The following is a 121,896-nucleotide window of genomic DNA, read 5'->3' on the forward strand; positions in this document are numbered from 1 at the left end:
TTCTTAGTAATTTTCTGTCCTCTGTCTCCAACCCTGACCATTGGTTACAAATCTCCACTTGCCCTTGTTGGAGTCGAAACTGAGCCTGAGCTCTCTCCCCCACCGCAAGACACCTCTGCAGTGGTCCCTACACGACTGCCGTGGCCCCCCCTTGAATAAAGTCTGCCTTGCCATCTTTAACACGTGTTTGGATAATTTTTTCTTTCACAGGGGTGGTCACTCAGTTTGCGGAGCTTGGAGAAAGGCTTCTGCTCATTGTTTGAACCTATAAGGTCCCTTCAAGGAGGTCAGGGCTATTTACAGTCTATCACCTCCATGCTAACGTGGCCATCATCCCCCAGAACCCAGAGAAGGTTCTGTTGTGCCCTGGGTGGCTGCAGGGGCATGGAGTGCAGGTGTTCACCCCCACACAGCCCGCCTCTTCACTCACTCCCCCACATTCTGCCCCAGGATTCAACCCACTCCCCAGTTCCAGTCAAGCAGCAGCCTCCCTCCCCTCTCCTGTGGAGCTGGCTTCTCCTCAGCATGGCAAGGTGGGCTTTGTTTTGTTTCGTCTTTTTAAATTACTGTGGAAGCCCAGAGAAGCTGTTAACTCCACCCACGTGAGAAGAGCCTAAATCCAGTATGCAGCTAGGATGGTCTTCCCTGAATGGAGCTGGAGTGAAGTTGGAAGCAGCTCTCATTCTTTTGTGACAAGCCTATCCTCAGGAAAATGGACACAGTTACTATCCCAGTCTCATATTCTACTGCACTGCCATTGACAGGCAGTTCAGAATTTGCAGTCCTCACTATTACTGTCACAAGATAGTTATCTGCCACACTTTACATGTGAAGACTCTTGGAGAAATTAATAACAAAACAAAACAACTTGCCTAAGGGCACAGGATTATGAGTGACAGAGTGGAGAGGGGTTCAAATCCAGGCCTGACTAAAGGCTGTGGCCACTATTCCAGCCACCACTGGTGGACTTAATGAGCAATCTCTGCCAAAGGGATTTGCATTGATAGTCAAAGCCTTGGAAAGGCTATAAGGCAAGAAATAGCCAGATAAAATCTTTAGGGTTCGGTGGAGTAGGCAGGGAGCTGTGTTCTAGAGGCAGCCTCTAGAGTCTTTCAAATGTCCACCAGGCCAAAAATAAATAAGAAGAAGCATAAACAAATATTGAACTCTGATTAATAACATGATTCTGAAGTATTTAGAGGTTAAAGTGTAACGATGCCTGCAACTTTGAAATGTGTCAACAACATAAGAAAAGACTGGTGGATGGAGAGAGGAACAGATTTGGGGTAAAGTAAATATAGCAAAATGTTAGTTATAGAGTCTAGATTGTGGGCATATGGGTGTTCACTGTGCAATTCTTTAAATTCTTCTGAATTTTTACACTTTTCGTAATAACCTATTGAAGGGAAATAAATCACACAGGTGGGTCACACCCACCTCTTGTACAATGCCAGGCTGGAGGGAAGCTTAATCATTAGTCATTAAGTTCTTTCCCAAGTGCCCTTCAGGGAGAGTGCTGGACTAGACATCTAAAGGCACAGAATAACAAACAGGCAGTCCCTGTTTGGTGGAAATTTAGGATACCTGAGAGAAAATGGAACAGAATCATAAAATCAACAGTTGTAAAGACTGAACTCTTCAGTCTCTGCTTTAATGGAGGGGGAGCAAATTGCCTGACTATACATGTTCAAACGCCTTTTCTTTTTCACTTTGATGCATGGGAAGGCTCACCACAGTTAAAACAGACAGAAATGGGCAGTAAGAGAAAATGACCCAAAAGCGCTTGGCAGGTTACAGAAGGTCCCCAGTGGAGAATCCATCTACAGGTCCCAGAAGGTGATTAAGGAGCAGGAGGGGCACCTCTGTGGCAGGTGGTTTTAGTGGAAAGTTTAGGGGACTGGGCACCACACAGGACCAACTCTGCTAATCTAGATAATCTAAGCAAGTCATTGTTTTCTTTGAAGCTTAATTTCCTCTTTTGTTGCCTGTAAGCCAAATTCTGCCTAGGGGTTGTTTTTCGTTTTGTTTTTTCACTGTCTGAGGCAAGAAAGCAAGGTAGTCCTGATGACAGTCCTCAAGGGCTGACCTTGGCCTCCAGCCTTAGCTGAGAACAACAGGGACCCCTTACAGCTCATGGGAGAAAAATACCTAGGGCTTGTTTTTATATGGCCTTGAGTTAATGGGTTTTTAAAAATATTTTTAAATAACTGGAAAAACATAAAAAGAATAACATTTTGTGAGTTATGAAAATTATATATAATTCAAATTTCAGAGTCCATAAATAAATTTTACTGGAAAATGGCAAAACTCATTTGTTTGCGTATTGTCTGTGGCAGCTGTCAATCAATAACAGCCAGGAACTTGCCACAGAGACTTTATGGGCTGCAAAGCCTAAAATGTTTAATCTGTACCCATTTATTTGTTTGTTTATTTATTTTAACTTTTTTTGAGACAAGGTCTCACTCTGCTGGAGTGCAGTGATGTAATCTTGGCTCACTGCAGCCTCGATCAGCTGGGCTCCAGCCATCCTCCCACCTCAGCCTCCCAAGAAGCTAGGACTACAGGAGTGCACCACCGTGCCTGGCTAATTTTTGTATTTTCTTGTAGAGTTGGGGTTTTGCCACATTGCCCAGGCTGGTCTCGAACTCTCATGCTCAAGCGATCCTTCTGCTTAAGCCTCCCAAAGTGCTGAGATTACAGGCGTGAGCTACTGCATCCAGCCTCTACCTCCTAACAGAAACAGTTTGCCAACCTGGTGTGAAATAGTTCATCTGAAACTTCACTGCTCTGCATACCTCACTTCACAGAATTGCTGTGAGAAGTAATGAGATTTGGGTTTAGTAAACTGGAAGATTCCATAAGATGTAAGGTGTTACTACTGCCCTGATCTCATTTCTCTTAATACCATCCTTACAAAAGCAGAAGAACCTAGAAGGAAGGTCTTATATAACAGAAAGAGAAACAAAAGTTAACAAAGGGAGACAAACGGCATGCAGAAGTAAATGCCTTACTTTCCCTGAGAGGTTTCCCACAGTAAGGGCCTCAGCCATGTACTCCTGCAAATTTGGGGAGGTACAGTCTCATCTGGAAAGATCCAAAAGGGAGGACCAGGCATTTGTCAGGAATTTAATGATCCAGTTCTTAAACACAGCATTTTCCTAATTTTTTGACTGTATTTTATTATCTGTGTTCTTGAGGTCATTTACGCCTGTTCTGTGTGTATGGTGAAAACACTATACACTGGGGAGCTACTGTGACTCTTCTCCTGGCCCTGCTTTCAATGATGTCATATTTGGTTTCTTGAAATTAGTCATGGCAGGTGTATTTACAATTGGCAGTTGGTAAGCCCTACAAATCAGGCATTCCCCCTAATCTCAAAGCTGTTTGTCAAACATTTACCACCACGCTGCTGGGACCAGGACTTCCATTTACAAGAGATTCACAAGGGAGACAGAAGGCAAGTAGAGCAGAGAGTGAAGAATGACAGAGGGCAGGAGGTGGACATCATGGGATGCAGAAGAAGAGGAGGGTCAGCTCTGCTTGTGTTCCAAGAAGGTTTTGAATTGGAAGAGATGTGTTTGGGGACTAAGGCTTTGATGTAGCCATGTCTATGGTCTGCATTTGTTGGTTTCACCTCCAGATTAATGAGGTCTCAAAAAAACCTAGTTGCATAAAGATGGGAAGACCAAGGTTTGGGAGGTGGTGGGGGTGAACGACTCGCCTGGAGTCATCCAGTGCCTCACAGCAGGCCTAGCATCATGACTCCTTCTCCCAGACTAGCTCCTTCCAGAACCGTGACACTCTCTTACCAAGCACCTGCTGATGACAGGTAATGGATGCATGAGTCGGACCTGCGTTGCTGCTGTCTTCGTATCAGTGAGAACCTGTCTCCCTTCCTTCCGTCAACAGGCATCTGGAGGCTTTGTTAATCCAGGAGAGTCCACCACGTCCTCAGCTCATCCTGTCCCTCCACAGCCCTCTTCTCAGAGCCCTTCAATCATCTCCCTGGACCAGGCTTTACTCCTAACACAAGCTTATTAAGAGCACGGGAGTGTTCAGCACATGAAGTATTTGGCACGGGCGTGCAGTGACTGACTATAGCTCTGGGAAGCTCTGCAGAACCAACGCCAGAACAGAGTGTGTCTTCATCTTCCAGAGAGGACCTTGCATCCTGATTTTGTGTACTCTCTCAGGAGCAGACCACCAGTGACAGTGCACGCAAGGGAGCAGAAGGCATTGTGGACGTGGTCTACTCTGTGAGCACATGGAATGATTCTAGATCTCCACTTCCATTTGGGAGCGTGGAAAACAGCAGACTCTTGGAAAGCCATGTTTGGAAGAAACCCAAGAGGTCATCATATCCAGAACTTCATTTTACAAATGTGTAAACTGAGGCCAGAAAGAGAAAATTTACGTTGCTAATAGGTGATGGTGTTGGATACAAATCCTGGTGTTTTATCCTGTTGTGATAAGAAATATCTATTTGGTCTCTGTCCCTGATTCCTGGCATACAGCTCCTAAAACTCTTGTAATCTCTGACTAAAGAGTTTCTTTTGGATGCTAAAAAGGAAACTGGTGGCTGAGTCCTAGATGGTTTCAGAATGGAGTGGGGCTGGTCACCAGAAAGACTATGGTATGATTAGAACCTCTGGAGAGCAGAGAGGGGCTGAAGGTTGAGTTGATCCCTTATGGGCGATGATGTAATCAAACATGCCTATATCATAAAACTTCCGTAAAAAACAAAGAAAAGTTGGTTCAGGAGCCTCCAGACAGCTGAATCTGTGGAGGTGCTTGGAGGGTGGCTCTTCCGGAGAGCACATGGCAGCTGCGCCCCTTCCCACATGCCTTGCCCTGTGCGTCTCTTCCATCTGGCTGCTCATCTGTACCCTTTATCATACCCTTTACAAGAGACTGGTACATGTAAAGGAAGTGTTATCTCTGAGTTCTGTGAGCTGCTCTAGCAAATTCATTGAACCCAGGGAGGGGGTCATGGGAACCCTGGTTTATAGTTGGTTGGTCAAAAGCGCAGGTCACAGCCTTGGTCTTGCAATTGGCACCTGAACTGGGAACGGTCTTCTGGGACTGAGCCCTCAGCTGTGGGATCTGCCTCTCACTGCAGGTACATGGTGTCAGAATGGAACCGAATTATAGAACACCCAGTGGGTTTCTGCTGGATAATTTCTTGGTGTGTAGGGGAAAACCCCCATGCGTCTGGTCACAGAAGTATACTATAGTGAAAAGCAGTTTATTTTTCCTTCAGAACGCGTCTCTTTGCAGTTTGTTCTTTTCAAGAAAAAAGCTAGAACTTAGTCTCTTAGCTTCCGACACAAAGTGAAATTCATGGAGCCATTACTTTTTCTTTTTTAAAGTAAACTATATAGGGTGTGGCCGGGGACGACTGGGTGGACGCAGGCGAGCATGTCGGCTCTAACTCGGCTGGCGTCTTTCGCTGCCATTAGTGGCCGCCTTTTCAGAAGTGGCCGTGCACGGACTGCTGGAGACGGTGGTGTCCGTCATGCTGGTGGTGATGTGCACATGGAGCCCCGATACAGAGAGTTCCCCCAGCTGACCAGAACCCAGGTGATCTGGGGCGAGACCTTAAGTGCAACCATATGGTTCTGGATTCTGTGGCATTTCTGGCATGACTCAGAAGCCGTGCTGGGTCACTTTCCGTATCCTGATCCTTCCCAGTGGACAGATGAAGAATAGGGTATCCCTCCTGATGACGAAGACTCAGACTCACTCTTTACAAGATCCAGGTGAAGATTTCAAGGATTATTGACTTCATATTGTACATTAAAGTTACAAATTAAAGTGGCTTGGTCAAGAATGAAAAAAAAATAAAAAATAAAGTAAACTATACATATATATATATATATATATATATATATATACACATATACATATATTCCTGTATTCCTGAAAGTATGCTGAACACTATGAAATGACTTCAATAAACATAGTTCCTGCTATTTATAGTCTGGTTTACAGTTTAAAATTGAGATGGACATAGAAAAGGGGGTTTAAGCTTAAACAATAGATATAGAGATAGAATTTACATTCTATAGCTGGAGATGATAAAAGTAAGCTTGATGGAATGAGGATGACTTGGGTTTGAGAACCAAAGACCTGAGTTCAAATCTTCTCTCTGCTGTCTATTAGCTGTGTGGTTTTGGTGCTCAGCCCCTCAAAACCTCAAATTCCCAGACTGTAAAATACAGACAGTCATATTTACTTAACAAGGATGTTGTGAGGATAGAATGAGGTATTTGTAAAGTGCTTAGTATAGTACCTGGAGCAGAACAGGTACTCAATAATGGTAATTAGTAATGGTAACTAGCATCATTACTTCAGTGACAGCTAGTTCAAAGTGCTGGGAGCAGGGAGGGACAGAAAGGTGGGAAGTAGGGAAGAAAATGATTTACCTACCTGGTGTCGATCACAATAACAACAAAAATTCCTCATCTGGTTTTTGCATTTCTCCTTATGATTTATAGATAGCCTTGAGAGACAAAGCAGGGCTAGTCCTATTTCACAGGCTGACATGCACTTGCATTTATTGGGTTAAGGTGTATTGTTCTAGACTTATTCTAGATATGAGGCTACAGTAATGCACAAGCAAAGACTAACAGAAGATTCAATGATCCAGACTCTAACGGTGGATTTTCTAAGCTAGTATCTCTTTCAAGTCTTACTCATTCTGTTTGGCAAAGGCCATGAACACCCAAATGACCAGAATTTTGAGAAGAAAGGCAGGAATGAAAAGAGGTTGCCATGTGCTGACTCATCCCACGGCCCTCCAGAGCACTGATGAGGAGTGAGGGTCACTACAGAGGAGGCCTCTTTCCTTGATGGTGCTTCCAGAGTTGGCATGCACCCATTCAGGGCTCTTGGAGGCTCATGCCCACAGGACAATTGCTTCTGGGCTGCTACACTGGGCTCTGTGCCAGGCAGACTGGCGTTCAATCCAGTCGAAGCCAGAGTGCAAAAAACTAAAGACAGGACAGGTGTTGCATGTCAATGACAGGAAGAAGGTGGAAAGCACTCTCTGCTCTGCTAGTCTGTGCAGACACGGGCTCGGCCTATTGCAAGTGTATGCCGGAGACAGAACGGACAGGCATGCGAATGGTTACAACTGGTCAAGAGCTTTCACACATGGTGAAAATAGAAGAGGCATGGTTTTTTGGGCAAATGTGACCTCAGAGTGTGCCTATGTGAATATGTTTGTAGCTTGGGTGTTTTGAGTACGTGCTGTGTGCTGTGAGAATGGTGGGTGGGTGTGAATGTGTCTGAGAGTGGTGTACATCCAAGATGTAAATAGAAAGCAAAGGGGGTGATGTCATAAGCCACAGACAAAAACTCTGTAGCCAAATTCCTTCAGCATGGACCTGTGTGTGTTGCCTGTATGTGTAACTGGCACAAGTCTGGTCTTTTGTTCTGTGTGTTTGAAATGATCTCTGAGGACCAGGCTCAGTGGCTCATGCCTGTAATCCCAGCACTTTGGGAGGCCAAGGTGGGAGGATTACTTGAGGTCAAGAGTTTGGGTCCACCCTGGGCAACATAGCAAGACCCTGTCTCTAAATAAATTTTAAAAATTAGCTGTGTGGTGGCATATGCCTATAGTCCCAGCTACTTGGGAGGCTGATGTAGGAGTAAGGGAATATGCTCTTTTTCCGGGTCCACAAGGGGATGTAGTTTCAACGGCAAGAACCTCCCAGCACCATGCCCCACTCCCATCTCTCTCCATCCGGGAGATTTAACAGCTTATGTTTGAATTTTGCGGTCGCGCGAAGAAACCAAGAGTCAATCACTCCAGCGGAAGTTCTAAGGAACTCCTTTCATTGGCCTTGGGTCTTAGAGAAGGTGGGGCTTCCTCCCAGGTTAAGTCCCCTTCTTTCACACCCGTTTGGACTCCACGTTTGGGTCCCCTTCCGTGAACGCCCTCGTGGAAGCTGTTTTTCTCTATCCTGATTTCCCTCTGGAGTCCCCTTCCACACTCTCTCATGGAAGTCTGTCTTCCCCTCCTAAACTCATCTCTCTCTATTCCCTTCCACTCAGTGTGGAAGCTGCTTTCCTCTCCTGGAGTCCACCTTTCTGGACTCTCTCACTCAGTGTGAGAGGAGCTTTCCTTCTCTGGTTTTGCCCCTCTGGGAACCCTGCTCACTCAGCGTGAGAGCGGCTCTTCTTTCTCACTCAGTGAGAGAGTTAGCTGTTTCTCCCTCCTTCTCCTTTTTCTCTCTTTAAATAAATCACTTTCTACAAACACTCTTGAGTCTGGCATTTACTGCACACTGCGCTGTGGTCACCTCTCTCATTCTCGAGAGGGCAGGAGACCAAGAACCTGGAGAAACGTTCTCTCAGGGGAGCTGAGGGTACCCTGAACCCCAATATTACAGGAAGATTGCTTGAGCCCAAGGTTCAAACTGGAGTGAGCCATAATCATGCCACTGCACTCCAGCCTGAGTTGAAAGAGTGATACCTTGTCTCAAAAAAATAAATAATAAAAATAGGATGAATAGATGCCTTACTGCTGTGTCTGTTTGTACCTGAGTTTGTATACCTAAGTGTTGGGTTTTGCTATGGTCTGAATGTTGTGTCCCCTCAAAATTCATGTTGGAACATACTACCCAATGTCCTGTATTAAGGGGTGGGGACTTTGGGGAAGTAATTAAGTCATGAGGGCTGTGCTCTCCTGGATGAGATTGACACCCTTATAAAAAGGATTGAGAGGAGCTACCTTGCCCCTTACAACACATGAGCAAGAAGCTACCGTCTTGGAAGCCACGTCCTCACCTGACATCAAACCTGCCTGTGCCAGGGCAGGGCGCGGTGGCTCACGCCTGTAATCCCAGCACTTTGGGAGGCTGAGGCAGGTGGATCACGAGGTCAGGAGATCGAGACCATCCTGGTCAACATGGTGAAACCCCATCTCTACTAAAAAAATACAAAAAATTGGCTGGGCTTGGTGGCGCCTGCCTGTAATCCCAGCTACTCAGGAGGCTGAGGCAGGAGAATTGCCTGAACCTAGGAGGCGGAGGTTGTGGTGAGCCAAGATCGTGCCATTGCACTCCAGCCTGGGTAACAAGAGTGAAACTCCGTCTCAAAAAAACAAACAAACAAACAAACAAACAAAAACCTGCCTGTGCCTTGGTCTTGGCTTTCCCAACCTCTGGAACGATGAGAGAGACATTTCTGTTGTTTATAAGTTACCCAGTCTAAGGTATTTTTGCTATAGCAGCCTGAACACACTAAGGTAAGTATGTTATGTGTTTATCTATGTTAATCTATGTGTGCTTCTGACCAAGGCTGGGGACAGGATGTAGTGTGCGACAATGATGGATTCTGGCTTTCCTACGAGCCTAGGATTCTCTGTCCCTATAAATTGGATACAACTCATCCATCCTGAGTGAAATCCTAAAGGTCTAGATCAATCAAATACGGCTTTGACCCCGACACCATCCACTTGCCACTCAAACCCAAGCCACCCAGAAACACCTCCCCTACTAGGCCCCACCACCAGGACACACCTGTAACGCAAAGGCTGACAACACAAAAGATTTCTGTCTTAGCCCCGCCTCATTCAGTCCCTCAAGGAAAAGGGACTGCAGTTGAAACTGAACCGTTCATGCTGGCTGTGCTCTGCAGCGCTGTGACACAGACATCCCAGTTTCCCACCCAGAGCCTAGAGGGGCCGGTTGGAGAGCCCAGATAATTTCCTCATTACCTTGTCATCTCCTGAAAGCTGCTTACTCCAGCAGGCCCCCTCTGTTCTGAGGCTGACATTCCTTCTTTGCTCATTTCTCTCTGCTTTTGTCTAATGAGGTGCAGGACTCTGCTGAAACTGACAATAGCATTACCCGGGACTCTAGATTCTGTCAATCTCCATTAGGAGCCCAGGGAGAGAACAGTCAAAGCACTGGGACACCTCGGTGCTGTTATTGTAATGGGGTTCATTGTGAGAGCAAACAAAACAACATTCGCCCCAGATGCTCACCCTGGGCAGATGAGTCACTCTGGCTTCCAGCCCACGCTGCAGCATCCACTTCACCCCACCACCCCAAGGAGCCAGAGCCTGGGGAAGTCATGTACCTCGCTGCTGCCGGTACGGGGACATCAGGAAGGCTCACTCTTCCCCTGAAGATCTGCCTAAGGTTGTCTCAACATCCTCTCTTCATTTCATGACTTGTGGACCACCCAAAGCCTCCACTCGATTTCTGTAATGTCCTAGGCGACGTAGGCCCTCTTGACCACTTCTCATTTCAAGCAGCATGTGAATTATTTGGTATATGGACCATCTCTCTGATCCTCCCACCTTCCATATGCTTTTTTTTTTTAGGTTTCTACCATTTCAACTTCTTATGGAAAACAGTCTGTTTTCTTAATTGATGGGAGAAGACCACTTAAAGGTAAGTCTTTTCAACAATGGTGCTGGAAAAAAAAAAAAAGACTATCAACCTAAACCTCTCAAAGTTATTATAAAATTAACCCATAATTAATTTTAAATGCCTAGGCTCACACCTGTAATCCCAGCACTTTGAGGGGCTGAGGCGGGCAGATCATTTGAGCCCAGGAGTTTGAGACCAGCCTGGCCAACATGGTGAAACCCCATCTCTACTAAAAATACAAAAAAACTAACCAGGAGTGATGGTGTGCACCTGTAATCCCAGCTACTTGGGAGGTTGAGGCAGGAGAATCATTTGAACCCAGGAGGCAGAGGTTGCAGTGAGCCGAGGTCATACTACTGCACTCCAGCCTAGGCAACAGAGAGAAACTAAATAAATAAATAAATGTATCCATTTATATATGTACCATATGTAAAATGTAAGACTAAAAAACTTTTAGAAGAAAGCATAAAAGAAAATCTGTGAGAACTTGGTTAGTCAGAGTTTTTAAATAAAATACCCAAGGCATGATTCGCAAAAGAAAAAAGATAAATTAGGTATTATCAAAATTTAAAATGTGTTCTGCAAATAACACTGTTAATAGAATAAAAACATATGCCACAGATGGGGAGAAAATATTTACAAATCACATCTTTTATGCAGAATATCTGAAGAAATTTTGGCCAGGTGTGGTGGCTCACACCTGTAATCCCAGTATTTTGGGAGGCTAAGGGAGGAGAATCCCTTGACTCCAGGAGTTTGAGACCAGCCTGGGTAACATAATGAAACCCACTCTCCCATCTCTACAAAAAATAAAAATAAAAATTAGCCAGGCATAGTGGCATGCACATGTAGCTTCAGCTACTTGGGAGGCTAAGGCAGAAGGATCCCTTGAGCCCAGGAAGTCAAGGCTGCAGTAAGACATAATCACCACTGTACTACAGCCTGGACAACAGAGTGAGACTCTTTCTGAAGAAAAGAAAAGAAAGAAGGAAGGGAGAAAGAGAGAGAAAGAAAGAAAGAGAGGGAGGGAGAAAGAAACAGAAGGAGGGAGGAAGAAGAAGGGAGGGAGGGAGGAAGGGAATGAAAGAAAGTGAGAGAGAGGAAGGAAGGAAAAGGGGGAGGGAGGGAGGAAGGAAAGGAGGGCAGGCAGGCAGGCAGGCAGGCAGGCAGGCAGGCAGGCAGGCTCAAAACTCAACAATAAGAAAACAAACACCACTAGAAAAAAAATAGGCAAGAGATTAGAATAAGGACTTCTCCAAAGATATATAGGAATGAAAAAGAAGCATATGAAAATGTGTGTGACATCATAGTCATTAGAGAAATGTTAAATTAAATCTACATTGACGTACCACCACAAACCTATTAGAATAGCAAATAAATAAATACAGCTGACAACAGCATGTGCTGGTGAGGTTGTGGAGCGACTGAAGCTCTCATTCATTACCGGTGGGAATGAAATGGCACAGCCCCTTTGGAAACCAAGTTGGCAATGTCTTATAAATACCTACCATGTGACTACAATCCCACCTGCTCACAGAAAGGGAAGCTCATGTTCACATAAAAACTACTACATAAATGTTAACAGCAGCGTTATTCATAATTTCCGAAAGCTGGTATAATCCAAATGTTCTTTAATTGGCAGATAGATAAACTGTGGTACCTCCAACAGTGCTGGAGTGGAATACTACTCAGCCATAACAACGAGCAACCACTTGTTACAACAACGTGGAGGAATCTTAAGTGTATTTTGCTAAGTAACAGAAGTCAGACCCAAAAGGTTGAATATTACATGATTTTTTCTGTATGACATTCTGGAAAAGGCATAGGGACCCAAAATAGATCAGTGGTTGCCAGGGGTTAGTGGTGGGGAAAGGGGTTGACTCTAAAGAAGCAGGACAAGGGAATTTTTGGGGTAATTGAATTGTTCTCTATCGCGATTGTGGTAGTATATTCATAACTCTATGCTTGTCAAAACCTATTGTACCATGTGCCATAAAAAGTGAATCTTAGCCTCCAATGAGGTTTGTGTGACGCTTCCTATTATGGCTTCCAGCGGGGTCCCGGTGAGCACTGCAAGCTTGGCTAATGAAACCCCCAAAATACCGGACAATGTGGGAAATTGTCTTTGGGCGTCTACTGCTTTGCCACTGATAGGAATGACTTCCGGAGGAACTTGATCCTCAGTTTGGGACTCTTCTCTGAGGGAGCTTGGTTGGCCAGGAACTTGAGTGACATTGACCTCATGGCACCTCAGCCAGGGGTGTAGCCAAGTAGACAAAAGTAATCCTGGGCTGAACCCGAACCTTCCAAAAAAGAGCCTACAATCTGTGACCATCACAAGATGTGCCCTGATGGCAGCTGAAGTGTGATTCAGATGGGCACTTTCCTTTTCCTCATCCCTGCCTCGTTTCCTGTTGTTCCTTGAGTCCACACAGAATTCCATTCTCTGGTCAGCAGACAGGTTTAAGCTAAAGTATTGCCTCTGTTCTGTAAAGTTCTGTACAGAGTTCCTAAGCTTCTCCAGGGGGTGATCTTTGCTCTTGTCCTGAGAAATAACAATGCTGTTTTAACAAACATTTGAAATAAATACTGCACACAAAGAAAAAAAAGTGAATTTTACTGTCCGCAAACTTTTAAAAATTGACCAGAATATTGCTGGGAACCCAAAATGGAATACAAACTAAGAAATCAAACTGTGACGCAAATAAATCCCATTATTACATTGAAAGAGATGGAAAAGAAAATAACTAACAGAAGTAACCATGGAAAACAGTTTTGAATGGATGCTGTAAGACTAAAAAGACCAGAACTGTATTGAATGTGGCTTTTGTTAGGCAGCAGCGGAAAGAACTATATACAAGTGCTGTACTATTGTAAGTAAATTTGCTCTTCACAGAGGTATGGGTTAGCAATGATGAAACTACTTTATGTGTGTGCATACTGGGGTTGAAAAAACAAGTTAATACAGTCAATTCTCATAGATGGCAGTAGCTACATTCTATAGATCACTGTAAATACTGAATTAGCAAATACTGAAGCACGGTTCCCGGGGGAAATAGAGAGTTAGGGTCCTGTGAGCCTCTGGTCATAACATTTTCATCAACCAATCAATACATCGCCTTGTTTTGTGTGTTTCTGTTTAAAGACACTTTATTTACTATATAGTGTTCGTTCACTGTCATGGAACTCTTGGCCAGCCAACTGTACTGTAGCTCGTGCCTGGATGAAGCTCATCTAACACTGTCAGGTATTTTCTTTGTAAGGCTCATAACAGCCTTTTTGTGCTCAGGAACATTAGACAGCATGTCAGCACTGCATTTGGGGGGCATTTTGAACAGCAAAATCACCAATGAAAAGCATAACAATGGGAAAAACGTGACACTAGACCGTGAAAAAGACCCTTATTTACCACGTGACAGCCAGAGCAAGAAGTCAGAACAGAGCCTTGTTTTCACCTCAGCTAAGAAAAAGCACACCGGGCAAAAGTTTTTGAAGCTCTGGGCATGTCAACGAGTGACTGGCCAAGGGCCCCAAGAGCTGGTTTTGGAGTTATAAATTATAGGTAGCAGGAGAATTTGCAAATACAGAATCCATGAATAGCGAGGATCCACTTTATATGGTAGATACTGAGAGCCAGATGAGGGGAATGGGGCGTCAACCCAACCGTCTCTCGAGGCCAGTCACAATTGCCAAGTGCACCAGACTTCTTGGAGTTAAAACTCATTGCACGCAAGCAAGCTGGAAGGGCTCTTAGACACCAAATGTTCAGCACTCCTTTTACAAAGACCACTGAGGCCTAGGAAGGGATACGTGGCTTGTCCAGGTCACGTATGGAATAGTCCTCTGTGCTTCTTTCCCATCATGGCCCGGGGCTGCCTCGGTTCACCTCTCAAGGATCTCAAGTCCTGGGGGCTGGGAATTTTGTAAGGAGGAGTTAGCATGTTTAAAACCCAGGTCTCAGTTTAACCAGAAGAATCTCTCTCCTACCACAGGTCTGCCGGAAAGAACTTGGAAATAGCAAGCGGAGAGCCAGGGCTCAGACTCAGACCACCTCTGTTTCTACCAGGGCTCACATCTCAGGTGATCTCATCCATTCTCATTACTTTAAGCACCATCTTTATGCAATTTTACATCTCCAGCCCAGACCTCTTCTCCTGGACCCCATACTCCGATTTCCAACTGCCTTCTTGGCGATGCCATGTGGATATCTAACAGGCATCTGAAACCTAACATCTCTCAAGCAGAACTTTGATGCCCTCCCCCAACCTGCTGCTCCTGTCCCCATTCTTTCCTACCTTAGTAAATGGCCGCTGGAATTGCGAAGGCTAAACCTGGAGCATCATACTTGAGTGCTTTCTTTCTCTCAAATCATATGTACAATTCAGCAGCCAATCCTGTTGGCTTGGGGGACTTCTTGCCACCTCCATTGCTACCACCTAGGCCCTCTTGACTACTGTGTTTATAAATCTCCTGAACTTTGTTCCCTGTTTCCAGCCTTGCCCCACACGGTCTGCCAAATCCCCGTTAGAATTGTCCTTATAAAATGTCAGGTCACGTCACTCCTCTGTTCAAAACCCTCCAATGGCCTCAAAGCAAAATCCAAGGCCCACAGACGACTCCTAAAACCTACGTGAGCTCTGATCTCTCCTCCCACCCTACCCTGCTTCACCCCGTTCCAGCCATGAGACTCCTGGCTGTTCCTGAACACCTGGGCAGTTTCAGCTGGGCCTGTGTTCTTGGGGTCCCTCTGTCTGGGAAGCTCTTTTTCTCAGAGAGCAGGTTTGTGGCTCTTCAACACTTTCCCCCTGGTGTCAGACAAGCAGGAGGACATCTGGTTGGAAACCTTAGCTTGCCAGGTGGAGTCAGGCCTGGACCTCATGTTTTACTGAGCTCTGTTCCAGTGTCCCTTTATCAGAGAGCTTTGCCAAACTGCACCATCCCCGTCACTTGGTATCCCCTTCATCCTGGTTTGTCTTTTTTTTTTTTTTTTTTTTTTTTTACAGAGTCTTGCTCTATTGCCCAGGCTGGAGTGCAGAGGTGTGATCTTGGCTCACTGCAACCTCCCTCCGCCTCCCGGCTCTCGGGTTCAAGCGATTCTCACACCTCAGCCTCCCTAATAGTTGGGACTACAGGCATGCACAATCATGCTGGGATAATTTTTGTATTTTTAGTAGAGAAAGGGTTTTACCATGTTGGCCATGCTGGTCTTGAACTTCTGACCTCAGGTGATCCCCGGCCTCGACCTCCCAAAGTGCTGGGATTACAGGTGTGAGCCACCGCACCTGGCCCTGGTTTGTCTTCTGAACACTCTTTGCCACCTGCTCCGCTATATCTATTTATTTGTGAATTGTCTGTCTTCCTCCACTAGATCAGAAACTCAGGTCTAATTCCCTGTACCTAGAATATTGCGTGTACTATGGTAGGTACACAAGGTTTTGTTGAGTGAGAGAATGAATGATCTCCTGATCCTTAGAGACCCTGCTCGAAGGATCAGGAGGAGACAGCAGCTAAGGAAGCCAGTCCTGAATTTTCCCTAGGGATAGGGAGTAAGTGGGGGGCTCTCTGAGGAGCCCTGGAAGTGCCCACTCCGCCGCCAAGGCTTCGAGGAAAACAGGCCAGGGTGTCCTAACAGCCTCCACTCAGAAAGGACCTGGAAACTTCTAATGAGACAAAATAGCAAATGTCATGATTTGGGGCTTGGTGTGGCCTCCCGCTCCTCCCGCCCCTGTCCCACACACCTGGGCCCACACTGAATGCCCTCAGCCCCTCCAGCTGCACAGGGGCCCGTGTCCCTGCCCTCTGCTCCTGTTCACAGAGCCAACTTTCTCCCACCCCACACAGACGTTCCCAGAGCTCATCAGGAAACTTCTGATTTGCATCCCCAAAGAAATAAAATTCCACTAAATGCTGTTTGTTTTTCCTTCTGTTTGCCCTGAGGCGGGCCTGTTGTGGCTCCTGGGATCCAAAGTGGGTAATCCAGCCGATGTGTGGTTCAGGGAGCCGGGACCTTAGAGAGCTTTACAATGAAAAGGGGAGACTGCAGTTCCCGTTTGAAAGGAGATGGCAGGAGAGGCGGGAGGAGGAAAGAGAAATCGACACCAAAACCTGCCTGACACAATTATAGCCACATTTGCATAACAGAGACCGAGAACTCGCTTAGGAGTGGTAATTAGATTCTCTGGTGATTAGGGACACTTTCCAAACGTGGCGAGAGGAGAGGGAAATCCAACCCTGAAGTGGAAAAAGAATGTACAGAATTGAGGCTCACTGTCGGGAGGCGGGAAAGAGGACTCACAGACTGCGAGCTAATTGGCTCTAGGCCGACACCTCCTGGCAAGCCAACATTTCCAGCCCAGATCTGCGTGTCTGGACTCGTGGGGGAAAGCACTGAAGACCCACAGACCTATGTTGGGGGCATCCAAGCTCCTCCCCAGACCAGCTGTATGACCTTGTGCACCTGTAACCTCCCTGAGGCCAGGTCACTCACATGCCAAATAGAGTTTAGAGGGCTGCCGGATGCTTAAATGAGATACTGTTGGCAGAGGGTGTGGAGGGTAGCACACAGCCAGTGGGCTCATTTGAAAGACACCTTCCCCAACTCTCTTCCCGAGGGGCGTCTCACAACAACTGCGTTGCTTCTGGTAGTGCTTCATGGTGCGAGGTTGACGCCCTTCACAAGGAGGTAGCCTGTGAGTTAGGAAGGCAGTGACTCCAGGGTGGGAAAGAAGCGGGCAGCCTTGTGGCTGGGGCGTGTGTGAATATGGAGGCCTAGGCGTGTTAGGAAAAGTGGTCTCAGATCAGCTCTTTCTCTCTTGAGCCTCAATTCTCACTTTTCTCCGCTCTAGAAAGCATGACATCATAGGGGTCACCTTGAATGCAATATTCATGCATGTATAAAAACCATTTGCAAATGTGGATTCCTTATTATTAGTAACAGATAATTTGCATCATACCTCCTATTGCCTGGGGTATGAGCTTCTGGATGACAGGGACAAAATCTTTTACTTTTATTATCATTTTAAATTTCTGGCACTTGGCACATAGTGGGTGATCAGGAAATGTTTAATGAATGTCCAACCATTTTTGACACTTCCTTTTTCCTCCAGTGTAGTGGGATTGGTCAATGGCAGGGGATTCTTTCAAACCAGACACCTTAACTTAGGTCTATATGGCCTTCATGACAGCAAAGAATTACGGGGCTTGGGGGGACTTGTAATCCTCCCTACATGACTTCTGTGCAAGGTCAGGATGTTGGAACCAATGCCCTGGGTTTCCAAGAAAAGACTGAACTGCAAGGAGCTTCTCTGAAACAGATCAGATTCACGTCATCCTCACCTCTCATCTGGACTCCAACGTTGGAACATAATTGTTGTGATTAGAGACAAATGAGTCAAGATTTATCCTTCTTTTAAAGGTGTGTGTACGTGTGTGTTTCATTTAAGTTGTGGTTATGGACGTATTCTTGCAAGTCAAGTATTAGCTGAAGCTGAGGGTTTGTGTTCAGCTGGTTTCCATGGTAACCTGTTAGCTTCCATTGCCCTCCTCTCTCACCTCCTCTGTTTTGAGGATACTCCTTTCCTAAGGGCCAAGAGTAGTAAAAGAGAGAAACGCACATCGTTCACACCCAGCTCAACTGCTCCCAGACAGCACAGCTGAGGTATGGCTGCAAACCCAGTATGTCTGTCAGTGTGGCAGGGCTCAGAGCTGGTGGATGACATGTTCCCTGCTTCAAGGTCGCTCCCACCCAAATTCCTGTTCAGCCCCCACGCCACCCTGATGGCCAGGCTGGTGCTGTAGGCACAGCTGTGCCCAGGGACTTAATAACATGCTTGGGATTCTGTTCTCTCCAAGGCCAGGTATTAGTTTTTAAAATAGAAGGACAGCAAAGGGTTAGCAAGAAGACAGGAGAGGCAGAGAGAGAACAACAGAGACAGACAGAGTCAGAAAAAGAGAACAACCACCTTTTGACCTTTTGCTGTTTTGACCAAACAACAGTCCCCAGAGATTACGGGTAGAAGCAGAAGTCAGAAGACCAGGACTCAGGTTCAGAATAAATGTAGGCATAGCGTAAACATTTCCCAATTTGCAGCTCACCCGCCTCCACCTTTCCGTGGCAATATCCACATAACGGTCTCCACCCTTCACTTTTAATATTTCTGATACAGTCAGTTACCTTCTTAGAGCAAGAGGACATGTGCAAAGAATCAAAGGCTTAGGCTCTGTTTAACCTAGGCAACGACATGCCAGACACTGCTTGAAGTGTATTCATTCACCGATTCCATCCCTACACAATTCACCGATTCCATCCCCACAAAACCTTTCGATTTGGGTGCTATGAAGAACCACCATTGTACAGAGATGGAAATGGAAGCACAGAGAATTTAAGTGAGTTGTCCAAAGTCACACAGCAAGCTAGTGGCAGAGCCAAGATTCAGAGACTCCCGGGTTTGTGTTTGTAAACTTTACATCAACGTGGCTGAAATAGAACTCAGCAAGCATCTCATCCAACCATCTAGCTTTCCTCAGAGGAACCCAAATCCCAGAGTTTGTGACTTACCCAAGGTTATACAGCTTGTGAGCTGCAGATGCCCTGGGCAAGTGCCCAGATAATTAAGCCACAGCTGCTTCCACCCCTTCCGGAAAAAGTCAACCGGGCAAAGTCCTTGCCTCTAACCCCAGCTGCCTCCCCATCCCCGGGGTTCAGAGCCCTGGCTCCCTGCCCTTTGAGGTGCCTCTTCCCAGATGGCCCCCATCAGCCTGTCTAAGTCTCACCTCCCTGGGTGACGGGGAGGGGGCTCTGCCCAGCAGTCCTGCTAAGAGTGACAGCACCGCCCACAACCCTGTCATCTCTGCCTCGCTCGTCCCTGTCAGCCGCCTCCCAGCTCCCAGCTGTCTGTCAGCAGCTGCTCAGGGATATAAATAACCAGCCGTTGGCAGAGGCGCCCTGGCAGAGAGGGGCGGGGGCAGGGAGGAGGCAGAGGGGCTGCTGACAGGCAGTGAAGAAACTTGAGGGTCCTCCTTCCGGTGCAGACGTTCCCAGCTGATCCTCAGAGGACCAGGTTGAGGCCTAGAAGGGGAGAGGAGTGAGATGTAGCAGGAAGCAGCTGAGTAGAGGGATGGAGGCTGGTGAGCCAACCCAACACCGTGTCCGAGGCCTTCCACCTATCGGGTGCCAAAGACTTAGACTTAGGCGCTGTTTAACCTAGACAATTCCATGCCAGGCACTGCTCGAATCTCACCACATGTATTGATTAACTCATTTCATCCCCACAAAAACTCTGATGTGGGTGCCATGAAGAGCCATCGTTTTACAGAGATGGAAATGGAAGCACAGAGAGGTTAAGCAGATTGTCCAAGGTCGCACAGCAAGCTAGTGGCATAGCCAGGACCCCAGTCCTCCCCTCCATCCCCAGATTCTTTAGGAAGTATATGGGGGACTATTCTCCTCATAATATTTGTTGGGTATAAGGATGCTAATTCTACAAGGAGCAGATGATCCTGGAGAGGAGAGGGTTCCCGAGGCCTGCTGTAAACGCAGAGTGGGGGTGGATAGAAGGAAAAGTCGAGTTTGGGTAGAACTGGAAGGACAAGAGAATAATTTAAAATTCAGCTAACATTTATCAAGCCTGTAGCAGATGTTGAGTGCTTCCGCATACATCACCTCATTTCATCGTCTCTATAATCCCAGGGTGGGCAGTGTCGCTGTCTTACAGATAAGGACGTTCAGGAGTGATAAGGAGAATCGAGAAACAGCAACGCTGGAAGAAACTTTGGAGATGGTTAGACTCTGTCCCCACATTCTGCTGAGAAGATACAAAGAAGTTAGCGACATGCCCAAAGGCACACAGCCCGCAGTGCAGGGCTGGACATGGTGACCGTACTCTGCGGCCACTTCCGCCTGCCCCGCCTCTTGGTGTGTGGCTGGCAGCTGCTGGATTGATCCAGCCAGTCACCTTAGGAAAGTCACCGAGCACCCCTGGAGCTTAGGTAAAGTTAGGAGAGGGGCTTATAGGACCTAAGTACTCAGCAAAGGCCACCCTTCTGGTGGCTCTTCAGTAGAGCGACACGCTGTGGTTTGCATCAGTAACACCTGGAAGGCTGTGAAAACAGAGTGCTGAGTTACACCCCAGAGTTTCCGAAGCAGTGAGTGTAACTTTCTATATGTATTATGATGTTTTGACGTTTAAACATCTTTCTGGTGGGAGAGAGACTGCTCCTCCCTGGGCTAGCCAGGTTCTTAGAGAACACTGGGCTCAGAGGAAGCAGGCCTTTGATGTGCAAACTAACCCCCCCCCCCCGCCCCGCCGCCTCCCCTGGAGCCAGACCTCTATCTGCCCTTCTACCCTGGGAAGCAATCTTCTGCCCTAAACATCCCAGGGCCAGGTCCCAGGCAATGGAGACCACCCCTGAAGTTTAAAGGCTGTTGACATTACCCAAACTCGCCAACCCTAAAATGTTCACCCGCCCTGCTTTGCCTTTCTAGTGGAAAACCCAGTGAAGAGGAGCTCTCTCCTCACTCCTGCCCACAGGAGGTCTGTGCTGAAGCCTGAGAATTGGGAATTCCATTAAATTACAAGTTCTCGGGTGATGCTGTTGCTGCTGGTCTGCGGACCCCACTGTGAGAACTATTGGAATAGAGGAGTCGAAGGTAGTTGGGAAGCTGTAGACACATTTGCATATCGTGCCCAGGGAGCCCCTTGAAAGGAAAAGGATGAGGACGCTGATGTCTTATTTACTGTAATTCAGTAGGTCCTGATGGACTGAGATGGTAATGACCTTACACATTACCGGTGAGAATAGACAGCAGGGGCCCCACGGGAGAATTCATCCTGAGGGCAATTGCAGACAGGGCTAAGCAAAGGGTGGCCCGTGGACCACCAGCAGCAGCATCTTGTGGGAGTTATTAGAAATGCAGATTGTTAGGCCCCATCCAAGACCTACTGAATCAGAGTTTCTGAGTGTGTGGCCCCCAGACTGTGTTTGAAGAAGCTCTCCGGGTGATTCTAACACACAGTGAAATTTGGGAAGCACTGGGATAGGCCGATCGTCTGCCTTCATACTGGACCCTGCCTTACCTTGATGGCAAGGTGGCCGGTTCTGGCACAGAGTGTGGCTAGTGTGGCAGTGGCTAGAAACTCTTCCAGGCCCAGCTACTTAGTTGGTGACCTGTGGGGACAGTAGCAAAGCAGGTGAGTAAAAGCTCATTTGCACTGTATCAGAAACCCAGAAGTGGCACAGCCCTGAGCGGGTCAGTGCAGGCGTCTGATCAGCAAAGGCATAAAGGCTGCCATGGGAAAACCCCACTGGACTTTGTGAGACCAATGCAGAGCCATCATTCAGGAGGCAGTGATAGAAGCAGGGACTGGGCAGGCTCTCTAGTCATCTATTTACTGACCCATCACACTACACAAGCCCTAGGGCTTTTCCATCCATTGCCAGGGGCAAGCACTGGGGAGGAAGAGAGGGTACTAAGAGAGGCTGCCTGCTCACTGGGGAAGGTGGCTGCTTAAAGGATTGATTTAGGTATTCAAAGATCTGTGACCTTCCTTTTTTTGAGACAGAGTTTTCGCTCTTGTTGCCCAAGCTGGAGTGCAACGGCATGATCTTGGCTCACTGCAACCTCTGCCTCCCGGGTTCAAGTGATTCTCCTGTCTCAGTCTCCTGAGTATCTGAGACTACAGGCACCCACCACTACGCCTGGCTAATTTTTGATATTTTTGGTAGAGATGGGGTTTCGCCATGTTGGCCACACTGGTCTCAAACTCCTGACCTCAGGTGATCTGCCTGCCTCGGCTTCCCAAAGTGCTGGAATTATAGGCGTGAGCTGCCACGCCCAGCTGACCTTTGTACCCTAAGCTGATGAAATACATCACTCCATTTATATGTCTGTAAATTCCATATTTTATTTGTGCTTCTAACAGAGAGAGTTGGTTAGTGGGACTTGCAGCGGAGAATTCTGACTCATGGTAGCCTGAAGATGAAGACTAAGGAAGGAGGTCATTTCAAGGATATTGCATGGCCCAGGATCTTCAGTCTGCCCTGAAGGACCATAAATTCCAAACAGCAGAAGATGGTTCCACTGAAGACTGCGGCAGGGAAGGATCTGGGAGAGGAGTGTATGGGAAGATGCCCTTGAACACCTGGGGGTGATTCAGCTTCATCGTTCCCCAACATCTGGCAGCCACCTCCCCTTCTCAAGCACCTCACACCTTTGCTGAGGCTGTTCCCTCCGTCTGGAGTGCCTTCTCCACTTTGCCCAGATGACAGACACCTGTGCCTCTTTCAGGACTTGGCTTGGGATCTTTTCTCTGAAGATTTTCCAGACCCGTTCTGAGGCAGTGTTTCCATTTCTCCCCATGCTCCCCACCGGACCCTCTATGTATTTCCATCACAGCATATACACCTTCTGCTCCGGAACTGTACATTCCCCAAGGCAAAGATTACCTTGTCTTTCTTTCAGACTCAGTACCTCGAATGGCAAATGAGATGGATACTACCTAGGTAGAGCTTACCATCAGGTGGAATTTTTATAAAGATATCTGAATAGGGGATTAAGCCTCAGTGAGGAGCTTTAAATGCATATTTTACCAGTGATACTACCGGGACTTTAGTACCTAATCTGCTTTAGAGTCACTCCTGCCTAGGGGAGATCCCAATTTAGTGGGGAAAACCCGTTTGTGCCCGTAGGGAGTTCCAGTCTGATAAGGGTGACACAGCCCTTGCCCTCAACAAATTCCCAGAATGATGGATAAACATAACATATTAGCCGTGACACGGTTTCCTGCCATTTGCTGGTTTCTTTTCATGCAATAAAAAATGTGGCCCCTGACAGCCCAAGCCTAAATTGTCCTGCAGTTCACAGTCTAGAGACAGAGCTCATCGCGTAACATCAAATCTCGGAGAAGGTGCTGTTTGGCCTTGCATGGCCCCGGTGCCCGTCCCTGTGGGCAGGTGGGGCTGCGTGGAAGAAGCGAAGGCAGGCTGGTCCTGCCAGTCTACACAGAATGGGTTTGCCACGGGACAGAGGTCTGGTATTGGGGATTTGGAGGCGGGCACTGCAAGTTGTCATCGACTGACAAAACTATTCCCCGGGGCTGCAGAGGGGTCTGGACACATAAATCCAGCACGGAATGCGGACGGGGGCACATACCACAGAAGCAAGCTCAGATCAATACTCCAGAGTAGACTTAAAAGTGGAGAGGAGTCCTGGTGTTTGAGGTCAGGTGGAGTTAAATGGGCAAAGTTCACAGGGGAAGACGAATCTTGACCGGGAATTGGAAGAAAGAGTGCAACAAGTTTTAAGAGGCTTGTCCTTGCAGATGCCTGGGGACCAGGACCGGGTGTGCTGAAGGAATACCTGAGGAAGAAGAGGACAATTCCTCGGAGGATGCTGGAAACCCCAGGTCCCACCAGTCTCACACACCTAGCCCAAGGCCCTTCACTCCTCTGCCCCCCATTACAGCATAGGACGCTCTCCCACCCACAACGGTGGGGACCAGCTCTTGGGAGCCTGCAGTCTTAGAAGATAAACATGCATAGCTTTACTCCTTCCAGAGTGAGAAACAGGGATGGGGGTGGGGGGTTGGGGGGTGGGGGGGTGGAGGTTAAGTCCTATGGAAATAAGGAATAGTGCTGGGTAGGGGGACAGGGAGGAATTGAGAATTGAGGAGGGAGAGGGAGAGAGAGAGAGACGCTACAGCCATACCACCCTGTACACACCTGACCTCCTCTGATCTGGGAAGCTAAGCAGGCCTGGGCCTGGTTAATGCTTGGATGGGGGAGAGAGACAGAGGTTTTAGCCTATGAAAGGAGCAGAGTTTGGGGTAGAGGAGAAAACAGGGGCAGCCCTCACTGTGATCATGACAACACAGATACATCCAACTGTGCCCATAAACTCCACTGTGTGCGAGTCTGTTCCTAAGCCAAAGCCCCAGGACAGAAAGGAACAAACAGATCTCCAGGTGTGGGAATCACCTCCAGAGAGCCTACACCTCTCCTGGCTGGGCACTGCCGGGGGCAGAAGTGGGGGATTCCTTTCAGAGGTCACCTCTCTCTTGGGGCAAACAGAGGGATGCTTTCCATGCTGAGTACCTTCTTCTACAGAAAGGAATATAATGGTAGGTGCATGGTTTGTGCTTGAAGCATGGTCCGAGGCTCTGGGGTCGGGGGAGAGGTCTCTCATTGAGAGGTGGGCACAGAGGGTGGCACAGCCCTACTCACACATCCCCATGAAGCCCAGGAGCTTACCACCAGGACCATGCCACCAGGCAAGGCACATCCCTGCTTCCCTTTCCCCAGGTTGGGGAGCGCTGGGCTCCAGATGGATTTTAGGAAGGCAGATTCCTCAGTTCGCTGGAGGAGGAGTCTCTGCCAAGCGCCCGCCCGCAAAGCTGAGCTCCCCCCACCCTCCTGTTCTTATCTCTCTCCCTTTTCCTTTTCTTGCCCCCACTTCCTCTGCTGATCGTCTTTCAGCTCCTGTCTTCTTTTCTGCTCGCCTGGCCTCTCTCCCCGCCCACCAAGTCCCTCCTTCCTCTTCCTCTTCCCCTCTCCACTGTCATCTGTCTCCAGTTCCTTTGGTCTCTCTCCTGTCTCCCCACCTGCCTTCTCTCTATTTAAATCGATACTGAAGCCAGAGGAGTAGGTGGAAAAATACCGCACTGGGGACAGCAGAGGGGAACGTTTGGCGTTAGACCTTTTTCTTCCTGCCACCGTAGAACCAGAGCAGAGATCCCGAGAGCCATTACCACTCACCCACGCATCCCCCACACTCACAGCCCACACCCCCAGCCAGCACCGCTACTGTCTGGCAGCCGGAGGCAAGAAGTCAGGGGAAGAGACAGCGGTCACACCCCAGCCCCTTCTTGCGTACCCTGCAGCCAATCGTGATTTTCAACCCATGAGGAAAGTGGAACTTTCCTAAGTTTGGTCCATCTTGGGGTCAAGCCTCACGGAAACCCTAGGTATTCTGCCATTTGTAATTTGTCCAAAGCCAAAGTTAAGTCATCACCCCTCACCCACTTCACATTGGATTGTGTACTGATCACCATGGTGGGAGGAGGGCTGGGTCCCTGGCCCTGAGGAGTACCAGAACGGCTGGAACACCTGCCCCAGGGCTGTGTGCTTGATGGTCCCAGAGCTGGAGCTGGGAGGACAGAGGTGGGCCTGAATATCTGGAGGGAGCTGGACAGGTTGGTTTAGAAGACTTTTCAGAACTGAAACCAAAGTTCAGAGATGAGGACAGTCTTTTAACTCCCATTTGACTAACATGGAACTCCTGGATATGTTGTAAGCCCACCCAGTGAGATGGAGGCTTTTCCTAACGGTCCATAAACACATTTCCTGAAGCTCAGGGCCCTCCCTTGGGGGAGAAGTTACCCACCAAGGAGCCCCTCTACTGTGGACAGCTATACTAGGAATAAGCTAGCCACAGGTTGCCCCAGGATGTCCGCCTGGTGCCCCAAAGGGAACTCTTGACCCAGGAAACTCCTTCAAATGCATGCAGATTGACATTCAGTCACCTGAAAGGCTCCTGGGTCTGGGTACAGGCTGAGGGTGGTAATGAATGGGGCTGTCAGCCCAAGAGCCTTCATTCATGCTCTGGGAGTCCACACTGTAGAAAAACATGGGTCCCTGGGTGCCACAGGCAGCAGGGGGTGGGGAAGCGGTCAGCCATCAATCATCCACTACTGGGGCTGCATGTGTGTACTTCACATACATCCTTGCCCTCACTGGCTTGCAAGCGATTGGGGGATTCTTTGTTTACCTGTGTGTGCATGTTCGTGAGTGTTTTTATCAGTGTAGAAAGGGGTAGCTATGCATATATCTTACATATCTGTGTTTCGGGAATCTATGTGGGTACACAGGGATCTGGACAACTGTGTGTGTGTGTGTGTGTGTGTGTGTGTGTGTGTGCATGTGTGTGTATGTGTGTGTAAAATGAAACACACACACACTACACAGAGAAAGAGCACTAGAGAAGAATGAGTGGGCCAGCACAAGTGGGGAAAGAAAGCACAGCCTGTGTGAGGCCTGACGGAGTTCTTAGCTTCCTGCTAGTGTTCACCACGATCCAGCTCTGCGAGTCTTAATGGTTGTTATAGACTCTTAATCATTCTAGGGCACATTGACTTTTCAGAGCTGTTTCTTACCTATTACCTCATTCGATCCTCATAACAATTTCACAGGGATCTCTTTCTTAACTTCCAAGATAAAAGCTCTGAACTCAGAGAGGTTAAGCAACTTGCCTAAAGTCACACAGCTCCTTAGATTTGACAAAGTACTTCCTAGATAGTTCCAGTAGATGAGAAATTGTCATCTATATCAAAGAGAAATGGTACATTGCCTTGCAGCTCATTCATCTAATATACAGCAGTTCTAACAATGGTCTAATAAAGCGTGGAACTTCCCTTCTAAGACCTCCTAAGTCTGGACTAGGGTCAGATGCGAGTGCAGCTGCCCTGCAGGATAAGGAAATAAGTAAAAACTAAAATGCCTGGATAAAACCAGCCCCCACTAGACTCGCGTCCTATCCCTCAATGTCAATTTATTTGCATGCATGCACACACACACACACGGCCTGAGTACCATTTCCCTGTGCACCCGGGTTTCCTCTCCCTGCCTGTTGGCACCCTTGTGACCAGGCCTGCTCCCAGAGCAGAATCCCAGATCTAGAAGAGGGAGCAGTTCCACTTCCTGCTCTCCAAGCTGTCCTCATGTGGGCAGGACACACATGCAAAATGACTTCACACCGTCAAAGAAAACACACAAACAAATGCGGAGTAATAGCCCAGCTGCAGGAGCTTTATACAGCCGTGCCAGGGGGTGGATGGATGAGCGGAGGCACAGAATCGGGGCTGCTGAGTCAAAGCAGCTGTGTTCTGTACTCAGGAACTGAGCTCTAAGGGCAAGCTCTAGCTGGTACCTATACCTCGAGGCCTCTTGCATAGAGTCTGGCATGGAGCACTGTTGAATGGAGGCCTTAGACCCCATGGGCTCTGACCCAGGGTCTGAGGCACCTGTGGGGCCTGGAGCAGAAAGGTGAAATGGCAGGAGACCAGACAGACTGTACGTGCCGAGGGGTAGAACAAAGCGCCTCCATACAGGCCTCAGGCCAACCTCCTCCTGTGGTCACCGATGCAGTCGGTGGCTGTCAGAAGATGTGACCTGCCCTGGCAGCGCCTCAAAGCTGCACCAGGACTCCATCCTCAGTTCTGCAGAGCTCCTCCATTAGATCAACTGGCCTCCTGAGCAAGCTGGGAGAGAAGAAGCCACTGTACACCGGGGGAAGCTGAGCCCAGAGCAAAAAGGAGCTGAGCATTGGGTCACGCTGGACTCTGGAGAGCCAGACCTGCTGATCTTCTTCCAGCACTTCCTCCTCCCCCCGGCCTCATTTAAGGTCTCCTGGAGGTTGATTTAAACTAGGCTTTTACAAAAAATCCCTACCTTGTATCCCTTGGTTTATTTTCCCTAGGCTCCAGTTCCCTGCTTGTAATTTGGATCACCCTGAAAAGATATAAACATCTCTGTTTAAAGAGCCTCTGAGGAGCCAACAGCGGCTCTCCGGCCCTTCTGTGATCAGAGAAAGCACTTGGGAGTGGGGAGACATGGGCCCTCCTGTGCCTGCCCCAGTCTGTGTCTGAGCCTTAGGACTGAGGCCTGGGGGTGCTGGAGAGGATGAGGCCTGATGGGTCTGAGGAACGTGCAGGGAGCTGGAGGGCGGGGAGCACTTCTGCTCCCTGCACAGTGGCTGGTGCTGCAGTTTACAGCCAGGCACCTAATTTATAAGCTGTTTTTACTGCTGTTGTCAAACAGCCACAAACCAAAGAAATAAAGTAGCCAGAGGAACAATGTCTCGCCTCCACCTTGGCCCTCCCAGCCTGTCTGCCGTGTCAGGGCCTCTGTCTCCAGGGCCGGAGAGCTGAGGTCCTCTGGTGACAGATCTTCCAAAGTGATTCCTTGGGGCCCTGAGAGGGTAGGAGACATATTCAAGGAAGCTAGTGGGGAAACCAAAGCCAACTGCAGGGGACAGCCAGGTGGGAAGCTCCCAGGGTCCCTCCAGAGAAAGGGGCACAGGTTCAAACCTTGCTGGCTCCTGGTCAGGCATATCTGGAAACTGCTCTCGAGCCCGTGTGGCTACCTTACCAGCTTCTCCTGGTGCCAAGGGGAGAAAGGCCAGTGACGATGTCCTGCAGAGGAAGGCAGTGATGTTCACCCTGGGGCTCCATCCCACCCAGGGGCAGCGCAGCCACTACCCTGCTCACCCACAGCCCCCATGGTCCACACCACACTGTTGGCACATGATGGCCAGATGAGCACTTGATGGCATGGTGCTGTTCCCTTGTGGGAATGGTGTATGATACCTTCTATGCCATGATACCTCAGGGTGCCTTGGTGTCCCCTTTCTCGTCACTGTGGGCCAGGTCCGCAATAAGCAGGTGATCAGTAAATACACAGGGAGTGAACTGAGTGATTCTGGAAAGAAAAGGGGGACCAGAGCACTGTCCCTGAAGAAGGCAGCAGGCAGGCATGAGGGTGCTGAGTGTGGAGTGTGAGGCAACCACCCAGGGAGGAGCTAGGAACCACCCTAGCTAGGAACCACCCCGCAGACATCGCCATCCACACTCTTGGGGAGGAACCGGTCATTTTCAACAGTCACTCTTCAATATCCCACTTCCATGGTGGGCCTTGAATTCATGACGTGTTTGGTCAGGTGCTGAGAGCTCCAAAAGGTCTCTGCAGTGAGAAATGTCAAGCACAGCCTCCCATTAATCATGCTGGAGGAACACAGAGGAGAGTGGCGACCTCTTCCAGGGCCTCCAGAAGTGCGTCATGGAGGAGGCAACACTTTGAGCTGAGTATAGGAGACTGAGTTTCCTGGCTACAGGCTAGGAGACAGCTATTCCAAGCCTTGAAAAGCAGGGTGGGTCATAGCCACTCTGTTGCTGACTCCTGCTTGCCCACTACAGATAACCAGCTCCAGCCACAGCTCAAGGTCAAGACCACTCTCTCTCCATAGCCACCCAAACCACAGGCTCACCTAGACCTATTCAGAAATCCCTTCCTTAGCACTGCCAGCCTAAGCAACTCTCCTCTCTTCCTTCTTTATCCCAGACACAGACGGATGACAGAACCCCCTCTTCTCTTTCCCCTTGTCCCAGCCTGGGCATCCCTCTGCTGACGGCAACTGGACTTGGTGTCACCCGTCTCCCTTCATTACAACCCTTCTTGCTTAACCATAGAAACGGTCAAGAGCGCAGCTCACTCATCGAATATACACCAGGTCTAACATTGTTCTAGTACAACCAGGAGCATGCCCCTCTAAGACCTCCTAAGCTTGGACTACGGTGAGATGTGAGCACAGCTGCCCTGCAGGATAAGGGAATAAGTAAAAAAAACTAAAGTGCCTGGAAAAAAACAGCCTCCACTAGACTTGTGTCCTATACCTCAACGTCAATTTATTTGCATCGAATAAGTCTCCCAGCCCTCTCCTATCCATCCACCACAGCCTCAGTCAGTCTAATATCCATTCAACAGACATGTATGGGTCCACTCCGTGTAAGGAGAATGAGAGATGCTAGGGAAGTAACCTGGAGTGATATTTAGTCTCTGCCCTTGAGGAGCTCACAGTTGAGTAGAAAATCATGACATAATGGCCAAGAGTGACATCAAAAACCACCTATCAGAATCGTCGGCCAAGAGCGACATCAAAAACCACCTATCAGAATCATCTCATTACAAGAAAACTGGGAAAGATTAAGTGACTTGCAACATTGGAGAACAACACTGCAGAGAAGAAGCTAGACCCAGGCGCTCTTCCCAGAATCATATTATAACATGTATGGATTGTTATCAGATGGACCTGGCCTTGACTCCTGGCACTGCCATTTTCTAGCTGTGTGACCTTTAGAATGTTACCCAGCCTGTCTGAGTCTCAGTTTCTTCCTCTGTAAGACAAAGAGAGCAAGACCTTGCTTACAGGATTAGAATAAGGATCAGGGTGGCCAGGTGCGGTGGCTCACGCCTGTAATCCCAGCATTTGGGGAAGCCGATGCAGGTGGATTACCTGAGGTCGGGAGTTTGAGACTAGCCAACATGGTGAAAACCAGTCTCTACTAAAAATACAAAAATTAGCCTGGTGTGGTGGCACACTCCTGTAGTCCCAGCTACTTAGGAGGCTGATGCAGGAGAATTACTTGAACCCAGGAGGCGGAGGTTGCAGTGAGCTCAGATCGCACCACTGCACTCCAGCCTGGGCGACAGAGTGAAACTCCATCTTGAGAATAAAAAAAAGAAGAAGAAAGATCAGGGTAAGAGGCTGAAAAGTGCCAGGCAACGTAATGAATTCAGTAGGAGGTAACCTACAGGAGTGGCTGTGGCAGAAGGAAGGGTGACGGTAGCAGCTAACATGTCGTGTGTCAGGGGCCCCACATGTACCTTCTCACATCACCCCTCTGAAGTACGCACTTTTCATTTTTAGGACAGTTGAAGAAAATGAGTCGGAGAATGCAAGGAACTTGTCCAAGGTTACCAAGGTAAGAGGTGGGGAGAGGCAGCACCGTGGGTCCCACCCTGCAATCCTACCCGTGTCTCTGCTGGCCTGCTCTGACTCTCAACCTATAAACATGTATGGAGTCCCTGAGGTTTACAAGCACTCTGGGGATACAGAGCAGAACACTGTAAAATCCTGGCCCTCGAGGCTCACAGGGAGTTGAAGTAATCAGGGAAGACTTCAGAGAGGAGGCAGGGACTCCACATGGGCTTTGAAGAATGGAAATATTATAGAAAAATGGGGGAGATACAGATAGGCATTCCCACAGATAGAAATGGCATGAGCCAAGGCCCAGAGGCAGGATTAGTACCAGCAGAAAAAGGTTTGTTTTCTTTTTTGTTGTTGTTGTTTTGTAGAAATGGAGTCTTACTGTGTTGCCCAGGCTAGTCTCAACTCCTGGCCTCAAGTGATCCTCCTGCTCAGCCTCCCAAAGTGCTAGGATTACAGCCATGAGCAAGCACACCCAGTCAGGAGAGGGTTTTTTTGGTTTTTGTTTCTGAGACAGAGTTTCTTTCTGTTGCCCAGGCTGGAGCGCAGTGGCATGATCTTGGCTTACTACAACCTTCTCTTCCCGGGCTCAAGCAATCCTCAACTTCACCCTTTCGAGTAGCTGGGACCACAAGTGTGCACCACCATGCCTGGCTGATTTTTGTATTTTTCGTGGAGATGGGGCTTCACCACATTCCCCAGGCTAGTCTCCATCCGCCTCAACCTCCCAAAGTGCTGGGATTACAGGTGGGAGCAACCGTGCCCAGCCAGGAGAGGGGTTATTGAGTCCCACATTTACGTATCACCTTTTCATTCACTCATTCATCTCTTTACTCATTCATTCATTCAATGCATATCTCTTGAGCACATGCTATTTGTCAGGCATTGTTCTAAACCTTGGCAACATATAAGCAAGGATGCAGGTCTCAACTCAATCTAGCTGGCAAACAGTGCAAGGTGAAATGTTAGGGTAGACAATATAGGGTGGTAGGGGACCCAGAGGAAGGGCTCTTAATCTATCCCTGTGGAGTCTGGCAGGGTTTCCTAGAGGAAGTGGTGTCTAAGCTGAAACATGAGGGATGCATATATGGAACGATTTCAAAATATTCATACTCACTATCGTCATGATCAGCAGTGTCAAAATCACTTACATTTATTGAAGCCTCGCTAAGTGCCAGGGACCAGATTAGGCACTTTATATATATTCCCTTCTAATACTCATGACAACTCTATCAGGTGATGCTTGCTATTCATTACCCCTATTTAAAGATAAAGAAATGGAAGTAAAGAGTGTTTACAAGACTTGCCCAAAGTCACATGGCCAGGAAGTGGTAGGGTCCGGGATCATCAGAGGAGGTCAGATGGGCCTTACCCTTTGTGTCCTTAGCCACTCGTCAGGCTAGATGGCAGAGAGAAGCATGCTGAGGCCCATAACATGAGAGAGAGAGAGAGAGAGAGAGAGAGAGAGAGAGAGAGAGTGAGTGCTGGGAAGGTATTTAACCCATCAAGTGATGTTTCCAGTATGCCCACAATATTCCTCAGTGTTACACCAAGTGTCCACACCCTCAGCAGCTCAGTGTTTCTGCTCCTGGCAAGGAGAATCCTTCAGAGTATAAACCCAGTGCTCCAAAATGCCAGAGCGTCAAAAGACAAAGCAGCTCCCAGAAAGCCAAGGACATCTCCTTTTTCTTGAGCTTCTCCTACCCCTCAGCCCCTCTTGAGGAATTGGCCCATGGGAAGTAGAGAGTGGGCATGGACTCTCTAAGTTTTTCACAGGGAAGCTCAGGTAGAGTCGCATGTCCCGTTGCCACCAAACTCTCCCAGTTAACAAACCAGAACTGCCCACCAGAAGTAAACTTCTAGAACGTGTACTCCAAGAGAGACAGCATGAAGTAGCATGCTCGGTTGCAGACCAGTTCTGCCCTGAAGCACTGTGGGGTCTCAGTGTCCTCCTCACAGAAGGAGGTGTTCTGTCCAGGTAAGTGCGGTCTGTCTGAAAGGAGATAGAAAAAGTAGTGAGACGCTGTCCTGGCCGACTGTCTACCTTCCTGGAGCCCCCACAAGATCAGGATCCGAAAGATGGGGGTGGGTCTAGATGGTGATGCTTGGGGCCACAGTGTGATGGAACAGGAAAAAGTCTATGTCTTTCCCTTCCAGACATTTGGGCAGAAGAGTGAGAGTTCTGAGCTCCTAGGTTGTTCCTGGGATGTAGGGAGGGGATGAGAGTGATTAAATGAATCAAGCCTTGGAATGACTCTTCCAGCGCCCAGGGCAGGGAGCATTATGTACTCCCTGCCAACTACAAGGCCAAGCCTGTCATGGGTTGGCATGAGCGTGTCATGGGTTCAAGGAATGCAGACTTGATCCCAAAACAAAGCAGAAGGCAAACCCTGTAGTAATTGAATTCAGGATCCTTCTTAAACTTGAAGGTGAAGCTGATTAGGCTTAGGATAAACAAATAAGCAAAATAAGTTTATAGTTCTACTTCACAGGATAGATAATCCACTTAGAATACAATCTTTCAAGAGGAGGCTGGGGCTGGAAATATACAAGGCTCCCAAATGAGATTACGATGACTTGGGGGAAATTGATTCATTGTAGGTTAGAAGGAGAAGTGAAGCATTTTCATGATATTCTTAATATTTGAGAATGCCAGAAGAATCTGGCTTTTCTGAAACCATCCCGAACGTCATGCCAAGATCAAAGGCAGACTGGTGGCTGACAAACAGTGGGAATATCAAAGCTGAAGTTTCTTTTTTAAAAAACATTTTGTTTTGAAATGATTATAGATTCATAGGAAGTTGGAAAATAGTAGAAGGCCCTCCCATGTACCCTGCCCCCAATTTCCCCACCGGTAACATCTTACATAACTATAGTACAATATACCAAATTACATTGAGAAATATAATTTACTTATTTGATTGGTGAAAATACCAAAACCAGCAAAGGGACATTTGAACTGAATCTGTCCTTACAGGTTACCAAGAATTCTGGGCAGAAACAGAGTTATAATTCAGCATTATTCAGGGTGCACTTTGATCCACTTCATTGTAAGCAAAAGGCATGCAACACGGGGTGCTGACCACCTGCATCCCCACCGTTCCTGGAGATGGGATTTCTGATGTTAGAATCTCTCAGCTTTGGTTTAAGAATTGCTCAAGATGTTCTTCAGATCCCAAATTCCAGTGAAACAGCTGATTTCAGTCGATTTGAAGACCCCCACAGAGGAACAGACTCATGCCAAGAATACAATTTCTTTATTTCCCTGTCTCATGACTTCACTCTGTATTCTTTGACCAGTCAACAATCTCCCCACTTTGGCTCACTCCAAAACCCTTAAAAACCCTAGCCCCAGACTCCCTGGGGAGATGGATTTGAGGTTTCCTCCCATCTCCTCCTTCTGTGGCCTCAAGATTAAACCTATTTCTTCAGCTGTAGCTTGGTGTCTCAGCATAGTGACTTGCCACACACATTGGGCCATGGACCTGTTGCAGTTACTATGCCATCCACAGATCTCATTCTGATTTTGCCAGTTTTAAAGGACTCATTTGTGTTTGTGTGTGTGTGTGTGTGTGTTTCTGTGTGTGTGTGTTTAGTTCTATGCAATTTTGCCACATGGGAACATTCATGTAATCATGCCATAATCAAGACGCGGAACTGTTCCATTCACAAAGATCCCTGTCACATCATATCCTTCATCCCCAAGCCCTGGCGACCATTAATCTGTTCTCCATCTGTGCGATTTTGTCATTTTGAGAATGTCATATGAATGGAGTCATGCGGTACCTCTGAAGTTGCCTTTTCTTCACTCAACACAATGCCCTTGAGATCTTTCCAAGTTGTTGCATGTATCGATAGTTCACTCTTGTTGTTGTTGATGTACAACAAAAGATTAGGCAAAATGTATCACAGTTCATCTAATCATTCAACCATTGAATGACATTTGGGCTGTTTCCCATTTGGGGCTACTACAAATAAAACTGCTGTGGACCATTATGTACAGGTTTTGGTGTGGACGTGGTTTCATTTCTTTGGACAAAAGTTTAGTGAGATGATTGTTGGATCATATGATTAAGTATATGTTTAGTTATTAAGAAACTGCAGTTGAGAGTAAACGGACAGACAAGAACATCTGGGAACCACTGCAGGGGGTCTCCATTGCAGGGTCAGAGGTGTCCACTAAGTCTCGGCTGGTGCCTGGCAGGGAAGGGATAATGATTGCCCTAGAAAGACTGAGACTGCAGCTGACACAGCTGGGACATGACCAAAGGCAATTGGAAGGAAGAGCTATCTGAACTCCAAAGCTATTCAAAGCCACCTACGGAGAACTCAGAAACAAATTTTAATCAGCAGAGTGATACTGGCCTCCCATAAACCTCTAACCACGCTAGAAAGACAGACTGCCCAGAATGATTCTCAAGCCATAATAGCGTACTGGTAAATCAGAGCCCTGTGCACCAAGAGCACAATCAAAGAGGCTTAATTGTTCACTAAGGAGTTCTGTGGTCCAGCCCCAGCCTCCCCCAGGTCTGCCTCACGTGACTGGAGCGGCTGCCAAGCGGAGGACACCAGCCTCATTCCCTCATTCCCTCAGTAAACATTTGCTGAGACCCTCCTATGTGCTCAGGCCTCAGACCAAAACAAAAGAAGCCAGTATCTGGACAGGTGGTCACATTTAGAGGTGAATGGTAAGTTGTGCCAACCAAGAGGATGCTGAGGGTTTTGGTCTTAAGAAGTCCTAGAATACCTTAGGAAAATTAGCATCTCACCAGCTAGAGCTTTTTTTTTTTTTTTTTTTTTTTTGAGATGGAGTTTTGCTCTTATTGCCCAGGCTGGAGTGTAATGGAACGATCTTGGCTCACTGCAACTTCCACCTCCCAAGTTCAAATAATTCTCCTGCCTCAGCCTCCCGAGTAGCTGGGATTACAGGCATGCACCACCACGCCCAGCTAATTTTTGTATTTTTAGTAGAGACGGGGTTTCACCATGTTGACCAGGATGATCTTCAACTCTTGACCTTGTGATCCACCCACTTCAGCCTCCTAAAGTGCTGGGATTACAGGTGTGAACCACCACACCCAGCCTAGAGCTTCTTAACACAGGGCAGGTTATAGGGCATATGGATGAAGAAGGGTGTCAGGGCCTTAGGAACAATGGCTAACACTGAGCACCCTGTCAAGTGCTAGGTGCCTGGCCTTTGCCGGGCATAGCATAGTAATTTTAAAGGGTAAGATTTATGCAACACTTGTTTATTGAATTTCCTACTAAATATGGGGATGCCACACTATCTCTGATATCTCAGAATAACCAAAGAAGACACTGATTTCACAGAATGGGGAAAGCTACTTGGGCAAAAGACAAAATGGTGTGTTAACAGTCCCACCTAACATGGCCAATGCTCTCTTGATTTCCTGTGCTAGAGATTAAGGCAGCCATCCAGCGGTTCTCCAACGGGGAGAGGTGAGGGAGCCAAAGCTCCAAACTGGGATTTAAGTAGAGTTCAAAAAAGCATATTCGACATGATATTATAGTTCTATATTTGAAATTCATATTAAAATAAAATTAAAAGTATGTTAACTTAATTTTTACAATAAAAACTAGAGTAAGTCAGGCTTGATAAAATGGTCTTAGCTAGCGCAGAGATACAGAAAAGAACTAACTCTCAATTGAAGACAAATTCCAGAGCAAAGCACAGTAGAGTCCCCAAAAGTATGTGTGGTATTTTTGTTTATTACAAAGAAAGTTTGTGTGAAAAGAAAAAAAAATTAAAAATATTGTATTAGGGGGTTATTGTAATACCCTGGTCTGATCCACTTTCTCAAATGACAGACCCTCTCCCATCCGAAGTCAGAAAGTGCAACCTTCAGAACACCAGTCAGGGGGCCTTAGATGCCTTTCTTCTCATCTCTCTTTGAAATACTGTCTCCTTCCTCTAAGAAATCTTTTGTGAGTGTCAGGTTGTTCTGCTGTTCCCTGAAGGTCATGCTAGGAAGGAAGCTCCCTTTGTTTTGGAAACTGCCTGGGGCCAGACCTGGCCGAAAACTCCCCTGTGTTGGTGGATTTGTCAGGGGGTCGGCCTGGGCAGTAGGGGTCCCGCAACATGAAGCATTCCCTTTGTCACACGTGGTAGTAGGAAAGCAGGAAGTATGTGGCAGGAGACCACAAGGTCTCCATCCTGAAGCACCCGCTAAACAGCATCTGGCAGCCCCTAAAACGTTCTAAACCTCAATCAGTGGAAAAGGAGCAAGATCAGCTTCTTCTCTTTGTCCTTAAGAAAAAAAAAAAGATACATTCCAGATAATTTCACCGCAATGAAAGAGGAAGAAGCGCTGAAGTAGCAAAGGAAATAAATTAACGCCATCTCAGCTAAAATCACACACAATTAAAACCTGGATCTGAATGTACTTTCCTGTTCAGAGAGAGCAGCTTGAAAATGACATGCATTAGTCATTCACTCCAGCCATCTGACTCAGTCTATGGGGACGACACACTGTCTTTGATGGCAGGGCTGCGGGAAGGAGAGGGGAAGTGTTCTTGACCCTGGTCTTCAGCTTTCTGTTCTCTTGTCTGGAGTCTGAAAATCCCACTCCTCTGTGGCAGAGGCATCCAAGTGAGCCAGGTAAGCCAGGTGGGAAGAGATCTCTCTCCAGCGGCCTTTTCACCATCTTCCCTTCACGGTGGGCCCTGCCGAGGCAGAGGTACGGATCTGGGGCCTGGGAAGGGATTTGGTCCAAGAGCCACTTACATGGACAGGCGCAATAATGGCCAGAGCTCCTGTATACTCTGTCCAGGGTCCTGGCCTGCACAGAGGCTGTCCAGCATTTTGAGGGTCACCCCCTCACCTCCTGCTTTCAGACAGTCAATCTCCCTCAGTTCAGGGAGATGGGAGTTTCTTTTTCTCTTTTCCTGCTGTTTTTCTTCCTCTTCTGTTTTAATTTTTCTTCTTTTAGGAAAAAAAAAAAAAAAAAAAGAACAATCTTCAGCAAAGGAGATGGGTTAACGTGCCTGAAAAAAAGAAGACAGAAAAGACTTCACGAACCTAAAGGTCCCCAGGTGCCCACACACCGAGACCAGTGACCAGTGGTGGGCTGTTCTTCACGTCTCCTGAGGGTAAAATAGAAAGGAATGTGGTTTGTGGCAGGAGAAGCAATAAGAATAAAATATAAGGATGAGCTTTCTGACAGTCAAGATTTTAATCCCTTTGACAAGTGGCTCTTGGGGATGTGGGATCTCTTTTCCATGAAAGGCAGGAGAATTGTGGAAGGAAAATGAAGGGAAAAAAAACAAGAACAAAAACCAGGGGACTTAGCGTCAGAGGACATGGGGCTGAGGCTCGCTCTGGCCTCGTCCTGGCGGAGGGACTAGACACTGTGAGATTCATCAGGACCAAATGAGGCAACACCGACTGCTCCCAACACAGGCTCAGGGATTCAGGGCCAGTTTCACCCAAGCTGCTTATCATACAGGCCAGCTCCTATGGGCAGGAGAAGAAGACAAGCTGACCTCTGTCTGAAGAGCCACTTCATCTAGGAACAAGACTGTCTCCAGGCCATGCCTCCCTCAGCCCTCTCTCTCCGTTCATTGTCGGGATCCAGGTCTTAGGATGCTTGCCTTAGGCTGCCCACTGGGTCTGGGACTAGGGTGAGGCAGGAGAGGTGCCTAGGCCAAAAGTTAAGGAGGCACTCACCCTCAGGTCCTGCAAGTACAGGGTCAGCACCTCAAAGTAAGTGCCTCCTTAAATTTTGTGCCCTGGGCATCTAGCTTGCCTTACCGAGTTTGAGTTACAGTTCAGCCCTCTGCCTTTGCTCCTATTAGATGTGTTTCTGGACACAAGAAAGAATATAATAGCCTTTGATAAAGCTACAGTCCCCAGGGATCTGATCATCTGGACTCATAGACCTTGATGAAGCCACAATCTCCAGTGGGTCATCTGGACTCAATAGTTTTTACTGATTCCTAAGGAGGTGAGAGGAGGGGACAAAGTCAGAGCCAAAAGCACCCAATCAACATTGCTATTTGATCCAGGGAATAACACAAACTCCCCCTTCCCTGAGCACTCCCGGATGGGGATGCCCACTCAGCAGGTAGGGGCCAGTAGGGGCAGGGGGATAAATGGGAGGCTTTTGTCCCTTGCAGAGAGAGTTTATGGCAAGTCTGCCATGAGCAAGGCCCTCCAGTGGGCACTCTAGGGAAATAGCAATGAATGATACAGTTCTTTGGGGGGAGTCTATCATTTAATAGGGAGACAGGATACCCAGAGAAAGTAACTTTTCAGGCAAAATGCAAATGATTACAAATAAACATAAAGTAGCATAAACCAAGACTGTTCCTGCAGAAGGGAAGTGGAATGGCGTGACCAGAATCAGGAGTGAAAGGGGGAAAGCTTTCTGGAAGGAGCTGAATTTTCTCCACGGTTTACAGCGTCCCTCCAAATGGGGGCCTTGGACCACCTGCATCAGAATCACTTGGGGATTTGGTCAAAAGTGCAGTTTGTGAGCCCCAGCTGAGACCTCCTGGGTGAAACCCAGGAATCTGCATTTTAATCAATTCCCCAAGTGGTTCTTCCGCACGCACAGTTTCAGAAACGCTAGTTTAGACAGAAAAAAATAGACCCAGGCAGTAGCTGCTGGGATGGACCTTAGGAAGGATCTCTGGACATCCCCATGAGCTCTAAGATCTATGTTGGAATTCATTCAAATATTGGAAGTAAGACCACAAAGACTTCCTTCTCGGACAGAAAATAAGAAGGAAAATATAGAGGTCAGAGACAGTATAAAGAGAAAAGAACAGGATTAGCATACATGTGAAGTCCCAGTTTCTCTGTCCTGTGAACCATTTCTGAAGTGAAATGTTCAAAAATGAATAGAATCTGATTAGAAAAGAAGACAGTCAACAGAAATAAAAAGCCTGGATTTGGGTAAATATTTTATTCTTAACATGTGAGATACCCTGTGTGTATTTTATTTGCAGGCTTTGGAAATAAATAACCAAGGCTTGATAGTGACTTCTGGAAAGATATACATTGAACACCATGACTCAGCACACACACATATGATTACATGAAAAAAAAGTATTAATGAAATATGTTCTGTTTCATTTTCATTTCATCAAAAAAATTTTTTTTTTCATTTTTTAAAAAAGTGCTTGCTGTAACCCACTGATGGGTCTCTACCTGCTGTTCGAAAACCAATAAAGTAGATGAGAGGTGTGGGTGACGAGCACTTGGGGACAGTCTTACTTTCTTTTTTTTTTTTTTTTTCTGAAACAGAATTTCGCTTTTGTTGTCCAGGCTGAAGTGCAATGGTGCGATCTTGGCTCACCACAACCTCTGCCTCCCAGGTTCAAGCAATTCTTCTGCCTCAGCCTCCCATGTAGCTGGGATTACAAGCATGAGCCACCACACCAGGCTAATTTTTTTTTATTTTTATTTTTTGTATTTTTAATAGAGACGGGTTTCTTCCTGTTGGTTAGGCTGGTCTCGAACTTCCAACCTCAGGTGATCCATCCGTCTTGGCCTCCCAAATTGCTGGGATTACAGGTGTGAGCCACCGTGCCCAGCAGAGGACAAAGTCTTCTTGACAGCCTATGATGGGTCTCAGTGAGGTGGGTCAAAGTCAACTCAAAAGATGCTTGAAGGTCCCTGGGGACTGACCTCTCAGGAAATCCTATTTTGTCCTGCCTTCAAGCATCTTCTCAAGAGTTTCCTCCTCCAGAAAGCCTATCTAGATCAGCACTCCAAATGGCATTCCAACTTCACTCTTAGAGCCCTCTCAAGTGTCCCCCAGTCTTGGTGTATGTGTGGCAGCCCTTTACTTAAAAGTCATGCACTTTGGAGTAGGCCAGACAGATCCACAAATGGTGACGGCTGGCTGGTCTGTTTTCAGATGTGCCATGAGGCACAAACCCTTGTTCCGCAGCTTCAGACCCCTGAGGCTCCCTTTTCACCCATACAGGTTCTGAACGGGGGAAGGGGGGTCACTGGAGTCCTTCCCATGGTCCCTTCTCCCTAAGTCAGCATTTCCTTCAGGAATCTTCTGAATATGTTAAACAGAATAGGAGTTGGTTACCATATTGCCCAGTTTAACTGTTTTAGTTACGCAAATTCAATTTAAGAAATACAGAGTACACTTTGGGAGGCTGAGGTGGGTGGATCATGAGGTTGAGACCAGCCTGGTCCACATGTTGAAAGCCTGTCTCTACTAAAAATAAAAAAATTAGCCCAGCATGGTGGCGTCTGCCTATTATCCCAGCTACTAGGGAGGCTGAGGGGGGAGAATTGCTTGAGCCCAGGAGGTGGAGGTTGCAGTCTGCTGAGACTGCACCACTGCACTCCAGCCTGGGTGCCAGAGCAAGACTCTGTCTCGAAAAAAGAAAAAGAAATACAGGGCTGGGCATGGTGGCTCACACCTGTAATCCCAGCACTTTGGGAGGCCAATGTGGGTGGATCACTTGAGGTCAGGAGTTCGAGACAAGCCTGGCCAACACAGTGAAACCCTGTCTCTACTAAAAATACAAAAATTGGCCAGATGTGATGGCATGAGCCTGTAGTCCCAGCTGCTCAGGAGGCTGAGATGGGAGAATCACTTGAAACTGGGAGATGGAGGTTGCAGTGAGTGGAGATTGTGTCACTGCACTCCAGCCTGGGCGACAGAGTGAGACTTCATCTCAAAAGAGAGAGAGAGAGAGAGAGAGAGAGAGAGAGAGAGACAGAGTACATGTGTATCATTTACTGTTGATTAAATATGGTGTCTGTGGTGCTTATAAAAAGTTGGGCACCAAGACATTGGTGAGAAATGTGATTTTTATTATCACGTTGTTTCTGGGCAAAAGCAGGTTCAACCTACATCGTTTTTACCTGCAGTGCCTTTTCCAGGAATATAACCCAAGATAAATTTGAGGACTTCCTGCAGTTCCACACAGCTCTGCCATCTGCAGTGTGTGTCTTTCTGCCTTTCTGGTTCTCCGTGTTCCAAGGGTGTCTTTGGATCCTGGGAGCTTCCTGAGGGCAGGGGCTGGAGAAGATCCCAGGTTTGTGGGTCTGTCTTAAGAAAAAACCCGTAGAATTCCATATATAAAATTAGGTATAGTAGTGATACAGCCAGCAAGAAGATAGCAATTTGCATGAGCCTCAGACATTCAGGTCCCTTTCTTCTGACATCTCTTCATTCCATTGACCAGAAATGCTGATATAAAAATGCGTTCTGTTCGTAAACAGGCTCCCCCTCTTCACCTCGAACACTCCACAAGTCCCGGCTCTCATAGCCCGCCCTCTCTCCGCCATCCTGCAATTTGAGAAGCCCTAAAGCTTGAGCTTCATTCCCTTCATCTCTGCCTCTGCCTCTGCCTTCACCTGTGCTCTAATTGCCCACAGAACAAGGCTCTGCACATGGTTAACCCCGGGCAGGGAGCGGGCAGAGAGCCATGGGCACCCCCAGGCCAGTCTGTCTCACAGTGCGGTCCATCCAACCACCTGAATCAGAATCTCCTGGATGGTTTATCCAAAATTCAGACTCTGAGAACTGCAGAATCTGACTCTGGGGTGGGACCTCCACGCCTGCATTGGCCCACATTCTCCAGGTGATTCCGAGGCCCACTGCTCTGGCACCATACTCTCCACCTAGTTGGGTCCCACCTCACATCTCCTAAGGAGACTGCACAAGGCACATAGCAGTGGCGGGTCCACTGAGGAATCCGAAGTTACCTGCCACATCCCAGGCCTCCCTTCTCTGATTCAGCTCGCCTGCCAGGCTCCAGAAGGAACTATCCCCTCCTCACAGCCCCCACCACACAAACAGCATGCTCACCAGTTCCGTGTCCTGACCCCTGCATGAAAGAGCCACCAGGAATTGAGTTAAGGATAATTTCTACAGGCGTGTAACCCCTGCATCCCTCTTCCAAGATGCTCTGATGTCACAGAGTCCCAGTCTTCCTGGCAGGAAATTATGCAAGGCCAAGCCCAGGAATTAAATTTGGAGATTGAAAGGTCAATAACAGGGCCATTAAATCCTTTGGGTAATTACCTAAGAGCTTCCGAAGGATTATGAATAGGGACAGCTTTTCCCAAGAAGTATGTGACTCAGAATGGCAGCAAGGGGAGCAGGGTTGGGAGAAAGATGTCGACCATGTACCATGCACCAGCCACCGTGCTCCTGCCAGTCATGTAGCTCCTGTTACACCTCATGGCAACCTGTGAGTATGAATCCATTCCATTACGGCTATCTTCATCCTAAAGAAGTGCTAGGGAGACTTGGCTTGGTGTTTGGACTCTACCTTCTAAGGACCCTTCGTTCCCATCTTATTTCTATTATGTACTGGTTAGGTAAACACTGAACCTTGTTTTTCTCCTATCGCTAGAGTCCTAGTATTGGTCGAAGTTTTGATGAGATGATGTATAAACGTGCTAGCACCTTGCCTTGCATGTAGTAGGTGCTCAGTAAGTGTTAACTGCTATTACTTGAATTAATATCTTTACCTAGAAAAGAATCAGAGCTAGGGAAGTTCGATACTTTTCCTGCAGCAAGACAGAGTAAATGGACAAGTAGCGTTCCAAATCCAAATCATTCTGGCTCTAAAAGCTATGCTCTTTCTCCTTTCACATTGGGTTGTAAGACGTTTGGAGTCAGCTCAAGAGAAGCCATCCCGTATTTTCTTCCCACAGCTGATGAAATTCCCTTATGCCTCACCTAGTACATCTTACAGGCTTTGCCACTCAGGATCAGCCACTTCGCAAATGTTACTTGCATTTATCCCGTTTATTATTTCAATAATCAGTTATTGGTCATCTACTATAAGGGGCTGGTCTTGTCTCATTAAGATGTGAGACTGTCGTAGGCTCCAGAAGCTTACCCTCTGGTTAGGAGATAAGACACATGAGTATGCATAGTTATTGGGAGGCTGGGGTGCTGGCATGAGTGCTCTCTCAGATCGTGCAGTTGGTAAAGGATCGCTAAAATGTCCTCCTTTTCACCATCAGTCTGTCTACATTGACATTGGCTCTTAGACTGGAAAGGTGGCTCCAGTGACTTGACAAGGCTAAAAGCTTGGAGTCAAATTTTGACCCCTTTCAATCAGTCAGTCTCAAAAGTTCTGCCAAGTCTTCTTTACAAAGGCCCATGCATTGGCACTATTCTCACTGCTCCCCTCCTCCTAGATTCCTGCAACAGCTACCTCAATTGTCTATCATCTTCCTACCTCTTTCCTTCCAAATCACCTGAGCACTTGGCCATAGCTAAACTGCTGACCCTGGCAATTCAGACCCTTCCTCAGCTGTTCCCACTCTGTATACTCAATGTGGCATTGTTACATTGTGAAAGTGTGGTCTCACATTCTGCCTACAGATTTTGGGCTACTGCCTTAAACTCTCTGAGCCTCCATTCCCCTGTCTGTTAAATGGGGATGTTAGTCAATTCAGAGGCTAAGATCAGAGAGATGAGAAAAGGCTGGCATCTAATAGTAGATCTATAATTTTCTTCTCTTGCCCCTACCCTCCAGACAAACCATTCTACTCTGCTTGTCCCTACTTTCCTGCCTTTGCTGGTCCCCATATTCTCTTCCAGTTCAAATCCTATCCCTCCAACTAGGCTCAGCTGGAAACTCACTCCCATTAAAACTTTCATGAACAACGCTAGCCCAGTAGGGTGGTTTCGTTTTGTATTTCTATGGCACTTCCATTGCCTTGAAATGTTAAAATTGGTTTCATATAGTTCCAACCTGTCACTCTGAGCTCCTTGAGGCCATTATGCTCCGTAGCAGGGGTGGAGGGTGGAAACATGGGGGTAGTTCAGTGGGAACTTAATATGTGCTCATTCAATATAGGAAGGTGTGCATACAGAACTCACAGACCTTCAAGACAACTTCACAAAAGCCACCAGGCATGGCAGTCACCGATGGCTGTACCCTTGGAAAAGAAAGGGCCAGAAGCTCAAGCACTAGATGATGGCAGGCAGCCCAGGGAAGCCACTCCCCACAGACTCGAAGCCGCTCATCGCACCCTGGGCTCCACCGCCTCCGTTGCCCTGCTGTTGGTCCGGCAGGCTCTGGTCCAGGCCCATCAATAGGGTGTGGCCTGCCGTGGAGCTGAGTTTGTGATGTCTGTGCTGAGTGGTCCAGGCTGAAAGCCCCATCAAGGCACCGGCATTGGGCCTTGGGCCTTTGCCCCAGCAGGGGACCCAGTCTCCTAAGCCCCCACTAGTGGCAGTCACCCAGCTTTTCTAAGCCACCAGGCAGCAGCCTAGCACCCACCTTTGGCGCCTTCTTACTTTCCCTCCCCAGTCTTCATGATGTCCAGCTGGCGGAGTGGGGAACCCTGAAGACAAACCCCTGACTGGGCCTGCCAGTTCCTGACTGAAATTGACCTCCTTCATTGAGAGCCAGGATGGAATCTTCCAGAATGCTAGAGCTGCGTGGCTCAGGATGCAAAGCTGGAAAAGCATGACAACTCAAGCGGTCTTCCACTCTATTCTTTAGGGTGAGAGGTGCCTGGGCCCAATGACAAATTCTCACCCACCCATCTACATTCCTTAGTCTACTATTAACTTCAGGAGGGTAGCACCATGCAAAGCAAAAATGTGATCTTAGGTGCACGTTGTGACTGTGAGCTGCACCTGTCCTCTCAAAGCTGCTGAATTTCCCATCTGTCGTCCCGGCCTTTGCAAGAGGGTCCGAGGTAGTATGAGAGAAGCCAACCCCTCTCTTCCCGGACCCAGGCACTGTGCCCCTTCTCTCAGCCTAGAGGCACAAGGACAGCTCAAACGTTCGCGTCTGGCCCCACCCAACTCCTTCCTCCGGGTGTGTGTGCGTTAGGTAGAGGGGGCCTCTGGCCACTCAGGAGTTAAAATGGCAGCGGGACCGGAGGGGGTTGGCGTGGCATGTAGACTGGGAGGAGGCGACCGGAGTGGGCTGGGGAGGTTGGGAGAGCAGCGGAGAAGCGAGTGAGGAGGGCGAGCGCGAAGCCGGGAGGAGGGGCGCGCGCGGAGGGGGTGCCGGGCGCCGCGAAGGCCTGCTCCGGGCGCCTGCAAACGCTCGGCGCGCAGAGGGATCGCCCGGCTCTCGCCCGCCGGCCTCTGGCTACCACGAGCCCAGGGCGCAGAGAGGGGGTGGGGACAGATTGGGATTCTGCCATCGCCCTCACCGGCTGGGCCCCGGAGCCGCTCCCAGGATAACTCCACGTTGGGGTGGGCTCCCGCTGAACCTCCCCGGCCTGTGCAGACGGCGCGAGGCAGGAGGGCGCGGACCAGCGTCCCCAGCCCGGCCCCGGGCGGAAGGCTAGTGGAGCCCGGCGTTGCGGCCGGCGGACGGCGGACGGCGCCCGCGGGGTGAGTGTGCGGCTCCGGGGCTGACCTGGGCAGCGTCGCCGCGGCCGGGGAGTCGTGGACATCGAGGTCGCTGGCGTGGCCGAGGGGGGACGCGGAGGGAGCGGCCGGAGCAGCTGCTTCGGGGTTCCAGGCTCCTGTCCGGGCGGCACCGCAGCTCCGCCTGACCCGGGGAGGGGGTGCCCGGGGTGGGGGGGGCGGCCGCTGCCTTCCGCCGAGACGCCTGCAGGGGAGCCGGCGACTTGGGAGAGGGAGGCGGCCGACGAGGAGAGGGACGGAGGACTGGAGAATGCCGAGAAGCGGCCGGGGAGGGGGCGTCTGGGCCTTCGCCCGGAGAGGCCAGAACCTCCCCCCAAACTGTTGCTGGGTAGAGCGGAGCCCTGGAGATGTCGAGTATCCGGGATGTGGCGGCGAGGTTAGGGAGGGCGTGACACGGGCGGACTGGCAGGCTGGAAGCGCTCCAGAGCCTGGGGACTTTCTCCTCCTTGGAGCTCGGATGTATGGGCGGAGGGACAAGGTGGCCTTGGGTCTGTCTGAAGTATCTGGAACCAGGAGCCAGGCTCCTGCCGGGCCGGCCGGCTGGGGTCCGACCGCAGCTTGGGATGGGACATTGTGGGTGGGGGATGGGCCGGCCTGGGGCTCAGCCTGGGGGCTCTGGCAGGGAGAAGCGGAAACGGAAGGGTGGCTCTGAGCCCACCGCAGCACCCAGGAGACAGGATGGGCTGGCCAGCCACAGGTGGGCCGTCTGTCCTGCTGGCAAAGGGCGGCGCAGGCTCTGGCTGCCCAGCCGGCGAGAAGCCGCAGGGTGAGGGGGAGCTGAGCTCCATCTGGGGCTGAGAAGAGAAGCTGAAGAGGTGCAGGAGACCCAGACCCTGGGGAGGGGCCCTGGGGGTGGTACTGGGCTCCCTACCCTTCCTCCCCCACCAAACGAACAGGAAGGAAAATGTCAGCTGGGCTTTGTGCTCTGTTCCTCAGGCTGCCGCAGCTCCCATCTGTTGGAGCCAACGCAGCTTCTAATTGGGCGACTGGCAGGGTTGGAGGGGGTGGGCTGGGCACAGCGCTCAGTTGCCAGAGATGGACTGACAGGCCCTCTGCTTGAGAATCCCAGGAGGTGGTGGGGAGAACAGCCTCCCTAGGTCAGGGCAGTAGATAGAGGTGGCCTCCTGCCAGTTTGGTCACTGTCATCCGGGAAGATCTAGGTCTCCCTATGCACCCAGGCTGATGGCAGGCTCCGTGCCCCCCTTTCCCGCCAGCCTGGGATGGGCTCTGGCCCAGCGTTCTGTCCCTGAATAAGAAGGCCAGGATCTCCTCCCATTGCCCACTGCTTTTGAAAGGTCCCTCCAAAAAAGAGCACTGAGCACGGGGGCGGGGGTGGGCTTTGTAGTGGGCACGGGAGCCCCCTTGCCTGCGAGCCCTGTTGCTACTAGAAAAAGTCACATGTGGGTGGCCTGACCCACTTTGCTGGCCAGTTGTCTATTGTGGTGAAACGATGGCAAGAGAAGGGCAGAGCTAAGGGTCTGAGTCTCCTCGGCCTCCTTCCTTCCCCTGGGCTGGCTCAGACGTCTCCTTCCTGCGGAGCACTCTCCCCGGACCTGGGATGGGACCTCATTATTTACAAAGGATGGAACTAAAGGCCTCAGTGCCTGCTAGATTGAGATCTGCCCGGGGCCTGGCACCTAGGAACACCCCCAAAACCACTCCCTCTACCTAATGCAGTCACCTCCCAGGGAGACACCGAGTGGCAGTAAGAACTCAGAGATCTGCTCATTTCACCCAGGCTAGTACAGCAGGTTCCCTCTCTAATTCACACAGGTCTTCATTCTCTTCCCTGTGCCTCCCTCTCCCCCTCCCCCTCCTCCTCCTCTCCTTCCTTCATTCTTCACTTTCCTCCTCTAACACTCTTCACTTCCCTTTTCCCCTCACACTGCTCTTTCCTCTCTCTCACCCTCCTCATTCTTCCCCAGCATCTCCCTTCCTTCCTAGTCTATCTCCACCTTTGCCCCGCTTCTCCTGTAAACTGCAGCTGAAACGGTAAGCCAGGCGTGCACACACTCCCGCTTATCCTGCCAGTGGGAGCACGTGCACTGTTGGCTTTGCTGCATCCCCTTTGCAGAGGAGCCTGGGCTGGTGGGCCTGGCGGCTGCATTTGCCTGGCCCTGGTGTTCCTTGCACCCTGCCGTTTACTCACCTGCCCCTTCTACTCCCCACACCCTTATGTCGTTTATTTGAAAGGAAAAGGAAACGCCATGGCTTTAAAAAAAAAAAAAAAAAATGTATTCATTCGGCCGGGCGCGGTGGCTCAAGCCTGTAATCCCAGCACTTTGGGAGGCCGAGGCGGGCGGATCACGAGGTCAAAAGATCGAGACCAGCCTGGCCAACATGGTGAAACCCCATCTCTACTAAAAATACAAAAATTAGCTGGGCATGGTGGCGTGTGCCTGTAGTCCCAGCTACTCGGGAGGCTGAGGCAGGACAATTGCTTGAACCCGGGAGGCAGAGGTTGCAGTGAGCCGAGATTGTGCCACTGCACTCCAGCCTAGCACCTGGGGACAGAGACTCTGTCTCAAAAAAAAAAAAAAAAGTGTTCATTCAACAACTATGAGCACCTACTGTGTGCCTAGCATGATTTTAGAAGCTGAAGATACAGCAGTAAACAAACCTCCATGTCTCAGGCGGACCACACTTGTATCTGGACTTGTCAGCTCATTAGTTCTGTGCCCACCAGGCTCATTCAAAGACCCATGGCTTGAGGGGGTGGAAGCGAGGAACATAAACAATGCTAGTGAATTACCACACTGAGTGACCTCTAACATGCCAGGTACCACTTAAGTCATCCTATCCTTTGGATACTTTTCTGAACTGAAAGGCTGGACCAGGTCACATCTCACCATTTATCTGGCTGGCCAGGGCTGAATAGAAGGCTGTGCTTCAGGCAGAGAAGGGGGAAGGAAACAAATTTATGATTGAATACCTACTATGCACCAGTCCATGTGAGGAACATCATAAAAGTCATTTTGTTCAGTCCTGCTGACAACCTTCTAATGTCTACATTAACATCCGCTGTTTCCTAGCCAAGGAAATTGAGGCCTGGAAAGGATAAACCGCTTACTCCATGTCATATGATCTCCATTTTGAAATCACTGATTATCTGCAGTTCATTCAGCCCTGTGATATCTGTGACATCTAGTAACTTGTACACTTATACTAAGGCTTACATTCTAAGCTAACTTTACTTGGGGCCTTATCTCCCCGTTAAACTATTATATATAAGGATTTGCTAAATGGTTGCGTGAATACGCTTTCTTAAGTGATCAAAGAAGGCTTCCTGGAAGAACTGGGATGCTCCAGGAAGGAGGGAGGGCGATGACTCTTCTGTGTGATCCCACATAGGTATGTGACACGTTGTAGGCAGGCAGTCCCTTACTCCACACCACACCTGCATTCAGGTAGAATTGATTCGGGATCAGCATAGAGAAGCTTGGTCTATGGCCAGTGAAATGAGTTAGTGTCACCTGTGTTCTTAATCTATAAGCTTGGACTCTATAAAAGCTCCAAGACAAAGGATGAGGGCTGGAAGCTTTCAAGCCCACAGGGACTCCAGGGAAGGACAAGGACAATGGTTGAAGGCTGGAATAGGGCAAGAATGGGGATAGTGACCCAGGAACAGAAGAGAAGGAAGACAAAGGCAGAAGACAAACTGAGAAACAAAACAACACTTTTGACAAAATGAAGTAGCTAAAAAAGACAACAAAACAAAACAGAAGACAAGAGATATGCAAAAAAAAAGACAGCAGCGTGTGATTAGATTGCTGAGAGAGGACGAGTCAGAAAGATGCGTTTATCTGTTACTTTCCTGGAGGCCTGAGTCTCCCTGGCCTGCAGCTCAGAGGCTGACATTTCTCCAAGGTAGCCTGAAACAGGTATTTGCTTATTCAGTCAACCCATCTTTTCTAAGCACCTACTGTGTGCTTGTCTCTGTGCTAGCTGCAGGGGACGAAGAGACAGATCAGATATCCCTGCCTTCAAGGAGTTCACCATAAGAGTGAACTAGAGCCACACAGCTGGAGTTCAAATCCAGGATTCACCACTTCTAGCTGGCTGACATTGAGCAAATCATGTAGCCTCTCTTTGTCTCATTAAATGGAATAATAAAAGTATCTACTTCATAAAGTTGTCATGAGGACAGAACAGTATCTGGTATATATAGTAAGTGCTATGTAAATAATATTATTGTTGCTATTATTATTAGTTGGGGGAGTCAGTCCCATAAGCAGAAATGAAACAAGTGTTGAAATATAGGGATAAGCAGATAAAAAGGTGACTCTCAGCCAGGCGTGGTGGCTCACACCTATAATCCTAGCACTTTAGGAGGCTGAGTCAGATGGATCACTTGAAATCAGGAGTTCAAGACCAACCTGGCCAATGTGGTGAAACCCCATCTGTACTAAAAATATAAAGACTAGCCGGGCATGGTGACAGGTGCCTGTAATCCCAGCTATTCGGGAGGCTGAGGCAGGAGAATTGCTTGAACCCAGGAAGTGGAGGTTGCAGTGAGCCAAGATCGCACCACTGCATTCCAGCCTGGGCGACAGAATGAGAATCTGTCTTAAAAAAAAAAAAAAATTCTCTGCTTGGAGATTAGGAAAGAGTTGCCAAAGGATGTGATATTTGGGCCACGGTTTGAAAAGGAGTCACCAAGCAGAGGTGGTGGGTCTGGGGACACTGGGGCTGAGGGTATTTGGGGCTCAGGCATTGTGTATGAAGATACTAGGGTGTGTATGTGTTGGGTGCCCTTCGTGGATGTCACCATCACCGCTGACAGGTCCCCCTCAGCCTCTTTGTCTCTAGTGCCGGGAGCCAGGCTTCCTGTGGGGCTGGCCCGTCGCCCAGAACATCGCCACATGTTTTGGTGCAGGGGACCTGGTGTGTCCCTGCTGGGTTTAGTCTCATGACCTTAGCCTCCTGAATGTTCTAAGCTTTCATCAGGCAGACTCCGCTCCAAACCCAGAGCTTCTGGGCCTTGTACTCTAGCTTCTGGCACCTCCTGGGGACGTGACAGATACCTTGGTCTGAGGGGACCGCCTTTTAGGAGATGAGTTTAGCCAGGTTTGGTTTGGAATTCAGTGTTTTTCTGTATGTTTCTTCCACCCACACCTCCCCTGCTGCTCAGCATTTAATGGACTTGAAGTGAGTTCCAAGATAAAGCACAAGCCGAGGGTTCCTGGGGCAATAACTGTTTCTCAGCTTCTACCTCTCACATGGTAATGACACTAATTATGATACCTAGCATTTATTGAGCATTTACTATGTGCCAGGCACTGTGTCAACTGCTGTACCTGCATAATCCCATTAAGCTTTCAAAAATACCCATTAGATGGGTAGTTAACTCTCATTATCCCTAACTTAAAAGCCAAGAAACAGACTCAGACTTGCTCAAGGACGTAGAGCTGGGAAAGATTCAAGGGAGGGAGTTAGCCCTTCTCTCTGACTTTAAGACTCCTCCTGCTTCTTCACCACCCCCGAATTAGGTGCTCCTTGGGCCTGGAGGGTGCTCTGGGTCATCCAGCCCATTCTCCTCCTTCCCTCCCTCCTGGAAGAAGTTCTCCAAGCCAGTGGCTGCCTTTCTCCTTATTGGGATCTTCAGAGAGGGTCTCCATGAACTTTTTTCTCCTCTGGCTCCTGCTGGTTGTGATATTTAAGATCCAAGATTGTTTCCCTCTGTTTCAGCCGAGTGCCTCAGGGCCACATGGAGCCACTGGCCTCGGAGAAGCTGCATCTTAAGCGTCAGTGCCCATGGATGTACGGTGGGAACCAGGGCAAAGATGGCTCGCTGGGAGATGTGAGAATGGGACCCAGACCCCAGATAAGTTGGAGGGAGATGGGGAAGGCTTGAGATTTGCACTGTCAGTGGGATATCTCTAACAAGGCAGACTCCTGTGTTTCAGGAAGAACAGGTAAATTATTCCTATTTACAAACATCTCAAAAGGCAGGTTCTTCAGGGAAAAACATAAGGAAGAAGGGGGCAGGGCGGTGATTATTAGGTAATCAGCCTGGATTCCCCAGGAAGAGTGGGTCTGTCCTATCTGATCCTTTCAGAGGGAAGGAAAAAAGAAGAAGAGAAAAGACAGGCAGCAAAGGTTACTTTGCTCTCTAAAACGTTCTCAAAATAAGCATTCAAATGTGGTCGATGAAAGCGTCTGTCTTTGGCCTGGGAGGGCAGAAGTGGTGATGCCCAGAAAGGGGATGACCACAGAGGGGCAGCTGGTGAGAAGTGAGACATTTAAAAGCTGTGTAGGAGGAAGGAGAGAATTTGACACTTTACCCTGCCTGGCTGTCACCACCCCTCTTCCCCTGCCTTCTGCTGGGGCTCAGACAGCTTCACGCCTCAAGCCTGAGAAAGTACCTACCTAGAATAGGGTCCAGGGGTTGAATGGCAGAGTCTACACATTGCTAGGGGACCTGCAGAATCATCCTGTCCACTGCCCATCTCTTCTGAGCACCACCATGCCTCAGCCATCTCAGACACGGGGTGGGGCTGGAGTCTCTTCATTCAGCAAGTATTTGGGAAGCCTGTAGCCAGGCACTGAGGGCAGACAGCAGTGAACAGCCAGACAAAGCTCTGCCCTTCAGGAGCTTTTAGTTTGTTGTCTGGGGATGCAGTCAAATAAACTCATAAAGGAAATGGCATATTAGAGGCTGGTACGTGCTAAAGAGAAAAAGCAGGGAAGGGAAATGGAAGAGTCATTTGGGAGAGGGGGATTTTGGTACCCTGTGCAGGATGGCCGCAGAGACCTGAGAAGGTGACGTCTGAGGACAGATGAGGGGGTAGCTCAGCAGTCAGGGCAAGCCGACCAGAAGCCGCAGGAGATAAAGTCAGAGGGTCCAGAGGAGGCTAGCTCTGGGAGAGTTCTGGAGCTGGTGAGGAGTGGGATTTTTCCTCAGAGTAAGATGGGCTCCTGCAGGGTTGATTTGATTTTTTTTTTTTAAGACAGAGTTTAGCTCTTATTGCCCAGACTGGAGTGCAATGGCACGATCTTGGCTCACCGAAACCTCCGCCTCCCAGATTCAAGCAATTCTCCTGCCTCAGCCTCCTGAGTAGCTGGGCTTACAGGCATGTACCACCATGCCTAGCTAATTTTGTAGATTTAGTAGAGATGGGGTTTCTCCATGTTGGTCTGGCTGGTCTCGAACTCCCAACCTCAGGTAATCTGCCTGCCTCAGCCTCCCAAAGTGCTGGGATTACATGCATGAGCCACCGTACCCGGCCATGATTTGACTTTTTAAAACCCCTGGGCATCGGCCATCCATCCCAGCGTTTCCCCCAGTGGCTAGTCAGGAAGTGCTGTCTGGTTGCCCTCTGCAGTCACTGGAGCTGTTTCAGCCCATCAGTACCTCCCAACCAAGGATGCTGTGAGCACCGTCCGAGGTAGTGTGGGGTGTGAGATTGGGAGGACATAAAGAAGCATAGGACAGTGTCTTTACTTGTAGGGAAACCTACGGATCAGCTGGGGAGGCAGAACTTATACTCACAAGAAATAATGAGGGAATAATACCAGACAGTATTTAAAACCAAGTGCTAAACTGTGTGATTTAGACTATAAATGTTATCAGAACTGTGAGCTCCGTGTGGGAGTTATATAGGGAACGCTTCCTCAGGGGGGCGTGGCTGATTTAGGCCTGGAAAACGGAGTGGGTTCAACGCTGCAGAGGGAAGGAGCTGGCAGGGTGAACTTGGAGAACGTGGAGCTGGCAGGGTGAGAGGAGAGAAGGGTGGCGCTGCTGGAGGGGAGGGCACCAAGTGGGAGTAAGGCAGCCCAGTGGCAGCTCACAAGGGCAGGGTCTTCTGTCTCTGAGCAGTCCCTGCCTCCTACCTGGGTTTCTGATGCCTCCTGTACTCTCTCCAGAGACACAGAGAGCCACCCTTTCCAGAAGGAAATCCGTTCTCCAATGTCCTTGCCCTCTTCTGCCCAAGACCAGACGACCTCTGCTCTTGAAAGTCCTCTGGCTTCAGGGAGTCCCATTTCCAACTTCGGCCATTGTCCCAGGTCTGCACACTGGAAATCTTGGCCCCTTAGCTCGCTGGTGTCTGGAGCCATGTTTTCTGGAATTCCCTTAGGCTCCATGTATTTATCCAGGTTGCAGGAGCTTTTCTTCTCCCTTCCTCTCACTGCCTGGGTGGGCTCCTGTTGGGTAGGTTACTCCTGTAACGTTCCCAGTCATTTCAGATACTGTGAACTGGAAATAAAATTGCACCAAAATGAACAAACTTCTCCCCCATGTGGGGTGAGTGTATCCTCTCCCTGGGTCTTGGGGGTGTGAGCTCACCTCTGAATTATAGAGAGAGATCGCCAGAGCGGGGCAGACTAGGATCCATTGGTAGTGCCCTAACCCACCCAAGACACTGGGGGATCACCCACCCACGACACTGGGGGATATCCTTTTCTCCCTGCCCCACCCCCCAGGCAAAGAGCAGGAGGCAAGAGGCTCATAGGCAAAGTGGTCCACTACTAGACAGACTTCTCCTCTCCTCTAGGTCCTTGGAGCCTGAGAAAGGTGGGCACCCCCGCGGTACCGCAGCACAACCCCCTGGAAGACACAGAGGCTGAGCCTGAGGCTGTTGTCCTTATGGCTCACAATCAAGAGGACGTGGGATCAGTTGGCATTGGGTCAGAGTCCACGGTCCCTAGCCACCTGCCCTTGGGTATCTTATTTAACCTCTCTGAGCTTCAGTTTCCTTACCTATAAATCCAGGTTAATAACATCTACTTCCTAGGGTTGTTAATAATAGTAAGAGCTAACGTTATTGAGTGCTTATGAGGTGCCGAAAGCTTCGCTACATTTATCTCATTTCATCCACGTAACGCTGTGAAGTAGATATTATTTCCCCCCGTTTTGCAGTTGAGGAAACTATAGCCTGGAGGCCACACACAACCAGAAAGTGACAGAGCCAGAATTCAGCCCCCAAATCTTTCCGACTCCAGAGCCCTGGTTCTCAACTACCACATTAAATGAGCTAATCTGTGTAAAGTACCTGCTACAAAGTAGAAGCTCAATGTTAGTTCCTTTTCTCATTTTCCCCAGGGCCACTCCTCTAGAGAATAGCGTCCCCCACCACATCACATTTCTTTTCCTGGATCCCCTGGGACGTATGATAGAAGTGGGAATGGGAATGAGCTGCCAGTTTATACCAAAGGAAAAAAAACTAAGGCTGAGAGAGGTGAGCAATTTGCATAAAATAATAAAACACCGGGGCTGTGATTAATACCCAGGGCACCTTGCTCATAAGAGTTACTGAGCCTCACTGGGTCCTGAGCAGTTGGCAGAGGGTGTCTTGCAGAAATGAGAACAGGGGTTATGCTATATGGAAGAATGAGAGGCCACTATCTCCCTCAGGGGCGAAAAAGAGCCTGTCTCACCTGCAGAGGCCAGAGTTGATTATTACGGGCCTGGAAAGTTGCTACCAAAGTAGTACCTAAGCTCAGAAAGGTTTAAGACCCTCCGCTTTCTGAGCTTAGCTACTGTTTCTAGGGTTTGTTCTAAACAATCTGGGACTATTCATGAATCTTGGAAGAGGACAGTGTTGAAGGTCAAAATGTGGAATGACAAGATGCTGTCTCACCTTTATGACTGTTAGATTGGCATGCCTTTTGTGACAGTTAAATTGCATGGGTGGGTACACACACACACACACACACACACACACACACACACACACACGGCTCTATGTAACCTTGACTGGAAATAAAAATGAGCAGACAGCTGGGCATGGTGGCTCACGCCTGTAATCCCGGTACTTTGGGAGGCGAAGGCGGGCAGATCACCTGAGGTCAGGAGTTTGAGATCAGCCTGACCAACAGGAAGAAACCCCGTCTCTACTAAAAATACAAAATTACCCTTGCGTGGTGATAGGCACCTGTGATCCCAGCTACTCAGGAGGCTGAGGCAGGAGAATCGCTTGAACCCGGGAGGCGGAGGTTGTGGTGAGCTGAGATTGCACCGTTGCACTCCACCCCAGGCAACAAGAGTGAAACTCCGTCTCAAAAAACAATGAGCAGACAACTGCAGGGTCATCTGAATTTAGGCGTACCTAGGGAATGGAGATGAAGGAGCTGAGACAGGGCCATTCCCCTGAAGTAGTCCCCGTTCTTTCCTCCCTAGAGACCTCTTTTCTGGTGGGCATAGAGACTCATCCCTCTGCACAGCCCACAGAACAGCCTAAGCCTGCCAACATTCACCTCTGATGGGCAGACCCAGAGCGCCTCTGGGTATCCCCTGGGAGAAAAGGAGAAGAGCCTCGGTCATAGTGCTTTGGAACTGATGGCAACAGAAGGCACTCTGGTCCTGTGGCTTTCAGACATTTACAGAAGTTAATCCATTTTTCAATGTATGGTAGGCAGAATAATGGGCCCCCTAAGATGTCTGTGTACTAACCCCTAGAACCTGGAAATATGTTATATTCCATGACAAGGGGGGAATGAAGATTGCTGATACCTGACTTTAGAATAAATTATCCTGGATTATATGGGTGGGCACAGTGTAATCACATGGGTCCTTTGAAGGTGGAAGAGGGAGGCAGAAGTCAGCGTCTGGGTAACGCCATGTGTGAAAGGCTGAACCTGCCAGTGCTGGTGTTGAAGATGGAAGGGGTCATAGGCCAGGGCCTGTGGGCAGCCTCGAGATCCGTGGCTGGGAAGCTGGGAAAGGCCAGGACATAGTCTCCCTTCCAGACCCCAGAAAGAAACACAACCCTATCAACACCCAGCTTGAAGCCAGGGAGACCCATTTTGGACCTCTGGCCTCCAGAACTGTAAGGGAATGCATCTGTGTTGTTTTTAGCCACCAAGTTTGTGGTTCTTTGCTCACAGCAGCATCAGGAAACTGAATACAAGGCAAAAGCCAAGCGTTGAACCAGAACCCAGCTGACCACCTCCTGGCCTGCCAGCCACCCTGGAGGGATTGCTTCATAGCTCGGTGGCTCCGAGGAACCTGGTTTGAAATACACTGTGTGTGACATACAACCTGCTTATTTTCCAGACAATGAAGTCGAGGCCCAGGAAGGAGTGGTTTTGTCTGAGGTCACGCTGAGTTAGTGGATGAGCTGGGACTGCAACCCAGGGTCCATTCCTGTGCTGAGAACTGGGCAGAGGCGAAGCCAGCGCTGGCGCGGCAAGAGGAGCAGCCCTGAGTTCCAGTCCTGACCTCAGTCCCTCCCTGGGCCTCAGCTTTCTCCCAACATCCGCAACCGGCCCAAGTTGCACAGGCCTGTCTGCGTTTTTTGTCCCGGAATTGGTCCCCAGGTGGGCTTTCTCACAGCCGCCTGCTGTGGGTGGACACACAGCTCTGGGAAGGGAGAGGACCCAGCCCGCGGGGCAAGGCTGCACCTGCCCTTGAGAAGCCTGTGCAGCGTTTATCACCCATAACAAGCTGCAGGTGGGCAGGACCCAGGGCTGCGGGGAGGGGTAGGAGAAGAAAAGCAGGCAGAGGCAGAGCCTTGCCTAAAATCAGCACCCCAGTAGTGTGTGTACCCTCTGCCAGGCATTTTGACCTTCCCAGCTCTCCCTGAAGCACACCTGAGCCACAGGCCGGCACCCAGGGCTGCCAGCTCCCCCGGTATTGGTCTCCATGGCAACCCCACATTTGCCGGTCTGGTTTCTAATGACTTATTGGCATGTGTGGTAATTTGCAGAGCTTGGCAGGCAGAGCAAGGCGAGTAGTGAGGGAGGTAGTGAGGGGGACTTGGCAGTCGGGGGCGGGGGCTTTGCGTTTTGGATGGAGACAGAGGCACACTTGTCCTGCCCCGCCCTTCCTAGCTCCTGCTGAGTAACCTCCAAAGTAAGGGAGCTGCTTTGGGTCCAGGGCCTCCCTTCCCTGAGGGGTACTGGCTCTCTGCAGGCCCCTGAGAGGGAGACAGATGGACAGACAGATGCGGTACCCAGCTGCTCACCTGCCAGGTGGATTCCAGCAGGCACGGGGGGCTGATAGCTGCGTTCAGTCGTGGCAGGTCAGACCACTCATGCTTTCCACCACTCTCCTCTCTGTTTACTGGGCCCTGAAAACAAAGGGTTACCCCCCAGACCCAGGAGTCGCTTGGCCCTGTGGGGAGAGGGGTGGGGAGAGTATCCAAGGACAGATCCTGGCCGCTTCTAGGCCTCACACACTCAGAACCAAGAGCACAGCCCTAAATGAAATGCCAGATCACATGGGTAGCGGGGGAAAGCGGGGAGGGGGAGAGCCAGCCTAGTAATCACAGGGCCCGAGGGGAGCACCGGCCACACCCCTGTCCACTCTTCTTTGACAAAGCTTAGCCAACCTCAGAAAAGATTTCCCCAGGGCGAGGCAGTGGGAAGCCTCAGATGTGCTGTGTGGCTGCAGTCTTCCTGCACACGACTTCACTGCCTCTGTCTGCTTCCGTCACTCTTGATGCTGTGATCTGTTTGTGCATTCGTGGGAGGCAGCCCGCTATGCTGACAAGAGCACCCTCTTGAAAGTTGGATCTGGGTTCGAATTCTGTGACTTCTGCTTCCCAGCTCTATAACCTTGGACATGTCTCTATCTCTCATTGAGCCTCAGTTAAAATGGGTTTAACACATCCGGTTCACAGGGTTGTGAAAATGAAACCAGCTCATGCTTGTAAAATGCTTGGCACAAGTAGGTACCAATAAATATTAAAGAATTTAAAAAGTCATCTTTTAATCACCCAAATAAACAGCAACAATGTGATGGATAATTTAAAGAATTCTGATGGACTTGGTAGGGTATTCTTTTTTAAGTATTTGAAAATAGTCTTCATTTAGTTCAGTAAATGTTTATTGAACATCTACTGTGTGTAAAGTACTGGGCCCAGTGCTGTGTCTTTCCTGGTGTTTTATGATTAGGGTGAATTTAAGTTGCCAGTGCATTCTCTAAGCATAGATCACATGACAGAGGGAGAGGAAGGGCCCCTAGGAGGGCTGGTAGCAGAGAGCAGGTGGCCCTCGGTCAACCATGTAGGTGGATTTTATATGGATTTCAGAGAAGTGGCTGGCCCTAAGAAAAAGATCTGCATTGTGAAGGCTCTGTCTGGGTGGTGTGCAGTGAGACACGCTGCCCAGCTTCTCAGAAATGGTGAGTCTGTTTTTAGAGCTGGATGAAGTGGATGATGGATGGAACTAGTGGGTGGTCACTCCTTCACTTTCACAAGCTGCTGCTGAAGCTTGAGGGGGCCGGTGACCACCCAAACTATCAGCTGGAAGAGGAGCAAGGTGCACCTGCTCTCACCTGGGCGTCTGAGCAGACCACAGCTCCCTCAGCTAGTGCTGGGAGGGAGGGGAGAGTGAGAGGGAGCTAGGAAACTTGGCTTCCATCTCTGTCAGCAGATGGACTTCTGCCTGCAGCAGGAGTCTGTCTGTTCTTCTATCAGCCTCCCCACAGCCTCCTCCAAGACGGCGCGACAGAGATGAGCAAACAGAACGTCAGAGATAGCTGCGGCCCTGGAGAGCGTCTGTCCCATTGCTTTCTCACTGTCCTCAACATGATAGCACAAAAGCACAGTGATAATGGCTCAGAGACCCCAGTTCACCCAAGAGCTAAGGCATCACGATCTCGGCACATCTGTACCCATTTGTTGCTCCCTAACACTACTTGAGAAACTCTACCTTAGCCGGTTCTCCCAACCTATTTTTATCAATGAGAAACTTAAGTCTTGGGGAGGGGAAAGGACTTGAGATCACATAGCATATTAGTGCCCTTGGGACTAGACAGAAAGGTCCTAACCTCTGGCTTTGTGCTGTATCTACTACCTCTTCTCAAGACTCCCTCTTCCACTGTTTTTCCTGATTTTTTACCCTGGAGGGCCTACTTCATCTGCAAGAGAATGTCATGTCTCTAAGACACCAGTATTCTCCAAACCTCGAAAAATAAGGCAATATCCTCCCCACCCACCTTTATCCTCAAGAGCCATCCTCTTCATTCAGGGAAGCCTTTGGCATGTCCGCACAGAGCTTCTGCCTTTCCAAGTCTGCGTCTGTCCATCTTCCTGGCTGAGATTAGTGACTACATGGACAGCTGCTTCTACCCCAGACCCATCAGTCCCTTCATGGGCTCACCTATCTCAGCCACTCACCTGCAAGCTCTGTATCTTCCCATCCCCTGGAAATTACCTGGTAGAGTACCCAGCTTTCTGGTCGCCACCTTCTACACATCTCCCAGCTGGCTTGTCCAAGGACTCCCACACCACCACTTTTTTTTTAGCCAGTCAAATTCAGCAGCTGGGGAAGGTGGTGTGGCATCCCCACTCTTTAACCTCTTTGGGACCTTTGCTCCATTGGCACCTCTGCTTTGTTTGCCATGCATTATCTTCCTCTGCCTTCTCTTCTCTGAGTCCAGATAGAGTCCATGGTCCATCATTTTAAGAATCCTGCCAATATCCTAAACTCTCTTGAGCCTCTGTCTTTTTATTGTCCCAGTTTGGCCGAGTCCCAGTTCTGGATTAATTGCTCTATCTGCTTCTTTCTACCTGCATTCAGGAATCTGGACCCTGCTGAGACAAACACACACACACACACACACACACACACACACACACACACACGAAACGGACTCACCATCACCATCCCAACTTGCTCTTCAAAAGTGCCTGGTGTTCCTACCACGTTCCTTTGGTTCTCTCTCCCCTCACTCTCCACAATGACTATTTCACACCTTCCTTCCGAACCTCCACCTCCACCCTCATGCCCAGCTGAGGACCTCACCTCCCACTTCACACAGAGAGAGAAGTCACCCGGAAGAACTCCCCAACTTGTCCCCACCAAACCCCCAAACTGCCTGCCTCTGGGCCAGTCCTCTCCTCCTTCCCTCCTGTGTCTGCACAGGCTCACATGGCCATCACAGGCCAGTTATTCCACCACCCATGTTCTAGATCCTCTCCTCTGCCTTCTCACCATGCTCAAGTTTCTCACGTCTCCAGCAAACAAAACAACACGAGAAACCTTCCTGAAGCCCCACTCTGCTTGCTGCCACCACACTGTCTCTCTTCTCCGTCCAAGCCAAATGTCTGAAAGGGCTGGCTGCAGCAGCATTCTCCATCTCTGCACCACCCACTCCTTCCCCAGCCCCGCTTCAGTCTGGCTTCCTCCCCCATCACTCTGCTGAAGCAGCTCTCCAGATTGCTAAAGCCAGGGAACATTTTTTAGTTCTCAGAAGCATTTTTCACTCTTTTTTTTTTTTTTTGACACTTTCTTTTCCCTTGGCTTCCCTGACCCCACATTCTTGGCGTCTCTGGTACTCCTGAGTTGTCTTTGCTGACTCATCCTTCCCTTCTTTATCTTTAAATGTTGGTGTTCCTTATGGTCTGGCTCAAGGTAGTCTCTTCTGATTGGATACTCTGTCCCTGGGCCATCTCAGCCACACGAACGGCTTCTGTCGTCCACATTCAGACAACACCCAGCTCCCTAGTCAGTCTCTTTTCTTCTGAGCATCCCCCATATCCTTATATTCACCTGCCTAGTTGACTGATGCCTCCAGAAACCTCAGACTTGGACTACCGAAAGCCAGAGTCGTGATTCTCCTGCGGCATCTCCCACTGCCTTCTCACCCGCTGCCTGATCCTCCCCCCGCATTGCCTATGTTGTGAATGGCGTCACCTCAAACCTCAGTTCTGCATGCTATCAACTGGGAGGCACCGTCAGCTCTTCGCTTTTCTCCTTCACCTTACATCCAGCCCTTCACCAGGCCCTGCCCACCTCCTAAACAGCACCTGGGTCCGTCCACTCCAATCCTCCCGATCTCCACAGCCTCCACCCTAGTTCGGGCTGCCTTTGCCTCTTACCCAGGCTGCTGGGATAACCTTCTCATTGGTATGGCTGTATCTACTCTTGCACCTCCAATTGTCAAAGAAGCCAAGGGAGAAGAAAGTGTCAAAAAAATAATAATAATAATAAGAGTGGAAATGCTTCTGAGAACTAAAATATGCTCCCTGACGTTAGCAATTAGGTCTCTGAATTGCTGCTGGAATGACATTTGAAGGACACAGTTCTGACCTAGTCACATTCTGTCATACTCTCAAAAACTCTTAAGTGATTCCTGTGCTCTTTAGAATGCCCAGCGGGCTGGCCCCCTGTGGCATCTGACCTGTGCCTGCACTGTGGCATCCCTATGCCCCTCCCTCGCGCTCTGCCCTCTGTACCCTGCACCTTGGCCCTTTTCAGTTCTTTGACTGCTGAGCCCCGTCTGGCCTCACGGCCTTCACATGTGCCATTTCCTGACCCTTAATCACTCTTCCCATCCCATACTTCTCCCTAAATGCTAGTCATCCTTCAGATCTCAGCTCAAGTAGCCCTTCCTTAGAAAAGCATCCCGGTATCTTCAGACTTTCACCAGGCCGCTGTTAAACACTCTCACAATGTCCTGTATGCTTTCTTCATAACACACATTATGATGTCTAGTTATACAGTTAGGTACTTATTAGAGAAATGTCCATCTCTGCCACTAGGCTGTGACCCAATGAGGGTAGAGACCCTATCTGTTGTATTATTGCATCATTGGTGCCTGACACAGATTTGACATCCAGAAAATCTTGGGGGAGAATGAGTTCATTCATGAGAGGTCCTTAAATACAAAAAGGATCCATGAAAAAGTCCAAAGGGAAGGCTATTCCTTGTGTGTGACCAGAAGATCATGCTCCTGCTCCCCTCCCTTCGCTGTCTTTCCCCAACCAAAGATTCCAAAGTCATTCACTTTGAATTTCCAGTGTAGGCTCCTCCCCACCAATAGATTTGTCAGAAACAATAGCATTAATCTTTCATACGTGAAAAGCTATTCATAGCCAGGCACAGTGTCCCATGCCTATGATACCAAGACTCTGAGGCAGTAGGATGACTTGAGGCTGGGAGTGCAGGACCAACCTGGACAGCATAGTAAAACTCTGTCTCTACAAAAGATTTAAAAATTAGACCGGACGAGGTAGCTCATGCCTGTAATCCCAGCACTTCTGAGAGGCCAAGGCTGGCAGATCACAAGGTCACGAGTTCAAGACCAGCCTGGCCAACACGATGAAACCCCGTCTCTACTAAAAATACAAAAATTAGCTGGGCATGGTGGCACATTCCTGTAATCCCAGCTACTCAAGAGGTTGAGGCAGGAGAATTGCCTGAACCGGGACCCAGGAGGCGGAGGTTGCAGTGAGCTGAGGTCACGCCACTGCACTCCAATGTGAATCCATCTCAAAAAAAAAAAAAAATTAGCCAGGTATGGTGGCCGGCGCCTGTAGTTCCAGCTACTTGGGAGACTGAGGCAGGAGGTTCGCTTGAGCCCTGGAGGTCAAGGCCGCAGTAAATAAGCTAGGATAGCACCATTGCACTCCAGCCCGGGCGACCGAGTGAGACCCTGTCTCAAAAACAAGAAGAAAAACTATTTACAACCTACAAAACTCTTTCACGTGCATTATGGTGTTGGATTTTTTTCTTTTTCCTTAGAGCCACACCCATGAGGAAGCTGGGATGTGTGTTATGATCACCTGTTTCACAGTGAAGCACACTGCAGCCCAGAGAGGAGTGGTGGCTTGCCCACCTCACAGGGTTGATCAGTGAAGAGCTAGACCTGAGCCTGGTACCCAGGCCCCACTTCCATGCACTTTTTTTTGAGACACAGTCTCACTCTGTCACCCAGGCTGGAGTGCAATGGTGCAATCTTGGCTCACTGCAACCTCCGCCTCCCAGGTTCAAGCAATTCTCCTGGCTCAGCCTCCCAAGTAGCTGGGTCCACAGACATGCACCACCATGCCCAGCTAATCTGTATTTTTAGTAGAGATGGGGTTTCACCATGTGGCCAGGCTGGTCTTGAACTCCTGACCTCAAATTATCTGCCTGCCTCAGCCTCCCAAAGTGCTGATATTACAGGCATAAGCCACCATGCTTACCCTTCTATGCTCTCTCTACTGCTGCATATCCATACTTTATAGAACAGATGCTGCTGCAAGTTCAAATTATCCACAGTAGTGGAAGGAGGATTGGCACCACACACAAACAACACCACCCACAGGGGCTGGGAAGAAGGTGGGTTTGGAATGTCATGTGCAGTTTGGTTTGGAGCAGACCAATTTGGTTTGGTGGGGCCAGCACTGACCTCTTGCTTTTCTCAGATCTTCATAGGTCTATGAGGATTATTTCCGTGCCAGGAATGGAGTACTGTGGAACTGGAGTGCCCAGAGAGTCCACAGAGTGAGGAACGAGGATGGTCAAAGCTGACAGAAGACAGTGGCTCCCCACTCCAGGCTCTGGGAGGATAACGTACGAGCTCTTGAGACATGCACACCCTCCCTGGTGTGGCTTCTGCCTACTTTGCCAGCCTCTTCCCCCACTCCTCACTGCCTCCCAGATGCCCAGGTTAAACCAGTTGCCCCCAGTTGCTCAGCCATCCCATGCGGCTTCATACCTCTGAGCTTTGCCCAGACCGTTCCTTCTGCCTGGGTGCCCATCATAGTCTCCTCTCCTGGCTGACTCTTACCAGATTTCAGTACTCAGCTCTAGTGGCATCTTTTCCAGGAAACCCTCCCTAAAGCCATGAGAACTCCTCCCATGAACTGAACATATTCAGCACTTTCTATTAAAAGTCTCTCTTTGCTGGGTCTTTCTCTTCTGCTGGATTAGCAACTCCTCAAAAACAGAGACTATGAGCTATTTATATGGGCACTCCCAGTGTCCCGCATGCAGTAGTAATAAAATCACAACATACATTGAAGGTTTGCTGTGTACTAGATGCTATTTAAGTGCTTTATATTAACTCGTGGAATCCTCAAAATAACCATATGACTGCATATGTTCTGTACCCTATTTTTTAAATTTTTTTTTACCTTTTTTTTAAAAAAGCATGGATTAACTGGAGATGCAAAGAAATGTACAGGGAAGTCCACAGTACCCTTCACCCAGCATCCCCCAGCACCAGCATCTTGTATAATTACAGTGTAGTGTCAAAACAAGGAAATTGACATTGGTATAACCCATACAGTTTATTTAAATATCACCAGTGACACATGCACTCCTTCGTGCATGCATGGTTTTGTGTAAATCCACCACAGTCAAGCTACTTAGCCACACTGTTGCAGGACTCCCTTGTGCTGCCCCATCTCGCACCCTGTCAGCCACTCAGCTATTCTTCATCTCTATAATTATGTTGTTTCACAGTTGTTACATAAATGGGAACATTGAGTCTATAATTTTTTGCTGTTGGCTTTTTTTTTTTTTTTTTTTGAGACGGAGTTTTACTCTGGCACCCAGGCTGGAGTGAAGTGGCACAAACTGGGCTCACTGCAACCTCTGCCTCCCAGGTTCAAGCAATTCACCTGCCTCAGCCTCCCAAGTAGCTGGGATTACAGGTGTGCACCACCGTGTCTGGCTAACTTTTTTGTGTTTTTGAAGAGACAGGGTTTTACCATGCCGGCCAGGCTGGTCTCAAACTCCTGACCTAAAATGATCCTCCCACCTCAGTCTCCCAAAGTGCTGGGATTACAGGCATGAGCCACCATGCCTGGAGGCTTTTCTTGTATTCAGCATAATTTCCTTGAGGTTCATGCAAGTAGTTGCCTATATCAGTAGTTATTTGTTCATTTTTGTCACGGCGCAATATTTTATGATAGGGATGTGCCACAATTATTTAACCATCCACCCACTGAAGGACACTGGCATTACCTCGTTTTGCAAATGAGAAAGCTAACTGGCCCAGGGTCACATGAATAGTAAGTGGCATTTAATAAATGTTTAGCAATAAGCGCCTAATAGAAATTTATTTTACGAGCTCAACTGAATGAGGGTACTTTATACAATTCACTTAGCACCTAGCATGGTGTTTTACACATAGTAGGTGCTCAACAAATGTTTACCAGTGAGGATATGGAGGAGATGGCATTTATATTTACATAGCTAGTATTATGACCAACTTATTCCTATGCCTAGACATTTACAGGAGAGGAATATGTCCCACTCAATAGCATACACTTTCCATTTTACTTAGAATATCATGAAAGGAAAATTGGGGCAGTAAATATGATCACATACAGGGCTGGCATTTTATTGCCTAAAATGCCCAGAGCTTTTGGTTCCAAATTAATATACACCATCTTTTCATAGTATTTTGCATCTAATTTGCAGGTTGCTCATTTTATCAAAATGCAAAGCAACCCTTCCGACTCCTGCTTCTTCCCATACCACCACCCTCCCAGCAGGTGCTGGGTCAGATTGCGCCGATGCAGTCTGCGGGAACAATTGGTTGGGTCCTGAAAGTGTCCATGCTAAGCTGAAAAGTCTACTGGGCTGTTTTTGCTTGTGGAAATGGCGAGTTATTTTCACTCAGCGGGGTCCTCAGGAGGTTTAATTGCAGAGGATGTGTGGAGCTGTTGGAAGTCCTCAACCTCAGGTGTGAAGAGCCAATTGTGATTAAGTGATTGGAAAGGACACAAGTTACACTAGTCTCTGTCCTGGGCACAGTGCCCAGGAGATGGGCTTGCCGGAGCAGCTCCTGCTGTCCCTCTCTTTGAAGACTGAGGTACGAGAGAGCCAACCTCAGACTCCAGGGGCACGGGAGATAAGTGGGGACTCCAGGGTGGGCCTTTCACAGAGAGTGTCCTGTGGCCTCAAGGGAAACCTATGGTTTTGACCAATCAAGGCCTTACCATGGGCCACAGGTAGGACGGACAAATAAAAAGGGTAAAACTGTGGGCCTTGCCGTCAAGGAACTGCTAATGATGTTGACTCACCCCCCAAAGCTTTTAAATGCTGGCTGTGGGGGTGCTCACACCTGTAATCCCAATACTTCAAAAGGCAGAGGTAGAGGATCACTTAAAGCCCAGGAGTTCAAGACCAGCCTAGGTGACAGAAGGAAAACCTGTCTCCAAAAAAATAAAAATGAAAAATGAGACTTTAAAGTAGTTTTGGCCTTTTGGCGGGGCCATGTGGGATTGTGCCCTCAGACCCCTGGGAATGCATGATCACTGTGCTGTTCGGGGCAATTCTTTTAAAAAAAATTTAAATTTTTTTTCTTTCATGTTCATCTCTGATCCAAGTTAGGGGCAATTCAAAGGAAGAATGGAAGCATCATCTTCCTAAAGAGAATGGAAGCTCAGCTGCAAAGACAGAAAGGACTGTTGGGGAGGGTGGACTGGTGAGGAAGTGAGGCCTATCAGGGTAGAGGGGGTGACATGTGTGAATTAGAACACCGTTCTGAAGACTCACGGGGAACTCTGGTACTTTAGGGAATTGAATGGGATTTGATTAAAGAGCTGACCACCAGACTACTGCAGAGGGTAATGAGAGATCAGATGAGGCCATGAAGAGGGACTGTAACTGGGAGCGGAGGACGGGCTGCCGGCGGGCGGAGGACTGACCCCAGAGGGAGGATGGTCATAAGGCAGGCACGGAAGACAGGGAGGGAGTTCCAAGAAGGAAGTTTGTAGCATGGTAGATGATCCCATCAAGAGCTCCCCAAGGCTGAAAGCTGCAACAAATGCTGTTGGATTGAGAACAGCTGTGAAATTGAAAATTAACTCACAGGGGCTTAACAAGAAGGGTCTGTGCTTAGAGGGAATCACAGGTGAAAAGGGGGATTTTATTGTTATTTTTAAAGGTGGAGAGAGGGTAAGCAAAAGAGTGAGTTTCCTGAGGAGGTGGGAAGGGATGAGGTTGGTTTTTAAATTCCTCTTCCCTTAAGTCAGAGTGAAGGGAGAGAGAATGAACGAGCTGTGCAGGGGTGTGGGAGGCACAGCGGTGGAGGGCAAAGGGGGTCACATCACCATCTCCATCTCCATTGGTCTCAGGAGCTCAGGCAAGGCAATCTGTTCTGAGGACAGGGTGCAGATGGGGAGCACGATGAGGGGCAGATTCAGAAAGGGACTGTGCAGAGGTGCCGGGGCAGCTGCAGAGAGGATTGTTGAGGCTGGAATCATGAACGAGTAATAGGGCTGGTCTGGCGGCTTCCGTATTTTCTTCTACAGTGCTTTGGGAGGAGGGGGACGGAGCTGGGTGGGGAGGGTTTCTAATTTTTTAATTGAGGCAGGGGCAGCAACGACCTCAGTAACCTTTGCCTCATTTTGTGGGGCCTAGGCTGCTCAGCCTTCAGCAGAGAAGACTCCTGCCTGCCCCCGCCAGCCTGGCCTCTTCCTGTGGACAGCCCAGTGGGGAAGCCCACTCACCTGGCTTTGCTGTCTGGGAGAGCTCTCCACTTCTCAGAGGTTGTGGTCATTTCTCCTTGGCCTGACATATCAATGGATCCGGTTCTAAAAGAGTCCCATTTGCCCTCCATTGCTCCCTGTGCACCGTTTTCATTTTTCTCCCCTCCTCAATCTTGCAACAGCGGCGTAATAGCCCCCGAGAGGGTCAGGCTGGGAAGATGAATGCTGGCCTGTGGGGGACTGCATCCTGCCTCTCCATTAGCGAGGTGATGGAAGGCGAGGAGCAGAGAGTGGATAATCCGAGGAAACACAAACAGACACAACGAGCAGCTCACAGGATAACCCACACCGCATTTCCTCCTGTGCTTGGAGTGTGCTGTGATGACTTGAGTGCCACCGATTTGCTGGTCTAATTAGGTCTGACTTGGACAACGTGGGTTGCATTTCCCAGGGTAGAGATGGCAGTGAGGAGAAACCAGAATAGGCTAAAAGTGTTTGCTGGGGGGAAGCCCCTAAGTGAAGGATCCCCGTGTGCACGTACAAGCAGACAGGAGAGCCTGCGATGGCTGCCACTATTTGAAGACGTGGTGCATTAAGTGGACCCAGAGACCCACAGGTCACCCCAGAACACAGCTTCCTACTCAGTGTGCTCCTCATATGTGTGTTGACTCCTTCGTGGCTAAGTCAACCGAGCGGAATGGCTGGAGAGTTTCTCATGGGTAGTACCAGGCAGTGATCCTGTATGGCTTATCCATGTTCCTACCTGGACCCTTGCTGATATGCTCCAGGTCCATGAGCTGATGCCCCCAGGTACTTTCTGCCAAAGGATCCCTGAAAACTCCCAGGGGCCACTGCTCTGCCCTTCTGCCCAGCATCAGTTGATGCTTCCTTTGTGCCATTGGCATCAGTTTGTGGTCCAAATGCGGGATAAAGGGGAGAGCCCCTGAGGCAGAGGGCAAAAGATAGAAGTAGCCTAAATGAACTCTTCGTGGCCAGATAAGAGATTGTGGCAAATTTAGCCATCAAATGTGGATTTAGGCCCCAATTCACAGATACTTAGCAGCTGTTTGACCTTGGACAGATTTGTGTGTGTGTGTTTTGTTATTGTCTGTTTGTGTTTTTTTGAGACAGAGTTTTGCTCTTGTTGCCCAGGCAGCTCACTGCAACCTCCCCAAGTTCAAGCAATTCTTCTGCCTCAGCCTCCTGAGTAACTGGGATTACAGGTGCCTGCCACCATGCCCAGCTCATTTTTTGTATTCTTAGTGGAGCTGGGGTTTCACCATGTTGGCCAGGCTGGTTTCAAACTCCAGACCGCAGGTGATCCACCCACCTCATCCTCCCAAAGTGCTGGGATTACAGGCATGAGCCACTGTGCCCAGCCAAGTTGTTCTTTACCTGAAGATCAGTTGTTCATCCATAGAACAGAGCTTATACATGACTCACACATGTTTGTGAAAATCAAATAAGATAATGCGCGAGAAAGCATTTTGCAAGTTCAGAAATGTCTGTGGGAGGCTGAGAGGAAGAGGTAGCAGGGAACATGGAAAGATCGTGGGACTTGAGTCATATGGAGCCAAGTTGAGATTCTGCTGTGAGTTGTGGCCTTGGACAAGTGGATGAACTTCTCTTAGTCTTAGTTTTATCATCTGTAAAGTTGACATAAGTAAATTATATCAGAGAATTACTGGAGGACGACATGGGCTGGTGTTTGTAAAGGGTATGGCATATGATAGATGCTCCCCCCGCTCTCCCCACACCCTGTATGTAGCTCCCCCAAATATATCGTGGTCCTCCCAGGCCCCCAAGTCAAGGACAGCTCAAGTCATCATTTGCCCACATTTTCAGATGCTCGGACTATCCTGGCATTTATCTATGGAAGTGCCGCTTGTCTATACCCTCCCAAGGTCGCGCCTTCGGCTGTGGGTCTTCAGTCTTGGGTTCCTTCTTCCTGTTGAACAGAAGGTGCCTGCTGAGGATACAGAACTGATCACATCTAGTCTCCAGACCCTGCAGAGGGATCAGGCCATTCGGTGAAACTCCACCTCTGCTGGGGGCCAGCTTTCCGCAGTGGCTACCCTTCCTGAGCCAAGGCCACTCCATGAGGTTTGCCCAGCCGTCCTGGGGCAGGATGCCCAGGGTGCAGGCATGCAGGAGAGCATTCTTTGCCCAGAGAGATTCTCATCCCTGATGAGAGGATCCACTCCCTGTCCTGATCCTTTTTCGCCCAGAGAACAGCCCCTCATCTCCCGACACCGCCTTTGCCATCCTGACCATAGTTTCTTGATGCTGCAGTGCGGCCAACCTCTAACCTTCCCTGCCAAGGGCAACTGGGAGCCCTCAGCCACCCAGCTGCCTCTCATGGCTCCCAGCAGGATGGCACTTAGGCCATCTCACTGGGCAGATGTTCAAACCCCTATGTGGTCTTTTCTGGTCTGGGGAACACCTGCCTCAAGATCATCCTTGGGAGTGTGGGGCCCTGAGGTGCAGATTCCCAGACAGCACTTCGGACCAACTAAATAGATTCCAGGCTGGCCAGAAATCTGCATTGTAAATAAGCTCCCACGGAATTCTTATGTACAGGGAAGTTTGAAAACCGTTGGTGTGACGTTTCCTCCCGTTTTTATTGAAGTAGAACTCATAGAGACAAGCAAACAAATCATGTGGGCAACTTGAGTTTGTATATGGGGCATACACTATCCCCGTATTACCACTGCTGAATCGAGATATAAAACATGGAGAACATTTCCAGCCCCCTAAAAGGCTCTCTTACACACAGAGTTCTAGCAGTGTAAACTAGCCTGTTTCTGAATTTCATGTGAATGGAGAATTTTTCTTCTTTTGCTCCACATTATATCACTGCTGCCCTCTCTTAAAAGTGCAAACAACTCCTCTTCTGGATGAGCATAGTGGCATGGCCAGGCGCGGTGGCTCACGCCTGTAATCCCAACACTTTGGGAGGCCGAGGCGGACGGATCACGAGGTCAGGAGATCGAGACCATCCTGACCAACACAGTGAAACCCTGTGTCTACTAAAAATACAAAAATTAGCTGGGTGTGGTGGCACGTGCCTGTAGTCCCAGATACTCGGGAGGCTGAGGCAGGAGACCCGCTTGAACCCGGGAGTCGGAGGTTGCAGTGAGCCCAGATCATGCCACTGCACTCCAGACTGACAACAGAGCAAGACTGTGTCTCAAAAAAAAAAGAAAGAAAGAAAAAAAGTGCCAACAACTGCTCTTTCATCTCATGTACCTTACCCCCTTCTGACAGAGAGAGAGAAAAAAAAAAATCAATCAATCAACTAAATTTTCCAGGATCTAGCCCTAAGTCCCTCTCATTGCCGTTTTCTCCATCCTCCCCTCCAGGCCTGTGGAGATCACGTTCAGCTGCCATCCTCCAAGCATTCGTGCCTCCACAGACCCAGGAGCCATCACCAATGCTGCTGTAGGGAACCTGGGCTCACTCCCCTGCCAGTCCCTCTGTAGACAGCTACTGGGACACTCATTTGTAGTATATGGCTTGCCAGAGAGTCCAGGCACATTCCAGAAGAAATTGGCCAATTTAAGCTACAAATGAAAAGACAAATGAGCTGGAAATTGCACAGAACAAGCCTGCTTCTCATCAGGAGGTATCAGTCCTGACATGCTGAGCTGCGCAACCTATTTAGGCCTCTCCCTGCCACTCAGGTCAGAAGGGCTTTCCCGAGGATGGGAAACACTACCTCCTTCACATGCACAGCCAGGCAGAGGAGCAGCCCCAGAGGCTCTAAGATGAAGTGAGAGAGAGAGAGCGTGTAAGGGGGAGGAGAAGGGGAAAAACGGAGGATGCAAGGCAGGTACCTCAGAAGCAAGGCAACACAGAAAGGGGATTTGTCATTCCAAAAAGGAAAAAAATATTTTGGACATCTGCTATTTACTAGCAGATGACAGGGCTACTGGTACATTACACACACGTAAAATCATTCACTGGACATAGCACATCCCAGTCAAAAATTTCGTCAACATGGATATCCCCTATCAAATTTTGGTCTCTTTTTTTTTTTTTTTTTTTTTTTTTGAGATAGAGTTTTGCTCTTGTCACCCAGGCTATAGTGCAATGGTGCCATCTTACCTCACCGCAACCTCCACCTCCTAGGTTCAAGCAATTTTCCTGCTTCAGCCTCTCGAGTAGCTGGAATTATAGGCATGTACCACCACACCCAATTTTGTATATTTATTATTTATGTATTTATTTTTTTGGGTGGGGGACAGAGTCTTGCTGTCACCCAGGCCAGAGTGCAGTGGCAAGATCTCGGCTCACCAAAACCTTCGCCTCCCAGGTACAAGTAATTCTCCTGCCTCAGCCTCCTGAGTAGCTGGGACTACAGGCACATGCCACCACACGTGGCTAATTTTTTGTATTTTTAGTAGAGATGGGGTTTTACGATGATGGCCAGGCTGGTCTTAAACTCCTGACCTCGTGATCCACCCACCTCGTCCTCCTAAAGTGCTGGTATTACAGGCACATGCCACCATGCCTGGCTAATTTTTTGTATTTTTAGTAGGCATAGGGTTTCACCATGTTGGTCAGGCTGGTCTCAAACTCGCGACCTCAGTTGATCCTCTTGCCTCAGCCTCCCAAAGTGCATGGACCACCACACCCGGCCAAATTTTGGTCTCTTAATCTACCAAATTTTTGACTGGGATGTGCTATGTCCAGTGAATGATTTTACGTGCCGTGTAATGTACCAGCAGCCCTGTCATCTGCTAGTAAATAGCAGATGTCCAAAAACCTCCAAGAAATCATCATCCTGCTCAGTGTTCGGAGCCCATTCTAGGTGTTCAGCCTGTGAAGATGAACAAGATCTGCCCTTATGGGACTCCCAGCCTGGAGGAGGAAAAGAAAGAAAGTAAGATGATGGGCATGACCACAGACAGGCAAGGAGAGATGGAGGCACATCTATAAACAGGAGGAGGGGCAGCTGGAAGGAGAAGTGAGGGTGTACGGGAGACCTGGAGAGGAGCAGGAGCCCTGTGAGCAAGCCAAGGGTACGGGGCTCCACCTGCCTGTCACCCCCTGGACCAGGGAGAAGCAGCCTTGACGGTCCTCTGGAAAGAGACAGCACACGGATGCGTTTACAGACATCAACTCATTGGTTCTTGGTAAAGTGTCAAGGAGTGGGACTGGCAGGGAGTGAGTTCACCAATCCAGTGAATGGGGCAAACAAATAAACAAAATATTTGGATGGCGGCTTATTCTCTATTATGTAACGAGGGGGCCAATGACCCAGGAGTTCTTCGTCCCTGGGTCTCTGTCTCATCTACTATTTTTTATTGAGTTTAGTGAGTTGCAAAGGAATGCAAATTTGTTTTCATTTGGATCCAAGCTAAATACAGTTTTAGTAATAATAATGGCAAACACTTATAAGGCACTTACTATGAGCCAGGCTGTTCTAAACACTTCACACATATTTAACTCATTTGCATAGTAAATACGCTGGGGAAAAAAAAATCCTACGATGCATTTCAAAGCCAAACACAAGTTACTTTTGAACTATCCATTACACACACACACACACACACACACACACACACACACATACACACACACACACTCCCCAACCAAAAGTGGATCACGAACTGTTGACCACCTTAACCCTCTCTCTCTTAGGTGGCCATAAGGCAGATGTCCTGGGAGGCTGGGTTCAGAAAGCTATTCCAGGAGCCCTTGAATGATTACAGAATTCAGTGGGCTACACAGGCTTACCCTTTCCTTCCTTCTCCTCTGAGCTGGGGCACTTCAGGCCAGGCTCCATGCAGGGTGCTCAGGCTGGATGGAGACCCTGGAGATTTTCATTAGGGTAGATGTGGCTTTCTCTCCAGGGGCTGCTCCCTGCCCATTACCAGAGCCAGAATCCACGTGTGTTGCACCATTGTGGATGTTGCTAAGCCTAATTCCTACCAGGGAACTAGTTTCCATAGTGACAGAGGTATAGTAGGTCCTTGACATTCGCAAGGGATACATCATAGCACTTTATGAATCCACGGATTAGAGACTACCACACAATTTCCTCCATAAAACGTAGTAAAGTATGACTGAGAACTATAATGAGGATGGCTATTGAGGGCAAAGTCACTCAACGCTCAGCTTGCCAGGAGGTTTCTCTGCTTAGTCTCACAGCACTGGCAAGTCAGCATACATACTATTTCATGTCAGACTGAGGTTGGTCATAATGGCAGAATCCACCTTATGATAAACAGAGAATGCCAGTGACTGCCAATTTTGAATGGCAGTAGCAAGGAGGGACTTCTGGTTAAACATGATGGACTAACATCTGTGGTGCTCTGTGGCACCTCCCCAAACCGCACTAAGAGTAAAAGAGTAAAAAAGATGCAGGCCCACAGGGGCAGGGGAGAAGAGATCAAAGTGAATAAGCAGTGTCAGTACAATTCTGGAACTTGAGAAGGTAACTGACCTGGCTGGACAGAGAGAGAAAAACTTAGAGACTCCCAAAGAGGGGAGTCAATGAGAAATGGGCAGATTCCTGCTATAGAACCACAGAGATGTGGAGAAATGGTTGGCATCTGAAGACAGGGCATGGAGTAGGGCCAGACACAGGAGACTGATACTTCAGATCCCTTCCTCATCCTATTTCACCCCGTGATGTCCCTGTCTTACCCTAGAGCATCCTAAAGAAAACTTTGCTTTCCAAAGAGACTGAACCCAACGAGTGCTAACTTGGGGACAGGGGTACAACTATGGGTAGAGATGAGGCAGTATGTTGGAAAATGAGCATTTGCTCAAAGTTCCCAAGCCAAATGGGGAGGCCTTTTGCTCACTTCCTCCAGATAGCTCTAAAAATACTGGTAGTTGGCCAGGTGCGGTGGCTCACGCCTGTAATCCCAGCACTTTGAGAGGCTGAGGTGGGCGGATCACGAGGTCAAGAGATCGAGACCATCCTGGCCAACATAGTGAAACCCCGTCTCCACTAAAATATAAAAAAAAATTAGCTGGGCGTGGTGGCACGAGTCTGTAATCCCAGCTACTCGGGAGGCTGAGGCAGGAGAATTGCCTGAACCCAGGAGGCGGAGGTTGCAGAGCCAAGATCTCGCCACTGTACTCCAGCCTGGTGCCTGGCGACAGAGCAAGACTCTGTCTCAAAAAACAAAAAACAAAAAAAAACTGGTAGTTGGACAAATGATGACATTTGGGAGACTCTCTCCCTCTCAGTTAAGCCCTGCCCATTCCAATCAGCTTTAAATGCCTCATCTGTAAATGTGAACCATTGGCCGGGCACGGTGGCTCACACCGGTAATCCCAACACTTTGGGAGGCTGAGGCAGGCAGATCCCTTGAGGTCAGGAATTTGAGATCAGCTTGGCCAATATGGTGAAACTCCGTCTCCACTAATAATATAAAAATTAGATAAGTGTGGTGGCACATGCCTGTAATCCCAGCTACTCAGGAGAGTGAGGCAGGAAAATCGCTTGAATCCGAGAGGTAGAGGTTGCAGTGAGCCGAGATCACACCACTGCACTCCAGCCTGGGTGACAGAGGGAGACTCTGTCTAAAAAAAAAAAAAAACCATTGGCTAAGGCTTACTAGAATTTTAAGGGAGGTGTGTCTAGTATTTTTAAAAGTATAAACCAAAATAAACAATAAATAAAAACTTAAAGAAAGGAAATACTATACAGGAAGCAAAAGAAAAAACAAATACCACCATCGCCACCACAGTTGACATCCTCAGAGAGTTGAGAGAGGACACCATACCCACAAAACAAGATCATGTGGCCTTATTTAAAAATTGGGATATAATTCACATACCATAAAATTCACCATTTGAAAGTGTACAATTTGGTGGTTTTTAATATATTCACGAGGTTTTACATCCATTGCCATTATCTAATTCTAAAACATTCTCATTATAGCCCCCCAAAAACCCCATACCCGTCAGCAGCCATTCCTCATTCTCCCCCTCCCCCAGACCCTGGCAATCACTAGTCTCTATAGATTTGCTTATTCTGGATGTGTCATATAAATGGAATCATACAATTCATAGCCTTTGTGTCTGGCATCTTCCACTTAGCATATTTTCAACGTTCGTCTAGGTTGTAGCATGTGTCATTGCTTTGTTCCTTTTTGTAGCTGAATATCATTGCATTTGTATGGATAGAACATATATATATATATATATATTTTTTTTTTTTTTTGAGATGGAGTCTCGATGTGTCGCTGTACTCGCTGAAGTACTATGGCATGATTTCAACTCACTGCAACCTCTGCCTCCCAAGTTCAAGCAATTCTTCTGCCTCAGCCTCCCGAGTAGCTGGGATTACAGGCCTGCATCACCATGCCTGGCTAATTTTTATATTTTTAGTAGAGACAGGGCTTCTCCATATTGGCGATCGTCTCAAACTCCTGACTGCAGATGATCCACTCACTTCAGCCTCCCAAAGTGCTGGGATTACAGATGTGAGCCACCACGCCCGGCAGATATACCATTTTTTTAAATCCATCTATCAGTTGATAGACATTTGGGTGATTTTTATTTTTTTTAAGGAAGATGCAGAGAACAAGCTCTTGGAAACTTAAAATACGTTGTTTCCATCAATAAAGATGATTACTTTCCAGATGGTGAGGGTCCGTTAGGTACCTAGCACAATTAATGCAAAAGAGACCCTCACAAAGACACAACATTTCAGAACGTCAGGTATAAAGTGAAGATTCCACAGGTCAGGAAGAAAAAGACAGGCTTTAGGATAGCAGCAGACTTCTCAACAGCAGCCCTGGAAGCAAATAGGTCATGGAACGGTGTCTTCCAACACGTGCGGGAACGTTGTTTACAATCTGAAATTATATTTTCAGTCAAACTGTCAGGCATGGAGGCCCCATAAAGACACGCAAACATTTGCAAAAATGTTCACGCAAAAATTTTCAAACACGCGGATTTTCAAGAAACTTACCTCTTTTTCAAAAGCATCTCAAAAAAAGACGTACTCTACCAAAACAAGGTGGAAAACAAGAAAGGTGATATGAACCCCAGGGGAGACAAATTGTAAGAGTATTTACTATGATAAGAAAAAGCCTGAAGAGATATGCATCAAAATGTTAACAGCGGTTAGCACTGGGAGGTAGAAAAGGGAATTGTTTAAATTTTCTCCATGTTTTTCTGTATCTTCTAATTTTTCAGTAAGAATGTCATACTGTACCTACCAATTACTGCATATTTGTCACACATGGATGCAGAGAGTCAGGGGCAGGCCAGAGACAGAGAAAAGACAGAGAAAGAATAGAGGAAAGGAAAGGCTTGGAGCTCTGACGGCCACTGTGCAGCTCTGAACACCATTATCCTGCGTTTCCCCACCTGTCTTGTCGGCAGCCCTCAGGGCTAGTCACATCTGTGTCTGTCTGTCTGCCCTGCTAGGTACAGAACTTCCTCAGGACAGAGGCTGAATCTTGTTCGTCTTGTATCTATTCCCAGTGCCTGGCAGAGAAAATGCATGGAATAGGTGCTTGGATGAATCTACAGAGAGGAAGAGAACAGAAGGAGGAGGAGAAAAAAAAAAAAAAAAAAAAGGAAGAAACCTCACCTGGCTGGGCATGGTGGCTAATGCCTATAATCCTAGCACTTTGGGAGACCAAGGATGGCAGATCCCTTGAGCCCAGGAGTTCTAGATTTTCGAGATCAGCCTGGGAAATAAGTAACACCCCTTCTTTAAGAAACGAAAACATCTTTTAAAAAATTAGCTGGGCTGGTGTCACCTGCCTGTTAGTCCCAGCTACTTGGGAGGCTGAGGTGGGAGGATCACTTGAGCCTGGGAGATGGCGGCTGCAGTGACTCCAGATCTCACCACTGCACTCCAGCCTGGGTGGAGTAACTCCAGCAAGATCCTGTCTCGAGTAAACAAAAACAAAAACCCACCAAATGTAGAGTATAAGCTAGGTGAGACCTGAAGTAGGGGTGCCATAAAGGTTTTAGCATCACTAGCTGGGGTGCTCAGTTCCACTGTCAGAGACCTTGCCTCAGCTGGGTCCAGCCACCTGTGTCCTACTCCCACCTGGCTGCAGCTTCAGCCAAGGCCTAGGGGAGCTGGGAATGTCCACAGGGGCTAGAGAATGGAGAATGTCTTTTGCACACATGAAACTTTCAGAATAATACACTCAGACCACAGCTCCCAGCTACTGGTAGCCCTGGAGCTCTTGTAAACCCCGCGGGGCCCACTTGGAAGGAACACTTTGGGTTCATGGCAGGGGTGTTGTGCTGGTGTGGTGAGGAGGGCAGCCCTGATCTGTAATGTTTGCCAGTTTTCATAGTTTTCAGTATTTCCATCATAGCCAATTTCAACCTACTAGGTGGTGTTATTGAGGGTGGAGCTGGGAAGAGGTGAGCCCCGTCAGCTCTCATGGACTTGTGCATGCTGGTTCCAGCACGAACTGGTTAATGGCAGTGATGGATGTGACTACCAAGTGCCACTTCTGCATGAGCACAAAGTTGGAAGACTTGAATGGTTGGGTGGAATCAAAGAGCTTCTGGCCCAGGGAATGATGCACGCAGCCACATGTGCTTTTAGTACCGCCAGGGAGAGTTTGGCGGAGAGTTTTTGATTGGGGGAATGCAAACAGAATGAAGACAGCTGGATGGGACCTGCTATACAAAGAACGAACTTTGTACAACTTCCTTATCAACTAAGGAAGCCGGCTGTCATTCTAATTGTTCTGATTTGCAGATGAAAAAACTAAGGCCTAACAAGCTAATAGTCACACAGCTAATAAATAGGCCACAACTGGGACAAACCCAAGCCTTCTGATTTTTCATTTAGATTAAACTTGTCTACAGTATTCAAACCCATAAATCTTAAATGAACAGCTTGAACATTCCAGTACCCGGAAGGCTCCTGATACCCCTTCTCGGGCAATTGGGCCTTCTAATTCTTAATCCAGTCCTCTTTACAGCAGTCCTTAGTGACTTTGGGTTGGCAGTATATCATCATGTGCTTCTAAGTATGGCATCAAGGACAGTGTTTCTCAGTGGTTAAGCACACAGACTTTGGGGCCCGACTGCCGAGATTCAAATCCCAGCTTCAGCTGTGTGACCCTGGGCAGATTACTTAATCTCTAGACCTCTTTTTTCGTGGGGGGAGGCGGGTGAGAGTCTCACACTGTCACCAACGAGGGAGCACAATGGCTCAATTATGGCTCACTGCAGCCTTGAACTCCTAGACTGAAGCAGCCCTTCCACCTCAGCCTCCTGAGTAGCTGAGACTACAGGTGCATGCCACTATGCCCAACTAGCTTTTCTTTTCTTTTTCTTTTTTTTCTGAGATGGGGTCTCACTCTGTTACCCATGCTGGAGTGCAGTGGGCACTACCCTGTGTCACTGTAGCCTTGACCTCCAGGGCTCAAGTGATCCTCCTGCCTCAGCCTCCCGAGTAGCTGGGACTACAGGCACACACCACCACATCTGGCTAATTTTAAGAATCTTTTGTGGAGATAAACTCTCACGATGTTGCCCAGGTTGGTCTTGAACTCCTGGTCTCAAGTGATCCTCCTGCTTCTGCCTCCCAGAGCACTGGGATTACAGGCATGAGCCACCACACCTGGGCCAATCTCTGTATTTTAGATTCCCATTTATAAATGAGGAAAAGGCATCACAGGGTTGTCGTAGGCTTACATGGGTTAATACAAATAAAGTGCTTAGAACAGTTCTAGTTCATACCAACTGTTCAGTAAGGGTCACCCTGTCATTAATTGGCAAGGGAGGAGCAGCTGTCCTGGCCCAGAAATCAGAGAGGTGTGAAGAAAAAGTTAATTAGTCATCAAGAAGGCAATCAGCCTCAGCTTCCCTTACAGTTTCCCAACCTGGGACCAGTGGAGCCAACTCCTAGAGGAACTTAGAACTTTGGAGTTGAGAGGGACTAGCCATCCTGTAGCCATCAACTTCTATCTTGCAGATGAGAATCAGAAGCCCAGAGTTCAGTGTGTGCCCTTATAGTAATATTAGGCTGGTGCAAAAGTAATTGCGGTTTTTGCCGTTAACTTTCGATGGCAAAAACCGCAATTACTTTTTTTTGCCATTTAATACTGGTCACTTCCCTGCCCTGGGACTCCATTTCTTCCGCTTGAAAAACAAGGAAGCAAAATGAAGTGGATACCGAGGTCCCTTCTACAGAAGCTCTGACCAGAGGACTAACTCACTTTGCTTAGATGTGGAAGCTGCCCCCGGCACAGACCCCTATGTGAGGTAGTAGGTTGGTGGGAGAGGGAAGACCTCTCCTCCCTGCCACCTCCCTCCATCCGTAGGGGAATGGCTTCTGAAATGGACCCAGGTGCAGGACTGCTGTGGGCCAGCTCTTTTCCCAGGAGGCAGACCCAGCTGCCTGCATTGAAATCACCTGCTTGGAAGCTGTTCCATCTGCAGGTGCCTGGGCTCCACCCTGAGGAGTGGGATGGGCATTTGCACGTTAACAAGCTCTCTGGGTGATTCTTGGGCACTCTCTGAGTTTGAGAATTATTGGTTTGGAGGGCTGGGATCCAGGATGGGAGGTGCAAGCTCTCACAGTAGAAACAGCTGCCGTTGATCCAGTACCTCCTCCGTGTGGGGCACTTTCTGACATCTCTGATCTTTACTGCCACCACCCTGCAAAGTAGGCAGTATTAGTCTGATTGTATGGAAGAGAAAACTGAGAACCAGCGCAATTAACTTGCCAGGCATCACCCAGATAATGAGACAAGGAGCCAAAACTTCAGCTCAGGTTCTTCTTTGCTCTTCTGCCTCCTCGCTGAGCTTCTAAACAGCGGCCTCTTACCTGACTCAAAACAGCGCTGGGAGATGACCAGCTGAACTGGGAGGTGGGTGAGTTAATGTAAAGGTGGCTGCAGCCGGGGTTCAGCGAGGCAAGGAGGAGGGCGGGGAGCAGGGGGGAGAGGAGGGGGAAAACGGGAGAAGGGAGGGGGTGGGGTTTCATGGCCCATCTCTGTTTTTCCCTCTCTCTTTCCCTCTCAGGCATTCTTCAGGCTCACAGCCACTGTTTTGACAGGGCCTGAAGCCATCTGCAGCCTTTGCCTTCTCTGCTTCCCCCCAGCCTCCTATTGTCTCCCTAATTAAAGGCATCTTGAAAGATTCCCCCTGCTGTGTGCTGCCTGGCAGAACACCAGCAGAACACCAGAGCAGGCACCTGGTACCCGGGCACTGGGAGACACCTGGGCCCTGGCAGGGGCCGGCTGGGGAAGAAGGGAGTAGGGCCAGGGGAGAAAGGAAGCAGCCTCGGGGCAGGGCTGGCAGGGGCTGATCATTCTTAGGCCCTACAGCAGGAGGATGGGGTTCTGGAAGGAGGGTTGGGAGGTATCACCTGTCCTCAGCTAGAGTTGCTCAGTCCCCATTCGAAAGAGTTTTCTAAGCGATTCTGCAGCAGCCTCCATCACCTGCTCCTCTGTCTGACAGAACTTCCCTTGGGATGCTTTCTGTGGCAACTCACCTGAATGCTCCCACCCCCCAAGCCTTTGCCCAGGCCGCTCCCTCTGCCATATGGTGACCAGCCATGTGGTTTGCCTAGGGCTGAGGGGTTTTGGGGGAACGCAGGACTTAACTCCTAAAACTGGGAAATGGGGACAAGTTGGTCACCCCATTCTCTGTTTCCTTATCATCCAGGTCTCAGTCCTTTCCTCAAAGAGACCACCCATGTCACATAGCACCAAGTCACTCTCCTGTGACCCTGTTTCGTTCCTGAAACAGTTTTCTACTGCTGCCATAACAAATCACCACAAACGTAACAGCTTACAGAAACACACGTTTGCTAGCTCACGGCTCTGTCGGCCACAAGTCTGTATGGGCTGGCTTGGCCTATTTCTCTGCTGCAGGTTTCAAAACGGCCCAAATCAAGGTGCCAGCCAGCTGGACTCTTATCTGAAGACTCGAGGAGGATCCAGTCCTGAGCTCATTCAGATGGCTGTAGCACTGAGGTCCCTGTTCCCATGCTGGCTGGCCGCTGAGGGTGGTCCTCAGCTCCTAGACGGCGCCCTCCAGTCCTTGTGCAGTGCTTCCCACATCTCAGAACCAGCAACAGGATACGAGATCATCGCACGCTTGGAATCCCCTTCTGCCTGCCGCTGGAGAAGGCTGCTTTAACGACTCATGTGACTAGATTTGTCCCACCCAGATAATCCAAGACATTCTCTTAAAGTTCGTAACCGTAATTACATCTGCAGGTTTCCTTCTGGCCTGGCAGGTGACTGATTCCCCAGGCTCTGGAATCAGGGTGCGGGTGTCTTTGGAGCCTCATCCTTCTTACCAACCATTATTACTTCCAAGCCCACCCCCACCTCTCTCTGTTGTCTACTTACGTGTGTATTGTCCATCTACCCCTCCAAGTAAAATCCGTGTTTGGAGGGATCGTGTTTAAGCTGTTCAGTGCTGTGTCCCCAGCCCTCCTGAAGCAACACTTGGCACACAGTGGGTTGTACATGTTTGTTGTATGAGTGAGTGAACTTTACAGGGACTTTTGGATGCACCATGGAAGTGGGAAATTATGGCAGGTCCAAGGAGGCTTCCTAGACCCACCCCTCCACAGAGCTGATGGCAGGTGGCATCAGGTAGACAAACCAGCCCTCCTGGATGCCAGCCCCCAGCCTACCTCTCTGCTGAAGTTCTCCCCTCTTCCAACCTGAGGGTAAGACGAGTACGATCCCTACCCTGACCCCGACCCTCAGTCTCTCCCTGCTTGAGAATCCTTTGGGATTCTCAGTGGCTTCAGCAGTGGCAGAAGCCACTGCTGATGTGTCCCTGAGGGGTGGTGACGAGGGAGAGGCAGTGCCTGTCTAGCCTGTGCTGGGTTCAAAGCCAATCCACCTGGGACTTCAAACAATTAATTTCCCCAATCTGCAAAACGATCAGCTTCTGAGGGAAAACAATTAGCCCACTGCAAATTGTAACTGTCATCTCACTCCAGATTTTAATTTGGACTAATGAGGGCTAAGTGATTCCTGCTCCCTCCCCTTCCACTGCCCCTAAGCCCTGGGCCCTCACCTGCCAGTGAGCATTTAACCCTCAGCTTCCCACCTTGCAGTAGAGGCTGAGGAAGTTTGCAAGCTGGCACAGGGCCCAGGGCTGGGCTGGGCAGGTGCTGGCAGGAAGGAGGGAGGGAAGAAGAGAGCACCGCCAGCCCACAGGGGAGCTGCCTGTTTACAAGGCTCATAGACAATCAAAGTTTTATTGAATGGAATTGACTACTGGCTCACTCCTTGTCACAGCCATTTACCTCTGGTTGTGCAGTCTCTGGGGACCCTGCTTCCAGGAGTGTCTATTTGCCTCCTTCAGGCCAGGGTGCCTCTACCTGGCCTTGCTCTCCCCATACCCGCTACCGTCGTGGTGGAGTGAGGCCGTGATTCTCTGCAACCGGGATAGGGCTCACGTCCATGTCTGCCAGTCATGGGGGTCAGCGTGGGAAGTGAACCTTGGACCGTTAAGTCTAACCCCAGTTCGTCTAAACAAATTAAGGCCTAGAGAGGAGAAGGATCTGGTCAAGGTCACACAGGGGTCAAGGCCCAGGAGGCACACACAGCCCTTCATGTTTCTTATTATTGCTGGCCTAATTGTCTGTCTTCTTTCCTGGACACTGCTTTTCTCTCTTGCCTGCACAATGCCTGGCATGTTCAGAGATGCAGGAAAGAAGAAAGGATGCATCCCAAGGCATCCCCGTCCATGTTCTTCTACCCAGCCCCACTTAGCCTCGTTTCCAGTTGGGTTGGGTTGGTTCATTCATGTGCACATCCATTTGTTCATACGCTGCAGCTGTGTGCTGAGAACCAGGCTGTGAGCTGGAGATACACAGATAAATAAGACACATCCCTACCCTCCAGGACCTCACAGTCTAGTGGTTTCTGAATGTGGGGTCGTTCAGCCCAGAGCCCCCGACCCTCAGCAGGTTGTTCTTCGGTGAGAACCAACCCTGCATCCTGAGCAGCAGCAGGTGAGGGAGTCAACTGTAGCTCCTGGCTTCTGCCCCTGGCTGCAGACCGGCCCTGTGCTCATCCACCTCCTTAAGTTGTCACTGATTGAGGAGTTGAGTTTGAAGTCAGAAATCCTGAGTTCTTGTTCTGGATTTCATGCTGATTTGCCCTGTGGCCTTCCACACATCCCTTAACCCGGTGTCTTTTCTGAAGCCAGGGTCTCGGCTCTGGCGCGTCCACCTAACTTTTGGTGACTCTAGCCTGACCTCATTCCGGCTCCACACAGCTGCCTCCCCCTCCATGGGCCAGTGGAGACAGCTCTGCTAATGCAAAGCCCTCTGCTCTGGTCAGGAGCTGTCTGTCTGGGCCTGCCACCACCACTGGGTAGCCTCAGTTAGCTGTAAGATGGGGAAGGTCACCACCTCGTGGGCCAGGGGCTGTAGACTGAACAGCTCCACATTTGGAAATGACTAGACTGTGTGGTCCTGGAGGGCAGGTATGGGTCTTATTTATCTCTATCCCCAGCTCATGGCCTCGTTCTCAGCACACAGCTGCAGGGTATAAATGGACAAATGAATCAAACCAACCTAACCAAAAAGTAGGCTGGGGGGTGAGGCTAGAAGACCAACTGTGTGGTAACAAGTCTTTTCGGGTGAAGGCTCCCTTGAATAAAACTCTCAGCGCCATACAAGAGGATGCAGCAGTTGCATCTTAGATACCATCCCTCAATTCAGTGGACATACTAACTGGAAGTGCTGCTGGGGAGGCAGTGGAAAGCACATGGAAGAAATTTCCCTGCTTTGGGCCTATTTTCCTGGGGCCCCTGGATTGGATCCTCTTTCAGGCTTCTTCTAACTCTTGACATGCCAGGATTCAGCACTGAGATGTAGTCAGTAGTGAGGGCAGCCTTGGGAGAGGCCACAGCTGCTTCTGCACCCTCAGGCCCTCTCTCACTGTCTCCTGTGGGACAGTACACACAGGAGAGGCTGTACCTCTCTGACATTCTCCTCTTCACATTTTCCCCACTGTCTGTTTCCACACACGCTGCCAACCCCAGCCCAACCTGTTCCAGCCCTGTATTCTTTCCCTATGGCTTGGCACATCTTGTCTTTGGTGGCTGTAGCTGGGCTCACCTGCTAAGTGTCCCTGCATACGTGGTGGAGGTGGGATTTGAACCTGTCTTTCTAATCTGCAGTCTGTTAGAATATAGAAATGTAGAGCCAGGCACGGTGGCTCATGCCTGTAATCCCAGCACTTTGGGAGGCTGAGGCAGGTGGATCACCTGAGGTCAAGAGTTTGAGACCAGCCTGGCCAACATAGTGAAACCCCATCTCTACTAAAAATACAAAAAATTAGCTGTTCGTGGTGGCAGGCACCCGTAATCCCAGCTACTCGAGAGGCTGAGGCAAGAGAATCACTTGAACCCAGGAGGCAGAGGCTGCGGTGAGCCGAGAGGCACGCCATTGCTCTCCAGCCTGGGCAACGAGAGCAAAACTCCATCTCAAAAAAAAAAAGAAAGAAATATATGTTCAATAGAAATATAATGCATGCCACATTAAAAAGGCAAAAAGAAACAGGTGAAGTTAATAACATATTAACCCCAATATAGCAAAAACATCATTTCAAAATGCAATCACTAACAAATTCATAAATGAGATATTTCACATTCTTTTTTCATATTAAATCTTTGAAACTGGTATACATTTACATGTCCAGCACATCTCCATTTGAACTGGCCACTTTGCAAATGCCCAGTGACCATTTGTGGGGCTACTACCTTGGACAGCTCTGGTCTTTGTTCTCCATACGGCTCCTTCCTGCTGAGTAATAGCGTGACTCAGCATAAAAATCAGAGCCGTCCATCTGGGCTTTGCTTCTCTTTGACTTCCTACTGCTCTCAGGGACCAGCCCTCCTCTGGGCTCTCTTGGAGTCAGTGCTCTCTCCCATTCTCTCTCACCTGCCCATCCTCCACCTTCTTTCCCCTCATTCCCTCTCTCCCTCTCCTTGTTGTCAGACAAGAAACCTTTAAATAGGTGAGACAAAGGTGACAAATGTTCCTCATTTACATTCAAGTTCTATCTGGTTTTTCTGGCCCTGTTGAATGGCACCTCTATCAAAACATCTCATTTGGAAATGTCAGAGTGGCTTTTGATAAGTCATCAGTCACTCTGATGGTGGCTGACAGATGTGGGTAACGGTGTGGTGGTATCTAATATACTGTGGAATGCATCTTTTGCAGTTGTGTGGTATTTTATTTATTCAACGTGGCATGAAATCTCTCTTGAAGGAAAGAAACTATTAACCCTGCCAGACCAGTCTCTTTAAGGCCTTCTTTTCCCCTTAACTTTCTAGCTTTTTTTTCTTCTTCTTTTTTAACCTCCTTGCTTCCTTTCCTGGAGTCAGAATCTTGCAATCCCAGTCACTGCAGGCCAAGTTCTCAGGCACCCCCTTGCCTATTCCAGCAAAAGTCAAGCCAGCCACACTCATGGATGCTCTGCCACCCCTACAGGAAGTGGGTAAAATCTTCTGGGCTGAGACAGAACCCTGGCTTGGAATCCAGTTGCTCTTTCCCTATGACCGGGTTCATCTTGTCTTTGATGGCGATAGCTGGGCTCACTTGCCAAGTGTCCCAGAGTAAGTAGTGGAGGTGGGATTTGAACCTGAGTCTTTCTAATCCACGGTCAATGTTAGAATATAGCAATCTAGGCCCAATAGAAATATAATACAAGCCCCATTAAAAAGGCAAAAGGAAACAGGTGAAATTATTAACACATTAACCAAATATGTCAAAAACATTATTTTAAAATGCAATCAATAAAAAATTCATGAATGAGATATTTCACGTTCTTTTTTCATATTGAATCTTCAAAAGCTGGTGTTTATCGACATGTCCAGCACATCTCAGTTTGGACTGGCCCATGAATCTTGCCTGAGTCCTGGCTCCCAGGTTCTCACGAAGGGAGAAAATCCAGCCTTGGCAGCCCTTGTTCCCTGGATGTAACTGCTCCCTCCTCCACCCCAGCTCCCCCAGCTCTCCCAGAGTCTGCTACTGTAGCTGCCATCCCTGAGGGGCTGCACTGCTCCTGGGTCGGACTAACCCAGGAGCCTACCATCCCTGTTTCCCCATAATCTCAACTCAAAACAAAAGTAGTTTTTTTTAAAAGAACATTCACTAAAAACTAAAAGAAACACAACACACACACACACACACAGAGAGAGAGAGAGAGAGAGAGAGAGAGAGAGAGAGAGAGAGACCCTACCCCAAGAAAGTGTGTAAACTCAAGTTTTTTCAGGTCATGTATTTCTGATCTAAATTACAAGCAGTCAGTTCCGTAATGAGATGGGCTGGTTCAGTCCAGGCAACCTGGTCCCCGCCCTTCCCCCACCTCACCTGAGTTTGGAGTCCCCCCTCCCCACCTGTTCTCACCATGGATGTCTTTCTCCCCTGCTACCACGCCTTCCTCCAGTCCTCCTCCCACTCTTTTGTAAGTAGCCAAGCATGGTGGGATGACAGGTCTCTAAAGGCCAGAAAGAAATTACTGTGCTAACACAGTGATGTGGTTTGGCTCTCTCTCCCCACCCAAATCTCACCTCAAATTGTAATCTCCATAATCCCCACATGTCACCAAAGGATGGAGCCAGGTGGAGGTAATTGAATCATGGGCGTGGTTTCCCCCATCCTGTTCTCATGATAATAACAAGTCTCGTGAGATCCGATAGTTTTATAAGCACCTGACATTTCCCCGCTGGTACTCACTCCATCCGCCTGCCCTGTGAGGAAGGCTCCTGCTTTTCCTTTTCCTTCTACCATGATTGTAAGTTTCCTGAGGCCCTTCTAGCCATGCAGAACTATGAGTCAATTAAACCTCTTTTCTTTATAAATTACCCAGTCTTGGGTATTTCTTCATAGCAAGGTGAGAATGGACTAATAGCCATTCTGAATTTTCCTCAGCAGTATATGGAGATGGTAATACCTGCCTCAGAGAATTGCCATGATGATTCCATGTGCAATCACACATGTGAAAAAATGCCTTGTCAGCCTAAACCCTACCGTGAAATTATTAAATTATTCGTTGACCCACATCCAGACATGACAGAGGAAAGGCTGCCCAGTGCCACCTTAGCAACTGACCCAGCCCATTCTCCACCCATTCTTTAAGGAGAGATGTCAACACATACACATGTTTTAGCATGAGCCTTTCCCTGTTCCTGTTTCCTTGGTGTGCTTTCTGCAGAAGGCAGCATCTTATAAAGAAAGAAACTGTCACTCTAGGGCCAGACCAACCTGGCTCCAGTTTTAGCTCAGTGCAACTTCCTGTATGGCTCTGGGCAAATAAACCACCTCAGTCTCCCCCTGTATGATTTAGGTATTCCAGTCACACAAGAGTTGGACCTATAACACTGTCAATGCTCATGACTATGAATTCCCTTCTTCATCCCCACTCTATCCTCACCCTCTCCCTCTCTGCACAGGTGTAAGGTGGAGAAAGTACCTGGATGGTTGGCAAAAGCCCTCTACCCTGCCCTGTGGCTTGGAGTAGACAGGTGCGGAATCCAGATGGGATGAGCCTATCAGTCCTCTAACCGTCAACCTTCCACATACCTAGTCTACACACAGTTAGGCCTGCTCCAGCAGGACCCAAGCTGGCCACCCTTTGGAAGGGACTGCCACCTTTACAGGAAGCTTCTTTAAGGGGGTCGCACTGCCAGTCCTGGGAACCATGCTCTTTGTTTATTTACCCCAAGCCGCATTTATTGAGCACTGATCATATGCAGACCCTATGCCAGGTAAGGGGGTGCTAGGGATGAGGGAGGCCCAGCCGGCCCCTGCTCTTGAGAAGCTCAGTCTGGGGAGGTAGATGGACTCACCATGGCTCATGCTAAACTAGGGTAGGTGTTGCGAGAGCAAGAGGAGGGAAGCAAGGTGTCACAAAAGAGATGACAATTGAGTTGGCACTTGGAGGATAATTATGAGCTTCCTAAGCAGAAAATGGAGGAACATTCCAGAATAACAGGTTCAAAGACCTGAAATCACAAAAGGGAACAGCCAGCTCCTGTCCAGGGCAGGGGAAAAAGAAGAGGAGAGGATCTAAAGAGGTGGGCAGGGGTGGGGCTGTGGGGGGAGCTGCCAGGCCAGCCAAGGGGTCTACCCTTTGAGAAAGGAGAGAAAATGACCTCCGCTATCATCAGGAGAGGAGAGATGGAGGGAGCCTGTATGGTACAGATGGAAAGACCAAATGGCAACTGTGGAATGTCAGGGAAGAGCTCTGTAAGGATAGCTTCGTGAAGGAGAAGGGGCCAGGTGTGAGGATTTGGTAGAATGTGGTCAAGTGTAGGGGAATGTGGCTTCTGACCACCATTCCCAAGCAGCTGTTCCCCCTGGGAACCCTGATATTGCAGTGGTGCAGCAGATGGATAGAGGTGTGCATGTCCCCACCCATGCCTGCTGGGAAAGGGAACCCATGCATTGAGTGCCTGCTGTATGCTAGACACTATGCCAGGTTCTCCGCTGCATTGTCACATGTAATCCTTATGATAACTCTGTGACATGTTATTCTTATTTTACAATGTAGAAGCTGACACTCAGAGAGGTTGAGTAATTTGTTCAAGCTCACACTGGTGGGAAGAGGCCAGGGCAAGATTTGAACGCAGGTCTTTCACATTCTAAAGGCTTTGTTCTTTCCACTCTGTGGTGCAGAGCATTTGGTTCCCAGCTTCCTGAACCTGATCTTCCTCTAGCCGCAGGGCTTCTGGAGGAATGTATATGACATCGTTGCTGCTTTCATCATTAGAAGGCTGTCACCAGGGTGACAGGGAACAGTAGATATGGAGCTGTCGCAATGGGAAAAATGAGGTGATGAGGAAGGCACTCCATCACTGCCTCTGGATTAGAGGCGGCCACGGCTCTGCCTGGCACATTCTCCCTGTCATGATTCTGCTTCAGCTGCACCCCAATTTCATCCTCGCCCTTTCTTCAAAGGGGTGGAATCCAGGCCTCAAAATCCACCCCTGAATTCCAAAATATGGAGTCATCTTCATGGAAAGGGGCCAAGCCACCATCTTCAGAACGAAGCAAGGAACTAAGCAGCACTTAACATTTTGGGAGGTCACAGACTCCGCTCAGAAGCTGAGAAAAGCTGTGGACCTTCTCGGCGGAAGAATGCATCTATGCACACGCGTTCACACACAAATCTGTTTGCATGCAATTTCAGGTAGTTCCCGGACTCTCTGCGGTCAAACTGAGGACTTTAAATTAGGAAGCTTTCTCTCTGGAAATGCTGGGGGGGATACATTTATAAAATACATAATTTCTGACGATGTCTCCTTTTTGGACCCCTGCCCTGTTCTTAAGCTCCTGGAGAAAACAAAGGAAATGTAACTCAAATGCTGTAATTATTTTAGAAGAGTGTGTTGGCAACACCCTGTGTGGGCAGGTTGAAGCACTGGCCATGGTGAGAGCTTTGGGTTACCTGTCTGTTTAAATTGCTTAGCGTTCTTCATGTCCATCATGGTGCAGGTGGGCTGCCCAGACAATCAGGAGTGGGCTCCGTGTCTGAAAATCAGTCTGTCAAGCTCTAAGCCCCTCAGGGTGCTGGCTCGTGAAATGCTTAGGTGCTGCACTGGAAAATGCTTTGTAGAAGAGCCCGTTGCTGCAAGGCCCTGAGGCCCTCCTCCCTCTCACCCCCAGCTACCTCTGCGAGTTCCTGTTCCTCCCTCACAGGAAGCACGTGTGCTCTTAATAGAGCTGCCTAATCACATGTTTAAACTAGACATTTTGTGGGTAATGACTCCTGGCTGGGTCCAGAAAGCCATCAGCTATCCCCTGTAGGGACGAGCCCTGCCGGACATGGTCCCTGCTGGCTGCAGGGGCCAGGGCAGTCCTTGCTGAGGCAGAGCCAGCTGTGTGGGGGGGCATAGAGGGTGGATGAGGACTGTCTGGAAGTTTGGCAAAGAGAGCTGGCACCTCCCTCCCTCCCTTGCCTACCCTGCTACTCCTGGGCACAGGATGAACCCAAATGTGAGGCCTGATGGGAGTGCAAGGCTGGGAGGCAGGGTGCCTGAGGTCGTTTCCCCCCTCTGCCAGTGGCACTCAAAGGACAGTTTCTGGCACAGGTCAGTCCCACGTACACCTGCACCTGTCTCCCAGCTGGGGAAGACAGAAAATCTGGCAATACCTACGGTTTTCCAGTCCCAGGGGTGTGACTGCAGAGCCAGCAGATTCACTGTTTGCCCCAAGTTTTAAGGTCTGGGGAGAGAGGTGCTAGAGAAATATAAGTTACAGCCATGTTAATTATTATTATTTTTATCATTATTGCAGGAGAGAATGTTCCCCCTGTTAATTCCCTGGGAAAATGACTGTGAAAATGAGCTGGCACCATCCGGGCCTTGTGCCCAGGAGAGCAAGAGCACTGGCTAACACAGCCTCCAAATCTGCTCCCCTCCAAGCTACTCTTCCGGGTCTGCCACTACACCCCTCTGCCTGCCACCTCCTCTAACACACACGTGCACCCACGCACAGGATACACAACACCCACACTCTTACACCCCTGCAGCCCCGGCTGCAGAGAGGAGCATGCACATCTACAGCATTAGAGAAGGGATTTGGCCCTTGTTCCTATTTCACTGGGCGAAAACCGACTGAGCTGTAGTAGAACCATGTGAAGGGGTGGAGGAAGACCCCTGCTTTCGTTCTGGAGTTTTCCACTTACAAACACTTCCACATGCCTCATCCCATAGGCTCTCTCACAGCTAGGTAGTTGGGGTGGGGTGAAAAGTGAGAGCTTAGGCATCACACGGTACTGAATTTACATGGTGACTTCTGTTAATTCATGTACTAGCTGTGTGACCATGAGTCAGTTGCTTAACTTCTTCAAGTCTCTATTTCACCATCAATAAATATAATACTATTCTCATAGGGTTGTTGCGTGGATTAAAATCTTTTTAAAGCCTTGTGAGGGGTCCAACACATAGTTAGCATTCAATAAATGGTGCCTATTAAAATTCAAGGCAGATATTTTTATCCCCATTTTATAGATGAGAAGAAACTGGGGTCAGTGAGATCGTCCTACAGCTGATGTCAACCTAAGTAATAAACAGAGAGGCTCTCCAAAAGAAAAAGGTGTTTCTTTGGGAATAGAGCATTGCAATGGGAATTTGCGTGCCATGGAAAACTGTGTGTGTGTGTGTTGAGGAAGGTAAAAGAAGACAAAGATTTTTAAAAGAAAAGATGAGGAGGAGTACATAATTGTTTTGAAATAATTATCCTTGGCTACAAAGATCAATAGCAAGGATGACACCTGTCTGAGGTTGGATAACCAGCTGTGGACAGATGTCCTGGCAGAAACATTTTTTGTATAAGGTTTCGATGGCCTTTGTGCAAGATTGTAGTTTGTGCAATCTTTTTGTTAGTTTTTATCAGGCATCTAAGCATGAGAACCCTCTCTTCATGGCCTTCCCTGGCTCTATTTGTCAGGGTGGTATTTTTAACCCTAGTAAGTGCTAGAGCTGTTATTAGAACTCCTGGATTTCGATCCAAATTAACTCTCTTAATGCCAAGCCCTCAAATGCCGCTGTTTTCCTGGGGCACTGGGGTGGTGATGTGTGGAACTGCGTGGTCGCTGTCAGCCTTTTGGCTTCCCCTGCAGCCAGCTCTGTCCTCCCTAGCCTGCCCCACACACATGACCATCCATCTGGAGGCTTCTGAAGGTGTCACCTGGTGGCTGCAGCTGTTGCTCAGTCTCTGCCAGGTGGGGTAAGGGAGTGGAGATGGGTAGAGGAGACCCCAGAACCCCGTGGAAACCTCAGGGCCTCATGGCGTGAGAAAAGGTGGTGATGGATGGTAAGAAGGAAAGGGAAGGGGTGGAGAACAGACAGGAGGGTCAAGAAAAGAGGTGGGCAGGGAGAGAGGACCAGGCCTCACAGTCTCCTGGGAAGGAGCTGCATTTGCTACAGGCCGGGAATGCCCTTCCAGGAGGGGGCGAAGTCCCACATTCAGAAACCTGTTTCTCTCTCTGATAATAACACATCCTTATGTTTGGTGGCCGCTATGGTCCGAATGTTTGTGTCTCCCCAAAGTTTCTATGTTGAATCTTAACCCCCAGTGTGATGGTGTTACAAGGCAGGGCCCTTGGGAGGTGAGATCATGAGCGTGGAGCCCACGCGAGTGGGATTAGTGTCCTTGTAAGAGACCCCAGAGAGCTCCCTCTCTCCCTTTCTGCTGTGTGAGGGCACAGTGAGAAGATAGCCCCCATCTATAAACCGGGAAGTGGGTCTTCACCAGACAGCGAATCTGCAGCTCCTCGATCTTGGGTTTCCCAGCCTCCAGAGCTGTGAACAATAAATTTCTGTTGTTTATAAACTACATAGTTTATAATATTTTGTTACAGCAGTCCAAATGGACTAAGATCATGGCAAATCCAGCTATTTACTTTTCAAATATGATCTTCTTGTGAATTTATGGTATATGAATTATATTTCAAAGCTATTGTGAACATATAGGATTATATAATATATACATATGTGTATGTCTGTGTATAAAATCATAATATGATTTGTTAAGAGCATAGATTCTTGCTTCCTACTAGCTGTATGATCTTGGGCAGGAGGCTTAACTTTTTTTAACCTCAGTTTTCTCATCTGCACCATGGGGATAATAATATAATAGAGTTTTATGAGAATTGAAAGAGATAGTGGATGGCAAGTGCCTGGAAGAGAGTCAGCCCTTAATGAAATTAGCGGATTTGATTGCATCTCTTTTAGCTACACAAGGCATATGTCATTACCTAAATTTTATTTATTTATTTACTTACTTTAGAGGCAGTGCCTTCTGTCACCCAAACTTGGAGTGCAGTAGTACAATCATAGCTCACCACAGCCTCACCTCCTGGGCTCAAGTAATCCTCCTGCCTTAGCCTCTCAAGTAGCCAGGACTACAGGTATGCACCACCACGACAGGCTAACTTTAAAAAAAATTGTTACAGAGATGGGGTCTCACTATGTTACCCAGGCTTGTCTTGAACTCCTGGCCTTAAGTGATCCTCCCAACTTGGCCTCCCAAAGTGCTCAGATTACAGGCATGAGCCACCATGCCTGGCCATTACCCCTATTTTACAATTGAGGAAACTGAGCTCAGAAGGATGTTTCTCTGTACAGGTCTGGAGTGCAGGCACCTTGTCTTATTCATCTCTGTGATCCTGTGCACAGGGTTGGGCTCAGTGAGTCTTTGTAGAGTAAAAGATGTTTCACCCCCTCGCTGAGTGGGAACCTGGCACTGGAATGCCAGGTTCTGGCTCTTAAGCCCAGGTGCTTCCCATCAAGCCAGGCCGATCAGCTAGGGAGGTTGAGAAGGCCGTATGGCGCAGGAGCCTCCTGGAGGCCTGTGGGCCTCTCCAGAGCTACCCAGGGGACCATGCCCCACTTGCTAACAGGGGAAGGACTTCCAAAGGCAGGAGCTGAGGCTGCTCTGCCAGGGGACAGCCGTCTCAGGGCAGGGTCATTCAGCAGGCTCACAGAGCCCCCAAAACCCTTCCCCAGCCTGGGAGCAGGAGCCTGGGGGGTGGCGTCCCACTAGACCAGGCGTCCCCAAACTTTTTACACAGGGGGCCAGTTCACTGTCCCTCAGACCGTTGGAGGGCCGCCACATACTGTGCTCCTCTCACTGACCACCAATGAAAGAGGTGCCCCTTCCTGAAGTGCGGCGGGGGGGCCGGATAAATGGCCTCAGGGGGCCGCATGCGGCCCGGCCCGCAGGCCGTAGTTTGGGGACGCCTGCACTAGACAGGCAGATAGACAGCTTCTTCAGTCTGGGATTCTGCTGAAAGCCCCGAAGCCCTGAAGCCCTGCTTCATGTAGTGCAGATTAGGCATCATGGGGTCCTAGAAATCTCCGCATGGCCTCTTGGCAAGTCTGGGATTGCTTCCTCACTTTGCACTACTTTGAAGACCTTGGGTGAGTTACTTCGCCTCTGCAGGCCTCAGTTTCCTTATCCATAAAATAGGGGTGCCAGTAGTCTGACTCCAAGGGTGTGGGGGATTCAGTGAAATGGTGCAGGCAAGTGCAGAGCCGAGCCCTGTTGTGAATAATGAAGCAGGTCAGAGGCCGAGATCACGGAGATCGCCATGACTGCGCTCTGGCCACGCCAACAGTAGTGGGTGAGATCGGCACTGGTGATTGTGTTCCCCGGGCCTCTGCCTACTGGCCTCATGCCAAGGCCTGATGCTGGGGGCAGGTTACAGGGGTGAGCAGGCAATCACTGTTGGGGTCCCCCTATGCTCAGTGAATGCTTTTATGAAGCGGGAGGGAGACCAGAAGAAAAGCAAGGAAAGGAAAAGAAAACCCTAGCACATTCTCGTCTGTTCTCCCCCAGTTCCGCAGCTCCTGGGGGAACTGAGCTGCATAATACAATGGGATTTAATAAAATGCCTTTAACTCACAAAGTTTGTCTGCTGCCAGCTCCTTAATTAAATTGCCTAATGCTGCTTTGCAATGGCAGCACAAACTCCTGTGTTTAAAGAGCACGGTGTTGCCATGGCACTCCCCCACAGGGTGAGCGGGGTGTGGAGGAGCATACAGATGAGGCCGAGGGGTCGGGGCCTTCCTGCACAGTCCTCCCTACCACCCGTTCACCTACTGCCCCCAGACACACACATGCACACGCGTGCATACACACACATGTCGCATGCTGCAATAGGCAGATTCTGGTCTGGTCTGGGAAAGGATTTAATCCTTGCTAAGGATGCTGAGCTGCAGTTTAGAACTGGGAGACTCAGAGGCATCCACACAGAGCAGAGCTGGTCAGCTGATCTGGCTGTGGACAGTGGGCTCCAGCCACAGCCCTTGGCACTCAGGGCAGCCCTGTAGGGTCTGGGGCAACCAAGTGTCTCCCCAAGCCACTCCTTCTGGCTGCCAACAGCCACCACCCTCTTCCCTGGTGCACGATACAAATACACTCGTCTGTGTGTGCCCCGACAAGAAGGGCTGGGAAGCACTGGGCTAGATCTGATTGGTTTGATGAGAAGCTAGGGATGTTCTTTCACATGTGGACGGTAGAGGAAGGAGAAGCTCATTTGCTTTATAGACTTTTTTCTTCAAAAGTAATGGTTCTCAGTCCTAGCTTCACTTCACATTCAAACCAGTTGGGGATTCCCCCCCCCCAATATTTTATTATGAAAAATGCCAACATACAGCAAAGTCGAGGGAATTTTACAGTGAGCAACCATCTACCTACTACCTAGACTCTGTCATTAACCTTTCCTTAGATTTGCCTTACCCAGCTCTCTCCATCTATCTACTCCTCTATCAATCCATCTTACTTTTGGTGCATTTCAAAGTAAATTACAGCCATCCATACACTTTTCCTTAAATTTTTCAGTATCAACAACTACAGGGTTTAATTTTTACTTATAATATTTTTCTTTTGATATAAAATTTACAGAGAAATTCCGGAAAGTTTTTTTCATACCATGTGTGGATCCAACACCTGAGATTGGTTTAATTGGTCTAGAGTGGGAGGTAGGCATCAATATATTTTATTTTTTCTAAAGGACAGAGTCTCCCTGTGTCTCCCAGGCTGAAGTGCAGTTGTGCAATCATGGCTTAATTCAGCCTTGACCTCATGGGCTCAAGGGATCCTCCTGTCAGCCTCCTGAGTAGCTAGGACTACAGGCATGCACCTTGTAGCCCACTGCCCGTAACCAGCTCTGCTCTGTGCAGATGACCCTAAGTCCTCCAGATCACTATGTTGCCCAGGCTGGTCTCAAACTCCTGGGCTCAAGCAATCCTTTCACCTTGGCCTTCCAAAGTGCTGGGATTACAGGCATGAGCCACTGTGCCTGGCTAGCATTAGTATATTTTAAAAGATCCCCATATAATTCTATGGCCCAGCCAGAGTTGAAAAACAGAGATAACAGGAAGCAAATGATTGTCATTTTTATGTCCATGATCATCTTTCTTTTAGTGTGCCCTTCTGTGTGCATGTGAATCCACTTATTCTCATGTTAGCATTGTTGGGGGTCTCATTTTCCAACGTGTATTTCCCAATGACAGAAGCCGTGTCTGTTTCAGTTTCTGTACACATCACAGCAATGAGGCCATATGCATGTTCTGATGGTGATCGGGGCAGCTATAATGACCAGGATTGTGACAGTGGATGGAGGAGATGATGATGCTCACAGAAGGTGTTAAATGAGTGTGGTCATGGCAGCGAGCAGGGGATTCATAAGGCAAACATGGGCTGGTGACATTAACAGAGAAGGCAGGCTGCAGGTGGACTGACCGTGGTGATGGTGGAGATAAATCTCATGATGGCATTGTGATAATGAGATGGTCGTCTTGGTGATGCTGCTGCTGTGGCCTGTCCCTGTGAGGGCGATGTGCCAACAGATGCTCGTTCCCTGCAGTAATTCTCGTCCGGGAAGAATGTTGGTCGTTACACGGCAGGAAGGTTGGTCCTTCCATTTGGGGTTCTCACTGTTGCAAGGTGCAACTCTTTCCAAAATTCTAAGGCCACCTGAGAACATTCTACCCCTGGAGCCAAGGAAGAGGCTCAGCAGAGCAGCAGCAGCTCCTTGCTCAGCTGCCCCTTTCTACTGCACTTTAAGACAGCTCCGGTGTTAAGTACGAGTGGGTCATTAGGAACATTTATTTAAGATGAACTGTTCTGGGAGCCAGCCGGGCTTGGGATGCCAGCCGTCTCGTGATCGATAGTGATTTTATTTGCTGCCTGCACAGTTTCCTGTTCCCTTCGTGCCTGGTACACTCAAGGGAGGACTGGAAAACCGCTGGGGTTTCCCCTCCCTTAATCCATGCAGCAGGGGGCAGAGGTGAGCAAAGCCCCAGAGTAATCCTGAACTCTGAGGGCTGGGATGATACCCTTTCTGAATTGTACTGGGTTGCAGAGAGAGGGTTAAGGATGAGAACAAGGTTGGGGCTGCCAAGACACATTACATTTAAAATATTTACATATTAATATTTACTTATATGTAAATATATATAAGCCCAGGGAGTAATGCTGGAAAATACCTTTAAAATAATATTGTCCAACGCTTTTATTTTACAGATGAGAAAACTAGGGTTAAGTGGTCAGCAAATAAGATCATTGTTAAGAACAATAAAAGAACAATAAAATAAGATCGTTGTTAAGAACAATAAGAACAATAAAAATATATTTTATGCAAATATCTCTAAGGAAGCAGAGTGAACTCACACCTGTGAGATCTTTAGAATGGTCCTGTGAGTTGGCAGGAAACTTCCTGCCCATCTGACCCATGACTCCTGAATCTGAATCCCTTCCCAGATTTTTTTCACTATGCAGTGAGCCTAGGTCACATCTGTATAGCACTTCTCAGCTCACCATGCATATTTCATGTCATGTTTTCATTTGATCTGTACATCTCTAAAAAAGAGATGGCACTAGTCTTATGCCCATTTTTCAGTGGAGAAAACTGAGGCTCATGGAGATGAAGCATCTTGCCCAAGCTTGCAGAGTTAGTAAGTAGCAAAGTGGGAACTAGAACTCAGGATGCCGATGTTACTGGATGGCTTAAAACAACATAAATGTATTGGCTTACAGATTTGGAGGCTGGAAGTTCAAAATCAAGTTGTCGGCAGGGCCACCCCCGCTCTGAAACTTGCAGAGAGGGATTCTTCCTTGCCTCTTCCTGCTTTCTGGTGGTGGCCATCAGTTGGTGGCGTTCCTTGGCTCACAGCTACAGAGCACATGGCACCTTCCTGTGTGTCTCTGTCTTCACATGGCTTTTTTTTTTTTCTTATGAGGCTACCAGTCATATTGAATTAGGGCCTTCTATAATAACTTCATCGTCAGGTGATTACATCTGCAAAGCCCTTATTTCCAAATAAGGTCATATTTACAGGTACTGGGGCTTAGGACTTCAGTATATCTTTCTGAGGAACACAATTCAACCCATAGCAGTCCCTGACCTCCAAGCCAAGGGCGTTTTCCAACATGCTGTTTGCATATTTGCCTCCATCCCATTCATTCTCTCCTCTGTGTCTTCTATTCCCAAGGACCAGGTGCTCCCCTCCCCTGCAATGCAGGATGTAGGGCTGGCTGAGAGCACTTTTCATTTTCTGCTCTTCCCAGATTATTACAAGCTAATAAAGTAAAATCATGAAATATAGGTGGGCTTTTTGTCTTTTTTATTCCCAGATAGTAAAAATCATCAACGCTTGCTCTTAATTAGTTTAATTTCCAAGCTTCTAAATATTGATTTAACCTACACTCTTTTGTACTTGCTGCAGTCACTGAATTATGCCTGTTATTGATCGCAGATGGAAGCATTTCCTTCCACAGTCTTGGGGGCCCTAAGAGCCGCTGGACCTGCAGCGGGTGCACTGGGCTCGGAAGGCGTGGATGGGTGTGGAGGAGAGAAAGCCTCTGCCAGATTGGAAAGGGCTTTCTCTTGAAGAAGGGCTGCTGAGCTTAGACCAGGGGCCAGTTTCTTTCTCTTGGGTTGGCCCATGCCCAGTAGAGTTTGAATAAGAAGTAAACTGGAAATCTCATTCTATTCCAGCCTTGTAGAAGTAGGAGGAGAGCTGGGCAGCGGGGGCTGGAGGAGGGTGATGTGGGGTCAGGGTTTAGAGCACAGGTGTTAGGGCCAGCCAGGAACAAGTTTGAGTCCTGGCTTTACCAGCTGAATGTTCTGGGCAGGGTACCTTACCTCTTACGTCTGGGAAGTGGGGCTAGTAATTTCCACATTATGGTGTTATTGTGAGCATTCAACACAATCACTCTTCGTCAGGCACCTAGCCCAAGGCCTGGCTCATAATCAATGTCCAGACAATGGTTACCATTACCATCTCTGCCCTCTAGCTGGAAAAACAAAGACTGGACTTGGAAGCATACTGTATCTTCTAGTTTCAGCCTCCTTACTTGTTTAGGTGTGATCTTGAACAAGTCACTTAACTCCTTTCCACTAAAATGAGGATAATGGCCCCTACAGCTTCAGAGGGCTACTGCGAGAATCACATACTTCGCAGTCCGTTTGTGCTGCTGTAACAGAATACCCCAGAATGGGTAATTTATAAAGAACAGAAATTTGTTTCTTACGGTTATGGAGGCTGGGAAATCCAAGACAAGGTGCCAGCATCTGGTGAGGGCTGCTCTCTGCCTCAAAATGTTGCATCTTCACGTGGCAGAAGGTAGACAGGCAAAAAAAAAAAAAAAAGAAAAAAAAAATTCCCGGCCGGGCGCAGTGGCTCAAGCCTGTAATCCCAGCACTTTGGGAGGCCGAGGCGGGTGGATCACAAGGTCAAGAGATCGAGACCATCCTGGTCAACATGGTGAAACCCCGTCTCTACTAAAAATACAAAAAAAAATAGCTGGGCATGGTGGTGCGTGCCTGTAATCCCAGCTACTCAGGAGGCTGAGGCAGGAGAATTGCCTGAACCCAGGAGGCGGAGGTTGCGGTGAGCCGAGATCGCGCCATTGCACTCCAGCCTGGGTAACAAGAGCGAAACTCCGTCTCAAAAAAAAAAAAAAAAAAAAAAAAAAAATTCCCACTGACAAGCCCTTTTATAACAGTAATTTATTCCTTCATGACCTAAACACCACCCAAAAGGCCCCACCTCCCAACACTGTTGCATTGGGGAATAAGTTTCCAACACATGAATTTTTTGGGATATAGACCATAGCAACACAGGATTGTGGATATGGAAGATTTTTTTTTTTTTTTTTTTGAGACAGAGTCTCACTCTGTCACCCAGGCTGGAGTGCAGTGCCACAAACTCAGCTAACTGCAACCTCCACCCCCGGGTTCAAGCAGTTCTGCCTCAGCCTCCCAAGAAGCTGGCATTATAAGTGCATGCCACCACGCCCAGCTAATTTTTGTATTTTTAATAGAGTCAGGGTTTCACCTTGTTGCCAGGCTGGTCTCGAACTCCTGACCTCAAGTTATCCACCCTGCACCTTGACTTCCCAAAGTGCAGGGATTGCAGGTGTGAGCCACCGCACCCAGCCAATATGAAAGAATTTTAATTGCAAGGTGCATTTGGTCTGAACAGATTTCATTATTGATGGCTGTTGTAGTTACTCCCTTTTCCTGGTTTGGGTTTGGGTTTATTTTTATCGTTAGAGACAGGGTCTTGCTGTGTTGTCCAGGCTGTAGTACTGTTGTGTAGTCATAGCTCACTGCAGCCTTGAACTTCTGGCCTCACGTGATCCTCCCACCTCAGCCTCCGAAGTAGCTAGAACTATAGGTATGAACCACCACACCCAGATAGGTTTTGTTTTGGTTTTGGTTTTGGTAAAGACAGGGTTTCACTGTGTCGGCCAGGCTGGTCTCAAACTCCTGGACTCTAATGAGCCTCTCTTGGCCTCCCAAAGCACTGAGATTATAGGTGTGAGCCACTGCGCCCAGCTGGCTCCTGCCTTATATACTTCCTTCAGCTGGCCTCTGCCTGAGTATTGCGTCAAGACTGTTCCGCCTCTGGCTTGCTGCTCCTACGTCTTCATCATATCACTCACACTCTCAGGACCCAAGGGGAGCCGCTCACTGCTTGGAATTCACTTCATATGTTTTAATCTCAGGACCTTTCCTCCTAGTGTCTCCTATCTGGGCATCTACTGGCCTACGGATTCCGGCAACACTCTCATGTGAATTTTTCAGCGGCTTTATTGAAGTACAATTTGCATACCATCAAATTCAGCCATTTTCAGTGTACAGTGATTTTTAGTAAATTCCCCTGAATGTTTGTCTAACTTCCTATACGAGGTAGAATCGATGCTCTTTCCCCTACCTGTGCCCTGCTGCCCTCACTCTGTGACAACTTTTATCATCCTCTAGTAGACTGGTTTAGTTTTCTTTTTAACCTGTGAATTCCCACCTGCCCTCCCCATAACTTCACGTACATACAGTGCCTGGGAGAAGGTCAGGGCTCTGTTTCATGTTCACAGGATGCAGAGTTCCCTTGTGGCCAGGACAGAGAAAGTGAGGGGGGTCTTGAATACCTAACCTAATCTGTCAGGGTATAAGCAGATCATCATATATGCATACACATACATATATATATATATCATATACGTGTGTGTGTGTGTGTGTGTGTGTGTACATATTAGATTGAACATTCCAGGTGTCACTGTCCTTGGTGTGTAGAATTCTGATCTCATCTGGAGAGGAAGTTAGAGATGAGCTAGCCGGCAATCTTCAAACTTAAGCATGCATCAGAACCACCTGAAGGGCTTGTGCAAACACAGGTGACTAGGGCCCGCCCTCAGGGTTTCTGATTCTGCAGGTCTGGGGTGGGCCACGGGACCCGCATTTCTATCAAGTTTCCAGGTGATGCGGATATTACCGGTCCAGGGACGACAGTATGAGAACCACTGCTCTAGCCCAGCCCCCTCATTTGGCAGAGGAGAAACCCAAGGCCTCGGGCAGGAAGAAGACACCATCCAAAGTCTGTCCCCAGGCCAGGAGTACAGCCAGCCCTGTCCCATGCTCCGTCCCGCAGCACTGCTTCCCCCACCTGGCTTTGGAGGTGGGTGCGGAGTGGGAGAGGGGAGGCAGCCTCTGAGAAACACTGTCCACCGGCCTGCCCTGGCAAGGGGGAACACAGAGGGACTCCTCAGGGAGAGGCCTGTGGGGTTGGGGAGGGGCCAGGGAGAGGGCCTGGGGGAGGGAATGGCCAGGACACTGGAGGAGGTGGCCAGGAGGGACAGGCCATTGTCTTGCAGTTATGGGGGAGGAAAGACAAACCCCGCCGCTGGGCCTCAGCTGCAGCCATTTATCTCCCGGCTGCCTGAGACAGCTGACAGAGGGAGCAGGCAGCGCCGGGAGACTCCTTCCTCGGCGTGATTTATCTGGAGCTTCGTCTGGCAAACCTGCTGATGAAATGAGTCTCCTTTTCTCTCCGCCTCATCAATTTTCATTCTGATTTCCTTTTCCTTTTCCGTTAGAAGGGGCTTGGCCTTTCTCCGTGTTTAACTGGGCTGCTCCCCATTCTCTGCCTCCCTTTCTCCTTGGCCACCAGGGCCCAGGCCCTCTGACCAGGCCTCGCCCACCCCCACCCAGCCCTGCCCTGAGGTCCTTCCCTCAGTACCACTGACACTGGGGGCAGGAAGGCCAAACCTTCTTACCTCAGGGCTCATTCACCTTGAAAGCAGTGGTGCTTCCCGCTAGTCATCCAGGTCTTAAAGCCACTGTCCCCGCCCTTGAGCAGCCTGCAGTCTGAGAGAAGGTGAGCATCGGATTTGATGTGGATTTTTTTTATTTCAACTTTTATATACTGGGTCCATGTGCAGATCTGTTACTCTGGAATACTGCATGATGCTGGAGTTTGTAGCATGGCTCCTGTCGCCCTGGTAGTGAGCATAGACCTGATACGTAGGTGTTTCAACCCCACACACACCCTCTAGCAATCTACAGTGTCTGCCGTTCCTATATTTATGTCCATGTGTGCTCAGTACTTAACTCCCATTTGTAAATGAGAACATGTGATATTTGGTTTTCTGTTCCTGTGTGAATTTGCTTAGGACGATGGCCTCCAGCTCTATCCACACCGCTGCAAAGGCCGTGATTCCGTTCTTTACATCTTGTTCTTTCGATGGCTGTGTAGTAGTCCATGGTGTATGTATGAGTCTGTTTTTACGCTGCTGATAAAGACATACCCGAGGCCGGGCGTGGTGGCTCGAGCCTGTAATCCCAGCACTTTGGGAGGCCGAGGCGGGTGGATCACGAGGTCAAGAGATCGAGACCATCCTGGTCAACATAGTGAAACCCCATCTCTACTAAAAATACAAAAAATTAGCTGGGCATGGTGGCGCGTGCCTGTAATCCCAGCTACTCAGGAGGCTGAGGCAGGAGAATTGCCTGAACCCAGGAGGCGGAGGTTGCAGTGAGCCGAGATCGTGCCATGGCACTTCAGCCTGGGTAACAAGAGCGAAACTCCATCTCAAAAAAAAAAAAAAAAAAAGACATACCCGAGACTGGGAAGAAAAAGAGGTTTAATTGGACTTACAGTTCCACATGGCTAGGGAGGCCTCAGAGTCATGGCGGGAGGTGAAAGGCACTTTTTACATGGAGGTGGCAAGAGAAAACGAGCAAGGTGCAAAAGTGGAAACCCCTGATAAAACCATCAGATCTCATGAGAATTACTTACTACCATGAGAACAGTATGGGGGAAATCACCCCCAGGATTCAAATTATCTCCCATGAGTTCCTTCCACAACACGTGGAAATTATGGGAGTACCATTCAAGAAGAGATTTGGGTGGAGACACGCCAAACCGTATCAGTGTATATGCAGGACGTTTTCTTTGTGGATATGAATCCTTGAGGGTGGAGGAAGGAGCAAGGGATTGATTATTTTGAGTGGGTGGTGGAGCCTGGCCGTCAGGGAAGACCACATAGGGGTACAATATAAACTGTGACTTCAGAGATGGAAAGGCATTTCCCAGATATGCAGGTGAGGAAGGGGACTTGTGGGCAAGATCCCTGCATGTGCAGAGTCATGGGACAGGAGAGACAATCGCTTGTGTCACTCTTAGAGTCTTCCCTCCCCTTCCCCCTGCCCTTGCGTCTGTCCCAGGATCCACTGTGGCTAAAGGGATGTGCTGGTGCCCAGGCTGCTGGAGGAGCCTTTGAACAATGCTGCAGGGTCTGTTCAGTGCCCCCACCTGACTCCTGATATGGAGAGGTGGAAAAGCTCGTGGGTCAGCACTGGGATTGGCTGCCCATCTGAGGCTCGCAACTGTGGCCAGGGTGGAACATCTATGGGAGGCCAACAGCTGCGACATTTAGAATGCTTCTGGGAGGGGTGCTTTCGACCCTTCTGGAGAGCATGTGGGGAAGCAGAGGAGCTGCTCCCCTAAGCCAGGAGGAGCTGGAGCTGAGTTGTTTATTGGGTGAGAGTTGTGTCAAACACCAGTGATCTTTAAATGAAGTGAGTCCTAGGGCTGTCCTGAAGAACAGAACTACGCCCCTGGTCGAAGACTCCAGGGAATGCCTATAGCTGACATTGGACAGGGCAGCTCCGTTAGGAAGGAGTGTTGCCTGCACTAGGAAGGTGCCAAGGAAGAGGCTGCCTGCCTCAGAGACTGAGCTCCCAGATAGCCGGCTGAGGCTGGCCTGGTACAAAGGTGGTCCTGAAGCCCAGCCAGGGAAATGTGCCTCCAACAAATGGAAGTGGATAAAGAGGGAAAGAGACTCTAATGAGCGCCAGGCACTCTCTCTAGACATCTTTTCCAGATTCCCCCTCGCTATGAGACAGGTCTCTCTCCATCTTGCCGATGAGAATCTCAGCGAAGAGGCTGAGGACGGCCTGTGCAGGTCCCCGGGACCGCACTGTCTCCAAAGCCTGCAGTTCAACCACTCACCTACGCTCTCAGGGAGGTCGGTGGAACCTGCGGGCTTTCCGGAGGGGGAGCCTGAGAGGGCTTCAGAAGGGTGAATGAATGCTGTCATAGGAGCACGACAAATCCAGAGGCAAGAACCTGAGTCCGAGAAAAGTGCCCTCTTCACCTGGAGCCAGTGACCAAGGAAGGGCTAAAGAGGCCATGCCTGGAATGGCCGGGGTATCGCCCAGGGAAGGCAGGCTCAGGGGTGAAGCTTGTCTCCTTCCTGTCAGGAAGGAAGGAGGCAGGGGGTCTGAGCTCAGACACTGCCCACCCGGTAGGCAGTGGAGCCACCCGAGCTCTGAGACAGCCAGCCCCCTCCCTCTCCACTTGCTTTGCCTGCCTCGCCTTTCTTTTCTTCCCTCCCTCCCTCTTTCTTTTCTTCTCCCAATAGTCTCTGAGCAGCCACCGTGTCCAGACTGTTGGAAGCACTAGCAACTTGGAGCACAGCTCCTGCCCTAGAGGAGCTCACAGTCTGGTCGGGGAGACAGCCAGCCAGCCAATTTAGGATGGAGGCACACTAGGGCACCATGGGAACCCAGGAAATGGGTGCAGGGGGTCAGAAAAGGCTTTCCTGAGGATCAGCAGAAGCCTGGCAGCGAACAGCAGTGAGGCGCAGCCCGGAGCTGCCTCCGTGCCCCTGGTCGGCTGGCTCTGCTCCCCTGCAGCCTTTTTTGGTGCAGTGCAAGCAGACAGCAAGGACTCTGTGCGCTACCTACTGGCACCCTCTACTCCTAATTAAGAAATAACGAGGCAGGCTCCCTTCCAGGCAGCAGAGCTCTAACACTCTCTGCTTGGGCCAGCCAGGAGACCTGGGAAGACAGAGATTCCTGCCTGGGGACAGTCCCTCCCCTCCCAGGCCCAGCAAGGGGGGTTTCCTGGAACCCTGACCCCTCTCATTCCAGAGAGGAGGGAAGGGCAAGTGTGAACAAAGAAGCCTCACCTTTGCCCAGCAGATGTCCTCCAGTCTCTTCCCACCATGACAGCCCTGGAGGTCAGGTGAGTGCTGGCACCAGAATCATGGAACTGGCAAGGGCTGGCAATGGGGTTCAGATCCTGGCTCCTTCACATGCTCGCTGTGGGAATTCAGTCCGGACCCTTAGCTTCGCGAAGCTTAGGTTTCTCGTCTGAAAAGTGCCTCCCTCACAGAAGGATGGGAGGAGGAATACCAAGAGGCTAGCCAATAGAAGTGCTGGCACGTGGAAGACACTCAGGAACGCCACCTCTTTCCACTGAGACTTTGCTTCCGGTTATCATCCCAGTGGCGTCAACCAGAGTTGAAGGGACTCATTTTCCCAAAAGAGAGATTCTCAGAGTAATGGTTTTCAAGCTTTTATAGCTACAGCCAAAGGCCAAAAAAAAAAGCCTTGTATCATATCCCAGTGCCCAAATGGGTATATATAAAATGGGTAGGGGGTGAAACCATCTCAAAACAATGCTTAGTCTGGCTGCACACAATGCAGTCTGATATTTTCGATTTTGTATTCTTTTTCTTTTTTTTTTTTCTTTTTTTTTTTTTTTTTCTGAGACGGAGTTTCGCTCGTTACCCAGGCTGGAGTGCAATGGCGCGATCTCGGCTCACCGCAACCTCCACCTCCTGGGTTCAGGCAATTCTCCTGCCTCAGCCTCCTGAGTAGCTGGGATTACAGGCACGCGCCACCATGCCCAGCTAATTTTTTGTATTTTTAGTAAAGACGGGGTTTCACCATGTTGACCGGGATGGTCTCGATCTCTTGACCTCGTGATCCACCCGCCTCGGCCTCCCAAAGTGCTGGGATTACAGGCGTGAGCCACCGCGCCCGGCCTTCTTTTTCTTTTTTTTTGAGACGAGTCTTGCTCTTGTTGCCCAGGCTGAAGTGCAATGGCACGATCTCGGCTCACTGCAACCTCTGCCTCCCGGGTTCAAGCAATTCTCTTGCCTCAGCTTCCCGAGGCATGTACCACCACACCAGGCTAATTTTGTATTTTTAGTAGAGACAGGGTTTTTCCATGTTGGTCTGGTTGGTCTCGAACTCCTGACCTCAGGTGACCTACCTGCCTCAGCCTCCCAAAGTGCTGGGATTACAGATGTGAGCCACCGCACCTTGCCTCTATTCCTTTTTTTTTTTTTTTTTGGAGACGGAGTCTCGCTCTATCTCCAGGCCAGAGTGCAATGGTTCGATCTTGGCTCACTGCAACCTCTGCCTCCAGAGTTCAAGCGATTCTCTTGCCTCAGCCTCCCAAGTAGCAGGGACTACAGACACACACCACCACACCCAGCTAAATTTTGTGGGATTTTTTGTTTTGTTTTGTAGAGACAGGGTTTCACCATGTTGGCCAGGATGGTCTCGATCTCCTGACCTTGTGATCCACCCACCTCGGCCTCCCAGAGTGCTGGGATTACAGGCGTGGCTCGTGCCGGCCTCTATTCATTTTTTTTTCTTCTTCTTCTTTTTTCTTTAATTGCATTTTAGGTTTTGGGGTACATGTGAAGAACATGCAACATTGCTGCATAGATACACTTGTGGCAGTGTGATTTGCTGCCTTCTTCCCTAAATCTGGCATTTCTCCCCATGCTATCTCTCCCCAACTCCCCACCCCCGCTGTCCCTCCCCTATTTCCCCCCAACAGACCCCAGTGTGTAGTGCTCCCCTCCCTGTGTCCATGTGTTCTCATTGTTCAACACCCGTCTATGAGTGAGAACATGCGGTGTTTGATTTTCTGCTCTTGTGTCAGTTTGCTGAGAATGATGGTTTCCAGGTTCATCCATGTCCCTACAAAGGACACGAACTCATCGTTTTTGATGGCTGCGTAGTATTCCATGGTGTATTCATTTTTTTAACGTAGATCATGGCCCACATTAGTTTTCATGACCTACTAATGGGTTGTGATTAGCAGTTCACACCAGAACACCCCTCAGGCCTGCAAGGGAAATGCACAGTACCAGGCTCTAGGGACACAAAACTCCATAACCATCCTTTCCTCAAAGAGTGTCTGCCTGGTTGGGAAGACAGACTCACGGCCTGACAGTAAGGAAGTTGCCACTGTGGTTTGTTCAGAGTCTCGGGGCAGCTGTGGGAGGAACCAGCCTTCTCTAAGGGAAAGCATCACAGACGAGAGGGCACCTGGGATGGGTTTTCACTGCTGAAGAGGAGTTGCATACTTGAAGTTGGGGAAGGGCATGGCAGGCAGAGTGAGAGGCCCAAGGTGTGGAAGGAAAAATAGCCAGAGTGCGGCGTGTCTGGGAATGAGAGGCAGTGAGGGGAAGTGAGGCTCTCTCAGGTGAGCAGTAGAGCCTAAAAGAGGCCATTGTCCACGACAAGGCCAGAAGTGAAAAGAGAAGTGAAGGCGGTGTGAGCATTTTTTGGGGGGTGTGAGGTGGGAGAGGGCAGATGAAGAGGGCGGGCATTTCCAGACTTCGGTGGACGGTGGTGCTGACAGCAGTGGGACGAGCGCAGCACAGCCAGGGGGTGGGGGGAGATGTGCCGTGTAGGACAAGCAGAATGGGAGGAGCTTCTGAGAGTGCCCAGTACAATGGCCCAGGGGACGGACGGTCAGAAGTGCAGGTCAGGTTCCTCCCCGGCCACCCCAATCCATCCTATTGCCTATGCCCCAGAACGCTGTGATGAGAAGGCCTAGGGGCCAGGGGGCCAGGAGGTCACCAGCATCATCCTCCCTCAAAGCAGCATGGCACTCCCAGGCCCAGGCACGAGGGTGCTGGCCAGAGCTGGGCCCCAAGGCTTAGAGCAATTTTTAGATATGGGAACTCTGAAACCAGAGAGAAGAATCAGCCTTTCTTCCTGGAGATCACTGGTTAAACATGAGACTCTGAGAAGCTATAGCCCCGTTTGAAGTGGGAGGAGGAATGGGGTGGATTGGAAGTTCCTTAACACCAGAGTAACCTAATTCCAAAGACCCCGGTCTCAACTCGTCATGGAAAAGGAAGGGGAATTCTGGGTTTTCAAAAGGAAACTGCTTGGAGGCAATAGAAGTCTGGACAGTGGCTAGCTCCAGGTGGGGGCTGGATATTGAGTGGGAGGGGGCACACAGGAACCTTCTGGAGTGCTGGGAATGTGTATGTCTTGATTTGGGTGGTGGTTGTACTGTATCTATGCATGTTGGGATCAGGCACCTTCATGTACTCTCCCGTACATACAACATACCACAACAATTTTTTAAAAGTTTATTACAAAAGTTGAGAGATGAGAAGTATTAGGTTGGCACCAAAGTAATTGAGGTTTTGGCCAGGATGGTCTCGATCTCCTGACCTTGTGATCGTCACTACTTTTAATGATCGAAACCGCATTTACTCTTGTGCCAACCCAATACATTATAAGATGGAAAGAGAGGCCACCGTGCTGGGAGGAACGGAGGGAAGTAACGGGCACATCCGGCGCCTTACATCACATACTCCTCACTGCCATTCCAGAAGGAGTGCAGGCATTATCCCCATTTCCCAGCTCGGGCATTTGAGGCTCGAAAGGTTAAGTACTTTGCCCAAGGTCACACAGCGAGCAGCAGAGCCAGGCTCACGCTCCAGCACTCCCCCTTCACATGAGTTATTCATGGAATTCAGACTCTGGAAGAGCAGATAAACGCTGAGGCTGAGGTCTCCTTCAGCTCTGAGGTTCTGGTTGTGTGTGATTAAAAAGGAGGTGGGAGTGAGGGGCCAGGCTCACCTCCCAGGAGGAGCTGGAGGCCAGGTATGCAGATGGAGGACTGGCCTTCCTTGCCCTCAGCATCTCTCCCACCCAGCGCTTATCTGCTGGTGAGGAGGCTGGAGTTTATCAATGCTACACTCAATTACGCCGCCCATCTGTCTCCGCAGCTTTGCAGGGAGAGGGGGGTCCCAGCACTGAAGCAGCCAAGGCCAGGCAATCGATCACCGCCTGCCACCCTCCCTCCGGACTCTCGGCTCCCGGGGTGTGGCTGGGCAGGGAACCGCCAGGGAGAGGTGGGAGGAGGAGAGGAGAAGAGAAAGAGAGACTCTGTGTTCACTAATACCAGGCAGGAGCACCGGGGCTGTGCGGGGGCCCGGGGCCGGAGAAGGAGGGAAGGGAGGAAGCAGCGACAGCATCTCCAAGCTCTTCCTTTAGAGCTTTGCCAAAAGTCTGAGTTCAACGAGGGGTGTAGTGGATTAATTCCACAGTTTCTGCTAAATCCAGAGAAACAGGCTGGAGGACATAGGCCTGACAGCGTTTGCAGCACCAGCCCTTCCAAGAGGAAAACTTGCCCTTGGAATGAGCAACCAACCCAGCTTCTTGGAATACGGCTCTGGGGCGTTTTGCCTTCTGTCCCTGAACCCCACCGCTGGCCGGCAGTCACTGCACAAAAAGCAGCCCCCAGCCCCCATTCAGAAGGCAGGCTGAGGTCTGTGTGCAGCGGCTGGCTCTGTTTGTCCCTGTGGTTCCAGGCCCAGCCACACTCACACTGAAACAGTGTCCTTCCCCACACTGTCCCCCAAGGGGGTCGTTCTAGGCAGGAGTCAAGGAACAGGAGCTGAGGGGCCCAGCAGGTGGCAGGTGGGGTGGAGGCACTGAGGACCCGGGCTGTCTCTGACGGGATTTGTAACTGAGGCAGCCTTGACCTCTGCTCCTGTACAACAGGCACTGATCCATGTTGGCCGGGCTGGTGACTCTTCAAAGACCCTGGGTTTGAATCCTGACCCCACTCCATAGAAGCTGTGCAACCTCTGATGAATCACTTAACATTTCTGACTCTCAGTTGCTTCCCTGGCAAAATGGAACTAAATAATCCCTTCTTTGCCCACACACAGGGTTGTTGGGGGGATTAAATGCAATGCATGTTCTCTACACATTTCACTATAGCCACTCACAAGCACCTGCTACAGGCTCAGTCCTAAACTTGGTTCTCTGGGAACACAAAAGGCATGTAAGACATGGCCCCTGCCTCAAGCAGCTTGAAATCCAGTTGGGGAAAGTATACACGTGACAGTCTGAACTCCTGATCACCCCTGGAGATTACGAATGAAAGACGATTAGCTTTCTCTGCAGCTCCCCAGTAGAAACTGCTAATCAGCCTGCATGGGCAGGCCATGTGCAAGGCAGCCTTAGATGGTGATGGCAGGTGAGTGGGCAGCTCCGAGCTCCATCCTGGAAAGGGCTGCATGCTCAGCAGTGAGGGGGGTAGACTTGTCTGGGCCTTTGCCAAGCCTTGGGGTCAGAGGTACAGTGTGAACATGAGTCATCAAGTCACTGCCTCTCTGGATCCTAAGACCCAGCCCGGGGCTCTGGGCCCAGGAGCCATGAGCTCTGCCTCATCGACCCAGCCCAATCAGGGGAGGGCAGGAGGGGGCAGCAGGCTGGGGCAGAGGGGAAAGGTAAGTGCCTGGAGGTTTTCAATTAAGTTCTAAATGGTTCTTTGATCCCCTCAGCACAGTTGAGCACTGACACAGAGCTTAGGTGTTGATGGAGAAGGGAACCTGGACTCAGATAGGATCTGAAGGTCAGGGAGATGCTGGGGCCCAGCTGAAGACCCCTCTCCACCTCCTCCAGCCCTCACCTTCTCTCCACTTGTGAAATGTCTCGGGCTCTCCTAATAGTTTTTTTGTTTTTGAACCTGCCTCCCCAGCTAGCATGGCACTTGCTAACTTATCGAGTCCTAGAAACCAACTTCTGCTGTCTCCGAGGAAGTCCTAGAGCTGGAGCACCTCTTAACCCTGAGAGACGACTTGCGCTGGGAGGGAGTTAACATCCAGTTCTTTCTGTGTGCAACACACTCGTTTAATTCCAATGGCAATATCACGTAATACAGAAGGAAATTGCTGCTCAGAGAGGTCAAGCAGCTTTGCCTAGCATGCCCGGGTAGTGAGTGGCAGGGCCGAGATTTGGGTCCTGATCTGTTTGCTGGTGGGTCTGCTCTCTCACAGCAGGTCTAGGTGGGAGTCAGGGGTCTCTGGTCTGCAAATGTGGCGGGACTACTGGCCAGGGATCCAGTTCCACGGGGACCTCTCGGGGACTCAGCTTGTTCCCTACTTCCTTTCCACCCACATAGAACACCGCAAAATTCCCTCCCCGCTTCCTGACCCCCCAAGCACTGGCTTGGGTGGCTGAGTTCCCCTTGCACATGTATGCAGGCGTGCGTGCATGTGTGCACGTGTGTTTGTTTACCCTGAGTTTTTACGTGTCAGTGCACACACGCCCCTACACAAAACCTCTGTGTCTTTTAAGTCACGGTTGTTTTTCCCACCTTCAGAAATAGCTGCAGAGAAAAGTGGGAAGTAGTCAAATGTAAATAGGCTTGCTGTGTTCCTGCTCAGGGAAAGGTACCCTGCCTCCAACTGCTCCCCTCCCAAGGCCTAGCATCCCGGAAGCAGGGGGAGGTAGGCGAAGAGCCCCTCTGGCCCACTCAGAGGGAGCTGCCAGGATGGCTGCAGGAGACATGGCTCCAAGCTTTCTGCGGCTGCCTGGTAAGGAGTCATCACCCCAGGGGACAAGAACGGGCATGTGGTCTGCTGCTGTGGCAGTCAGTATATCCCAGACCCTCCAGGGGCCCAGGGTAGGCTTGGGCCAGACAGACCTGGGAGCAGAGATGTGAAGTGCGGACGGCACACAGCCCCTGGACTTGGGTTCATTCCCATATCTTGCTGCTCACCAGCTATGTGACTTGAGCCAAGTTCTTTAACCTCTTCAGGACCTCAGTCTCTGAATCTGCAAACTGGTGGTACTAGTGCTTATCTCACATATCTGTTATGAGGGTTATGTAGAATAAGACATTCAGAGTCTTTGAAGAGTTTGCTCAGTGTTTGTGCATTTCTTTGACACTTGTAGCTAAAAGCCTACCTGGAATCAGACTTCCACTCAGGAGTCAGACCAGACTCAAGAAGGGGACATGGTCTGGCCCCTTTTCATTTCCGTCTTTGGTTCCGCGCCAAGACTGGACTTGCCCCCACGGCCCTGGGATCTGAGAGAGAAACTGGGTAGGGTCCTCACACCGGATGGAGGAAACAGCCGTGGCTTGCATTCTCGATTGCAGGAGTGATGTCCAGGCTCCTGGGGAAAGGGGCTCTGGAGTCACAGAGGCTGAGTCATACGATTGACACTCACTGGGCACCCATCCTGTACTACAGGCATGAGGCAAGACAGGTCTCTAGTTGGAGGCGTTTTCCCACGGTGTTGTCAGAACTGTGACGGTGGAAGTGCGAATCCTGTAAGAGCATAAAGCCAGCCCCTTCGTCAGCCAGGCGGGCGGTTTCAGAGAAGATTTCTTCTGCAGGAGGTGACTGAACTTAAAGCTGAGCATTGAAGAACAAGTAGGAGTTTTCTGGAAGACGACGAGGAGGAGATATTAGAAGGGGTGGCATGTCACAGTAACTTCAACCCAAAAGGTTTGTGTGGAACGGGTAAGTGGGGTGGTGACGAGAGAAGCCAGGTGAAGGGGCCGAGCCAGGTCATAGAAGGTGTTACCTGCACAGCTGAGGAGGTCAGACCCAGGCTTCTTAACTCCACTACCTCATCCTGGGCAACTCTGCCAGGCTGTTGGGAAAGGAGAAGAACTCCTGCCTCCATGATGGGGAAGTTGGCAAACACCAAAGCAATACCCCCACCCAGAAGCACCTAGGCAGCAGAACACCCGCTTCCCCAGCCTGCCTGTATGTGGACCAGACCTGCCGCCTTTCACCTCTAGAGTCCTGGGGAGTCCATCCCAGATTTTAGAAGCTGTACTTATTCCACCAACCCTCACCCGCCTCCCACGTACACTGCCAGAGGAAGGTCCAGAAACTTATTTTATCTTTCATTTACCCAGTGAGCCAAGCAGGTTGGGAGGAAAGAGGTAAGAAAAGTTAGAGAACCTACCTCACATCTCTCTAGGCTCTGAAGGACTCTGAAGATGACAATAATTTCAGCCCATCCACTCTCCTTCCCTCCCAAAACACACACACACACACACACACACACACACACATATACATACACACATACACACACACATATATACACACACACACATACACACACACATATACACACACACATACACACACATATACACACACATATACACACACACACACACACATATACATACACACATATACACACATACATACACACACACATACACACACATACACACACACATACACACACATATACACACACACATACACACATATACATACACACATATACACACACACATACACACACATATACACACACATATACACACACATACACACATATACATACACACATACACACACACATACACACACACACACACACATACACACACACACACACACACACACACACACACCTTCCTCTCCTTCACTGAAGACTCACAGACACTGTGAGCAGATCTTAGAAACCGACACTAAAGCCTTAAGGAAGGCCTGGCCTTGACCTGTGCAGCTCCTTTGGCTTGTTGAGTCAGAAACATGGGAGGGGCCGGGCACAGTGGCTCACGCCTGTAATCCCAGCACTTTGGGAGGCCAAGGTGGGCAGATCCCTTGAGGTCAGGACTTTGAGACCAGCCTGGCCAACATGGAGAAATCCCATCTCTACTAAAAATACAAAAATTAGCTGGGGGTGGTGGCACATACCTGTAATCACAGCTACTCAGGAGGCTGAAGCAGGAGAATTGCTTGAACCCGGGAGGTGGAGGATGCTGAGATCACGCCATTGCACTCCAGCCTGGGCGACAGAGTGAGACTCTGTCTCAAACAAACAAGCCTACACAGGAGTAGGGGTAGATACTGTTTCTCTGCAACCTCCTTAACTCTGCATCCTCTTCTTCCAGGGCTGCCCCTGATGGGGCCTGGCAATGAGTGAGCAGGCCCCGCCCCCGTGGACAAGGAGGAGGAGCTGTATCCAGGAGGGCGAGAAGTGATGCCTGGTGTAGAATGACTGCCCTGGGAGGGTGGTTCCTCGGGCCCTGGCAGGGTTGCTGACCCTCACCCTGCAAAACACAAAGAGCAGGACTCCGGACTCTCCCTGTGAATGGTCCCCTGCCCTGCAGCTCCACCATGAGGCTCCTCGTGGCCCCCCTCTTGCTAGCTTGGGTGGCTGGTGCCACTGCCGCTGTGCCCGTGGTACCCTGGCGTGTGCCCTGCCCGCCGCAGTGTGCCTGCCAGATCCGGCCCTGGTATACCCCCCGCTCATCCTACCGCGAGGCCACCACTGTGGACTGCAATGACCTATTCCTGACGGCAGTGCCCCCTGCGCTCCCCGTGGGCACGCAGACCCTGCTCCTGCAGAGCAACAGCATTGCCCGTGTGGACCAGAGTGAGCTGGGCTACCTGGCCAACCTCACAGAGCTGGACCTGTCCCAGAACAGCTTTTCAGATGCCCGAGACTGTGATTTCCACGCCCTGCCCCAGCTGCTGAGCCTGCACCTGGAGGAAAACCAGCTGACCCGGCTGGAGGACCACAGCTTTGCAGGGCTGGCCAGCCTACAGGAACTGTATCTCAACCACAACCAGCTGTACCGCATCGCCCCCAGGGCCTTTGCGGGCCTCAGCAACTTGCTACGGCTGCACCTCAATTCCAACCTGCTGAGGGCCATTGACAGCCGCTGGTTCGAAATGCTGCCCAACTTGGAGATACTCATGATTGGCGGCAACAAGGTAGATGCCATCCTGGATATGAACTTCCGGCCCCTGGCCAACCTGCGCAGCCTGGTGCTAGCAGGCATGAGCCTGCGGGAGATCTCCGACTATGCCCTGGAGGGGCTGCAGAGCCTGGAGAGCCTCTCCTTCTACGACAACCAGCTGGCTCGAGTGCCCAAGCGGGCACTGGAACAGGTGCCCGGGCTCAAGTTCCTAGACCTGAACAAGAACCCGCTCCAGCGGGTCGGGCCAGGGGACTTTGCCAACATGCTGCACCTCAAGGAGCTGGGGCTGAACAACATGGAGGAGCTGGTCTCCATCGACAAGTTCGCCCTGGTGAACCTCCCCGAGCTGACCAAGCTGGACATCACCAACAACCCACGGCTGTCCTTCATCCACCCCCGCGCCTTCCACCACCTGCCCCAGATGGAGACCCTCATGCTCAACAACAATGCTCTCAGTGCCTTGCACCAGCAGACGGTGGAGTCCCTGCCCAACCTGCAGGAGGTAGGTCTCCACGGCAACCCCATCCGCTGTGACTGTGTCATCCGCTGGGCCAATGCCACGGGCACCCGTGTCCGCTTCATCGAGCCGCAGTCCACCCTGTGCGCGGAGCCTCCGGACCTCCAGCGCCGCCCAGTCCGCGAGGTGCCCTTCCGGGAGATGACGGACCACTGTTTGCCCCTCATCTCCCCCCGCAGCTTCCCCCCCAGCCTCCAGGTGGCCAGTGGAGAGAGCATGGTGTTGCATTGCCGGGCACTGGCCGAACCCGAACCCGAGATCTACTGGGTCACTCCAGCGGGGCTTCGACTGACACCTGCCCATGCAGGCAGGAGGTACCGGGTATACCCCGAGGGGACCCTGGAGCTGCGGAGGGTGACGGCGGAAGAGGCAGGGCTGTACACCTGTGTGGCCCAGAACCTGGTGGGGGCTGACACTAAGACGGTTAGTGTGGTTGTGGGCCGTGCTCTCCTCCAGCCAGGCAGGGACGAAGGACGGGGGCTGGAGCTCCGGGTGCAGGAGACCCACCCCTATCACATCCTGCTATCTTGGGTCCCCCCACCCAACACAGTGTCCACCAACCTCACCTGGTCTACTGCCTCCTCCCTCCGGGGTCAGGGGGCCACGGCTCTGGCCCGCCTGCCTCGGGGCACCCACAGCTACAATATTACCCGCCTCCTTCAGGCCACGGAGTACTGGGCCTGCCTGCAAGTGGCCTTTGCTGATGCCCACACCCAGTTGGCTTGTGTATGGGCCAGGACCAAAGAGGCCACTTCTTGCCACAGAGCCTTAGGGGACCGACCTGGGCTCATCGCCATCCTGGCTCTCGCTGTCCTCCTCCTGGCAGCTGGGCTAGCGGCCCACCTTGGCACAGGCCAACCCAGGCAGGGGGTGGGTGTGTGGCGGCCTCTCCCTCCAGCCTGGGCTTTCTGGGGCTGGAGTGCCCCTTCTGTCCGGGTTGTGTCTGCTCCCCTCGTCCTGCCCTGGAATCCAGGGAGGAAGCTGTCCAGATCCTTAGTAGGGGAGACACTGTCGCCACCATTGTCTCAAAATTCTTGAAGCTCGGCCTGTTCTCAGCAGTAAGGAAATCACTAGGACTACTTTTTACCAAAAGGGAAGCAGGCTGGGCCAGATGCCCTGCCAGGAAGGGGACATGGACCCACGTGTTTGAGGTCTGGCAGCTGGGCCAAGACAGATGGGGCTTTGTGGCCCTGGGGGTGCTTCTGTGGCCTCCAAAAAGTTGCCCTTGCCTTCCAGGGCCACCTCTGCTGCCATTCTGAGGAACATCTCCAAGGAACAGGAGGGACTCTGGCTAGAGCCTCCCACCTCCCCATTTCCTCCCTGCCCAGAGGCTCCTGGGCCTGGCTTGGCTGTCCCCTGCCTGTGTCCCCGGGCTGCACCCCTTCCTCTTCTCTTTCTCTGTACAGTCTCAGTCGCTTGCTCTTGTGCTTCCTGGGCAAGGGCTGAAGGAGGCCTCTCCGTCTCACCTCGGGGGGCAGCCCTCAACATGGGAGTGACCCTAGCCAGATCCGAAGGACATTTGGGAGAGGGACGCCAAGGAACGCCTCATCTCAGCAGCCCGGGCTTGGCCTTCTGCAGCTGACTTTCTATAGGCAATTTTGTACCTTTGTGGAGAAATGTGTCACCTCCCCCCACCCGATTCACTCTTTTCTCCTGTTTTGTAAAAAATAAAAATAAATAATAACAATAATACGGGGGAAAGGAATGAAAGGAAAATAATCCTCTGAGTATTGAGTGTAGTCAAGGAGCTCTGCTCTGGAATCTCCTCGGAGCCTGGAGGGTGATGGGCATGGGGGGCCACCTGGGATATGAGAAGAGGGACAAGAAAAGGGACAGGGTGAAGGAGAGGACAGTTTTTCCTTTTCAGTTTGAATTCTAGCTCCTGGGCCTGCTCCTGGCCCCCAAGAGTCTCCGTGGCTACTATGACAATGACCAGATTGAGGAAGGGAAGGAGGCAGAGCGCAGGAGGCAGGCAGAGGGGTGGGAGAGGACCATCGAGACATACCCCAAGATGGAGAGAGCGGAAATTCCCATCACCAAATGCTGTCACCCCTTCTCCTTCTCTGATAAGCAATTAACATGCCACAGCATAGGAAGCACTTCCCAGCCTATTTCTAATTAAACAAACCCAAGAGGCAGAGTCATGCAGAGAATTGCAAATCATCAAGACAGCAAGAACTTTGGCTCGCCGGGGCAGGAGCGGGGCGTGGGGTGATAGAGGATTTAGGGAGGGGAGGGCCATGGGATAAGGAAGTGACTGCATTTTATCTTTCTGTTCCATTTCGGTATAATTTGCAATGAGCGTGGTTTGCTTTTGTAGTTTTTTTTTGTTGTTGTTTTGTTTTGTTTTTTGTTTTTCTTTTGAAACTGATTGAGTTCTTAGCTTAGGACTCCATGTGAAGAGGAACATCTGTTGGGAAGCCATTAGAGCCAAGGACAGAGGGGCACTGTGGTCCCATCAAGGGGGCCGTGCCAGAGCCAGTTGCCACTGGGCCACTGCTCTCCGTTTCTGAGCTGGGCTGGGAAAGGAATGGGTTTCCCGAGACTGACAGCAATGCGCAAGCCCCGAGGATCCCCCTGTGCGACACAGCACATTTGGCACACTTGGTGGAAGCAGATCCTGAGCCACCATCAAGACTGCAAATGTATACATGGGCAGAAGCCAGACCAGCGACAGAGCACCAGGCCCCATGGACCTGGAGCACTCACCTAAACCAGAGGGTAGTATCCCTCCCTCAGGAAGCTCAAAGAGAGCAGGCTCTGCGAGGACCATCAGCAAATAGCCACGGTAGGAGCCTTCTTCCTTTCGGCCCAGGTCCTCACTCAAGGCTACATCAGAGTCACCTGTGGGGCTTGCTAAACACAGATGGCTGGTCCCGCCCCCAGAGTTTCCCATCTACTAGAGCTGGGTGGTGACTGAGAACCCGGATGTCTAACAAGTTTTCAGGTGACACCGATGCTGCTAGACTGGGGACAACACTTTGAGAACCACTGGGCGCAGGCTTGCCGTGGCTGGGATTTTTCACTCCTTCTGCTCCAGGCCTTGGCTTTTTAATAGACAGTGTTGTGGCTTATGGCTCCAGTAGAGAGTTGGAAAAAAAAAAACAAAAATTAGCTGGGCATGGTGAGGGGCACCTGTAACCCCAGCTACTTGGGAGGTTCTGTCTCCATAAACAAAAAAGAAAGAAACACCTCTCCTTTCCTCCCAGAAGATCCACAGTGCTGCCTGAGACGTGGAGAATCAAGGTGTTCCCTTAAATAAGCTCCTGACCCCTGTAAGAGCCTGTGGAGCCCTGTTGTACCCTGTCACCACCTCCACTGCCACCACAGAACTTACTGAGCTAGCAAAACAGGAGCACCTGCAGATACAGAGGTCCCAAGGCTTTAGATCCCTCAGGCTCAAAAGACATACACATGTGCCTGCAGTTGGAAGGTAGAAAGAGGGAGTGTTCCCAGCCCCGGAGGAACACTTGCCTGCTCTGATCTCTTTGCTACCCCCATTTCCACCAGACTCCTCAGTTACAGGATGATTGGAAGCTGTGAGCCCCTGGGGAAAGGCAGAAATCATCCAACCCAGAGGATGCAGCTCTGGTTCCCAGGCTCCCTGTGCCTGTACTTGATGCCTGTGGCATCTCAGCTGCTGTGGGGCTCACAGCTGCTCACGTCCTTGAATGTGAATGCTTTCTTCTCAGAAGAAAGTGTCAGTTATGAGCGATTAATCTGTGTCTCCCCTGAATCCCCAGGTCCTGAACTGTTTGTCTGCACCAGAAAAGTTAGGTGAGGTGGGGAAAGGAAAGCACCTCATGACATCTCTTCTGTAAAGAGAGAGAACACTGCAGGGACACTCCCCAGTTGGAGAGAGGGAGGACAAGGTGCTCTGTGGGTTGCTGTGTCCTGGAATAGCCAGAAATGGAGCAGCTGAACATAAGCAGCCTCTCCGCTGGTACAGAGCTGGACATGTGGCCCTGGTGTGTTTCGAGCAGGAGGAAGGACAGTGGGACCATCCCCTGCCCTCCTCTGGCTCTATATGTCCATTAACACAGCCTAACAGGTGACATCTGAAGCGTTAGCTTCAACACTAGACCAAACATGTGGGCAAATAAACATACTGGCTTTAAAACAAAACAGCTATTAAGCCTGGTGTCTTCTGTACATTTCAGATTGCTTTTCTTTTAATCCTAAATAGAAATAATACCACCAGGTGCAGTGGCTCATGCCTGTAATTCCAGCATTTTGGGAGGCCAAGGCGGGTGGATCACCTGGGTCCAGGAGTTCAAGACCAGCCTGGCCAAGATAGTGAAACCCCATCTCTACTAAAAATACAAAAAAAAAAAAATGAGCCAGGCATGGTGATGGGTGCCTGTGGTCCCAGCTACTCAGGAGGCTGAGGCAGGAGAATCGCTTGAATCCAGGAGGTGGAGATTGCAGTGAGGCAAGATTGTGCCACTGCACTCCAGCCTGGGGCAACACAGTGAGACTCTGTCAAAGAAAAAAGAAAAGAAGAGAAAGGGAAAGAGGGAAGAAGGGAGGGAGGGAGGAGAAGAAGGAGAAGGAAGGAAGGAAGGAAGGGAGGAAGGGAGGGAGGGAGGGAGGGAGGGAGAGAGGAGAAAGAAAAAAAAAGAAAGAGAGAGGGAGAGAGGAAGGGAGGGAGGGAGGGAGGGAAGGAGGAATGAAGGAAACTTACTTCTGCTTAAAATTTTAAGCTTAGGGCCTATCATTTCTTTCTATTGAAATGATTTCAAAACCTAACCCAATTTGTTGAGGGTATTAGTTTTCCCTCCCTAGTGCACTGGCAAATTCAGTCCTGCCTTCTGTGTCCTCATACATGGCTCAGATAGGTCACAGAGCAGAACTGGGCCAGGAGACAGTTCTGCAGCTCACCACTGCAGCCTTCCCACCAGCCTGACATGGGTCCATTAATCAACATGTCTGGTGTGGCCGCTCAGCTAGCTACAAACCACCCAAATACACTATCTCGCAGCCTGCATTTCTGCATCTCATCTGCAGGGTTGTCAAGACAAACTTTGTGAAAGGCTGAGCTGAAATGAGGATGTAATGAGTGTGTGGCATTCCTGGGAACCATCAGTCTAATCACCATATCACAGAAGTAGAGAAGAACAGCTGGTGTGGTGTCAGGGACCAGTTGGGACTCTCCTGATCTTAGCACTGAAAGTCCCATGTTTCAGGA

General features: G+C 49.6%; 2 protein-coding genes, 1 non-coding gene and 1 pseudogene across 3 annotated transcripts; 3 read left to right on the forward strand and 1 right to left on the reverse strand.

Moving 5' to 3' along the window:
• Window positions 1–2,031: 2,031 nt before the first annotated feature.
• On the reverse strand, window positions 2,032–2,149 carry LOC120362897 (small Cajal body-specific RNA 20). Its single transcript, XR_005578689.1, has one exon.
• Window positions 2,150–5,410: 3,261 nt separating this feature from the next.
• On the forward strand, window positions 5,411–5,728 carry LOC101039525 (NADH dehydrogenase [ubiquinone] 1 beta subcomplex subunit 2, mitochondrial-like). Its single transcript, XM_010348928.3, has one exon. It carries the CDS (start codon window positions 5,419–5,421, stop codon window positions 5,707–5,709), a length of 291 nt encoding a protein of 96 aa, XP_010347230.3. The 5' UTR covers window positions 5,411–5,418; the 3' UTR covers window positions 5,710–5,728.
• Window positions 5,729–12,427: 6,699 nt separating this feature from the next.
• Window positions 12,428–12,651, forward strand: LOC120362771 (mitochondrial import receptor subunit TOM6 homolog pseudogene; annotated as a pseudogene).
• A 32,859-nt stretch (window positions 12,652–45,510) lies between these two features.
• LRRN2 (leucine rich repeat neuronal 2) lies at window positions 45,511–120,833 on the forward strand. The gene is made up of 3 exons (XM_039467062.2): window positions 45,511–46,235; window positions 113,703–113,960; window positions 115,379–120,833. The coding sequence occupies exon 3, from the start codon at window positions 115,605–115,607 to the stop codon at window positions 117,744–117,746; it is 2,142 nt and encodes a 713-aa protein (XP_039322996.1). The 5' UTR covers window positions 45,511–46,235; window positions 113,703–113,960; window positions 115,379–115,604; the 3' UTR covers window positions 117,747–120,833.
• Window positions 120,834–121,896: the final 1,063 nt, after the last annotated feature.

Source organism: Saimiri boliviensis, chromosome 14 (genome assembly GCF_048565385.1).
Source record: "Saimiri boliviensis isolate mSaiBol1 chromosome 14, mSaiBol1.pri, whole genome shotgun sequence".
Classification (NCBI taxonomy): domain Eukaryota; kingdom Metazoa; phylum Chordata; class Mammalia; order Primates; family Cebidae; genus Saimiri; species Saimiri boliviensis.

What these genes read in the sequence shown, in the direction of transcription:
- LRRN2 (XM_039467062.2), top strand. Translation starts at nt 115,605, where the DNA reads ATGAGGCTCCTCGTGGCCCCCCTCTTGCTAGCTTGGGTGGCTGGTGCC.
- LOC101039525 (XM_010348928.3), top strand. Translation starts at nt 5,419, where the DNA reads ATGTCGGCTCTAACTCGGCTGGCGTCTTTCGCTGCCATTAGTGGCCGC.